Genomic DNA, 123,537 nt, shown 5'->3' with positions numbered 1-123,537 from the left:
TAATTCAGTCTCCTTAATTTCTCATCTGGCTTCCTGCCGTAGATTTATAACCTCATAAGTGGATTTATGGCCGATAGTCTTTCTCATTTACAATTCCCTCCACAATGTAGCCAGCTGGGTCTTTAAAAAATGAATATTTGATCAAGGCTCTTGATTGCTTGAAAACCTTTAAATGGCTCCTCATTGCTTTCAGGATTAAATATCAACTCTTGAGTGCAACCCAAGTTGCAACATTTCATGACTTGGCTCCCATCTCTATCTCTAGCCTTGTATATCTCTTCTCACCCTAATCTACCCTCTCTCCCTCTAAAACCTCTGTTATTATACCTGATAATAGTTAGCATCTATTGAGTACTTACCCTAAGCTAGGAACTATGCTTAAAGGCTTTAAATCAATGTGTTCCAAAGTTCTCTGATGATATGTATCACCTAGGGTGTTTGCTAAAAATACAATTCTTAGTCTCTATTCCAGACTCATTGAATCATAATCTTCAGGGACCAAACCTGGGAAGTTGTAATAAGTAAATAAAATAAATAAAATAAAATAAAATAAAATCCTCACAAAACACATCCTCTGAGAAGTTTGAGAAAACATTGCTTTACAAAAGCTTTTATTTAATCATTAAAATTAATGAGATAAGAACTGTTGTTAGTCTCATTTATAGATAGAAAAACTGAGGCTCAAAGGAAGAGGTAATTTTTCCAAAGACACATGGTTAACTGATTGTCATTATTATGACTTGAACCTAGGCACCCAGTTGCCTCACTTGTGCCACTGTTATATTCTACCCTCTCACTTGTGTATCAACACATGTGCTGTGTTCACTCTCAGTTCTCTGGGCCTCTTCTGCCCTTTGACTTGGGAAGTTATTTTCCCACCTTTGCCTGGAAAACTACTATTAACCCTTTTTCAGCTCAGCTGAAGCTTTCATTAACCTGCCCCGCCCGGCTTGGTTCCTTTCCTACGAACCATTCTGTTGACATTGCATATCATCATCTATACCCTTATCTGTTCCCCTACCAGACTATAAGCGGGCACATCTCAAGTCCTTCTGTGTCCCTGGTCTAGCAGAGTGCCTGACATATACAAGGTATGTGATAAATATCTGCTGAATGAGTAAAAGTGTAATAAATCACTTTAGCTTAGCTTAGATGCTGGGAACTGACAGAGCTAGGGTCACACCGGAAAATTATTTGCTTTTGTATTGAATGCTGTCTCTTAGAACCAGGCCATGGACCTTTGAACTCATCTGGTTTTCATTCTGGGAGTGTCTTAGGAGAGATGGGATTGAGACCCCAACCCATTTTTTTTAAAGTTCAAAGGAATAAAACATGTGATATGCTACAGTAGCTCCAATCAAGACCAGATTATAGAAAAAGACAATGAAGGGCCCAGAAAGGCTCAGCGTTATAAGGGAAGGGCATCTGAGCTGGCGATGTGAACTCTGGATTTAGGAGGCTAAATCTAGAGTTCAGAGAATCAGAAGGATATTCTGACATGGGCTTAGGGCATTCTCGATCCAGACTCCCAGTGCTATGGGTGCACTGTGAGCATGAAGCAAAAGTTAAAACAGTTGGAAGCAGTGTTTTCACTTGGTCTTAAGGCAACAGGTACAGCTCTGCAGTGGTGGCTGCAAGTAAGACTTTTAAAATAGGAGGCTTGGTGAGGGCCCAGAATGTATGGACTAAAGGTCTACATACTACCAGGATTTCAACAGGGCTGAGGTTGCCCTGTTGACAGGGGTAGGAAAGGGACTGGGTTCAACAGGAGTGGAATTTCCATGGCTTCCAATGACACCTGTGTTCCACTACTGGGGACAAGGCAGTGGCCACAGAGGAAGCCAAGACCATCAGGCGAATCTGTCCAGAAGTTAACAGACATCAAGTTTATTTATGAGGGTTGCATGTATCTTGGTTGTACCTTTCTTAGTTATTGTTGAAGGCAAGGAATGAAGGGAGCTGGCTCATGGACAAGTGCAAGCTATCCTGGCAGATCTTGTGAGTATTTACTTGTGGCACGAGAAACTTAGGGAGACTAGGATTTTCTCTTAATTTGGCATCCTTGGGTTTGGTGTCATAATTTAGGTTTAAAGGAAATGTCAAGATCACCAGGTTTGTAAGGTCTGGGGATCTGGGTGATAGAATTTTTAACAAAAGTGAGTAAAACAAATCTTTGAAAACATGACTCTTTTCTCAAGCATGCTAAAGACAGTCATACGCAGTCACGAAAAACGAGACCCTATAGGCAACAGAGCAAAATCATGTTTTATATGAGGCAAGTTTTATTTGAAACATAAGCCTTATTTGAAACGAAAGCTTTCTTTTTAAAAAAGGCATTATTTGAAGAAAGGTTTTATTTGATACAAAACTATTTGTACGCATTCTGGAGACTCATTTATGGGCAGAAGAAATTAGGTCCTACATGCACTAGAACAGAAGCGAGGTTCTGTTTGGAAAAGAGAGAACACGGCTACAAACATCCAAAGAGTTGGCATTAGAGATGATTACAAAGAAAAGAAAACTCTTGTCAGAAAGGTGACACATTCAATGTGAAAGAAATTAATATGTAAATGACGTGGATCTTGGTCTGTGAAGACATATATCCTTAGCATATCCAACAAAATACACTCACTGGAATCTTACTGAAACTACAGACGGGAGGTTCAGTTTCTGTTCTGGACACGCTGCCTTAAGATGCGCAGCCTCGACATTACCACGTCCCAGTCGGCGTAAGCTCCTTCTAGGTGGCGGGTTATCTCGGTTCCTGCTTCGTAGCTACGTCGGCCATGAAGCAAGCGCCAGTTGTCAAAAGTAATCACGTCACCTGGATGAAAGATTGTCACAATATGAATAATCATGTCTTTAATATTCACAGAGTGAGAACATGCAAAGTGCAAAATATCATTGCTGCTTAGTTCGCAGCAAGAAACAGCATGTTTATTTCTTTACCTAAAACCCATGCATTCACTTTTCACACAAATCAGGCCACTGGATGCAAACAGCTTTAGACATTTTGACATTTTAACTGTATCGCCTGTGGACAGTTTCACAGTTCTTACTTAAAATATTATCTCTGTGTAAAACTTCCGAGTTGTTTTTCCTGACTGTTACTTATCTCTAACTTAGAAGTGTTTATTTCCAGTTGAACAGCATCAAATAATTATAAAGAGAGTAACATTCTTTGCTTGTCTTCTGTGTTTCTGGTATTTTATGTACATTATTTGTAAGCCTCATAAAATTCCTAAAAAGAGAGTATTATCTCATATTTTCATACATGAGAAAACTGAGGCTCCAAGATGTTGAAGGATTTGCCCGAAGCCACGGTGCCATTAAATGGTGAAGTTTAGATTCCAACTCCTATTTATTTTGTCTTTTTCTCCCCTGGTATTTCCATTTTATATGATACTGCTGTAAAAATCAGCCTGGTGTGACTGCATAGCAGTGGGTTTATGGAGATTCCTGGTATTACTTTATTATACCATGATCAATTCAGAAAATAATCACAAATGAAAAGAATCTTCCCCTTGGTCAAATCAGTGGCCGAGAGAAATGATGCTTTTCATTTAAAGCCGTGAGCTTGATGTCGTTTTACTGAGTCAAAATGGTCCAGGAAAAACACAGTGCTTTCTGCTCTTTTACTTCAAGTAGCTGGCACACTTCAAGAACTGCCTTATTTCAGGTAGCACTACATCTGCCCGATCAGATAAGTTTAGTGAGTAAACATTACTCATGTAGGTTAGAGAATCATGAGGGTAATTTTATGTGTTTACCAGGAGAGAAGAAATCAGCACAAGCTTCAGTTTATGTTGATTGGCTATCAGGATAGAAATATAAATCATCAGTCTTGATATCATTTGACCTACGCTTGGCTTTCAAGTATTTATTCTTTAGGTTGGAGGTTATTAAATGTTGGTGTGCTTAAGGAATACCTAGGAGCTTGTTAAAAGTGAATATTTTAGAGACTGGAGAGTCAATAGAGCAGGAGTGGGGGCTGGGAGTCTGCTCTTCAAGCAAGTTGGCTGCTCACCAAGATTCTACTGTAAGTGTCCCACGTTCCATGCTCGAGAAAAACATCTCCCTCTATTGCTCTCAATGGTCAAGGTTGAAGAAAATACAGCCTTTCAGTTGTTTGAGAAAACATGTTCACTGACCTGGATTCATCTTGAAAGTGAACTTGGATTCTTTACAGTTCATGAGGTCCACAAACTCCTTCAGAGCAGCATAGAAAGGTTGAACCTTCTCAACAGGCACATCGAATATTGTGTCTCTTGTCGCATTATTGAAGTTGATGCGAACCACTTGGCCTTTATCATCCAATCTGTTTTTTTAAGAGAAAAATTTAAATATATAAGTCATGAAGTATTGATTTACATTTCTAGGGGTCAACTTGTCTTTGAAGATGTTTTGAAATACAGTATTAAAGAATCCAAACGCATGTACAGAAGATGTTAATGTTGTCTGTGGTGCAATGCATTTATTTCTTTTTTTCATTTATTCATTCAGCAAGTATTTTTTAAAATCTTACCACCTAAGTGCCAGAATGATTAAAATTAATTTAACATAAACATTACTGAAGACTTCAGTTAAAAAGTTTTTCTATGTTTAGAGAAATGAACTCATTCTTCATTCTTTAAAACAGTAGTTTTTACATATTAAAGTATTTTTATAAGTTCATAGGTCCATCACTTTATATGTTTCATTTATTGGGCTTTTAAGTATGACTTTATTGGAGCATAATTGGGAAGAAAGCTCTGTTCTTTAAAAGTTTAAAATACACTTTTCTAATTCAATCCCTGGTTTACAAATGGGAAAATAGAATCACAGAAGAATGAAGATTCTAGCCTAAGGTACATTCTTTGAATCTTCCTATCTATATGCCATCTTCCATGTTACTGACAAGGATGTCATGACATTGAAACTCCTTGGAGGTCTTTTGTCCTAGCCACTCTGGCGATCAGTTCTTCTCTCACTAACATCGTAATTCCTTGATGGGAATGGTTATGCTAGTTACGAGCTCTCTCTTTTAGAGTCCATGTGTGTATCCTCACATATCAGTGAAAGGAACTTTGTGATTCATTAATCTAATGAAATCAGAATTGTGTGTCTTGTGGCACATTGTACTAAGCTTAATTTCCAAGAGTTCACATATATAAACAAAAATAATCAATTTTCTGTGCGTGTGTAACATGGTCTCTGTCTCCATTTATGTGTTTTTTACTGTCTATCTGAGAAAACAAGACACAAATTCATTATTTAACATTGTCAGCAATGACATGAGGGGAAATAGAAAGCAAATTAGTTTTAAGATCTAGAGAAGACATTATTTTGATAATTGAAAAATGTTAGAAGAACAACCTAATATGCAAAATTGAATCTTTGTAAGAAGGAAATCATGTGTGCAACAAGAAAATGAAAGAAGGGTAAAAAGCCCCCCCAAATGAGGAATGACTGGCTTTATATTAACTATACATGAAAGACAAGAATTGAACATAAACCAGCAACACAGTAACTATAAACCAGCAAGAGATCATCAGTGATGCCAACAAAAGAACACAATGAAAGGACAGTAGAATTACTTCTTATAATCAGCGGGTGCTATGACTCCTCCTCATTAGTTACAATATCATGTTTCATTGAGAGATGATATTTGATGGGACTTCTAGAATTTGTTGTGGAAACGTCACTGTGCTGTTGCCCACTATAACACATTTTATGAAGATCAGCAGTAAAAATTTATTTCAAATCAGAAACATCTTGAATCTTGCAAATTAAGTACATCCCCTCCTTTCTTTGGTCTCTAGAAACTTGGAGCTGAAATTGAAATCTATTACCAGTAAATGTGTTGAACTTTAAGGAAATTATAGCTAGCTAAAATTTATTCTGCCCTTTCTGAGTCAGAGGAGGCAGTCATTTATTAGCTCTGTTAATTCCCACTTCAATAGTATGTGGTAAGTATTAATATTACTCCTTTTTTACTAGCTCCCTTTTTACCATGGCTTAGCCAGCATGTCATTTGACCAAAATCGCACCACTAACAAGGGAGGAAGTTTTATTCATGTGTTTGACTTTGTAACCACTGAGAAGCATTGCTATTGCTTAACCTCACCATTATTATTTTTTTCCAAGTTTTTTTTATTTGTTTATTTTTTCTTTTACCGCACCTAATTATGTCAATAGCTTCCAACATATTTTATTTTTTAAATGTTTTTTATTTATTTTATTTTTAATCTATTTTTATTGATTTCAGAGAGAGAAAGGGAGAGGGAGAGAGAGAGAGAAACATCAATGATGAGAGAGAATCGTCTGCCAGCTGCCTCCTGCACGCCCCCTACAGGGGATTGAGCCCAAAACCCAGTCATGTACCCTGCCTGGGAATCGAACCATGACCTCCAGGTTCACGGGTTAATGCTCAACCACTGAACCACACCGGCTGGAATCCAAGGTCTTTTTGTACTAGATAGGACATAAACATTTCAAAAGAATTAAAAAAGTTAATCACAAAGAAAATGAAATGACCCAAACGCAGAGATGACCAAGGCCCTTGATTAACTGAGAACGCTCTTTGTTTCATCTCCTGCTGTTAAAAATACATTTTTAACTACTGATATTCTCTAGGGATATTCCAGGGCCTTGAAAATGGCCATATTTTGGAATTTTACTACCAAAAATAACAAGGTCAAATCATGATTCAGATGGTGAACATTCAGTTAATCTCACTCAATAGCTAAGTTTTTTTGCCTTTCTTCACTAACCTTGCAGAATCTGCAATCATATTGTGCCATTAAAATTTTCATGGACTTTCCCCCCCCGTGGATCCCATTGATAAGTCTAGTACCCACCTGACACCGTACATAGTTGTTACAATATGATTGACTATATTACCTGTGCTGTACTTCACATCCCCATGACTATTTTGTAACTACCTCGTCTATTCACTTTTCCAGCCATCCTGCACAAACCCTTCCCATCTGGCAACCATTAGTTTATTATCTGTATCTATGAGTCTGTTTCTGTTTTGTTCATTTATTTTGTTCTTCAGATTCAACATATACGTGAAATTATATAGTATTCATCTTTCTCTGTCTCTTACAGGTTTTTAAGGCTTTTTTGAACAGTTGAAACTGTCATGTTAAAACCAGTAACCCAAGAATTAGTTTTTTTCTTTCCCACCTCAATGACCGACCTCTCTGAGAATGTTATTATGAATTAGAATTTATTTTTGATGCCTCTCTCTCTCTCTCTCACCCTTCATCTACTATGTCAGAAAAATATGCTGCTTTGACCTACAGAATATATCCCAAAACGAATCCTTCTCCACACGTCCACTATCATCACTTGGACCACTCATGTTCAAAGCACCTTCTCCTCCAACTTGAAGTCCTGCAGTAACTTCCCAACTGGTCTTCCTGCTCCAACCCTTGCTCTTCTACACTCCATTCAACACAGCAGCCAAGATAATGGATTTAAAATGTACATAAATTTGCATGCATGTAAACGTCTCTCTTTTGGTCTAAATCTTGCAGCAGCTCCCTATTTCACTAAGAGTGAAAGCCAATGACTTACAATGGCTAACAAGGCTCTTCATGAACTTCCCCCCATTTGACCTTCTCTGCTCTAGACTGGCCCTTTGCTTGACTTGATTGCACCAGATACATTCTTAGGCCTTCACAGATCCTTTGCTCTCGCTGTTTCAGGAACCTGCTTATCTCCTGGTTAATCTTGCTCATTCCTTTAAATGTTTTGCTCAAATATCATCTGCTCAATAAAGCTTTTCCTTACCATATTATTTAATAATGCAAGTTCTAGCCTCCCTAACAAGGAATCAGGTCCTACAAATTCTCCTCATTCTGCCCAACTTTTCCTTTTTTCTCAAATACTTAAAAATATTTTAACATTTGTTGTAATTTACTAATTTGTTTTAAAAGTTCCAGTTTTCCCCTTCTCTGCTAGATTGTAAGGGATCTTTGTTTTGTTCACTGATGTATGCCAAGCACCAAGAAGAGTGGTTGGTCTCAATAAATATTTGTTGAATGAATGAATGAATGAAGGCTCTATGTGTATGTCAGAGAGCTAAGTTAGTATACTGGAAATCTGATTATTTACCAAATGAGTTTACTTTAATTATTTGGCTATTTCTCCTGAAAGAAGAATATAAACTCAATTCTAAAATTGTAAACACCCCAGAATTCACTAATGGGATCTTATTAAATAAACCATGTCCTAGAAACACAATGTAAAATAATTTTCAAATAGAAGGATGTATTTGTGGCCTTTGTAGATACTTAAAAACTTATGATCAGATAATGTCAAATGAAAAGAGAACACAAAATGTTCTATGTAGGGAATGTATGAGCTTCATTGGCATCAATCTGGGGAGAAATTCCAGTTTCTTTCTCAGCCCATGTGGTTCAGATGAGGCTGTCCTTGCTCCAGAGAGAAACATGTGACCCAGGAGTGGTTAATAAGAATTGTCTGACCTTCTGTCTATGGCGATTACTTCAAGGCTACACTTGGACACAAATTGGGCAGTGAGTCATTTAGCTTTGTTGTAGCTCTTGGGAAATAAACACTTTCTCTGTGCTGTGATTACCAGCTCTAAAGATAAGGAAAACTTGGAGCTTCCACTGATTATCTTTGAAAATGAAGCCAACACAAAGGATGGCAAAGCTAAGAGGTGAAGAAAAAAGAGATCAAGTTCAGATAACACTGTTTATTTAGCTCCTAGATCTACCTAACGCATTAGATTCTTTTACTTCTGGCTGAAGGTGTTCTGACTAGTACAGTCACACTGATTATAACTACGTAGACTTACATTTTCAAATTTAAGTAAAAATTAAGCATACACAAAGTCTTAGTTATTTCTCTTATATTGATTGAGTGCAGAGATTTTATGAAGTTCGATAAAGATTTCATTTATGGTGAAAAGATTCTCTTTTCCCTCTTTCCCTCTAAAATTGGATTAAAGAGTTAATAAAAAGTAAAACTCTGGAATTAACTGAGCTTTCTGCTGTTTAAGCTTTAGGCAAATGAAGGTTTTGCTGTTAGTTGTTTTATCGCTGTGAGAAATTTATAAATAACACTTACTCTATAATTTTGTGTTTGGATTGTACAGAGAAGTCGCAGTAATCAACTCCAATGTCTGTGAAGTCCACGAAGGTGGAAGACAAAATCTGGAATGCCCAAGGATTTTTTTCCTTGAGCTTTCGGCATATATTAAATCCATCTACAATTTCCGAATCACCCCCGGTGACTGTTTGTTTTATGCAGTGCAGAAACTGCACCTATAAAAAGAAATAGAGAAATAGGTTTTAAAATGATATGTATTTACATTTCTGACACTGCATTAAAGAAAGCACAGGAAGACACAGATGCATTAAAATTGACAAACCATTTTTTTTTTAAAATCTGTCTTTGTGTCAGTAGACAAAGGGGCTGGGGAGAAAAAATTTGCTGCCATCAATATTTTATAGTTCAAACATTGTTGCAGTTGAAGACTTGGACACAGGCATGCTAATGGTCATTAGTAAACAAAAGGCACAGGATAATAGCTGCAAGGAGCTGGCACTTCATGTTGGAGTATTCGTGCAGGTCAGGTTGGCTTTACAAAGGAGACAGGATTTAATCTGGGTCACGGAGCATGGATGCGATTTTGAATATGTAGAATAGAATGGAGAGAGAGAGAATCAGGCGGCAGTGATGATGGGTTTGCAAAAGTTCACCCTTCACTGGGTATCAAAAAGTTTGGCTGCAGCAGATAGTCACACCCGGGAATGGTAGATCCAGCTGGAAAGGTAATTTGGAACCTCATCATGGAGAGCCTTGAATGTCAGATGGAGGATATTGGATTTCCATGAAAGGCTTTTGAATATGGAAGTAGAGCCTGAATCGAGGACTATCAGTCCAGTGATGTTGCACGGGATAAATTATTTAAGGTGGGAACTAGTGAGAGAGTCTAATGTGATAGTTCACGCGTAAGGTTAAGAAGGTGGGGCTATGAGGATGGATAAATCCAAGAAACACTGGGAATGAGAAACCAAAAGGATAGCAAGTATTAATTATTTTTACTAAGATTTAGGAGAAAACGTTTAACATTATTTCATTTAGCAAAGCAAAACAGTAAAAGTTTAAAAATACTTTTTTTGAGCAGAGTTTATGTGTTTTCTTTGGTTATGTGATTCCTATTAGTAGGTCAGCATGGGTGGGTTATTTTAATACTCAAACGTGGGCCCTGATTTTCTGCTTAGAGAAACTAACACGATTCAGCTGTGAAAACTTTATTCTTACGGAGTTGAATAAAAATAAAAACCAGTGTCTGACAGTTCTTATAGAAAGAAGAGGCAAATATGATCAAATATCCAGATTAGGGGGTATCATTACCAGTGGGAAAAATATCCCCTTGGCTGCTTATCTCCATAGATTGTCTAGAACAGTGTTGTCCATTTGAACCTCCTGTAATGATGGAAATGTAGCCACAGTCCCACATGCCATTGTGCACTTGAAATGTGGTTAGTATGACCAAGGAGCTGAATTTTAGATTTTATTTCATCTTACCTAATTTAAATTAAAATTTAAATAGTCATTTGTAGCTTGTGACTACTGTATAAAATACTGTAGGTCTAGAACATAAATCCTGTCACCCTCCCAAAACTGTGTAAAGTTTCTCAATGTTTTAAATCTTATCCATACTGTTCTCAACTATGATTGTTTAATTTACATTTATTAAGTCCTCACTACAGCCCTTAGAACTTTATACTTTCATCTCCATTTTATAGATGAAGGAACTGAGACCCAGAGTTGAAAAACATCAGCCATCTAGTAAAACGTGGTAACACTGGTATTCAAACTTTGGCCTCTTTGCCTCAAAATCCTCAGACAGCAAGTTCCTTTCCCATAAAGAGAGAAGTCTTTTTACAGCACTCTTAATAATTCAGTATTGTATGGTGCATGTCTATGTGCTTTGTAGACTTAAGCTTCCATTTTCGATTGGTGATACCTTATTTCCTGATTTTAGGAGAGAACTGGTCGAAATTAATATTAGATCAGTCCTTACATCTATGCTGTTTTTTTTGAAACTCAAAACAAAACAAAACATGTGCCTAAGCTGACCAAGTCATTGTAGGAAGTCTTCTCATCACCAGGGCAAGGAGGGGTGAAGCAACATGAATTAAAAAGAAGATAAAATGAAAACCTCAACTTTAAATCTACCAAACTCCAAGACTGCAAAACAATAGCAGAGCGCCGTTTCTTGGAGAATCAGAATGTTCTTTAAATCCTTCTAGATTTGCCATAATGAAGTCATAGAATATTTCCAACATAAATCTTTAAAAAAGGTCAGCTGATATCTTTTACATAGGGCAAGGCCAAGTAATAATCTTCTCCTGTGTATTTATATTTCAACGTAATCTTATGAAAGAAAAAAAGATGATGAAGCCAGACAACATTTTCACTGCGAATTCAAAAGGAAAATATATGCCTGATGTGTATAAAGCCCAATTTTATTTCATGTAAGTCATTCAGCACCAAAAATATTTTCTTTCTAAATGTTAATTTATGGCAGCATGTGACTTTTGGCCCAGACAGAGGAGTCAGCGAAGCAACATCTGTGCTCCATTAAAGCCGTGTCTCCTTGCCCTTGCCCCATCTGATCCAAACTGATCTGACCGGACTCTCGACAGGTAACTTCTCCAGGTCATTTCATCTATACTAAAATAGCACTGACTAATTCTGTTTGTTATAAAAATACTTGAACTTAGGGACAAAAACCCCTCAATAATTCAAAATGGAAACTTGAACAATACACAAACAGTGCCTACATTTTAATTATTCATCTACTAGAATCTAAACATTTTGGGAATCATCTTTTATTTTAAAAATCTCCTATCGGGTCATTTAACTTTGGCTGTTTCATTTGCTAATGGAGACAGGCACAATATTGTGGCATTTCTTTGCTCTTTATAGCATATCTATTACGTCTCTATTGAATGAAAGGTGTTGGGTTGAGTCTTGAGATATAGAGAAATCTAAGATTAAGTTCCTGTATTTAAAGAGTTTGTAATGTATGACAATGTCTGTAAATAATCATCACATTATATAAATTATGGAAATTAGAAGTCCAACTCAAGACCCTTGTGATAGTGAAAGATGGAGGCCAGGGTTCAAGTCCAAGTTCCCTATTAATCAGATGTCACCCTGTGAAAGTATTCAAACTTTCTGTGAGTCATTTCCTCATCTGACATAAAAAAGACATGATCTGTCCTGTCTTAAGGGAATGTATCAGATAAAGTGATATAAGTAAAAATGCTTTGAAAGAGTATAAAATGCTGTGAAAATGTCAAGCATTATACTATACTTCAGGAACATTTATGAAGCCATTTAATCACTTTTCCATAGGCTTTCAATTTTAACCCAGAAACAAAACCTAACTCATAAAAAAAGCAGATAATTAAAAAAATTAGAATAGAAGCTTTAGTTTTCCAGTCTAATTTTTAAAACTTTATTCCATCTAGCTTCTCCAACTTGTCTTGAGCAGATGAACCAAGCTAATTAGTTTGGCTTTTAACTCCCAGGGTTTTAGAAAATTTCTGGACCACAATTAGAACAAATCACATTGTGTGTCTCTTCCTGCCCCCAAACCCTATCCGAAAAGGTGACTATAGTGGTCATTTCAGTATCATTTAGTTCAAAGAAATCATGTGGTGTTTTCAATCAACAAAATCATTTAAAATGAGCAAAAAAGAAAAAGAGAGAGAACTCATGGGCATGGACAACAATGTGGCGACTGGGTGTGGAGCGGGGGGCGGCTTGTGGAAGAGGGCGTAGAGGGGATGGACAAATGGTGACTGAAAAAAAATACTAAAAAATAAAATAAAATGTGAAGTCATATTCTCGACTAGCTTAGTTAATACTGGCAAGGACACCAAGAAATAAGGGCACAGAGAAAGTGTGTTCAGTCAACACGTTGAAAAAAACAGACTAAGATTTTTACCCATTTTTCTGTCATTAACTAGAGAGAATTGGCCCAAATTTCCACTTCCATTTACCTTTGAAGATATAGATTTCTGTGCAATGTTTCATTTAGTCCCATTTAGCTCTAAAAATAGAAACAAAATAACATTTCAAAGGTAGCTTCCTTACCAATTATTTCTTGGTTTAGCAACATGATGCTTTTGTAAAAATGTAGTTGGTTTAGTAAAATGACAACTTTGTGATAATGTCGTGGAAGAGGGCCCTAGACATTCTCCGGGGGAATTTGTGCCTCCATGCTGAGCATCTCCCTCCTTGACAAAGAACCTGGTAGATGGGAGAGCAGATGGTTTCCAAAGCTAGCCAAGGTCATCCTGCTCCTTGCATTTACACCCCTTTGCAGTCCATCTTTGCAGCTTCTCCCATAAAAAGTGAACTCTACTTCCTTACTTCTTGAATCTGGGCCAAACTTATGATTTGCTTTGACCACAAAGCATGGCAAAAGTGACATGGTGTTGATTACTAGCCTAAGTCTTGAGAGGCTTTGCATATTTGGCTTGCTCTCTAGGAACTCTGCGAGCTGCCATGTGCCTAAGCCTGAGCTAGCCAGCTGGAGAACCATATGGTCAAACAAGTGGAGCAGGAACAAGCCATCTCAACGACCACCTCGGCCAACCAGCCCCCAGCCGACTCAGCAGCAGCAGAACTGCCCAGATGAACACAGCCCAAACTGCAAAGACGTGGCGTAAGTAAGTGGCTTTTCATTTCAACCACTAAGTTATGGAGTGGGTTTTTTTGCAGTAATAGCTAATATGAACAATGGCCATATGACTTTGCGGGAAAAACCCTACACTGTGCTCCCTTGTTTTATTTTTTCTTTTAACTCTCCTGCTAGTGGCAAATGTGCAAAAAGACCTCAAGATGTACTGCTGTGGAAAAATGTCTTGGCAAAGCAAAACGTGCCAATAGTTACAGGAAGAAACAAAAAAATGTTAAAGAATATACATGAAAATCTTTTATCCCTTGGGAATGGGAAGCTACTTGGGATTTAGGTTCAGAGATATTGTGAGTTTGGATAAAGAAGATCTGCATAAGACAAATCAGCTATATAATATGCTCCTCTAGGCTCACACGAGAGGATACTGGCCCTTGGCCTGCCGTGTGGAATGTGCCGAGGCTCACCTTACCCCAGGTGGGTGACGGAGGGCTGGGTAGTCTGTGTGAAAGCTTAGTTTCCCGGTTGTATAAGCCACATTATTTGCGTCGATTTTGTCTTGCACCTGCCAAGTATGTCTGTAAAACACAAGAAACATGTGTTTAAACAGGCTGTAATGAAGCCAGAGGAAATATGTTAAAATGAACGTGATATGTGGGGGATGGAAACGTTTCATTTCATGAAATAATTACCATAATGATGATGAGCCAAGGAAGAGCCTGAGCTTTCTTTGTCTAAAGTAATCATTTCCAAATTAGCGTCTCCTCATTGCTCCTCTCCTCTCCAAAACAGAGGACATTTGTCTATTCTGCAGAGTTGATAGGTCGGAATTTTAGGTTGTTTTGAATAGCTTCATGCCTTTTTATGAATGATTTATTGAGGTGAAATTGACATAACATAAACCATTTTAAAATGAATAATTCAGTGGCATTTAATACCTTTATAATGTTGATAAACTACCACCTCTGTCTAGTTTCAAAAACATTTCCATCACTCTCAACTAAAACTTCTCACCTGTTAAGAAGTCTGTTCCCATTCTGCAGTCACGGGGAGTTCAACATGTTACCCTGTCCTCTGTGTGGCTGGAAAATGGGCAGCTAAACCCATGCAGAGCACTCGACAGACTTTTTTTTCTCTGGCATAACTATAGATGACATAACTTCTTTTATTCCAAGACACAGAATGTCTAGATGTCTTCCTTTTTGTCATGTTTGTGCACTTTTAATAAGACCCACTTTTTTCTCAACTGCTATTTGTTTTCTCCGTATAACAGCTTATATATGGATGAGGAGAAATATGTTTCATTCCTTCTCTTTATTTACCATATTGCAATGTAACGGATTAGCCTTCTACCACTGTAAGATGAAGAATTTGTTTTTTTAGGTAACATTATTGATAGAAATGTATTTAAACTAGATAGAGGTAATGGTTTCACAACATTGTCATTGTACTAAATGACACAGAATTGTACACTTTAAAATGGTTAATTTTATGTTATGTCAATTTTCCCTGTATTACCAAAGGGTAGCTTATCTTAAAAGTTAAAAAATTTTAGTTGACAACAAAACTAGGAATTACTTGCAATCCGGTGATAAGAAAGGAAACCATTTCTCAGATTTTGTAAGGCTTTTCCTCAGAAGATAAGACAATGGGTAATTGGAAGAAAACAGTGTTCCTAAATGAACCCAAGGGAGTTTGAAAAACGTCACTATATACGCATATCATTTTATTGCTGTTATGTATCTTTATTAAATCATGTTCATACTTATTAAATCATATTTCAATAAGTGTATATTGAACACCTATTCTATTCCAATAAAGCTAGAGCAGGAAACAAAAAAGACAAACAAATGACGAAATCTAATATTCTACATTGGTGAGAGCTATAAAAAAATAAAGCCAGGCAAGGAGCTGAGGACTGGGGGCCAGGAGGCTCTCATGAGTGAGACGAAGCTTTGGGAAGTGCTCTGGAAAGAGTTGGCATTTTTCAGAGATTTGAATCAAATCACGGAAGGAGAAGCATGAATTTCTGAGACATGTATTTTAGGCAGAGGACTCTGGAGAGAAAAGGTTGGGTTTTCTCCCCATTCTCTGGGGTTGAGAGGAAAACTACCCATTTGCTCTACTTTCCCCCCCTCATTTAAGTTCTGGATGGAAAGCCCAGTATATCTTTCAGTAAAGGCAAAAGAGGGATCCACGTGTGGCCATGAACTGCAGAGGCCCAATGAAAAGTGAAGGAGTATATACAGCCTGCTGCAACTCGTTTCAAGTAAGCGTTGAGCAATCCAGTATATATGGCGACTGTGGCCAAGAAATACGTGATCTCCATGAACCTCATGCCACTCCACATCGCATATATAATACAGACTTAGGATATTGTCAGCATCAGCATTCCAAGAATCATCAACACATAGGAAGGGATTTAAGGAGACAAAAAAAGCAACAACACTAATTTCATCAAGTTGCAGAACAGATAATATCTTCTAAGAAGATAATGCTCTTGACACTGTCAGTAGGGAATGACTACTTTCAAATTTTCTTTTAAAAAGTGATGATAATTTTGCATTGATTTACCTCCACTGTCTTTCTTGGTTCCTCCTATGATCAAGGGTAAACGAACGAGTTTTGCTGCAACCAAGAGCTGGCTTAGGTGGAAGGTGCGATCTTTAGCCCGGGAACAGCTCTCCTCTTTGTTTGACATTAACTGGCTTCTACAGGGAAGGAGCCTGTGACTTGGCTTCATCACAGCAGCTCTCCGGCCCTCTGAGCTCACTGGCAGGGGATGATAAACATTTTTTAGCCCTAAAGTATCCTAGGCACAGTTTAGGATGTGTAGTCTAAACGTCTGTGCTCATACATAATGATAAATCCCTGGAAAGGAGATTGCCAATTTCAATCACAAAACATTCTCCTGATAGTTTTAACATAAGCCTGGAAAAATCCTAGAAATGCCGTCTGGTCTACCTTTCCTTATAGAAATGAATCATGCCGAGAGGGCTGCTGCTGTCTGTGACTCTGAGCATTCATTATCCTTCTCAGATCCAAATCTCCAATGAAATAAGCAGAAATAAATGCAAGCCCAATCCACTGGCCTGTGGAGAAAGTATTTTGTCAAAGCCCACTTGTGGAGCTTTCATCAGATGAGGACTTACGTGCACCTGTCACTTGAGACATACTCTAGTGTTCCGGGCAAGGCAACGGCTCAAGCAGATTGTGGAGAAGGCCCCTGGCGGAGCGGAGGGCAGGGCCCGGTGTCCTGAGGCTGAAGCGGCCGGCTCTGCACCGCAGCTCCGGCCAGGGATATGGGGGCTGGGTATTGTGCTACACGCAGTACTGCTTTTGCCAAAGACGCCGTTTTAAACAAAGCTAAACAAATAAAGAGGCTGTTTCAAACAAACCGCTGAGCCAAAAGCACAAGGTGTCATTCTCAGCCCTTAATTAGAGATTTCTCTTATATTTTTCGCCATTCAAGGGTTTTGTGAAAAGCTCCAGTGTATTAAAATAATTATTCTTAGAGAATATTTCATGGGCTTGGTTTAAAAGCTGATTTACTAGATTCATCATAATCTAAATGGCCAGTCATAAATATCATGATCTTTTATAATATTAATAGTATTTGGTGACAAGTTGAAAACCTTCAGTGTTTACAGGATGCTTAAATATTGTTTTTGCCAAATTTGTCCCTTTTACACTTGATGATACATTTTACACTGTTTTGGTTAATGGCTCACATTTGGTAAATCATGTTGGATTTATTAGTAATCATTTTTCAGTTTTGAAACACTACTCATATAAAAAGTTCTTCTATACCTGCAACCTGGATTTATTATCACCAGCAGCTACAGCCCCCAGTGCTGACCTGCTGCAAGCTCTTCTCAGATCATGGAAGAAGACCTTCTTTTGGACAGCATTACTTATCCCGATGGATTGAAAACATAATGTTCCTATCTTATTTTTATATTTTAAATTTTAACATGCAAAATTACCTTATAGCTAAAATAAACAAAAAATTTTATAGTTAACTGTACAAAGGAATCTCATATTGCTTATTATTTGTAACTATAGTTGTGACACTTCCACATATGACTTCCCAGATGTGGTCACTCACTGGAGCTCTGACATTTATTCTTCCATTATCATTTATTAGACACATACACTGGGCCAGGGACGGGAGATACAGAAGAGAAAAGAATAGACTTGCATCTCATGAAACTTACAGTCCATGGGGAAGACAGATTAGTATGATTACATTTTCAAAGTTGAAGTACAAGGTGCTATGAGAGTAAAGAAGCGAAGGTTAAGTGGAGACCTGAAGACTGACTACAATTTGTCTAGAAGAGTAAAGGTCATTGCAGGCAGAAGAAATAGCTCGTCAGGAGGCCCAGCGGAGGGAGAGAACATGGCCTCACAGAAGCGAGTTGAGAGAAGCGCAGTCTGGGCCAGAGCAGAGGTTTGCTCTATGTCTACTCTTGGCTTCCCTTTGAATTTCTGCTTCCCTTATTGTCCTGTGAAGTCCTACAAAAATATCTCATTACACTAGGGAGCCGAATTTAAACACATTCTTTATCTCATAGTAATTGACCCTCTATCAAAAATGTTTTTTGAATGAAAACACGGACTCTATAGTAGTAAGTAGTGCTATTTTCCTGGTTGTCTATTAAGCTATATATTTTAGGTCTACTTTAGTCATGACTACTTTAGCCATCCATTATTGTTGTCTTATTTCTAGGGGAAGGGTTATGGTTATTTGTAAACAGTACGTGGCAACATCACTAAGGTTATGTTTTAAGAAGTCATTATCTTTCAGTTCTACTTGTATTATGGACACACATTTACATTGCATTGATTTCTAAACATGAAAAAGTTTATACCATTTTTAGGTGAGAAATAATATTCCCAAACACAAACTAGAAAGACAGAAGTAACCTTTCTGATATGTTCTTACTCAGCCCATTAAGCTACTGCAGAAATCTCCATGAGATATAAAGATATAAAGTAAACAGGGAAGATTCTGAGGTTATGGTGCTGACATAGTTTTTAACTTCTCTGAATTCTCCCTGCAAGACACCTGGGGTACAAAACCCAAAATGCAGGGACATCTAATCAAAATTAGGTGAAGTGATATATCCATGACCACACACACACACACAGTATGAGTGGGTATAGATAGACCTTCCAAAGTCATAATACGTGGTATCAGCAACTATGTCGGAGAAAGAGGGAACAAATTAGGTACCTGATGGATATGAAAAGTTCCCAAATTGCTACAGATACTTACTGGAAAGTTCAGTAGGGCAATTTAAGAATGGCAGTTAAACCTGAGAGGGGATTTTCACATTCCAATATAGCTCAGTACAAGAAGTTCATGGTAAGAGACTGGAATAGACTGGGCCCCATGAACTCTTAAAAATTTAACAGACAAATTTCCTCCCATAATTGAACTTCCATGTGAGAATAAAACTCCAAATTGAGCATTATAGAGACAAAGTGATTAAAAGGTCCAGATGAAAGTGAAGGAGAGGATCCAGGAGGTCTTAGAGTGTTGTCAGTCATAGTTTTTAAACATAGCTTAAACTATAAGTTACAAAAGGTTTCTGAATCATATTTATCTTTAATAGTTAATAAAACAGATTTCACATAAAAATCAGCAACATAAAATGATTAAAGTTTAGTCTATTTATAGCTATATCTAATGAACCAAAAGATTTTCATAAATGATACAATATATAAAAATCTACGTGAGCATTAGAAACTCAAAAACAGGGTGATATATTCAGAAAAAATATTTTTTTAATCATTAAAATGAAGACTAAACTAGGAGGAATGCAAGATTAAATAAGCATAACAGCTAGTGCCTTTAGGTAACTAAAAGGTAAAAGGGAGGAAAATTTAAATGTAAAAAAAAAAAAGAAGAAATAGAAGGATATGAGAGAAAGTAACAAGAAAATAAGCAAAAGGGATTTAATATATGCATATTAGGAGTCCTTACAAGAAGAAACCCAAAGTAAAGGACAGAACAAACACTAAAAACTGCAATTAAACAAATTCTTAAAATTAAGAGAAAAAAAAAATATTTGAAACTGCACACTGAAAGACCAAGTCATATATGCTCTTAAAAATTGCCCCAGAACAACCAAACAACACAGTCTGTAAAATTACTGGCCTTTTAAAAAATACATTTTGGGCATCCAGGTAAAAAAATATCAAATTACATAGAAAGGAAAAGAAAATTAGATAACCAATAAAACCATAGTGCATATTAAAGATGCCGTGAGCCAAGAATTTTATGTTTAGCCAACTTGATTTTCAAGTCTAAAGGTCTTAAACTGCTGTCAACATGCAAGAATTCAGAGAATATTGTTCCCATGAGTCCTTCCTGAGGAATTTACAAGGGAATGAGCTTCAGACAACTAAAGTGAGTAGTGATACATAGACATAGCCTGGTGCTGATTACTAAACTTGTGTTTACTAGTAGAACTAATTACAGATACCAAAAAACCGGGAAGTTGGGAAACCGAGCTGCAGTGCTAAGTGATGTACACTTGGCAATAATACTTTAAGCCAAAAAAATATGGTGGTGAATATCATAAAGTTCAGAAGAGCTGTTACATCTGGGGACTGGTGAGAATATGAGGGTGGGTTCTGGAGTGACTGGCGATGTTCCATTTCTTGACCTGGAAGGTATTCAAAAGTGTTTGCCTCACTATAATTTATTGAGCCATATTTTTGTTTTATGTGATGTTTAAGTATCTGTATTATATTTTACCATGAGAAGTGTTTTTAAAAATTTATTTTTAAACGTTAGTGATACTCCCCATAGTAAAAATGAACACAGGTAATTATTAAAAAAAAAAACAATTTCTAAAAACATAAAGAAAAACATTATAGCAACTTGCTCCTAAGTCCCGAAGGCTTTCATTATGAAAAACTTAGAATGCAGTGCATTGCACAATAATTCCACATTAAGCATATTTAGTAGTTTTTTGGGTGGGAGGTCAAATTGTGCTTAATTTATTTCATCTGAAAAAAATGGATGCTAGTTTAGATTACTGATGGGAAAGATTAAAATGTAAACTTTATCTTCTCTTGTGACCAGTTGGCTGATTCTTTGTCGACTGTCATTTTCCCTTTGAGTGAATATTTGGCTACAACTGAACTTAATAAAGGGGAAGAAAATTAATCTTCTGTTGCTGTTATTAAAATTTAGTTTAAGAAATTTCTATATTATTCTGTCAAATTATTCCCTAGTATCTGAGCTATAAATATGAGTAGAAGCCACATTTGATTGTCAACATTTTATGGCATTAAGATCTATAGGGGAAGTGTTAGATGACAACAAACAGCCATATTATCATAATGGGAAGGAAATATTGCAGACTGTTGAGTCAAGTAAACCCGGGTTTGCAGCCTGATTTGTTCTGCCTCAGTTTTCTTACCTTTAAAATGGGGATAATGATTTTTATCAGAGTCATGAAGATTCATGATAATAATGGTAAAGCATTTAGCTCAATACTTAGCACATAAAAGGTGCTTACTAAAAAATTATTTTTCCTTTCCCAATAATAACCACTGCCTGTCCTGGCTGCTCAGAGTATAACGAAGGAGGCAATGGCAATGGGGTTCAGAGGGCTTGTGGAGAAGCAAGTGCCTTGTTAGGGGACCTTATAAATTTCCTCAAGTGGTTTCTAGAGGAGCATGAGACACAAGTTATTTTTCCTTTCATTCATGAGATGACCTCATACTCAAGTGATTTTGTTGGCAGCAACTTTAATTACCACGAAACCTGATATTACAAAGGGAACCCCAGGGACTGACTCTTGGCTGATAACACAAGTTGGGGTTCACAATGGCCAAAAGGACATAACTCATAACTCTGCTTAGGAAACCCTAATACTCACAAGAATACACATTTTAAAGGCCCCTGCCCCAAGTCAAACACTATGGTTAGTACTAAACCTTAAAACAACTCATTAAGAAATCCCAGTGTGAATTTTTTACAAAGTAGGATGGACTTACAACTAAATTCAGAACTCAGATAAGTTTTCTTTGCTTTCTTCCCAAGTCTGAATTGCTTTTAGGTTGTTGGGTTTTTTTCTATAACTCAGAAGCCATTTTTATTCATGATGGGCTGTGTGGTTTTCTCAAGCAATCTCTTGGCTAGAACTTCAACAAGATGGGTAAAGTTGTTTTTTCCCTTCCCTGTTGAGTTCCCATGCTTCACAAATGTTTTCTGGTAACATGTATATCAAGCAAGTAGCTGCTTCAAAGCCAGCTCTGGAGGCAGTGCTAACTGTAGTAGCAATTGCTAAGGGCCCAGATGCCAAGGAATAATAATATTTTTCATTCATTCACCCTCAATCTCTAATACAATCTAATGTGTGAAGTGCTGCTGGACTGGCTTACAAAAACGCTAGCAGCAATTCTGTGAATGCTGGAAGGGAGATCTACTTGTACTCCGCAGAAGCCATTTCAATTCTGTTCATTCTTGACTGGCCTGGCTGGTGTATTTGACAAAAGCCCACTACCAACATCTTCTGTTTGACACCCTTTTACCCACCTCGGGACCCCTGCATTTAAGGCACCTAGGCAGATGCAAAGCTGGACAGTAGTAGTAGAATTTTACATGTTTCCAGCAAATTTTTATCGAAAGGCCACAAAGGGCACGACAGGTATTCACACACTCCTAAAGTAAGTCCTCAGTTGAGGAGAGTCCTAGAGCTGCGGGAAATTAAATGAAAAGTCGGTACCAACTTCTCACTTATAAGTAGCCAGTGGTGAAGCTATGACTGAACTCGGTCTCCGTTGGTCCAGTGGGCAGCTCTCTGGGTAGTAATGGGATATAGATGCTTTGGGGCACTAGGTCTGCAATTCTTTTTGGAACTAAGTGTTCCACAGTATTTATTTATGTTTTCTCTACAATCTGTGGTCTTATAAGTTTTATTCAGCAATTATACTGTTTCCATGCTCCTTTCCATAAGATAAAATTTAACTATCACCAAGATCTATATGTTTATTTTCTTTTTACCCCTTTCCTTGTTGTCTCTCACTGTTTTTACTTTATTCCTGATGCTGGTGTTTCAGAAAGACATACTCTTTTCATTTTCACCTCATTATTTTTATTAGTCTAATGACTGCTACTTGTATATTGCTGCAACTTGCTTGTGCCAGCAAAGAAAAACGTTCTTAGGAAGAAGAAAAGCAGAACTTCTGGGCTCTGTTCTGGAAAGAAGGCAGTCTTGCTAGCTAAGGCTGAACTTTGGAATCTCTTCTGATTGACTTTCTAATGAAGAAAAGCGACTCAGAGTTGGTCATGAGGTTAATTTTCTAACTAAGGACTGGTAAATGGCAACACCACTAAGAAAGAATTTTTGATGTTTTCACCCGATGGAAGTCCTCAGTATCTTAGCATACATTCCCTTTTATTGAAATTTCCTGAGAGATAAGTGTGTGTGTGAGGCACTGAGCTAGTACAGTTTTCCATTGGCTTAAATTATGTCATAAAATTGAGATAATTTCTTCAATAAAGAAACCTACTTTTATCGATTTTGTGTGTGAGGGTCAGGGAACATGGGATGAGGCATCTGGCCCCACTCTGTAAAAACTACATTGCCCCAAATCAAAGGCTTAAATCCTCCTAAAGAAGTTATTTTACATACTATCCCACAGGTAGATACGTTTGATGACATTGATAATGGAAGTTTCTTTACCGACTCTTACTCTTTTCTCCCAGGAATGCTTCCGTCACCAAGGCATCAGCTCACTGAGCGTTGCACATGGTTGCGTGAAAAAGTGTCATCTAGGTGATGCTCTGGCAAAATAATGGCCAGCATCCGAGCAAATGCAGGTGTCGATAACGACATGCACGCTTGTCCTCAACACTGTTGCCGCTTTCAACTCAGTAGTTGAACATAATTTCATAGTTATAAAATGCTCTAACAACGACTGCATTCCTCTGCTGCTTTGCAGTCCTTTAAAAACATCTAGGCATGCATTTATTCATTAGACATTTATTCACTGCCCACTCTATACCAAGGCTGCACAAAACGCTGGAATCTACTGTTTTTGTTCATCCAGTCAACCATTTAGCAGTTGAGATGACAACCAAAAACCAAAATAGATACTGTACTTGTCATTTTAGACCCATGCAATTGAAATTCTCCAAGTACAACCCTGTTTGAATGGAAAAGTGCTAGGCGGGTGTTCGTTCTCGAGGGACTCGTGTGTAAAGTAACGCGACACTATTGCTGGCTTTGGCATCGAAGGAAGGGCGGAAACCAGTCTCCTTGAAAAATCTGCACAAAAAGCACAGTTTACCTTTAACCTCACCCATTTTCCTTTCTCTATCCCTCTCCAAGTTTTGGCAGTCGCTCATCTCCATTATTTATTGCCTTCATTACAAACACTCACTCACCAACCAATTATTTTCAAACAAGAGTAAGGCACTTTGCCAGCGGAGAAACAAAGCTATGAAAGAGAGCCCTCATTAAGGTGGCTACTGAGACTGTTGTGAGGATAAGCCATGTCCAGGCATCAGCTCAGTACAAGGCGAGCACGACAAATGCCGTTCAGTGTACATAACCGTGAGAGCGCAGCGGCGTAAAGCACCCAAGTTCTTCGCCAGTTGGGACTTTGCCTTCTCTTGAACGACCCCTTCCTCTCAACCAGAGGTTTGTAACCATTGCTGCATGTCAGAATCACCTTCAGAGTTTTCAAAAGTCCTGATACTCAGGCCAAATCCAAGTCCTGTTTTTAAAAATATCTCTGGAGAATGGACCCGAATATCAGTATCATTTTTAAAAAAATAGCTATTCCAGTGTGCAGCCTAGGTTGAGAACCAAAAATATTTCCTTTTCTTTTAAGTCTTACGTTACCCAAACTTTAATATCACTTTCTCACATTACCATGGAAAGGGGCAGAAAAGAAAAATAACTTCAGGGAAAATATTCACCTTTCTCATTTTCTTAACAACAACAGCAGCAACAACAAAAACCCCCAAATAAGCAAACAAATACAAAGCAACAACAACAAAACTCTCCTCTTCTGTAAGTTCATAAGATAGGAAATGAAGCCCAGCCTGTGTGGCTCAGCAGCTGAGCATCGACCTAGGATCCAGGAGATCAGGCTTCGATTCCCGGTCAGGGCACATGCCCGGGTTGTGGGCTCGATCCCCAGTCGGGGGCTCGCAAGAGGCAGCCGATCAATGACTCTCTCATCATTGATGTTTCTCTCTCTCCCTCTCCCTTCCTCTCTCTGAAATCAATAAAGACATATTAAAAAAAAAAAGAAAATGAAAAAGTGCCTTCCAGAAAGGAGAGATCTTGATAATCAGTGGTGAGAACAGCAGTAAGGTGGCAGGAAGGGCATTTGTGCCTATAGTTTGAGAGGTTCCGGAAGGAAGTGTGATCATCTGAGGAAGGTGAGACTGAGTAGGTTAAACCTATCTGGTTAGATGCACAAGTCTTAGACAAAGGGAAGGGAATAGTAGAAGGAGGTCTGATTTCTTTTGACATCAAACTTTTAATATTTATTCCAATAAATTTCACGATATTAGATCAGTGGCCAAATTATATTTTTACAATTTGTAACAATAAAGCAAACAAAAACGACACAAATCATCCATCAGGACCCAGAATCTGACCCTTACGTGTGGACGGGGGTGGGAGTTAGGGAACGACAACAAAGAGCACCCAATTTGGCCACTGTTATGAAATTGTGAAATGTATTGGCATGGATACAAAAAGTCTGCCGTCTGCAAATAAAAGCTAAGTGCTACGGAGAAGAGATTTATTTGGAAATGTTCTGTTTACATCTGGTGCCTGAAAGCATCTTTTCCATATCTTTTCTTTATATTATCAGCAGTGACAGGGATTAGGAAGCCTAGGGATAGAAAAGACCCAGATCCCAGCTCTAGTTCCTTCTTAACTACCTGTGGGACTGTGTGTTATAGTTTAATTTTCTGGGCTTCAGGTTCCTTATGAGTGCAATGGGAGATAATATCTATTTCAGAAAGTTGTGAAAATTAAATAAAGAATAATACAGTTGAGGCTCTTAGTGATTTCAAGGCTTTTCCTCCTTTTTTGTTTGCCTCTTGTAACTGCTGTGATCTCTAAGGCTGTTCAAATTTTTGCAGATGTAGGGAATGTACAAATTTTATACGGCATTTGTGGAGCGGAAGTAGGGCCTGGGTCATCCAAGTCTAAATATGATATCATCTTCTGCAATGAATGAACTTGCTGAAATCATTGGGGGCATGCATGTGATTGAGTATTTTCACTCCTCTGCTTATCAACAGATGAGGTGTTACTATAGATTAAGGGTGGCAAACTCAAAGGCTAGCAGGACCCTTGCAGGTCCGAGGCTGGGGAAGGACTTCGGCAAACTGGAGGGTGAGCATCTGCTCCCTTCAAGGGGCAGCCTCTACTTAGGTCCAGCAGGTTGTTGGCGTGCAGGAATTTAGGCTCAGTTGTTGCCAGATTTAATTTTTCAAGAAAAATTAGATCCATATTTAATGTAAAATCTCTCAGTCTTTAAGAACTTATGACTAATTTAATTTTCTTTTAACATCATGTGGGCCAAACAAAACACATCTGAGTACGGCCTGTGTGCTACCAGTTTGCAACCTTGGGATTTTGAAGGTCCTTTTCCCTCCCAGTCCCCTCTACTCTATGAGCCCAAGAATAATTGTTTATGTCTCACATGAGAGGCTTACCCTAAAGGTTAGAAATAAAGTCATGCCCCCCCCCCCCCTTCCAGATAAGTGTTTCCTGCTGTTAGGATTTCACCATCTACAATTAGTTTTCCCTCCCAGGCAATTCTTATGCAAACAGCTTCTTGTTCCAAAGTTAAAACTCAGTTATGTTTCCTGTTACTTGCTTAAGTGCACAAACTTAATTTTTTGCATGTTAATTTTATTTATTTATTTATTTAACACATCTAGTGGCTTATTTCAATGCCCCAAGGCCCAATTTTATTTTTCACCAACTCTTGGGAGGTAAAACTTTAACCTTTATAAAGCTAAGCATTTTATAAAAATCTTGAAGAAACACAGTCTTTCACTCCACCTCTTATGGACTGAATTGTGTTCCTCCAAAATGTATATGATGAAGCCCTCACCAACCCCCAATGTAACTATGCTGGGAGATAAGGCCTATGAGGAGGTGACTGAGGTTAAGTCACAAGTGTGGGACCTACTGGACTGGTAAGAAGTGGAGCAGATACTAGGAGTGTGGGTGCACAGAGGGAAGGCCATGTGAGGAGACAGTAAGATAGTGACCATCTGCAAGCCAGGCAGAGAGGTCTCACAGAAATCAACCCTGCTGGCACCTTGATCTTGAACTTTTGGCCTTCTGAACTGTGACGAAATAAAAATTCTGTTGTCTAAGCCACCCAATCTATGGCATTCTCTTATGGCAGTTCTAGCAAACCAATACACACCTATAACTAGCCTGATGTCTTTGGCGTCTGATGTCTTAATAATTCCAGTCATTCTCAGAGATATCTCACTTTTAGACTCATCTTTCCATCTGGCTTCCTGTTCAAGATATTCCAGTAATTTTTCTATCTCTAACCAAAAGAGTACCCCCTTCTGAGAAATATATTAATCTTTATATATAATGGCAGAATACAAACCCATAAAAGGTGAGATAAAGGAAACCAATCCTTTTCCCAAGTTTGAAAATTTCTCCTTGTTTGTTGGATGCTCCTGTGAGTCGTACTATGCCCACTTTCTTGAGGTTGGAGAGCCACTTGTACGCATGTTCATCACTTTTTAAAACATCTTCAAAATCCAGAGTAGGTAGCTGGAGTTCTGAGTCCCAGAACTGACATTCTGTGAATTAAGATAATGAAGAAACCAGATGGGATTACTTTGTTTTTACATAACAGTGAACACCTCAGAGAAGGGACTAGTTCTATAAAGTTGACCTTTGATTTATCATGGAATTTTTAAAGTTTCAGTCATATTACAAATGCCCAAGTTAACAGATTTTCCTCCCTGGAACCATGCTAGTCTACTTACATGTCCCCCTGCTTACTACTATGCCTGATCCATGGCAGGTATTCATTATACCACATTTGTTGAGAGAGTGTAGTTTAGCTTATGGATGGTTCAATCTGTATGTCCTTAGGGCTTCTCTGTCTGGACACTGCTTAGAAACAACCCTGAACACTGTGTGTTTTAACAGCCAGGTCATATTGCTCAACTCCAAATAGATAAGATTGGAATGGTGGACTAGAACATCATGTGCCTAATCTTGGGAATGGGGGGAGTGTTTCCCATGGTAGGTACAGTTCCTTCTTTCTTATTTCATCTGATAAGAAGCTTTCTCTGGGGGTTGAATTGTGCTTTGGAGTCAGCAAAAGCTGGCTATTGGGAGAGTAGAAGAAATGTGTGATCCTGGAATGCATAGACACCTTGGTGACAAAGCCACAGGAAATAAAGTCACCTGCCTGCCTTAGCTCTCTGATTCCTTATCTTAAATGCTCATAAAAATGTTTTCTTGAAAAATAAGAAAGGAAAACAAATATAAGAAATGATTTGGTTGCAAACCACAATCTCCCAAAGGAAGTGGACCACAGAGGAAATGTAATTTTGCCAGGGGAAATAACTCAGATATTACACTTGCATTCAGGAACGACTTAACTCTAGCTAATCTATTTGATTTCTTTATTTTACAGGAATGAATTTGCCTTGAGGAGGCAAACCTTCCTAACAAGTGACAGAATGAGAATTTATGATTTCAATATCATTTAAGCAATGCCTCACTTTTCTAACTGGGGGCTATACGTCATGTTACAGAAAACAACCTTAATGTCCCCTTGTAGTAGCTATAGACTGGAAATCATTCCCTCTGATGTCAACATGGCTATATCTGCAGAACAGGGATTTCTTAAGAGTCAGATAGTGGCCTTAGTAGTAAAAAGATGCAGGCAGGTGCAGGAAGCCACTTCCTGCTCTTCTACCAGCTAGTGATATAAGGACATTTGCAGAGGTAAGTAGGTATGTGCATGTGGGAAGACACAACCAGACTATACCTGCAAATGTAGCCAAAGTTTCTGGGTTATTAAGCTTAACAGCTTGCATAATGAGGCAGAACTTCTGAGGCCTAAATTACAAACTGTAAATTAGTTCTTCCAGGTTGCTGAATTAATTCTTTTGGATGATATTAATATTCTTTATTATTGAATACATTCCACAGGCCAAAGTGACTTATTGTATCTTCTCTGGAAGTCAAGTTTATATCCAGTCACAGGTTCCTAATTTTTCCTTTAACTCCTCTCTCTCTTTGGGACCAACCAGAACTGAAAGAACACTAGCCTTACCTATTCCTTTTGTTGTAGTTTTTTAAAGCATTACTTATCAAGTGCTTGTTACATTTGAGAAAACCTTAGAAGTCAATACCAACCAAATCGCTTTTGCAAAGCGGAGCAGCTCAGCACATGGGCCATTTTGTATTATGCCAAAGCCAGTTGGCCGAAGCAATGACAGACAATGAGGTGAGAAGGTTTGGGGATGATCATACTTTTTTGGGGGGTGGTTTAACATACAAATTCTTGGTTTTCCTTCACTATATTAGCTACTCAACAATTATTTGTTGCTTTATCTTTTTGATAAGCCTCATATTTTACCATGTCGCAAGGCACTGTGATAGGCAGTAAGGTGCTCGTAGTCTGTGGGAGAACTGGACATGGAAACTGACAATTAAAACACAGTATGATAGATGCTATAGTTGAAATATGTTCAGGAAACCAGGGAGGCATCGGATCTTCTGACCTCTTATCTCATGTTCCTTCTAGGGATGCCAGCTATGTTTTTACATGCATGAAGTTTGCCAGGTCTGTTTCTCAACTATTTCTTTAAAAATCAAACAGGTCTGGTTTTATATGAAAGAGCCTCTTGTCAAAGAGGTACCCTACTTGGCTTTGTTTTGAATATTCAATGATGAGGTCATTTGCTTTGCCATCATCCCACTTGCTCTTTTCATTTAAAGTTTCCAGATTGTAATATCTGATACCAATCAAGAAAGTCTGTAGAAAGAATGTGATAAATGTCATAAATAATGCTTATTGGCTGCCTAACTAGAAAAGCCATTTGGCTTCCAGTTAATAGAGAAATTTCCTGGGTAAACCATCACTGTTAAGGACATAAATAACACATCACCGTCTCCTCTTTCCAAAGCTTACCCTAAGTATACTATATCTAGAAACTTAAAAAAATGTGTAAAATAGCTTTAAGCTTATTGGCCCCAAATGAAAAGCATTGGCCCACAGAGTATTAGAGGTGGATGTGATGTTAGAGACTCAGCTGGCATCTTCACATTTACTTTAGGATTTCCTGTTGTCATTAGTTCTGGTTATTGACCAATAAGATTGTCTAAACCACAACTGGGGATCCCCTTAGTTCTTGGACACTGTGATGATCGGGCTGAGGACAGATTTTTCATTGCTGTGTAGACTGTTAAATAGATTAGTGTTGTCTACGTGGCCATACAACAAATGTGTTATCTTTCTTACAAAGAGTTAAATAATTTATTGATGAACCTTCATTGTAATATTTGGAAGAAAATCTTATGTCCTGTTGAGAACAAACCAGCCTGGAGAGTGAGTATGGTCTAGATGCAGTATTGTCAAATAGAACTTTTGAGACGATGGAAATATCCTATGTTTGTACTGTCCAGTACCGTAGCTTCTAGCAACAACATATGGCTATTAAGACTTGATATGTGGCAAGTGGAACTAAGGAACTAAATTTTTTATTTAATATTGACAAGTTTAAACTTAAACTTACCTAGTCACCTGTGACCGGTAGTATATGAGACAGAATATGAAAAAGGAAAGAGCATGGAGGCAAAGAGGCCTGGGTTTAAATAATTTTCCTGCTTCTTACCAGCTAGTTTCTTGGTCTCTTTTCTGAACCTCTGTCTCATAATTTATAAAATAGCCATAGTTATATTTACCTTGCAGGTCTTTTTTTGACAATACAGTGAGATTGTACAAGGAGCCTAGTACAGTGCCTCCCACATAGTAGACTAATAATAATAATAATAATAATAATAGTAAAAATGGCTAATATTTGCTGAGTACTCTCTAGGTGTCAGGAACAGCGCTAGGTGCTTCCTATATATTATTTCCTTTAATGTCCACAATAAATATACGCGATAGGTGTTTTCAGTTTTTTCATGTTGCAGAGAAGGGAATAGTGATCCGAGTCCTGTGGCTAATGATTTGCAGAGCTAGTTGGTCAAATCCAGGTGACTGATTCCAAAGTCTGTAATCTTAGTACCTACACGTAAAATAAACATTTGATGCCTTGAAATATGGTCATCCCATGCGTTTTTATGTTCTATGTCTGAATGTTCATAGCTTGTTCTGTTCCTTTTGAAAGAAATCTACCAGGCAAAGAAAGAAGCAGAGCACATTACAATTGGGAACTCTTTGTCTGAACTTGTTCAAGCTTGGGTGTCTAAAGATAAACCTTGGCCCTTGTCAGGATTTGAAATGCAGAAAAAACACTGTGAGTAGGTTCCATTGCACAACACTACAACAGCATTGCTTTTCACCTGTTGTGAAATGAACCAAGGCTTAAAAATCAGCTGGCTTCTCTCACTTATGCCACTGTAATTCAATGATCTATGCCAGTTTTGTTTCACTTAAGGCCATTATTACTTTCCAGAGAGCTTTGGTGAGTGTGGCCAGGAAATATAATAAAGAGAGATGGAAGAAACATTTTCACTAGATGTGTTTTCAAAACTTTGGGTTTGTATTTTGACTACTTTGTGGGTTCCAGAAGCATCTGCTTAGGGCACACACTAAACACATCTGTATACATTTATAGCTTGTTTCAGTGGATTTGTTTCTGCATGAGCCACTTTCCTGTGGTAGAATAGCACACACACACACACACACACACACTCTCTCTCTCCAACCCACAAGTGCACACACAATACCCTCTCTTTCAAAACTACAGAATAAGTTGGATTCTTTCAATCCATGTTATACTTTACATGTATAAAATTAGCCACATTCACACAAAGATACTCGGTATAAAGCAAGGCTATCAACATCATAGACAGCATGGTATGTACTATAAATAATTCAGATGGACAGCATTTTACTTTCAGAGTTTGGTTACAAAGACTTTTAAGTTCTGCGGAGTTTACAGTTTTCCAGCTATAGCTCTCATTTTGGTGTGCCCTGGCAGGAGCTGTGCAGAAATCAGCCACCAAGGGCCACAGGGCAGTGCAGAACCTGTGTCCTAGTATGAGCCACTCATACACTCGGTAATGCTACGTGTGACTTTCAGAGACAGCACTGTGGCGCACCAGTTTCCAAACCTATCACAGTATTTCGAATATAAGCCACTCTAGTTTTCATGACAGATAAACTACATTTCATGAAACCCACCAGTGAAATCATTCTATGATATCTGCACAGAAACCTTAACATTGAAAATGGAATTTAGACGCATTTTTTCAGTCTCCCTCAACTGCCAAACATGACCAACTGGGCACCCCAAAGAAAATACGTTTGACGAGAGTAAATCATTTGTCAGGCAAATACACTGAAAGCAAATTTAAATTTCCCACTTGGGTCTGGGTACATAAACAGTATGGAAAATGACGGAGTATTTAAGGCACGAACCACTCCGTCTAATTTAACTTACGGGCCTGCTAATAAATACTTCCTTGAACATGTGCTTCACACATCATAAAGTTTACGAACAGGCTACATGCTGGCTTTCAAGAAACCATTTGTACAAGGTTTCCTTCTTGGGGTTAGGAATCACATTCCTGGATTCTAAGTTGGATTTCAGAAAAAGAAAAGACACAAAGAAGCTCTTTAGTTACAGATTCATGAGTGCGGCCTGCTGAGCTGCAATGTGTTATTTCAAGAGTTTAGGACCTTCCGTCCACCTGCACTGAACTGTGCTGTTGGCTCTGAAATAGCTCCTCTAATGTGCTGGGGATCAGCCAGTCTCTTACTGTCTTTTCCTATAATACCTTGTAGGGGTCCAGTCAAAACAAAAATCTGTCTTCTAGTAGAGGAAAGACACCTGAGTGGAAATTGAACTTTTCTGTACACTGAGGGGATCCAGCCCCCTTGGATGTGACTTTACTTCTTGCCCAGTGAACTCTTCGTGTTTCAAGATCCTGGCCATGTGTCCTCACTTAGATTGAGGTCTTCTGACCCAAGATGAGGATTTCAATGCAAGCAATTTATTAAGGAGGTGTCCTGGGGGCACTACGAGGAGGCGGGGTAGTAAGACAACAGAGGAAGCCCCTGGAAGGTGTTTTAATGAACGGTTACTGCTTTTGGCTCAGCACTGCTGGACCTCATGGCAACACATAGGATACACTCAGAGGTGTCCCACGTCAGAGCAAGAAAGGGGAGATGCACAGGCCACCCACGCCCATCCTTCCCTGACTGAGGGCTGTTCGTCTGGGCATTGCCTCACTCCTGGATCTTTCTGGCCTTCCATGTGTCCTGGCCAACCAAGCTGCCAGACAGAGAAAGCCCAGTCTTACTGCTCTTGACCACTCTCAATTACACAGCACACATCCCCCTATGGAGTAGCCCATACTGTTTAAGAGGATTATATTTATATCTTAACCCTTCACTTGTCTCCAGTTGGACAGCTCCCATTGTCACAAGCTTCTTCCTTATACTGAAGCAGAAACTACTTCTTTTACCTTTCTTTTAAGCACTAATTCTGTGCTCCAGAATCACATAGAATATGTTAATCTTGGAGCTTTGTACAAAGACAGTTGATGTGTTAAGTTTTCTTTCCAAGACTAAATAGCTCCTTTCTTACCTATATGTTTCATGTTTTATGGCTCCCAGGCCCCCCTGCACTGCCCTCTCTGATCTCCTCTGGATCATGTGTTCATTTGCTGATGCTCCACGAGAGGACTGATGTCTTGAATCAGATGCAATACTAGAGGGGAGATCTGGCCCATGCCTGCATGGTGGGCTCACTAATATGTTTTCATTCATGTAACCCAAATTTCATTAATCATTTTTTGGCAGTCTCAACTCTGCTGACTCATATTAACTTTTCAGGCACCCAAGTCTTTGTTTCCAAAGCTAGTTCATTGAGATGTTGGTACAATTTGATAGGGACCTTGTGTCAAAGTTATTAACTCAAGGTTTGAAGGTAACAGACCTGGATTCACATACGAATTCTGATACTTCCCATCTGCATGACCCTCAGAAAGTGATATATTCTCTCAGTTCAATTTCTTCATCCGGAAATTACAGGATGAAAACAACTTGCATGGTTGCTGTTAAAGTTAAATGAAATGATATCTGTGAAGAGCTCACCATAGTGTACTTGATAAAATATGCACTTGAACCAGAGCATGTGAACATGGCAGGAGGAAAACACACTATGATGACCGATCTTATTGCACACTCACTAACCTCTAGTTAACTCTTATAGTCCCCTCGCTGACCATTTCTCACATTGTCTGTCATCAAATCTCCCACACTTCCTCCTCCTACTCAAGCTCAGCTGACAACTTGGCTTCTTATTTCAGTAAAAACATAGAAGGACTCAGAAGAGAACTCCCATACACCCACACCACTGCATTCACCAGTCTGCCTGCATTCGTGTCCTTATTGCCATTTGATGTAGTACAGATATATTTGTAAATGTATTGATTACTTTCTCTACCAAGATTTAAACTTTTTAGGGACAAGGCCTCTCTCTGCTTTGTTCACCACGGCATCCCCAGAACCTAGGACAATGCCTGGTGCATAGCAGACGCTCATAAATATTTGCTGAATAAATTCATAGTAAGGTAGATGCTCAAGAAATGGTTACTGATCTTAGTTGTTTCCCTAGGTTCCAACTGTCCAGTGGGGAAGATGGCCAGTGCACAGACAATGACCATTCATTGCAGTAACTGCAGTGACACAGAGAGAGGAGCCCACACAGACTGCTGTGGCCACACAGAGGAGGGGAGGATGTTCTATTTAATAGAACAAATGCTCTTTATTTAAATCTGGGCTCTGCTGGTTCTTGCCCCTTTGACTTTGGACTAATTACTTCATTTCTATCAGCCTCATTTCCTCATGTGTAAAATGATTGTAATAATAACGGTGCCTTTGTGGAGGTGTTGCTGGGATTAAGTAGAGAAATCAATGTTAAGTGCTGAGCTCAGTGCCTGGCATATAGCAATGTGGGGTTTTTTTTATACTTCTGAATAAATTAAATATTGATAAAATGCTACATTAATTCTAGCACAAAATGAACTGTCTGATAACACTGATGGTAATCAGAACAAGAAAGTTGTCTCTGTACTCAGTCCTTGCCCTGAGGATGGAAAAGGGGGTTTCTTCAAGGTATATGAGTTGATAATATTCTAGACACATAACATTCTTTAAAAATTGTGAAGACTGGCGGTGGAGCAGGAGACGAGTTTGAGGAAAAGGAGAGAAAATGATGTTGGTAGTTCAGAGGGTTGTAGTGAAGGCAGGGAGACGGGATTGGCTTCTGGATCACTTTGATGGTAGAGCAGACAGGTTTTCTTGATACATTGAATGTACAGTGTCAGAGATAAAGAGGAGTCACGGGTGATTCTGCTGCCAGAGAGATGGGGTTGCCATCAACTGAGATGGAAGAGATTGTGTGGAGCAGGGTTATCTAAAACCATTGAAGCCCATTGGAGGTTCATCTTTCCTCTGTTTTTTTTTTTTTTTTCTTTCATTTTTTTCTTATTGCTCCAAGTAAATTATTTGATAAGTCCCCCTTTTGGCTGTCCATTATATATTTTGCTTGATCACTTTTTTCTGAGCTAGGAACTTCCATTATGCCCTATTGAAGTTCCAGTTTGGAGGCTCTGTTTCCTCCTGGTATGAGCATAGTGTTCTTTTTAGGTACCTTTCCTTTATCTTTCCTGTTGAGATTACCTACTTGTATATGGTCATGAGATTGTGCCTAGTTTGGGTCTGCAATTTGTTTCATCCAAGTATTTAGCTTGCACATGAAATAGAATATATCTGCTGATTGCTGGAATTTCCATCTGTAGCAATCCTTAACTAGTTAATAGCCACTTTCTCCCAAGTTTGCTGACCATCCCAGCTTCAGCAAATATTTCTAAGTCATGGATTGAAATTAAGCTCATAGATGACCAGACTTTTCTCTACCATCTTTAATTTTATTAAAATCAAACTACCTGCCTGGAAGGTAAAATTTTGGCCCAGACTTTGAACTAATGTCTGAATGACCAAAATCATTTCCAGGGCAATAGCTCACCTCTGAGGCACTCTCATGTTTTTAATCAGAAATATAACATGATTATTCTTCGCATAAGAGAAACTCAGGTATAAGATCTTATCATACCACTGTTGTCTCTCTTTTCCTGTTCTTTCCCAAATGCTCTCTACCACGCCTCTGCTCCAAGCTCATGGCTTCCTGAATTGGAAGATAAAGGGAGAGGGGAAGGACCTAACAGGTGTTGACACACACAGTGTCCAGGCACTGTTGGAGCACAGTACTCACATTTTATCATTTATTCTTCACATCCCAAAGCTGAGAGGACTGCCTCTTTTACATATAGAAAAGTGAGGCTCAGCTCATTTATGAAACTAAGTCAAGGTCACAGAGCAGAGAGTCAAAGCCAGGCTGCTGACTCCAAGCCTGTTCTCCTTTCCTAACCCTGTTTCACAGGGGAAGAGAGTTCTTGACACTCTTTCATTTTCTCTCTTAACAAATTTTAACACTCTTTTTTTTTTTAAAAAAAAAGTATGTTTACATTGTTATATTACAGCCTTGCATTTTAGTGTTATCAGTGAAATTATGCCTATTTCTCAGGCTTACTTTCTTACCTGTAGTTTATGGTTTGGCTCAGGGATACATATAAATAAAAGGTAGAATCACTGGTAAAGGGCTTCACTGGGTTGTGCATTAGGCCTTGCAGGATAGAGAGGTGAAGTCTGGCCAGACAGAAAGAATGAAATAAGTGATCTGGGAAACAAAGAGAGCTTGGATGAAAGTAGGAATTCACATGCTTCTGGGGCGGGGCACTGGATTGTGGGATGATTGGAAAACCCCAGGGAAGACTTCGGACTTCATGGTGCCACAGTGAGACAAAGACCAAGGGGGAAGAGAGAAGATGGGGGGGGGGGGTCAGGAAAATTACCCTACAGAGTTGTGCAAGCTGGGTGTGACCACAGATGCCATGTTGTTTCAGTAACATGAGATGATAAAAGGCCCCAACTAAATTGTTGGCAAGCGAGACAACCTATACAATCTCTCCCCCATAAGCCTTTGGGTATCAGTCTTCTGCGGGCAGACAGCCAATAGGCATGGAATTTTGACGGGGATGGAGGGGAGGGAAAACAGAACAGGATTCAACATTTTTTTTTTCTTCTGTGTGTGTGCAAACAAATGTACTGCTCAGGAGGGACAAGAAGCATCTCAGGGCTCGCTGGTCTCTATCGTTATTTACATTTGCCTTCAAGGGAAATGTGAAGGTTGAGTTAATACCTCAGGTGTGACATTGCCCTTCACTCAGCATTGCACCACTCTAGAGGGTAAGCAGATACTGTTTCTATCATGCTGATAAAGAGCGGGAGGCGTAGAAAGGTTGAGTGACTTGCTCAAGATCACAGACCTAGCAACACCTACGGTCCAGAGCACTCAATGTCAGTGCGACCTTGTTCTCTTGTTACAGACTGAGAAAAATAGGGAATTTTGAGAAAAAGAACACAGTAAAGTTTGAGCATTCATTAAATGAAGTGGAAGTTAAAAATAATCTAATTTGTTTAATTTTTGTTGTTGTTGTTGCCATGGGCACATTTAAAAGCTTGGGACTGAAACTTAAAAGAAGAAATTTAAGTATGATGATTATTTATTACCGCAAAACTAAAGTTGTGCAGTTCTATGTTCTGCCATTCTCCTGATGTGCAGGCACTAGCAAAAATGGCAGGCTAAATATATAATGTATGTGCAGGTTTGAAGCCAGCATATAAAGTGGTCCAACTTTACTTCTTGAAATTGCCACACTTTTAAATTTTCTAAATTTATAAATGCTAAGTTTGGAGTCCAACTGCCAGTGTTATAAAACTCCCTTCTGGTCTGTAAGAAAAAGTAGGCCTAGTTTCTGAGAAATGGAAGCTTTTCACTCATTGAAGAAAGCCCATTCTACTTTTACTCTGTTTGAAAAAATAAAAAAATAAGAAGGAAATTTACTTTAGTGTAACTACGGAAAATTATTTTTCCAAGAGTAAAAAAGTTAGTATATTTTCCTTAATTTTTGTGTGGCAAGTATATTGAAGAAAACATGAAAAGGAAATGACCGTAATAATTCTTCCTTGAAATAGATTTGCTTTAGGTTCTCAAAAATATTCTCAAACTCTTTAAAGGCTTTAAACACACCAGCTTTTTAAAAATATAATTAAAAACACATACCAAGATATCATTTATTTAAACATTTTTTATACTCTATTATTTTTTAATTGAGGTACATAACATTATATTAGTTTTAGGTGTATGGCATAATAATTTGATCTTTGTGTATACTACAAAGTGATCACAGCATCCATCCATCCATCCATCACCATACAATTGACCCCCTTCACTCACTTTGCCCATCCCCCATTTTGGGCTTAGAAAGGCCTAGGGTTTGATTCCGGTCAAGGGCACTACCTAGGTTGCAGGATCTATTGATCCCCTGACCCTGTCGGGGCACATGCAGGAGGCAAGCAATCAATGTTTCTCTCTCTTTGTCTCTCCCCCTCCCTCCCACTCTTTCTAAAAAAATCAGTGGAAAAAATATCCTTGGGTAAGGATTAAAAAAAATAACAATAAAATAAAATACCCATATTCATTTGATCAAAACCCCAAAGACATTTCTCTGAAAGTCAGTAGGTCCATTTCACCTATAATAGGCAAAACAGAACTGAGACCGGTTTCTTCAGCATATGAAGACGTTTAGCTCTTCTGCTACGTATGCAGCACCGGGCGAGCGGGGGACCTCAGGAAAGCAGTCTTTCTTGGTCCTTCTCTGGGGAGGGATACACCCGGGTGTGGGACACGGCGGCTTGATTGCTCTGATGCAGCTGTTTTAACAGAGCTGTTTTGAAGCCGTTCTGACCTGGCAGCCCTGAAGCAGTGGGGTCATTCTAAGGCAGCCTGAAAAAAGACAAACTCCCAGACCTTTTTGTGATTACCGAGCAACATGTGAAACAAATATCCTCAGCCCATCGCTTCCCTGCACTGCAGACTCCTAACTCGGGGGGTTCAAGGATGAGTGAAGGGTGGGGCAAGGCTTAGAGATAAGAGTGAACTATCACATGGGAGTTAGGCTTATTTATTGTGTCTATTACGTGCCAATTAAAAAAATAAACAGCAATTTAATAAAAAAAAATTTAGATTGATATATATAAGATCATATTTTATAATAATTTTTTCCCATTTCAGTCCTATCAATTATATTATGGAAATGATGCATATTGAGGTTAGTCACAAAAACGAGTGTGTAATTATGTCAGTTTCACATGGAAGCTAAAATATAATTACATAAAAAAATCTTCATATTTCCAATGTGTTATTAAAGTTTTCAATTTTCATTCATATGTTTGGATATGTACACATGTTAGTTTTCATCAGTCAGTTTTTAAATTGGTAGAGATTAAAGAACAGGGCCAACAACTTCCTATCCTATAGGTCAATATATGTTTCTCTTGAATACAAATTCTACTCCCATTCTCTCTGCTACTTCCCTAGTTTAAGCTCTCAATGTTTTTTACAAGATCATTTCTAGCCCGTGCTATGGTCACCTGGCTCACAGGCACTCCCCACACCAGTCCATTCAACACAGATGACCAGACCAAGACCTGTCTACAACACAGATCCAACCACTTTATGGTCCTTTGTAAAATAAATACAAACCAAGAACCAAAGGGGTACCTTGGAGGAGGGGAGAAAGCAACAAGAGAAAAATGAAGCTAAGGAGACGTTCACAAGCTTGTAAGCATTTGAGAAATTATATGCATTTGGTCAAAATCAGAAAGACACATCTCTGAAAATGTAAAATGCATTCTAAAAAACAAAGCAATCTTCTTATTAAATTTATAAAGATCTTAAACTCATTTCTATGGCTTTATAAAATAAGCCTGAGAACCAATGGAAGGGAATATCCCTGAGCTCTGTGCCGAGAAATCTTCCTTGCTCCAGGGTTTAGGACTGAGACTCTAGTTGGACACTTACGCCGCTTCCTGGTTGGGCCCCTTCCTGCTTCTTTGTGGACTAATAATTTTAACTCCGGTGGCAACATTAAACTAATTGCAGTTTCCTAAACCTACCCTGCTATTTTACACTTCTGTGATTTTCCATGGGCCTTTCTCTCTGTCGAGAATTTCCTTATGTTCTATCTTTGCCTGACAAACGGATTCTTCCAAACCCAGCTCACGCATGCCCTCCCTTTGGGGGACCATTTCCTTATCTCTTCAGGTTCCTTCCTCTATGTTATAATTCACCTTCTGTGTGGGCCAGAAGGGACTTAACGCATTATATTTATTTGTTCTCATGGCTGTGTACCGTCCTAGACTTGATAAATCCTGGAGAACAGAATCCAGGTTTTTTTTTAAACTTGGTATTTCCTTAAAGAGTTCCCAGCACAAAATAGGCGCCCAATCTACGTGCCACTAAAGAGAAAATTGTGAAGCAATGATTCTTATCCATGTCTTCCTTCCAGCTGTGTGTGTCCCATGACAAGAGCCTTTTCTGGCTGATATCATCTGTCTTTTCATTTTCAAGTTCAGCATCCAGCGCCAAGGAAAGATCAAGGGAAAGTGGTCTGCATCTTGACGCCAGATTTTAAAAGGCTTTCCTCACTCTAAGGAAAGAGCAGCAGAGGAAAAATTGCCACTGAGGACTGAAAACAAAACAAAGTCCTTTCACAAATGCGACCGAGTTTGTTTACATGTTCTGGAGTACAAATGTTTGAAAATACGCAATGGCAGTAAAATAACCTGTCAAATTCTACAGGCAAAAAGCCAGAGAAGCAATATTCTAAAAGGCCCATTAATTTCTTCTTTAACCCATCAACTGTACAGCCTGAGAATATATTTGAAAAATCTGATCTTGTTTTAAACCATTAAAATATTTTCCAGTGTCTTTAATAGCAGCCAGCTCTCCTTATATTATTCATGATTGCAGTGTGACCAGTTTTTTCCACTACTTAACTGAGTCGTAGTATCATTTCCATTTTGCTACTACTGCCTGATAGTATTGAGAAATGTAAGCCATAAATTGCGCTCGTCAAGAAATATTAATGGGGGTGGGGGGGGCATACCCTTTTACAATGCTTAACAGCTTAAGCAGTAATAATGAAAAGTTGGCTTTTATTCCCTGGAAAAATTAAAAGAAGAGCCTGAAGGAAATGAAAGTAAAATCCAACAGGATTACAAAATGAGGGCAGGGTTAAAGAAAAATATTTTGAGTACCAGAAGAAATTTAAAATAAACAAAAAATAATAATAGTCGTGATTCTGCTACATGACCCAGTTGCCACTCAGTTATGTAACTGGAGAGTCCTTGAAGTATCTAGCAGTGTACTCACTGGGGAAGGCAGGGAAAACATATTTCCCCGGATACCCGTGTGGATCCCACCGGCTGGCTGGGCTCGATAAAGAGGAAAATGGATTCCTGGTGGTTTAGAAAGAAAGCACTAGAACAAAATCTTGTCAGTTGTCAGAATGGTGAGACTAGGGGAATAGAGGGGCCTAATTCTTGACAAGACTGGCCTATGCTGGAACCAAAAGGAACAGTCATACTCTATTGATAACCATAGGACAAGGTGAGGCTGTGTGGTTCAAGCTGATTAATTAATAACATTTCCATACCCAGTAAACTGTTATAAGTCTAGCATTTAAAACCACGGAGAGTAACCGCACACGTCTGAGGGTTTCAGAATTGAAAGGAGCAAGGTAATGTTTCTCTCTTGGGGTATGACCCAGAATTCTTAGAGAGGTGTTACAAAATTCAAGTAGCCTGGTCAGTTGTTCACAGAGGCAGAGGTCCAATATCGCTGGTTAACAGTGGAAAAAGAAGTTCAGGGAAATTTGCCTCGTTAGTGTGTTTGTAGAAGTCAAGATTCTAGTAAATACCTAAGAATCATTATGTTATTAGAATTTGCCTTTGACCCACATAATCTTTGATACAAATCTTCAAAATACACAGAGTGAATTATTAACACTTCCCACTTCTCTCCAGTGCCTCTGCGTGAGCTGTCATCATTGTGTTTCTCCTAAAAGTCATATTTTAAAAGGAGCTTTCTACCTATGTTAAGTATTTATTTTATTTTGTCTCTCTGCTCAGGAATGACATCTTTTTCCCCCCATAGAATCCATTTATCACAGATTTTCTGAACATTCATGTGGTACAGATTCCCTTGAGACCCAAATACACTCTCCCCAAGCAAATTTGCTGTGCACACTCATACACACACACGCGCGCACACGCTCATATACACACAATGCTACATATCACTTCACGGGGTTCATGGATCGCATGATTTATCTGTGGATACCGGGTTAGGAACTCCTGCTTTGTTTATTTGGTGCTACCCTGGCCTTAGGTCAAGTTATTAAGAAGGGCAACTCTGGTTTGCCCCACAGCCTTGCAGCGAGCACTTTCGGAGGGCCTGTCTGCCAGGTTTCACGGCACATGACAAGGATACGGGTTTGCTGTATTTCTTTCTTTCCTGTCCCTTTAGAATGTGTAAATGGATCTCTATTTCTTTTCATCACTATCCAAATAACCTGTGTTGGTAAATCATTAAACATTGCCATAAACATTGCCCATAAATTACCATAATATTTTAACGAAACACGAGAGTTTGAATTTGCTTCTGAGCAAATTTCTTCCCATCTAAGTTTTAAATGACCTTGGAGACCATGACAAGGTTACCTGGGACAAACAATTCTCTTTGGAGTTTCTCTCTGGCCTGCTGCGAAAAGCATCTCTTCTTCAGCCAGTCAGCTTCAAATTCACTGTAATGTTCGTTTGGCCAGGTGATAAGAACCTTATAACAGAGAAAGCAAATATCACCCACGTGTATATTATGCTTCTGTATACATCAGTTCTCCACTATCGCCCTGTTTCTGAATGTCATTTAAGATAATCAGGGGATCTGTTTTTTTATTTTCTATGTATGCATAGGCACAGAATATGCTTTTGGTAACAAGGTCACTGAAAGCCAAGGGGATCCATCTGAGTTCCGAGGCCCCTGACATATCACACAAGAAATAAAACCTGGCTGGATCTGACGTTCTTGTTGTCTGCTCCCTAAAACTGTGCTTCTAAACTTTCTGTGATGACTTAAAGTTAGGTATCACTTAATATTCCTGCCCAGAGTATCAGAAATAGTAACGATGTGGTCAGGCCGATAATAATAATAAAAATAACACCATTTTGAGTGCATATAAGGAGCATTGCAAACATAACTCATTAGTCCTCCCGCAACTCTAGGGAGAGGGCACTACTATCACTCCCATTATTTCAGGTGAGGAACGTAAGAGTAAATGCGCTTTCTACGGTCACACAGCTACTACGCCGTGAACCCTGGGAGGAAAGTCCTCAAGTAGAGATGAAGGCAAGGGGGGGGAGGTGATGACCTTGCTGGTCACATCTGCTTTTCTAGTAACTGTATCCTAGTATTTGGAAGAGAGAAACACAGGGTGGTGGCCACATCTAGTTTGTGGTTCTGAGGGCTATGCTTTGGGAGTTCTAGAACAAGCCTTGCACATCTACTCACTAATTTTGAGTGCTTACTATGTGATGGGCGCCATGTTCAACATTTTTACCCATATTATCTCACTGAATCCTCACACCATCTCTCTCTGAATGAATTCTGTTAATATCCCTATTTTACAGAGGAGTAAACTGAGGCCCAGAAGCATTCTTTTTATTACAGAATTAGTTGGATTGTGTCTTCAAGGCTGCCACTCACTGAAGGAATAATGAATACTATAGGGCTTATTAAAAATAGTAGTAGTAATAAAAATAGTAGTAATAACTACAGAAATCTTTCATTTACTGAGCAGGCTTACTTTGCATCAAGCATTGTACAAACCTGATAACATGTATGACCAAATGAAAAAATAATTCATCATTTAAATTATTGGAGACCAACCCCTTTATGTATTTTAGGAGGGAAGGGAGAAATAATTTAGAGATAATTACCCTTTTTCTGTCAAACGACAAGTCTTTAATACCAATGTTCACATCAAGAGATTCCACCAGAAACTTCCGTGCCTTCGCGGAGTCCAGGTAGCAGCCGGGGCACTGGCAGTTGTCTCTGAGCCACACGGCGGGGTAGAAGGATTCTGTGCCATCTTGCCAGAGAATCTGCATCAGGTGGGCCCCATCCAGCACTTCTGCCTTCTGGATGGCACAGCGCATGGTTCTGGTCCTGAGGTCTCAGGTAAATCTCGTCAGCTACCTGCTAGGACAAATCAGTGTTAAAAGGCATCTCAGGCAGACTGGGCCTGAACTTGACCGCTAAGAGTGGGAGCAATTCAAGCAGACCCTGGATTTGGCTATTTGCTCGTCTGCCAGAGTTTGCTGTTTGACTTGTCAGCGCCGGGACCTTTGTTCTGGTGAGAGCATGTCATATGCGGTAAACAGAAACCCAGGGACTAAAAGTTGATAAGGTAAACATGCTGAGTCAGGATGCAAATAATTCCTGGTTTTCCTCACAGATATTTTAGATAATAAATTCAGAACCAATGACATGTGTTCTTTAATAGTTATGTTTGTAAGAAAGCTCTGGAATTTTTTTAAGGGAGGAAAATGCTCCATAAATTGAAAGCACAACAATCGTAACTGTGCCATTTTAACTGAGGCCATTTTTAAAAAAAGAATAGTTTATTGACTTTTAGAGAGAGAGGAAAGGAGGGAAATATCCATGTGAGAGGGCAACATTGATCAGCTGTCTCCTGCACACCCCCAACGGGGAATCATGCCCACAACCTGAGCATGTGCCCTGACCGGGAACTGAACTGGCAACCCTTCGGTGCAGGGGACAAGGCCCAGCCAACAGAGCCACACTGGCCAGGGCTGCACAGGCCTTTTGAAAAACAGGGTTTCTATGACACAAAATTAGTAAGCTTGATCTAATAAGGGGACTATTAATTTTTAATTTTAAAAGGTACTACTGTAATCCAGTACATTGTGCTATTTCTAGCCTATCTTTTTTTATTTATATAGTACATTTTCTCGATGTAATAATATAAAAGTTACATTCCTAGCTCCGCAGGGAACTTGTTTGTTCTCTGAGATTTTCTGTTTCAACAGAGTGCGCCTTGATATCTTTGTTAACTTATCCAACTCTTTAATGAATACCTTCATGACTTTACTTGGGAACACATCACTTCTTTTCACTAAGAAATCCCCCGCATTTGAGAACATGCGGATTTGACAGGAAAGGAAACCAAGCGAAAGAGGGGCACCGTGGTACCGTGGACTGAGCGCCTCAGTGTTGATCCCAGTTCCAACCATGGCTATAAATTTGACCTTCGGAAAGCGCGTCAATGTTCTAAACCTCACTTTCTTCATCTGTGATTTTCCAGGACTCTAACCTTATGTGGAAGAAATACAACTTACACTGAAGAAGTAGAACTTCTTAACTTCTTCCACATTAAAATTGGCTCGTCATTAATAGAAGGTGACATGTGACAATGGAAACAAGGCTTCCTGGTCTTAGAGTGAAAGGGAGGCGTGCACACATACACACACACACACACACACACACACACACACACACACACACAGTGACTGCTTAGCAAGTATCTGTACCAGGCACTGCAATTGTCCATGGAGGGTTCAGTGATAAGCAAAACAGAAACAAAATAGCTCCCTTAAACTTATAGATAGAAAAACTTTATACATCATTAAAATAACTTAGAAAAATACTTCCCACAACATTAAAATAAAGCAGCTTTTAGGTGATTGTTTTACATATACTCTCTCAAATCATTAGCTTAGATAATGTAGTCAGGTTATAAAGCAGAGGCAAGGGGGAAAAAAAAACACTGCTGTCTTCATTTAGCCACATTCCTCTAAAGTTATCTAATGATGGAAAGAAAATACAGCTCTTTGGGATTCGTGCTTATTCCTACTTGGGAACCCCCATCTACTTTCTCTTAATTTATATAGCAACAGGAGAGCACTGTTACCTAAAAAATAATAAAAAATCGAATTTAGTTCAAACCTGGGTGTTTATCTCATAGATTGGAAAAGATGCCCTCAGGAAATCCAAATATCAGCTTCTCTGCAGAGTGAGTAGGGCATTTAGTTTTCCTGACAGAATGGGAGGCTGGCAGGTTTTCTCACATGAGTGGTTTCAAAGGACAGTGATGACTCCAGTAAGTCTGGGAGAGTATAACTAGTTCATTTAACACATTACACACATGGACAAAATAGAGAAGTGCAGTAAATTTTATCTAAGTCAGGGGTTGGCAATCATTATTGTAAAAGGGCAGATAGCACATAGTTCAGGGTTTGCAGGTGGCTTACAGTCCCTACTGCATAGTCTCATTTTATTTTTCCAAACTCTGTAGGAATGTAAATGCTATCCTGACCTCACGGGCTAGAGAGAAATAGGCTGTAGGCCATCTCTGGCAGCAGGTCGCCTGTCCTTGGCCAGGTTCCCTAAGTCACGCTTTTACTACAGTGGAATAGAACCGCACTTAAATACAGAAAAACGGTTCTCTTTTCCCTCCTCATCTATAAGGTTAAACTTAATCAAATATATTCTAAGCATCTTCTTTGTGCCTGCTGCGCTAGAGGGTACAAAGATCACCATGAAGTTCTAGGTTTCGGGGAAAAGTGAAATAATTATGAAAGTTGATAAAAAAAAATCAGACTGGGCACAAATAGCATTTGTAGTTGTCTGAGAGGCTCCAGGACACCTCCTTAGAGAAAAATGGCAATTTGAGTAAGCCTTAAAGGCTTTGTGATCAATGTCACTGAATGTATATTGATTCTGCCTTATTTTTTCTTCCTTTAGTGAGCATGTGACTAAAAATTCACTGTTTCACAGCTTCTCTTGTACTTAAGATTAGCGTGTAACATAATACCAGCCAGTGAAATACATTTGGAAGTTGCTGGATGGAGAAATTTAAAAAAAAGAAGTAGACTTAGCTGCCACATGCTGTTTTCCCTCCTTCCTGCCTGGAATATAGATGTGGTCTGAGCGAGGGGGCAGTCGTTTTGCAAACATGAGGCAAAAAGCAGAAGGTTAAAACTAAAAGTAGCCTGGGCTCCCCATGGTTCTGTGAAATCATGTTCTCAGTATCAGACAGTCATGCCTGGACTTGTTTTTACACAAGAAAAGAATAAACTCCTTACGCATGCAAACCTCTACCTGCCAGTTTTTCTGAATATGGATAGGTTGGCTCACAAGCAGAAAAAACTGTGGAAGGTCATTCCAAGGAGAGGGGGCAGAATGAGTCAAGGAACTAAGATCTGAAAGTATGGAGTTTGAACAAGAGAAAATATTTGGTTTAGCTGGAGCCAAAGGCTATGAGAGAGAATACAGGCTAAAAGAAATGACAAGGTGTGTTGTTACCAGATCAAGAAGCGCTAGGCACAAAGGAGTCTGAGCTTTATTCTGTTATCAGTGGAAGAGTTTAAACATTTTTTTTCAGGCAGGAGATTGGCAAGGGAGATGATACTAAGAGCGTTATAGTGTATTGAAAGCAGGTAAAACCCACTAGATTTAGAGAAATTGCTTGGAGTTTTTGTGGTAACCAGGTTCAGAATAAACTTGGTCAGTGGGCATGAAAATGCAGAAGGAGAAACTGGAAGGAGAGGTGTGAGCAATGTTGCAAATTTGTATTTGAAATTGCCCCTCAGTTTTCGTCCACATCAGTTTTTCTTTGGCTCTTTCATTAAAAACCATTTTATGATTTTATTCCCTGATTCTGCAAGAAAACAATCCTTTTGTGAGCTTGCTTAAAAAGAGCAATTACTATAGCCCTGGCTGGTGTGGCTCAGTGGATAAAGTGTTGGCCCATGGACTGAAGGGTCGAGGGTTCTAAAATAAGAATATTTGCTTTAATTATATTGATGGTAAGGTTACAATAATAGTAACAGTAGAAGTAACAGTTTACTGAATGCCTTTTCATGCCTCTCACTGTTCTAAGTGCTTCATGTATATTGACATATGGAATCTTCATTGCAACCCAGTGAAAAATCTACTGCAATTATCCAAATAAGCAGCAAAGAAGGAGGTTAGGGAATATAAGCATACAGATGATGGTAAAAGCCGTTTCAAATTCTCCAAGGGAGTAAGTCAATTAAGAAAAAAAATCTTCCTCATTTGTTTTTATCATCCAAGTTCCATGTGTGTTGGTCCATATTCTAAACTCAACTCGTTTTCTGTACTGCGTTCATGAATGGGTTTGAACATGTTTTGATTGAAAGGATTTATATAAAACTTGAAATCAGATACATTGAATCTTAATGGATACATTATTTGAAGGGTGCATTTTCACCACAATAAACATTGTTCCTGTACTTATAGATGGCCCTGTGCCCATGTCCTACTTACTGTTGAAGTGATCACACCAGCAGACATCTGCACCAACAAACACTAATTATAACCCAAACTTCCACTTTAAGCTTTCTGTCTCTCTTTTTTCTCCTCTTTCTACCTAGCTTATTTGAACTGGAGAGGGAAAAGCACTTTTCCAGACATTAGGGGAACCCAAGACTCTTCCCCCACAACCCATCCGACCAATGGATATCCTCAGGACGGTATTTCAAGAGAGGTTGCACCATCTGGACCGTGGCTGATGGGAGGTTGCCCTAGGCACATGGGAGTGTGGAAGAACTGGAAAGACATGGGTGTTGCTGAAGTTAATTGTTTGAATATCTATGAAGGAACTTGGCAGGTCATTTCTACTCTTGACAGTCCCTTTCTCAGCTTTATGACAAATGTGCATGGCAATCCAAACCAAAGCATGGAAGAATGGGAAAACAGTGCCCCTCTTTAATGTCCCTGGCTTATGTAAAGGCCTATTGGGGCAAATGTGATGAACATTGAAAAAGAAAAATTCAAGGTTTATCAGTATTTGAAAGTGAATTCTTTCTGAAAATTTATAAGCTGTATATGAGTGTAATTTGTTAAAATCTGTTTTCCAATTTAGTCCACTTGACTTGTTAAAAGTGAGCCCTTTTGAAGCATCATGGTCATTTAGTTATTTGATAAACTGTTGTGTTTCTCTGGAGAAAAGAGAAATGAAAAAGTACATCCGCCCTCCCCCCATCTCTCTATCTCTGTGTTCTACTTATTCCACAATGATAATTTAGTTTATAGAATATCACATTGATTTTGGGGGGAAGAAGTAGTTTTTCCTGGCCTGAAAAACAGAGCTTGGATTGGTGGAGATTCCCATCTGACGGCATAGATTTTTAAAAAATTCATCCCATTGCCCTGCTGGGTGTGGCCCAGCAGTTGAGCATCAACCTAGGATCCAGGAGATCGGGGTTTGATTCCCGGTCAGGGCACATGCCCGGGTTGCAGGCTCCATCCCCAGTAGGGGCCATGCAGGAGGCAGCCAATCAATGACTCTCTCATCATTGATGTTTCTATCTCTCTCTCTCCCTCTCCCTTCCTTTCTCTGAAATCAATAAAGATATATTTTTAAAAAAAAATTCATCCCATCTTTTGATATGTGTGTGTGTGTGTGTTCCTTCCTAACTCAATTACCTATTTCCCCCCTTCAGTGCTACGGAAGTTTACTTGGAACTCCCGTTTGGCACAACCAAATTGTTTGTTTTAGAGATCATTATCTTACTTTAGTAATGGGTGTAGCTTCTATCTTTTTTGATCTTTTAAAATTTTGATGAATTCAAATTTTGTCAGCTGGCTTTTCCAGCACTGTTTGGAAAGCCAAGAAAGTAGCTCTGAAAGGTATTTTATGCATTGATATTAGAAATGAAATAAAAATAAACTTAGGACCAGAAAGATACAACCTGTGATATCTCTGGGTCCAGTGCAAGGAAAATGGAAGCTTGGAGATGTTGGGTGTGACTTGTCCAAGCCCACACTGATGGTAGTGGGAGAGGTTGTCCCAAAACAGGTTTGCCAGTCTAATGTGCACATATAAAGTGAATATTTTCTAATGCTAATAAAAGAGAGTGCAAACACTTCTCAAATGCTAATTACAACTAATTTGAATCATATGTTTTACATGGGATTCTCAGGAAGTTGATGCAGAAACGTCATAGTGACTATACATAACATTAAAATTAATGGAGATTAATAATATGCACTTGAGAAGGCTGATTCATCTGCTAGATTACTCACCCTTCAACATAAAAAGTAGTTATTTCTTGACTTTTTTTTTAGTAGAAGACAAGAATAGAGTGAACTCATGTTATCAAATATCAGTGTCATGTTACTAAATGTCAGTTAAATTTCATCTTTCCTTCCTTAGGTAAGTCATCAGGCCTGCTGTCCTATAGCAGGATCCTCTAATGTGTTTGACCTCCTGCTTCTAGGTGGGAGGATCAGAAAACGATGAAAATGCAAAAAACGTACATGTCATATGGGTGCATGTGTATAAGATGTATATGTAAAACCATTTGTTCAGCACTTATTATGTTCTAGCCACCCTGCTAGTGCTTTCTGTGTGTTAGCCTTATTTAATCTCCCTGACAGCCCTATGAGATCAGTATCGTCACTCCCATTTTAGAGATAATCTTGAGCTTGGGGAGGTGCAGAGAAAATAGGAATTCTTGGCTACTGCCTAGTAGTACATCATGGAGAATCTGTAGTTGAATAATTTTCCAGGCAATAAATTCAATTCACCAAAAAAATACTATTAAAATAGTAGCTAAAAATCTCAAGACTGTTGGTTGCTAGTTGACTTCACCATAGTGTATTTATTTCATCACTGGAGGAAGAGGACAGAAAGTTGTTTCCCAGACATTACACCATAAAGGCTTAAAAATATTACTATTCTTTTATATTTCAAACTTTAAATCATAAAACTCAATTAATATCTACTTGGTAAGGTTGAGATTGACCAGACTTTATCAGTAGTGTCTGAACTTTAATATCTCTTGAATGTATACATGCTCAATTCATTATATTTGCTGCATAAGGCCCTTCAACTTAGAGATTGCTTTATTTTTTAATTTAATAAGTGGCCAAGCTACTTAACAATTTATGAATATATTTTCAGGTGAATTACAAATTCTATAAAGCCATTAGAAGAACCAGTCCATTCTCTTGAGCAGGTTCACCATTCTGCTCGCTACCTTGTTTAAAGTGTCAAATTTTATGCAGACACTTCTTTCTAAATTATAAAAGGGAAAACTTTAGCTTTATTCTGGTGGAATTACCACATTCAGATCAGAACTCCAATTATCAAGGCATTCCTTTACTGATGTGCTGGATTTAAGAAGATCTCTACATCTTTGAACCAGAACATATATTCATTATGAGAAATTTTATATTTTCAATAAAATCAATATCTGTCATATCTCTCCTCAAGCTACATTTAGGGAGCAAAACAACTAAAAGCGTGCGCAACAACCTTTCTAAAGAAGCTTGTTACATCCAGCTTTTTGGGCTTAACAACGGGCCAAGGTCTAATATGCAGTCACCTTTCTTTCATTCCCAACCAGAACCTGCCCTCCCCCACCATCCAGTCCGCTTTTAAGACAGTGTTCTCTCTGTCCCCTCTGTATGCTTTCTGGATCAGCTTAGGGACTGCAAAGTAATTTGACTGCTAGACTAAGCCAAACATAATTAGGAAAGAGAAGCTGCCAAGAAGTAATCAGATCCACTGCATTCCAAAGTCAAGTCTATTCCAAATGCCTGTTGGACCATCCCCACTGCAGCCCACATGGCTATGAGATCTGCGGGACTGGATTTCCAACTGGATGCTCTCCCCAACCCCAATCCATAGACCTGAATCTCTGTAGGCTCTTCAAATAAAGGAAACTTGAGCTCAGTCATACCTGTTCTCAGATGTGCTTAAGGCCCCAAACCACGTAAAACATACCAAAGAAAGGAAATGTCAGCTTTGACCCTAAATGTCCTTTGGGGAGGGAGCCTCCGGTGCCCGTCACATCCCAGACTGACCTGCCCCCAGTTTCCCGATGTCTGATGTAGTGCGATGACTTGGGAGCCTTCCCTCCTGCTCCTGGCAGCTCCGCTGCAGCCCTGCTTCCAGACACAGCTAAGGTTTGCAAATGAGGAACATGTCACAATCTGAAGGTGTAGCAACTCCTGAACGGAGCTTGGAAAGTTAAGAGAATAAAAGAGAAAAAAAAGAGCTTTTACAGCCTAGAGGGGAAGCAGTTAGAAAGAAAAAAATACTTTCACGACTACAAGTGCCTGAAACCACAAAATCCCGGGATTCCGTGAAAAGCATTACCTTAGTTTAGAATCTTTCCTGAGAGGGAAGAGCAGGTCTCACCTGTCTTGTCTCCTGTCCCTGAGCCAGCAGCAGCAACAGAAGCAAGTGAAGGAGCTCTCACTCCTGTCCCACCTGTTCACAGTGACAGCTCTTTTATTGCAAAACTCACTTGGAGAAAGCGCATTGAGATGCGCATTTAACAGGGAGGAGCTACCAGCTCTCACCTGAGCGAGAGGTGAGGTGGTATCTACCTGGCCCTAGAATATTCCATAGGAGCCTTTAGAGGGAGCTTGATTAGTTGTCAGGGGCTGGTAGAGGCTGGAATGGGTCCCCCTGAGCCCTACACCCTGCTTTCTCTGCTGCGTTGGCTGGAATGAACAGTAGCTGCCAGAGAGCACTGGGCTTTTCTGAAGGCACCTGGTTGCCCAGTGACTTGACTCACAACACGCAGCCCTTAGGGCAACAAGAGGGGGAAGGCCACGGTGGGCAGAGTGCCAAGGACCAGAGACTGGCTGCCAGGCATTCAGATGGGAAGTGCCCAGTGCAGGGGGAGGGCTGGTGGACAAGTCTCAAGTCCTAGTTCCTAACAGGGTCCAGGTTCCATTAAAAGCAAGTCTGCAGGTGGCAACAGCAGCCCAGGAAAGAGGAGCATGGCCCTCTGCCTCGTCTGGCCACCAGCAGAAGCAGCTTCAGCCTGCGACTTGTTGCTTCTTGCCTGAAGGGCATTCGCAGCTGTGAGGCTCAGCTAAGCAGGAACAAAGGGCCACAGAGAAAGAAAGTGCAGCCCAGCTCTCCACGGCCTCCCCCAGGGTTTGTTGCCCAGGACAACTCCTCTCCAGGACTGCAGTGTCCCCTCCTCCCTCAATGATGTCCTGTCAGCTCCTTTCACTGCAAAATTTAAATTGTGTCCCTTCCCATGGTCCCCTCCTCCATCTCCCTCCTTCCTTCCTCCAAGTCCAGGTCAAGTTACTGACACCCAGTGTCCAGTGACAATTACAGCAGGCTTTGCACCCATGCAGGCAGGAGAGTGTGTGGACCCGGTGCTCTCGTAAACACTGCCAGCCTCTTAAACCCACGGTTACTGAGTTTACAGGGTCTCCAGTAGCAACCAGTTAATTATATTCTAAAAATTCTGATGATATAATAAAAATACATTCAACTAATTTTCATTTCACACCTTGTGCTTAGTAACAATGATTGGGATACATTTGGTAAATTCTGTTTAAGCTTTAAAAAAATTGTTGAAAAAAGTGCATTGCATGACCATGGTTTCTAAAAGAAGAGCAAAACAAAACAAAAATAACAAACAAACCTATCAATAGCTAACATTTAAAAACCTACACACAAAGAATTAATCCCCAGTTGTTTGTCTGTTGTTTGAAACCAAACAACAGACAGACAACTCCTTCTCTTGAGTGTGAGAAGTGTCTTTAAGATTGAAAAAAAAAAATAGCATTTCCTGCAGATTCTCTTTTTCTGGTGTCAACCCTTCAGTCTCCAGCTTGCTTTCACACATGGCTTCTCAGTCTACTGTCCTGGAAGTAGCAATATTAATATTATGGATTTCAGATGGAGAAAATGAGACCATAGAGGTTCATGAACTACAAAAGATCACAAAAGTGCATTGGTATCAGTGCAAGAAATGTTGGAACTTTGCCTATGTGTCCCTTTTTTTTGACTTAGGAAAAGTTTGTTAAGGTCAGCTAATTGAACTTCAGTATAGCCAATGCACTAGATCTTAGAAACACAGCGAGACTCGGTGTTCGTTTTAAACAGGAATGTAACGATGCCCTCCTTAGCAGTGAGCATACACAAATGAAAATGCTCTGGATTATTTGAAAGACTTCTCCAGGAATGTCTGAATAGCAGGATTTGATGACATTGAGCAAGATCTCACTCAGCGACTTTAAAAAAAATTATTATTTAATTATATGACATACGATACTATATTGCTTTCAGGTATATAATGTAGTGATTAAACATTTATATACCTCACAAGACGATTACTGTGATAAATGTAGTAACCGTCTGTCACCACATCTAGTTTTTACAATATTATTGACTATGTTTTCTGTGATGTACTTTACATCCCAGGGACGAGTTTTATGAATGGCAGTTTGTACCTCCTAACCCCCTTCACCTGCTTTGCTCACTCTCCTACCCCCTTCCCATCTGGCAACCATCGTCTGGCTCTCTGCATCTATGAGTTCGTTTCTGTTTTGTTTTATTTCATTGTTTAGATTCCACATGTAAGTGGACTTCTTTCACTGAGCAGCGTATCCTCTAGGCCTGTCCATCGCTCGATTTGGTGGTGGGTGGTGGTTCCCGAAAGGATGAAGCCATTGAGCCTGGTGACTCCGGGGGCAATAAGCAGGCTTTACTGTATTATTTTTAGCATGTGCTGTGCTCAGGGAGCTGTCCCAGGCATAAGACAGCATTATAGGCGTCAGGACCATTTAGCTTCCGAAATCTAGTACCTATGGAAAGATTCTGCTGCTTACACCATTTTCTATTTTGAAGAAAGAAAAATAGTGGGATTTTCCAAGGATACTTCCCATACAAACAGTTGATAGCGGCATTCTTTCTTGTTAAATGTTGGCAACTGCATAAAGCTTTAAAATTTTTCATATCATTTAAACATAAAAAATGTGTTTTAATGATACTAAAAAGACAATTTTATATATACTTCTATATAAAGAAGAAAATCAAAGTGGCCCATAACCTCACTGCCCTCGTAATATTAAGAAAATTATAGAAAGATATTAAATGACATATACTTCTTTTTTCTCCCTCTTTCAAATTCCTTTTCCCACAGGTAATTGCTCTTAATAATTTTCTTTGGCCCACACTGAAGTATTTACTGTGCATATGTGTAACCCAGTGGTATGCTGGTAAACACTGAACAACCAGCTCTCTGTGCCCATGTGTTTTCATTCTCAGGTAATAATGAAAGTGCTTTTATTACCCATGGCGACAGGACCCAGGAGCAAGGAGAGAGCCCAGTGGGGAATTTGCGAAAGGATTCAGCTGCATGTGTAGAAGGAACACTTGCATTGAGTAGGAAGCTGTCTCAAGTCCTCCCAATGACCAAAACTATTATGATAAATAAAGATTAGTGATCATTTTGCTAACTAAAATCAATAGCTAAGCTCTGAATTTTTAGTCATTCTTTCTCCAAGAACATAGTAATTTGTGAGTAAACAATAACTGTCAATAAATAGTAATTCTTCATATTATTTTTCTAGAGCTGAAAAGAAGGGTAGTAATAAGCCAGTTTAATCTTGAAAATAATTTGTCTTAGGTATTTAAAAATTTAATATTTAAACTGTTATATCTCCTCGTAGTGAAACATAACCTCCATGAAAACTTTGGGAATTCTGTATTTAGTCCCATTCTCAGAACAGGAAATAGAGGCTTCCACCCTGTTGCCTGTGTTTTAGGGGACTCTGCTCTGGCCATCTTCCATCTGTGCCACTCCCCATAGTGATCTGTGGTGCCAAGGACCCCACCCAGAGCCTGTACCATCCCCCACTCCAGATAATGCTCTGCCAGCCAGACCCTGAAATTTCAGACTTTCAAAGACTTGTGTCTGCTTCCAGAGTCTGTGACTTTTCCCTTCTCTTCCTCCCAGTCACTGAGGTTGCTCTGCCCCCCTGGCCTGCACACCCTAGTCCAAGAGGTGGTCCAGGGGCAACTCTGTATGTGCCTGCGCTGTATAGATAGATGAAGCTTAGACGTATGTTCTGGAGTGTCCACATGATCTCCCCCCGCTGCAGGATGAAACTTGAAATGTGATGAGAAGTGGAGATAGCTGTGGGCCTAAGGTTGCAGGGTGGGGGCTAGAGTCCAGGCACTAGCTCTCCCTTCTCTGGCAAATTTTAATGTGGAACAAGGAATATGGGAATTCTAAATTCAAGCTTAATTTTTGGGGATATTATGAAGGTGTATTGTTCAAGGTTGGGTTTAAAGCATATTTTATTCACCAGGTTGTTACAAGCAGTGGTGTGTTGCTGATAGTTGTTTAACAAGAGACTGTCTGAACGAACAATAACTCGATTGCAGTGTTTGCCATTGCAGTGGTGTAAATGATCCTGCCTTGCATGGCCAATTTCAAGCTACCAATGCAACATTATTGAACGTGATTTTAAGAAGAGGCGCATACAGTTGGCTCTCCTGAGCCGGTAACAGCTGGATCCAGCACATCACTGTTTATAATTTTAAATACAGTCACGCACCACTTAACAACTGGGATATGTTCTGAGAAATTATTGTTAGGTGGTTGTGCGAGCATCACAGAGTGCACTTACACAAACTCAGATGACACAGCCTACTGCACACCTCGGCTGTACGCTATAGCCTATAGCTCCTAAGCTACAAGACTGCACAGCACGTTACTCTATCAAACAACATGAGATTAAATCAAGCACAAGAGGAGATGATGTAATCAAGAGACAGTAAACAGGAGATGTATGAGGCTATAGCCAGCATAACTGGCATAGTTTTACAGCAAACTTTTAAAGTAAGTATAAAGACTACATTCTAAAATAACAATAAAAGTATAGTATAGTAAATACATAAACCAGTAACATGGTCGCTTATTATCATTATCAAGTATGTACTGTACATGATTGTATGTGCTATACTTTTATACCACTGGCAGTGCAGTGGTTTGTTTACACCAGCATCATCACATACCCCTGAGCGATGCATTGCGTTATGACATTTGGACAGCTACAGTGTCACCAGATGACAGGAATTTTCCAGCTCCTTCCTTCATAATCTTACGGGGCCTCTGTGGTATATGCCGTCCATCATTGACCCAAACGTTACGTGGTGCATGACTATATTTAGACTGGTATAGGAGCCTCAATTTGTACTCTCAGCCTTGGACCCCCAGTATTAATGATTCATCCTAGTGCATGGAAAGGTGCTGACATGCAGGGGGCCCTTACTAAACACCTCTTAAATAAAAGGCCCTATTCTATGGCTTTAGGTAAGCCATTCATCTATAAATTAATCTGTACTTTACAGAGTTATTAACCAAATGATACAGTTCACTTTGGAACGTTATATTCAATCAATAAATGTTGAAACAATGAATAACATACATTCTATCAATCTTAATATCTTTTTTATTATAATATTTGGGGAAATTCAAGTTTTTTATTTTAAGCTATTCTTAGGTGTTTGAAATTCTCTGCATTTGTCTCTAGGTCAAGACAAACACCCATTTCTTTTAGGGTTTTCCTTGGAGAACCCTTTGTGATAGACATCTCATTTTCATACAGTTCCCAAGGGAACAGTGCTCACACAATGTTACTCATTTTAGAAAGTTTGGTAAAATTCCATTTGGCTGCAAGTCTGTTATCTGAGCCTAGGGGAGGAAAGGCAGTGTTCTATGCTCTAATTTTGTTCTCTGTTGTATTTCGCATCCTGAGACAGAGGAGAGAAAAATGGCTTTGAATTAATACTTGAAATTTAGTCATTTTATATGTTACCCTTAGTGAGAGATGTATTAAGATGAACACATGAGAAATAGGAAGTATAAATGATTGGGCAGTGGCATCCTTCCTCTCATTTGCTTGGCTAATTTAATGAAACTTAATGATGAGTGATAATTTCTAGTTGGAATAGTTGTCACTCATGAACATATTTCATTGGCTAGTGATTGATACACTTAGTATAAACATTATTTTTTTCCTCAGTAATTCCTAATAAAAGATATTTTACTTCTCATGGGAATGTTTTCTTCCTCCCAAAGTATTTCAATGTTGCTGCCATGAGCTCCATGAGCCATTTTCCCCCCTCTCCTATATTTTTTCCGCAGTTGATAGACATTTTTTTTTCTCTTCTCAGTGCCACAAATAGCTTTTAGTTTTTTCTACCCATTCCTACAAAAAAAGTTGTTTGAGCTCTGTTTCTATAAACTCAAAGCCTTAGGAAATAAATATCTTGTAAACATAGTAAATACTTTGTCTGGGAGTCTTCCTTTACACTATCAAAAAACAGTACTTTCTCCAAAAGATCTCCATAAAGGAGTATCCGCTATCAGATTACTCAAGTGTTGAAAACTCATCTGAATACGCTGCTGAATGAAAACACAGATTCATCAAAACGGACATTAAGTTAAAGGCAGAGCTCAGAAAAATCATCAGCAAATGTAGATGTATAACTTACAGATTGGAAGAAACTTAGATATCTTCTGATTCAACAATAAGATTGTTGAATTATACAATAAGTTCTATAGATGGCAAATCTGGAATACCACCAACTGAGAGAAAAACCAGATATCATCAAGGGACACTCTAGAAATTTTCATGTCTATATTAGTAAGAACAGGCTGGGTTATGGTGTGTAAATTGATAAATGCAAAAGCTCAGTGTCTTAACACAACTGAGGGGTATTTCTCACACACTTGACATGCCAATCATGTGTGAGCAGTGGGATCTGCATCATGAGCTTGGAGATCAAGACTGATAAAATCTCCAGTACCTGGAACATCACCAGATGATGTGAAGAGGGAAAACAAACATGGCTAAGTATGACTGCAATTTAAAGACTCCCATCTGTAAGTTTCAGATATCACTCCTACTCATTTCAGTCAAGCAAGTGAAATGGTCACTTGTCCCATCAAGGAAGAAGGGAACTGCTTATATACATGTGTGTGTGTGTGTGTGTGTGTATGTGTATAATTTATCTTTATTGTTGAAAGTATTACAGGTATCCCATTTTCCCCCCAATTGACCCCTTCCACCTCTCTCCCACCCCCTCCTCAGGCCTTCACCCCGTTATTGACTATGTCCATGGGTTATGCTTATATGCATATAACCTCTTTGGTTAACCTCTTTCCACCCTCCACCCCCTTTCCCTCTTTCCTCTGAAGTATGATCGTCTCTTGCATGCGTCAAGTCTCTGGATCTATTTAGTTCCTCAGATTCTTTTGTTCATTAGCTTCTTTTTAAAGAAGACCTTTCAACTTTTCCTGTAGTGCTGATCTGGTGGTGATGAACTCCTTTAGCTTTTTCTTATCTGTGAAGGTCTTTATCTGACCTTCAATTCTAAATGATAGCTTTGCTGGGTAGAGCAACCTTGGTTGTAGTTCCATGTTTTTCATCACTTTGACTATTTCTTGCCACTCCCTTCTGGCCTGCAAGGTTTCTGTTGAGAAATCAGCTGACAGTTGCATGGGTGCTCTCTTGCTGCTTTTAAGAGTCTCTGTTTGTCTTTAACCTTTGGCATTTTAATTATGATGTGACTTGCTGTGGGTCTCTTTGGGTTCATCTTGTTTGGGACCCTCTGTGCTTCCTGGACTTGTAAGTCTATTTCTTTCCCCAGGTAGGGGAAGTTTTCTGTCATTATTTTTTCAAATAGGTTTTCAATTTCTTGCTCTCTTTCCTCTCCTTCTGGCACCCCAATAATATGAATGTTGGGCCTCTTGACATTGTCCCCAAGGCTCCTTATACTATCTTCATATTTCTGGATTCTTTTTTCTTTTTGCTCTTCTGGTTGGGTGTTTTTTGTTTCCTCATGTTCCAAATTGCTGATTTGATTCTCAGCGTGCTCTACTCTACTGTTGATTCCCTGTAAATTATTCTTCATTTCAGTTCGTGTAGACTTCATTTCAAATTGGTACTTCATTATGTCATCGATTTTCTCAATTGTTTTCATAAAACTCTTACTAATATAGTTGAGCATCCTTATAAACAAAATTCTGAACTCTGTATCTGTTAGCTTGCTTGGATCTATTTCATTTAGTTCCTCTTCTAGAGATTTCTTCTGTTCTTTCCTTTGTGACACGTTTCTTTGCCTCCACATTTTGGCTGCTTCCAGGTGTTTGTTTCTATGTATTAGGTAGCGCTGCTATGTCTCCTGGAATTTGTAGAGTGGCTTTGTGTAGTAGGTGTCCTGTGGGGTCCAGTGGTTCAGCCTCCCCAGTCACCTGAGCTGGGCCTTCTAGGTGCTCCCCTGTGTGGGCTGTGTGCACTGTCCCTTTGTAGTTGAGCCTTGGTTGCTGTTGGCATCGCTGGGAGGAATTGACCCCCAGGCCAATCAGCTGTGAGGATCAGCTTCAACTACAGACAAAGAGCTGCTGTGCTGGAGACACCCCTATGGAGCAGGGTTTACTTCAGTGGGGCTTTGGTGTTCACCATGTACACCCCTTGAGTGTGTCACTCATGGATGTGGTAGGGTTGTAATCCAGCGTGGTCAAGTCTGACCACCAGGTGCACTGTCTCTGGGGCCTCCCAGGAGATGCAAAGTCAGCCTCTGCCAGTGCCTTGCCCAGGGCCACCCAGCATGAGCTACACAGCAAACCGTAGTTGGCTGCTACTTGTGCTGGACTCGGCCGTGTCCAGGAGAGGCCAAGCTATGAGCCAGTGCAGCTGCTGCTCGTGCCAGGCCTGGGGCCACTTATCAAGCCGTATGGGGCAGCTGCTGCTTGTTTGAGAGATTTTAGGAAAATCCTGAGCATGGGGCTCGAGAGGCCACTTGCACAGAAAAGCCCCTGGAAATGGCCTGGATGAGCTGCAGGTGGGGAGGGGCGGGGCCTCCGGGAACCACGGGGCGGGGCCAAAGGTGGGAGTCAGGTGCTGGGGATTCAAAGATGGCGCCTCCTGCTGGCTGTGTGCGGGGAGGACTCGGCACAGGAGCCATGGCCTCCGCCAGCCCTTCTGCCTGGGAGGAAGCCGCCCTCCACCTCTCACCCGGATCTCAGGCAGGTTACTTCCCCCCCCGAGTGTCCCGGGTCCTTTCAGGCTGCTCCCGGCGCTGGGCTCAGAGGGAGCGTCCGAGTGAGTCCGCGCCGGGCCCTTTAGAGGAGCTGCTGGGGCTCCCGCAGCCTCCGCGACCCTCAGGGACAGTCCCCGCTGGGTTCACAGCCCAAAGGTGTGGGGTCGTCTCTTCCCGACCCTGGAGCCTGGGCTGGGGGCTGGGACCCCTCCCTCCTCCGGGCCCCCCTACCACCGAGATTCCCTCCCGGGTTTACCCCGCGGCACCGGGTGTGGGCCCGCAGCCGTGTCTCCGATTCAGCCCCGACCCACCTGCGTCTCTGCCCCTCCTCCCGTCTCGGTGCCTCTGCAGCTCCCTGGTCGTGGGGCTTCTGTGCAGCCGGGTGTCGGGAGGCCGAGTGCTGGTGGGTCTGTGTTTTAGTTGTGATGCTGATGTGGTTGCCGAGGCGGCGGGCGCAGCTGTGACCTACGCTGCCACCTTGTTTCAGTTCAACTACGTTACTGAAAGGGGGAAACTGGAATATTTTAAAACAGTCCCAATGTCTGGAAATCCTTATGACTCCTATTGTCATTGACAGTTTTCAAATGCGTGAGCTCACAGACACAGGCAGCAAACACGAAATGTGTGAAGTCGTAATAAGATCGTAAAATAAGATGTTTTGAGAATGCAGTTATAGAAAATTCATTCCAGAAAATTATCACTGGGCGGAGTGGGTGAAAAATTTCTTCCGTCTCTCACCTGGGTGAATTAGTAAGGCCCAGTCAGTTGCAGGATAAATGGTACTAAGATATCTAAGGAAAGGGTCAGTATGAAGGTGAGGAAACGCTGAAAAACAGGAGTTAAAATAGGAAAGCTGATGGTAGCCCTCCAGCACCACCCAAGGATTTGGCAATACAGGTGGATGCACTAGTGTCTGATAACACATATTATTCTATAACGTTGGAGACCCAGACAGTTCTCCTTGCTCACCGAGACATTTTTATGTCAAAATTTGGCTTCTACAGATTTTTTTTTCTTGGAGGGAGACAATGGACTGCTCAGGCTAATATGAATATTTGACATTTGAAAGTTGGGTTCTAATTCTATTCCAGAAAATTGGCCTCTACACAATATGCTTAAGTTTGGTTAGTGCAAGGCAATCTCACTCAGTGTTATCAACTCCGGAGACTGACATTTTCTGGGTCTGCATGGCCGATACTTGATTGTGGTAAATTCACCCAAGAAATGCTACTGGATAAGACCTCCTACTCATGGGTGAGGAAGCCTGACAATATCTGAACTCCTGTCTCAACCATCTCTCAACCTCCAAAACACAGCTCTTTCCTTCTCCCTTGGTACATTACCTTCAAAGTGTGATGTGAAGGGCGCTAGTTAACTTCCCTTCTTAATATGATATATTTTCTGTTGAAAGTACACCAATGGTAGGTGTCCCACTGATTGCAAGGCAAGCATCTCCTCATTAAGATTTAGTCTTTTCCTGAGCTCTTTTCAAATCCAAATGTCCTTTGAGAGAAGCACTACTTTGTCACTACTGTTTCCTGAGCATTTTCTTTACAGAGCAGACATTTTAATTAGCGTTTTATGTTTTATTTTGTTTACTCTTCACAAAATTCAGCGAGGTAGATACTATTATTCCTGCTTTACTGATGAGGCAACTGAAGCTCAGAGAAGTTTGGTAACACCCCCAAGATTACTAAGCTAGTAATTAACAAGGCTCGAGTTCAAATGCAGCTCTGACTTCAAAACCCAAATTCCTCATCACTGTGTAACAGTAAATTCATTCATTCAATAAGCATATTTAAGAGCCCACAACGAACTCTTCAGACAACAAATAAATACATTAATGAGATAATTTCAATTAGTGCTAAGTACTGTAAAAAATACTAAACAGGGTAACTAGAGAAATTTGAGTGAAAAGATAGTGCTATGTCATGCTGGTCAGGGAAAGCTTTTTAAAAACAATTGTTTGGAGAAAATACTCAAGCTGAGACCTGAATGGTGAGACAGAGCCAGTCTTTGGGAGAGGGTGGAAAACATTCCAGGCAGAGAACGGAGGGCTGGAGAGAGGCTAAGAACATTCCCAGGAGGCAGAAGAGCCCTGCAAAAATGTTTGAGATAAGGGTCAGCGTGGTGCCCTTGAGGACCAGACAGGTGACCGGCGAGGCTGTAAGTGATAAGGAGGGGAATGGGAGGAGCTGACATTCGACAGACTGGCAGGAACCAAACCATTTAAAGCCCCACATGAAAAGAGCAACTTCTACTCTTGGATAAAAGCTACAAGAGGGAAAAGTTTAGGAGCCTCAGAGGGCTTTTTTCTTTACATTTCTTTCCAGGGTCAGCCATGCTCCCAGTTATTCTTAACTTCTAGCCCCTACCCTACCCCCAGACCTGGTGATCTGTACTACAGATTTGGTTTTAGATATGCAAACCATTGCATTCCTTCAAGTACCTACTGAACACAAGACACGGAATTGTCTACAGTATTGACTGTAGTTGAAGTCAAGCTCACATTGTTACAATAGCTTGGCCTCAGCCACCTCCACCGCCTTTAGAAGTTAATATTTAGAATTTTACATTGGGAAAGATGCGTAACAAAGTGATGGTGGCTGAAATGAACCCCAACAGCTGGAAATGGGAATAAATGAATGTTACCTGTGGATTTGAAGACATAAACTGATGCCTTCCTAAGATTATCATATAGTTCCCAAATCAAAACTGTAACATTTTTCAGAATCCCATACATTTGCCTTGAAATTAATGGGTCTTCTTTGAGTCTCATGGAAAAGATTCAAGTGATCTGGAAGATGGAACATATCTTTTATTCTTTGGCTAAATTCTAGGAGACTCAGTGGGACCCAAGGGAACTTTCCTTGCTGTTTTCATTAAAAAAAAAAAAAATTGACATATAATTGACATATAACATTGTATTAGTTTCAGATCTACAACATAAGGATTTGCTATTTGTATATATTGTGAACCAATCACCACAATAAGTCTAGTTAACACCCATCACCACACATAGTTACAAATTTACATTTTAAGACTCATTCGCAGCACCTTTCAAGTATCCTTGCTGTTTCCTCGGCAGTGTACCTCCTGCATGAACTTTTTCTGCAAGCAGCCAGCTATCAAGTTACTTCAACAAAGTAACACATAGTTCTGTTTGCTGACTTGTTTAACAAATGAAGTGCTCTCCAGGCTGTTGGAATACCTGGACAAAAGACTTAACATATGCCTGGGCAAACAGATTTAGGATTTGATAATACCCTGTGAAGGATGAATTTGGAATGTGGCTGGAAGAAAATATATGCTACAGCGGAAACATGGTCCAATGTGTGCGATTCGTGGGCAAACTTGCCTTTGGGAAAGTATATTAATGGCTTTTGCTCACTTGAAACTAGACCCTGGGTCTCACATTCTTTTCTTATTTGGATGTATTTACAATACCTTTTATTTGTTCTTAGTTTTATAGGGTTCTATAACATTCTTTGTTTTTCTTTCATGATCACTTTTCCAATTAGCTCACAAGGCTCTGGCTGCATTTTTGGCGTAGAGAATATCACTCCTTACTCACTGCCTGTTTTGAGCCGTGGGTGAAAAGAGAGAGTTAACACACCCTTTATGTAAAGCGTTTGGAAAACGATTTGTGAGTTTATTATTTGTCTAGCCAAATCTGAATTCCTCAAAATACTCTATTTTTTTCCTACTTAGGGAACTATGTCATATCAAAAGCCACTATTAAATGCTTCATCCAGACATGTGTGCTTAATTTGCCAATGTAGGGGCGAATTTTAATTTTGAAATGCTTTTAGATAGATAAATTGAAGATATAAAAACATCTCAATGGGAAAGTTGTTTTACTGTTCTACTAAATTACTTGAAAGGGTTAGGCTGGCCCATTAATGGCTTTAAACAAAAATTAATAAACACAGAACTCTAAGTCTGAAAGTCTCCTAAAAGAAATACAAATGGAAATCTGGAACTCATTTGTTTTATAGTACATTAGCATGAGTTGGTTACTTTCATGGGCCCAGTTACATATAAGTGCAGTGTGAGATTTTCTTTGTAATTTACCCCTTTTAATTAATAAGACGATTATCATTATTGACTGCCTTATCAATAAATGATGTTTAAAATAGTTTTTATTTATAACTCACAATATTTGATATATTATTAAGCGAAATAACATTAGTGATAAGTGCCAGGCACACAAGAATTGTGATATATCATGTGAATATAATAATGTATTTCGCAGTGAGATTGTAAGAAATCATTTAATGGAGTTTATGGCCGCAGAATTCTGGGTAATGAAGATTTTTGCTTTATATTTAGAAAAACTTTGACCTGTATCACTTTCTTTTATTATAAAATGTAACATGATTATAAAATTTTAAATAATATAGAACTATGTAAACTTCAGAATTAAAGTTCTCTCCTTACTTCTCTGTCCCCAAATTAATATGTCAGGGGTTTGGAGAACCTCTTTCAAGATTTCTAATGTTTATATACACTTACATAGAGGTATGCCTACGAACACAACCACACACACACACACACACATTTACATATGACATATGTTTAAATTCATATGTGTATACAAGAAATGAGATTATAGTACATATAATTCTACTACTTGCTTTATCACTTATATTGTGAAAACCTTTCCACGTGTGCATCTGTAGTAATACCTTACTGTTTTCAACCGCTAATATGGTAAAACTGGAAAAGATTAAGGCTGGCATGGAGGAACAGGCTTTCTTATATCCACTAGGTGGGAATGTAAATAGTGTCCATAGTTACAACAGCTTTCCAGGGAATTTAGGCAGTATATGACAAAGTTTTAATATACAAGGCCTTTGGCCCAGAAATGCTACTTCTAGTTTTCTAGCTTATAGAAATACTTTGTTAAATGCGTAACTATATACGCAAAGAGATGTTCCTTGTAGCTCTCTCTCTTTTTGTCTCTCTCTCTTTTTGAGACTAAAAACAGTCATTCCTGAGGGCTTTGGAGATTTTTTAAATTTCCCCCACTCTGCCCTGAAGCATATTTCTTGTCCCTCTATCATTTTTTTATTCCCACCCCTCTTCCCCTCCTCTTTGGCAACCATCAACTTGTTCTCTATTTGTGTATGTTTCTATTTTGTTTTGCTTTTTTTTAGATTCCTCATATGAGTGAAATCATATGGCATTTCCCTTTCTCTGATTTATTTCACTTAGCATAAGCACTCTCTGAATTAAAAATTTTGAAAAGGTAAACAATCTAATGCTTATTAACTCAAATCTATTGATTTCTCATTGTGCCATTTTGAAAAATAAATAGATTTGAATTAATTTAGCCAGTCCACTGTTCCAGGCTGGGCTTGCCTGCAGATTGTGAGTTGGGTTCATTTCTGCTCCACGTGTCTTCCATCCATTTTGGACCAGTGACCATTGAGACATGTTCTTCTCATGGGAAGAGGCAGGAGTGCAAAAGGGCCAGCCAATCCACTTAAGTGCTGTTTAAGTTCTTACTTACATCACATCTGCCAGCATCTCATACGCCAAATCAAGTCCCATGGCTGAACCTGACGTGAATGGAGAGGATTCATGCCATTCTCCTTCCCTCAGTGGAGGAGGTCAGGGAAGGGGGAGTAACCATCTGAAAATAATCTAGTTACAGTAATAATCTAAACTATTTTAGGCTGAATCCACAGGTTTCCAGTAAATTTTAGGAAGAAAGAATCCAACCCAGTCTAGTCGAACAAAAAACGTCAGTGTCATACTCAATTTACTGATATGTCCAACTCTGCATCTGACTTCAGCTTGACCCAGGGCCAGCACATCTGCAAAGATCTCTCTCCTCTCTCTTCCTTTTCTTTGTCTTTCCAGTTTGGAAGAAGTCAGAATAGGATGTTTTAGGACTTTATCCCCCCCTCCATTTAGCATTGGGTCCTAAGAGTCAATTCTAAGGAAATGGGAAAAGTAGCATTCAAGTTCATATTATTTAGCGTATATAAAACTGGGATTTCCAGTCAAGAGCAGCCAAGCTGCTAGGGACATTGCCTGCAAGGTATAATTTGAGCGCCCTGGAAAGGTCTTGGTTAAACGTGTATACTCTTTAAATTCCAAATTGATAGGAACCTAAAGATAAGCATTGTTTCCACAAGGACTAAACCAAAGGAACATCTTAATCTCTTGTATCATCTGTTCCGGGGACTGGTATTTTGTGTCCTGGAGGGCCAGAATTGGGTGGATAATTGGAACCATCCTGAGATGCAAGGTGCAAAGGTATCCTTTATACCCACCATATATAATACCAGCTGTAGCCTTTCCAATAGAAACACTCTAATCAGAATAAGGGAATCAGCATTCTGTTTAATACATTGTGAGTAATATTATGGACTCTGAGCTAGACTTCTGGCTGTTTATCATGAGGGGGCAGAATAAAGGTGTTGGGACCAAAGATCCACATTCTAACCTCCATCTGCTCCTTCCTAGTGCTGTGACTTTAGGCAGTTTAACTTGTCAGTGTCTTCACCTGAAAATTAGGAATCCTAATAATTGCCTGATAACATATTGTGGTAAATGATTTAATATATATAAAGCTTTTAGCACACAGTAAATGCTGTTATTATTTAGAAAAGTATGAAAGCAGATAAATGATTGATTCAGTGCGACATACACATACTTGGGTAGAGAGTATCTGCTACTGTCTCCTAGGAACTTAGTCATACTCTGCAGAAACTTGATTTTGTTTGAAGAGCTCTTTTTACTAGTTCTAATTTTGAAGAACCTACAAATAATATTATCTTTAAATGTATTAGACACTAGTTGACTATCTGGCAAAAATAAAAAATAAATAAAAGAAAAATGCTATATTTTGTGAAGCAAAGCCCAGGAAAGCTGGCCTTAGATTCAATATATACTGATTTTCAACATTATGATTGTTTCCAATTTTCATTATTTCCATGTATTATTCATCCCAGTACACACACACGCACACACACTCACACACACACACACCCTGCGTCAGTCAGTGTAGTTTCTCTCCCATAGTTACCAAGTGAAGGATAGACAGTTCTTTGTGTAATGTAGTTGTTTCCTGGGCATCCATGGATTCGAGCATAATGAGGGAGTACCTCACACAGCTTTGCTTGGGATATGATGTTTATATTCCAGCAAAATAAGTACATTAGTCTAGGGAGTGCATGTACATTGGCATCACAGAGCTTGTTGCTCATGGCCTACAATTATCATGTGATATCCCAAAGTAATTTTTAGTCTTTGGCATTTGTCTTAGCAGAAAGCAATCTGCTCCAATGGAAAGAGCATGAGATTTGGAGCCCATGGTAAAAGTCACCTGCTGTCCACCCAAATTCTCTCTTCCCACGTATTGCAGCCTCCTTCACAGTTAAGTGTGCTCATGTGACTTAGTTTCCTCTAATGCAATTTGAGTAGGAATAATGACAATCATTCCAAACCTGGCCTGTACCACTCCCTCAGTGTGTTCTGCCACGTTCCCTCCTACACATAATGATGACGATTTAGAGGCTTATGGAACCATAAGATGAAAGGAGTTTAGGCCATTGGATGACCACATAGGAGAGCCACTCCATTGACTCAAATGATGCTCCTGGGTCCCTTATGTGAGTAAATAAACTTATATTGTTTTAAGACACTGGAAGTTTGGGGGCTATTTTTCACTGCAGTTTAATCAAACTAATACATGATCAGATAGACATAGGTTCAAATCTGATATTTAATTTTTATTAGATACGTACTGTTATCCTCTCTGAAATTGTTATTTTGTGTGTAATATAGATATAATAATAGCTTCATCACATACTATATTTAAGATTTTAGATAAGGTATTAAACCACAAAAGTTAAAACTATAAGGCCATTTTTTCCCTTTTTGTTTTGGACCCAAGAGCACAGGATTACATAAATCATAGTCTTTAGTCATGAAGTACTCCCATCACTGGCTCATGATTGGTTGTACTTCTTTTGTTGTTTATTTGTTTTTTATATGTTTTTTATTTTCGCTAATGCATCAAACACTTGAGGAATTACCGCTCAATATAAGAACTAGAATAGTGCTTGAAACTCCCCTTTGCCCACCCCATTATGGGGTAGGTCACAGTTATCTAGCATAGCTAGATGTCAGACTATAGAAGACCCTTCTTCTTGGGTTGCAGGGCTCTTCGCTTGTATGGTTAAGGATGCTCCAGCTCCTCTGCCTTGGTGATTGAGTCCACATTAAAATAGCAACAAGACATAGCAGAAGTTTTAGTCCAGCCTTATTCTGCTAGTTGAGTCTTCTTGGAGAGTAGCATCAACCTCTCCCTGGCAGTAATGAGGTCAGGTTCCCAGCCTCACAGATGTACTATGTTGTGAGCGAGTGGCAGGATTGGCTTTGTGGCATGCTTTGCATGTCTGTGGAAGCACTATTCCATCTTGGCCATAATCAGGGGACTGGGTCTAAGCCCCTTGGTTAACTAGGATTGATGGCCTTAAGTAGTTGACCAGTGCTGGTTTTTGTGGAGCTTTGCAGGAACCGGCTCCTTTTCTGAGAGGTAAGCTTGCAGTGGCTTGGTCTTAGAAAGTTAATCTTTACCTCTCAAACCTGTTCATCTGAATTCTCTCCTACGCTTGGTACTGACAACGTTATTATTATCATTTTTATTATTTTGCCAATCTAAAAGAGTATCTTGCGTTGTAATTTGTATTCCCCAGATATCTGATGAAACTAAATCTTACTGTGTTTTCATGTGTTCTTTTTCTTGAAAGTGCTTGCTCATTCCTTTGGCCATTTGTTATTGCTTTATTAGTCCTTTCCTTATGATTTTTGAGAAGTTCTTTAGATATTACTAATCTTTTATTGGTTATGCATGTTGAAAATATCTTCTTCCAGTCCATAACGTGTGCTTTCATTTTCTTTAATATTTTGTCTGATTAGCAAGTGGTCTTAATTTTAACATAGTTAAATTCATTCATGTTTTAATTTACATTGGCATATTTGGTGTTTTAACAAATTCTTCTACCTTAAGGTCAGACAGAAATTCACCAATATTTTTCACTAAAATATTTACTTTTGCAATTTAGGTCTTTAATCCATCTGGAATTGATATTTGTGGGGTAGGCAGAAATCCAGTTTTATTTTTTCCTGTATGGATAAGCAATTTGTGATGGTTTTTCTGTTACATCACTTGTATTTTCTGGGATTTGAGTGGGACATTCTACCTTGGTTAAAATCATGCATGGTACAGAATGGGCCACATTTCCCAGACAAAGTCTCCCCATCATTACTCTAACTGGAAACACTGGGGGGGGCGGGGAGGGTTCTCTCCTCACCAATGATTGTTTTTTTTGTTTGTTTTGTGCAAAGCTGTAAACTTTGTTTCTTACATTTTTCTTAGTGGAAAAATTATTTGATTTACTTTGCTCTGAATCATTTCTCAAAGAAGCTCTTTCAGAATAATTTTCTTGGACTGGTTGATATTCCCCATTTATTATTGTCCCCAAAGCCTCCCTCCTTGATCACAATCAATGACTGAAAGTGAAATGTGTGCTTTGAGTGTCTCATCTCCCTCAGTGGAGGCTCCAACCGGATCATTCAAAGGTCACTTTGAAGAAAGTGTAGGTTTGAATGTTCTGCAAAGTTGGGGAAGGACACACTGGATCAAGAGTGAAAAGCTGCTGCTTTGGTATTGTCTGTATGGCATTTGTGTACCCAGCACAAGCGCGGGGTGGGGCTTAGCGAGTGCAGTGGCCTCATTGATGAAATCCAGGTCTCTGTGGGTAGCAAGAACTAGCGGCTTCCAATAATGGTTCTCTCCAGGGAGAGAGGTTTAGTCTCAGGAACAAGTACAAATACTACTTCACAAAGGTAGTATACATTCTTTTTTTCTTTTTTTTGTAAACCTTTGAGCCTTATAAATACTACCCATTAAAAAAAAAATCATTCTGTTGTTATTATTTTAAAATTATATATTTTAAATAAGTTGCTTAAGAAGAGTTTCCCAGGACCACAATTCTAATTTCTTATTGTTATTTAACAAACTTTTGCACAATTGACAACTGGAATTAATCTAATGCTAAATAAGGGAGATACTATAGAAAACCAGTAACAGAGAGAGAAAAACATTTTTTCCCCGGGCTTCAGAAAGAAAACCCAATCCATGCGATTATCCACAGTTCTTATTCAGCATGCTTTCCTCCCTCTGATTCTGCAAACCAATGCTGCAGTTGAATCGGTCTGCGGTTAAACCCGAGGCCCACACGATCCTGTGGGCCGTTACAGCCCCCTCACAGTGACACACCACGTACAAACGTAGGCAGTTGCTTTGGAAAACATTTTTCTTGCAAATTCTTGACAGAACTCCTAGTAACGTAGTGAGGCACATAATTTGTCTAAGAAGTGTTTAAATAAGGAGTTGCTGAAATCTTATCTGTCAGGATTCCAGAGCGTAATCTTGTGAGCACAGTTTTCTGAATGGCGGTGAAAGTCTAGTTTTATAGTTGCTATGGGTCTGAGAAAAGCCTGCTTAATTCATTTCAGTTCAGTTCCATTCAACTCTAGTTGCTGAATATCTAACACACAATAGGTCCATTACGCAGACTTTATTGAGTATCTATTACATACAAGATACTGGACGGGGGGGGGGGGGGTGATGAAAAGCCATTTTTGCTGCTTTCATGAGACTAAAAACTTCTTGGCAGCAAACGATAAAAATTCCTCTGGCAACTTTAAATTAATGGATTTAGTGGAAATATTTCAAGGGAGCATAGAATAATAGAATTATCTTATCCTATCATTTCTAACACTCATATAAGCAAATAGCCATATAAGCAAAATTCATGCAACCGCTAATGACTTAAATGTACACTTGTCATTATACATTTGTTCTTATCACCATATATTTATTTTTGTAAGATGCGTGACAAAATAAACATCACAAGTTTATAAAACAATACTGACTACCTGCATCCTTGTTTATGTCTTTTAGAAGCTAGTTAAAAAATTGAGGAAAACATGGGTAATGGTGGATAAATGTTATTATCCTTGAAATACCTTAAGAAATATTACTGAAGAATTAGTGAACATGTTGTAGAAATCAGCCTTATTGTTTCCATCTGTGAAGAATCTGTTGACTTTTACTATGAATCATTTACATTTGGCTTGTCTTAGAGATCATGAGATAGCTCAAATGAACGATTGAGTGACGGACGTGTTGAAATAATCAGTATGCCATAACTTTGTGATTTTAATGAAGTCCATAGTTGGCAATGAAGCTGTGTTCGAGAAATCTGATTTCTACTGCAAAAGATTACCCAGCTTAGCCTTCAAACTCAAAATATCTATTGAAAATGTCCTCAATTGCAATAAAAGCATTATAACATAAAAAAAGATAGCGGGGAAATAAGGCTTAGGAATAAGAGAAACCAATAATATAATATTTAATATCATAATATTTAATCTTACAATATTTAACAAGATAATATATTGTAATTATATAATAAATTATTATATAATGTAATATGTAACAATATAATAGATAATGTTCTACATATTATAGACTTTATACTTATTACATATGTATATATATAAAATACATATATTGATCCAAATATATTAGTCCAGAGGCCTAAAATACAGGAAGCTTGGACCATTTGGCAAATAACTCTAGCAGAAACTAGCACTCTGTGCTGGTGATATTATAGTGACTGCTAACCTATCCTTCCCGATGGTAAAAATGACTCTCCCTCAAAGTCCTAAAAGCATCTGATTGGTTGAGATTTGTCACAGACTTACCCTGGCTGAACCAGAGTCCAGTCCATAATTGGAGATGGGCAAGTGCAAGCCAGAAATTACCCTTCCCCAAACTTCCAATACAATGAGGGAAAGGTAATTCTCTGCCCTACTTCCCCAAACTGAGGATTCCTGAGAAGGGGGATAATGCTGGGAACTGCCTACTACAGGCAAGGTGGACGCTCTTATGCTGCATAGAGATGAAGGAGTGTGGGAGCCAAGTAGGGACAGTGAATTCGAAGGCCATTATGGTTGATGATAGACTAATAGATGGGGGGAACAATGAAGTACCCTCTGAGAACACACACCAAGGGAAAGAACACAAGAGGTAAAATAAGGTGGCCACAGAAAAGTTAAACTGTAAAATGAACACTTTAAGTTTGATTGGTCAGAGATAGGCGAAATTACGTAAAAGAGACAGAGCACAGTTCAGGCCAGGAAGACAGGACTGGACCCTGACGGAAGGCGTTAACTTATCTAAAGAGAGAACGTGTCAGTGAGAAGGGGGGTTGGCCAGCAAAGGAGAAGCGGAGAGACACAAGCCAGCGAAGGGAGCGCCCTTACTAGATGGCGTCAACATCTGTCTCTCACGGGCAGATGGGTGCTGATCCTGGAAGCAAGCACACCGGTGTCGTCAAGCATACCAGTCACCCGAGTTGACTACAAGAGCCCTTTTTTGCTTCCATAGTTGCTCTCGGATAAATTGGCTTCCATGTAGCTTTTCTACAGGGCGAGAACGTGCAGCAGAAAGAGGCTGCCCAACAGTTCTGTTTCTCTGGTTTGTACGTCTTGGTTTATCTCTGCAAGTCAGCACACATTTTCCTCCCGAATATAATCGACCCTGAAAACCTACTAAGGCCAAATTACTAATAAGGTGATTTTTGAGGAGTCTCAATGAAGACATAGTAACTGAAGCCAGACTGCAGGGGGTTAAAGCAGAAAAGTGTCTTACTAATAACATTCCTTTATACTTGCTTAATGTCTTATAGTTTTCAGAGCAATTTCACTTACATTATCTCATTTGACTATTTTCTGAGGGAAGTAAGAATTTGAAAACCCAGTTGAAAGTAGGGTTACTAGCATGTGGTTTACAGGTGAAAAGTGGCAGAGCGAGTATTTTTTCTACCACTCCAGAGCTTACCATTGGTCTACACTTCTATAATTTCCTGAGCATTGTGCTGGTCACCATTGGATTGCAAATGGGGAGTGAGACACTGTTCTGGCCCTCAGGGCAGGCAGTGCTACAAAGCTGTACACTTACATAATTTATTCTGTATTTAAGCTTTAAGAGGGATCGTTTCAGTCATTCACTAATCCAATCTAAACACTGTAAAATCAACATTTATAAAATATATGAAAGCACAGGAAAGAAAATAGTATTATTTAATTCTACTACAACCCCAATGTGTATTTTATACACACATTAAAATTGACATCCACTCCACTATTTCCTAATTGTTTTCATTTTTATTCTTTTCTCTTTCTGATCTTCATTTTCTTTTCTTCACTTTTTTGGCTTTACAGGAAGGGTCTTGGCTGCTTACTCGCCAAATCACTCACAGCCTTGGAACAAACAACGTGTCTACAGCACTCGGGCCTTGGGGTCACTCAACTCTGGATCTCCGCTTCCTTTTTCCCAGCAAGATCTTTGCATGCCTCTGTCTTGCTGACTGCCTCCTTGAAGAACACTTTCTTTCTTTACCTAAGGAAATTTCCAGATGAACTCTGTGCTTAGGAAGCACAAACACTCTTAAGCCCAGCTGGCATGGCTCAGTGGTTGGGCACTGACCTCTGATCTGGGAGATGAAGGTTCGATTCCCGGTCAGGGCACATGCCCGGGTTGCGGGCTTGAGCCCCAACAGGGGGTGTGCAGGAGGCAGCCGATCAATGAGTTTCTCTCATCATTGATGTTTCTGTCTCTCACTGTCCCTCTCCCTCTCCCTTCCTCTCTCTGAAATCAGTAAAAATATTTAATAAAAAAAGAAACAAAAAAACTCTTAAAAAGTTTTCCTTACATTTAGAAAGAGGTATTTCTTCAAATTGAGAAAGAAGAATTTTCCCTTTAATATTGATTTCTAGCAGAGGGATAAAACAGATTCCACATTTTATTTTCTTCACCAATTTTTGTAAAATTTATTTTCCTATTATTCAGGGGATCCCTTGCCTATTTAATTAATCAGTAGCTATAGTAGCTATAGCCTCTGAAGGTTACTCTAAAAATATTTTGAAAAAACTTTCTTCTCTGCCACCACAGAAAGTTTAAAGTGATAATATCACTTTTAAGAGAATAGTTAATTGAATAGTAACTAGAGAGAAAATAGTCCCTTCCCTACTTTCCTTCTGAACATAATGTAGATTTTTTTTTTTTTAAATTAAAAAAGGTCCCCTCTGCCCTGACTTCCCTCACCAGGTCTAATCCCCATAATACAAACTGTTATAGGAATATCTACTTCTCAGCTATCTCATCTATTATAGTTGCAACTATCCATGTATTCACTTAATCTACAAATATTTATTGAGCATTCTGTTCTGTGTCAGGCAATGTTCTAGGGTCAGGGGTTACAGTAGGAAACAATATAGACAAGGTCCTGCTCTCCGAGTTTTTTTCCTGTTGGGTGAGACAGACAACAGAAAACTAAGTAAAATAATTTTAGGTACTGATAATAGCTCTAAAAAAAATAAAACAGGGTAATGTGATAGAGAAAGATTGTGGTGGCGCCATCTACCTTAGATATGATGTGTTTTTGCTATCATTGCAAAATAAATGACCTCCATACTTGGTGGCTTAAAACAATAACAGTTTAGATTTCTCACAATTCTTTGGTTGGTGGGCTCAGCTGGGTGGCTTTTCCATTTCACATTGTGAGATGAGGTCACCACTAGGGTTGCATTCATCTGGGAACTCAGTTGGCCCTAGCATGCCCAACATGGCTTCTCACCTTTCTGGTCTCACTCCACGTGGGTTCATTCATTGCAGTAGTCTAGTCCATGTTCTTCAGTCTAGCCCTTGGTTGCTAGCAAAGGTGGAAACTGTTAAGCCTTGTAAAGTTTGGGCCCAGAACTGGCCCAGTGTCACTTCCATCACAGTTTATGGGTCAAAGCAAGTCACAAGACCATCAGAGTCAAAGGGAGAGATGTAAACACCATCTCCTGATGAATGAATGAATCAGCAAAGAATTTGTGGCTGTCTTTAATTCATCAAAAAGTAGATGATTATTTGATTACTGACTCTGTTCACTAGACTTTGAACTCTAAAAAAGTAGGGATAATATCTATTGTTGTCCACTGTTGTTAACACTAGTGTCTAGCACTGGTACCAAAAATAAGTGACAATGTCAATAAATGTCAAGAAAGGGTGAGGAAAGCAAATACTTGGTCCATATATTACCTCCTCCCCATCTTGTATTCATGAAAGGCATTGTTAATGGGTCATAGAACTCTTTCTCCTTAAACTCTGATAAGAACTCTGCTTGACACAGTGATCGAGGAAGTGTTTACCAGTCAAAGTTGTGATGCGTTATATCACCGTGTACAGGAGGCCCAGAAAAAGCTTTAGGGAGGTAGAATGAAATGGGCTGGGAAAGGTACATAAAATTTGGGAAAGCAAGAAAAAGGGATAAGGCCTCTACTAGCCTATATTTTTTCTTTAGATGAATTAGAACAAGGTGTCCCTCTCGGCAGATGAATAAAAAATAAACAAAACCCAATGCTCTCCTTCTGTATGGATGCCTCCCCTTGGGTTTGTGAACAGACTGCAACTTGTGTGTGAAGGAAAAGGAGCCCTTTCTTCAGAGAGATACAATCCTGGTCTAGTGAATGTGGCTCCATCTATTCTTTAATGGATTGCACAGACTCCCTAGGAGTAGAAGGTGACTCTGAGAGGGTATTTAGATACGAACACTTGCAGGGAAACATAAATGAAAGTTATTCTTGAGGTCTTCTTTTTTAACTTAAGAGTTCCTTTTTCTTATAAACAATGGTCTTTGACGTTGAAGATTCATACTTACAGTTTTTTATTTTAGGACCAGTTGATTTTACCCGGAGATCAGCTGGGTTTACAATGATGACTAGCAAGCATTCAACAATGATTATGTTTTCTTCATGTCAAACCACCAAGTGAGAAATGAAAGCACCAATCAACCAACTGTTTTGTCTACATTGTGCCAAACTATTAGTTACCCTAACCCAAGACTTCTCATCCCCTTTAATTATCTTGCCAAAGTGTAGGGGAATCCCTAATCAACGGAAAGACCAGAACTCCAGCTATTTGTCTGTTAAAGCCAAGGAGATAAATTTAGCCTGTTGACAGATGCTTTCACTTTTCAACCAGATGTTGGGGCATTATAATCATAATAATATATAAAATATATGAATTTGCATCAGAATGCCTCAACTCTTTAGTATCTGTATAATCTAATAGGTTAGACATACTTTTGTGATGCAAGTCTTTCTAAAGTTCTATTTTCTTCATGCTTTGAATTCTATAATACACCAATTTCCTTTGGGAAGAATCTTAGCTTAATATTCAAGATCCTCAACGAAACTACCATCTTTCTCTTATCCCACTACTTTATATTTTCATGTTCTAGACCAGGGATTCTCAACCTAAGCACTATTGACATTGTGGGTCAGATAATTCTTTGTCATGGGGGCTGTCCTCTGTACTGTAGAATGCTTAATAGCATTCTTGGTCTCTACTTTCATGTCATACTCTATCCCCTAATTCATGTGGTCCTTCCTCTTTGATAACCTTTTTGTTGGCAGGTGGGGTGAATAATTTGTCAGTGCAGTTTCTTCCTTTCTACAAAGAAGCAGGAGGGAGATAAGAGGCCAAACAGGCAAGGGGAAGGGGAAAGAGCATGGACCCATTTTGATCCCATCATGTTAACTGGACAAAGACTACTTCCTATATGTCACTTCACACTTAATGAAATAGCCTAATATATGTCTTGGACCATACACCGAGCTGTATTCTCTCATTTAGTGCTCCTCAAAATCCTATGAAATAAGGACCATTATATCCATTTTACAGAGAAGAAAACTGAGGCCCCGGGAGTGTCAGTTCTTTGCCACATAGATAACCTAGATAACAAAGGGAGCAGCCATGATTCAGTGCCAGGCAGGCTGAGTCCAGGAGTTCTAATACTACAAAGTGTTAGATGATTAGGAGGCATTGTTCTTGAGGCGGTTTGCTTTGGTTGCATCTTCCTGTTATTAAAAGATGGATCACCTGAGAGAAAAAGCCAACTGAATTCCCATTGCCCTGTGTATTTCTATTCCAGGGCTTTCATTTGCCTTTAATGACTTTCTCAGGCCTTCCTCTTGAGAGTGAGATCTTCCAGGGCTGAGCTCAGCCCAAACATGAAACTTTTGGGAAAGAGTTAGGAAAGTCTGTTCAGCTGTTTTTGTAAAGGGAGGAAAAAAAATACGTATAAAGTATCCTTTCTCTTCTTCCCCAAAATAACTTAGTGTTTAGACTTTCAAATTAGCCTGTTGTCAGACCTTTATGAGAAAGTCCAGAATTAATTGCAAAAGACTTGGATTGAAGACTCTTCCTCCCTCTCCCCTCATGGAGCAGAACTGTGAGCATGAAGCAAACTTTCATCAGATGGTTGGTGAACTTGTGATGGAATGGGCTGCACAGAAAGCTGGTCCGCCATGGAAGATTTTGTTTCTCATTTGGGCCTTTCCTATTCATTCTTCCTTTGACCCTCTCCCCCACAGTCTTTTCCAGGTTTGCTAACCAACTGATAAAACTCACTTATTAGTGCTGAGTCTAGCACTCAGCCAGGGGTTCATTCCTTCATCCATTCAAATATATTTTTTGAATTCCTACACAGTGCTAAACATGGTGCTTGAAATTTTATGTACATTATTTTATTCATTTACCTCAACAACCCTATGAGTGTATGTCATCATCACTGATTTACATAAAAGGAACCCAAGGTGTGGTCAGAATATGTTAACTGCACTTGGACATTAATATTGTGAGTGTAGAACTGAAATTCAACCCAGAGATTTGTCTGTTTGCAAAGCCCATGGTTTTAACCACTGCAAATCATTGCTTCCTGGTAGTCAAGTAAATATGGGGGACCTTACTTATTGTTTATATACAGAGGAAGGGTTGGAGGACCTGGGAATATTGAGCCTGGCCAAAGAAGCTGTCAGGTCTTTGATTAACTTGAAGTGGAAAAGGGATAGATGGGGGCTGAGGATCCCTGAACAGTGGAAGCTGCACGATGAGAGATTTCAGTTCAAAATATGGAAGAACTTTCTAAGAGTTAGAACTCTTCAACAAATTAATTCACTGTCCCAGAGTAAAGGGAAAGCCCTATAATTTGAGGAGTATAAGTGTGGCCTGGATAATCACTTGGTAGGTCTATGATGTTATAGGGAAGGTTCAGGAAGATGTTGAACAGGGGAATAGATGAGCTCGGCTTCTGGGTTGTGATTGTGTGACTCCCTGGTCTTAATGCCATGAATTAATGACCCAGAATAAGTTACTTCATAGACCTCAATTCTCCATTTTTGAAGGTTATTTGCAGCTCTGCTATTCTCAGACTGTATAACTCTCATATCCAAACTATATCTAAGGATGTAATTAAAAGTACAGTTTTATTACTCTTTTAGCCTGACAGAGGTTAACATGATATTGACATCTTGGGTTTCATGCTCAGGTTGGCTAGCTCAATCATGGAAACTTGAGCCTTGAGTCAAGGTCTTCTTTTGCTAATTCTCTCTCTCTTTTTTTTGCAGTAAAACCCAAAGATTGCTTTATTTAGTTCCCTGGGTCACTGAGGCATAACTCTCTCCAAATATTCCTGAACTCCTAACTTAAAGACTTCCTAGTCCTTCCAGAATTAGGGTTCCATTAGAGGGCAGGATGGGCCACATCAGGAGAGAGTGGTAGCCAGAGATGGGCCTGTGGCAAGGCTGGAGATCAGGGAGGAGTAAGTAACAGAGAAGGACTGGCATAGCTACCAGGTGACATTCCTGAAAGGTAGGTGAACAGTTTACAAGTAACCCTTATGAAGGGTTGTTGCCAGGGTTACCTGTGTTAAATAGATATGACATGCTCCGAATAGTGTGCTGGCCTCATTATGAGTAGTATAAATATATTGTCAATTGTTTTATTTATTATTATTATTATTATTATCCTATGAGTCTAGCACAGTGATTGCACATAGTAAGTACTCAATAAATATTTGCTGAGTTAACAGAAAAATCAATGAATAGCTCCTTTGAAAATTTTTTAACAATAATTGAGAAGCAAACTGGTGGCTGAGCATTTGGGTAATGGTAAGGTTTTTACAGAGGAAATGGGAAAGCCCTGTAAACGCTGATATCCTGTTAATATTATGTTGTTATTTTAACTGTCGGTCCAGATTTTTCACTGCTATTCTTTTTTATGATGAAATTCTTGGAAATTTAGAGGGTCTATGGAAAATGTGATTATGGGATAAGTATTTATCATTAACATGGCCTTTGCCAACTTCTAAGCCTGAATGAGTTTTTGTTTGAGCCAAACAGTTAGAAATTGTTCTATTTCTGAAGTTTCCCAAGTGACCAAAATGCCTCTAATTAGAAAAGAAATACCGTTTATTCATTCCTTATGTTTATTGTTAAATATATGCAAATATTAATGTTCACTGGGCCAAACTGTCTGCTTCTCTGTTGAAGAGAGTGTAGAGCCAAGTCTGTTCTGTTGCAGGGGTCACTGTGCCCTGTCCAGAGTCCTTGTTTAACTGCCCTAAGGCCTCTTTCCTTGCAGCCCAGGTTGAGGCTGCACAGGGAGAGACAGGCGAGCTAGGCAATTACCAGACTACTTCTTACTTTGGGAAGCCTGCAGAGCTACACACCAACGTCCCGGGGACTCTCGGTGGAGCCCGCTTACCTCTGAGCTGGAACTGGACTGGGGTCATACAGCCTGCCAGCCCTGGCAAGCTCGCGACCAGGAGACAGATTAGGACTTCCAGGCAGTTAGGGACGGCAGATCACATGGTGAGAGTCCGGGGTTACGTAAAGAGGCTCATGCCATCACCCTAATGCTTTCCATATTGAGATCACCATAAATGGGGACTGGCCTTCAGTTTCATAGGCCTGAAATCCAGATATTACTAGGGTACCCAAGACCAAATACAGTGGTGCCTCGGTTTCTGAATGTAATCCATTCCAGAGACTGTTCAAGCTCTGAAATGTTGGAAAACCGAGGGATCCACAGCCGACAGCCAGGCCTCAGGACCTTGCGCTCAGCAGAAGCCGTGTGGCATGTTCGACTTCCGAGGCGTGTTTGGAAACCGAAGCATTTACCTCTGGGTTTAGGGCGTTCATAACCCAAAATGTTTGTCCACAGAGACGTTCGAAAACCGAGGCACCACTGTATGGATTTAGTGCTCAATAAATATTAGGTATTAATATACCTATCCTCTCTCACTTGATAGCCTGGCTGCCAAGTTCTGAGAGTTCTCTCCCTGTAGCCACCTAGGTACTGAAATTCCCGAGTTTCTTTCATGTGCATCATCTCCATGCTCAAAATGTAAAGCAAAGGCACTGCTAACATTTGGAAATAAAGGGTAATTGAGTTTGCCAGCTGTTATTTCCTGCTGCAGCATCCGTTCTATTGGCCCAAATAGGGAGGAGTGTTTGCAGTGTAAACATGCTCATTGGAGCTTCTCTTACATGAATGGGAACAAATGTGTTTTGGTTTCTGAGGCACCTGTCTAGAATGGGGAGGTCAACACTGGTTCATAGACATAGAATGTTTCAGGCTTATTTTAAACCCATCTTTTGAAAATATATATATATTTATTGATTTCAGAGAGAGGAAGGGAGAGAGCAATAAAAACATCAACGATGAGAGAGTTATTGATTGGTTGCCTCCTGCAGGCCCCCTACTGGGGACCAAGCCCACACCCCGGGCATGTGCCCTGACTAGGAACCGAACCATGATCTCCAGGATCATAGGTCGAAGCTCAACAGCTGAGCCATGCTGACTGGGCTAAACCCATCTTTTCATTCCAACTTAAGAACACACAAGGTAGCCCTTCTTAAAAGAAGGCCTTTGATGCACATGGCTCGACTATGTGAGAGTAGTGGCACTTACTTTTGCTTGGTATTATAGTGAATCCTTTCCATACACTGGCTTTTCAAATCCTCACAAGAACCCTGCACATTATGTCATATTTCACACTGTACAATGGAGGAAACTGAGGCTCCAAGAGGTTACACAGTTCACTTAGGTTTCGCAGCTAATAAATTCCAGAGGCACGATGTGAATCAGAATTCTGCCTTTACTTCCTCTGCTCCTAGCAGTAAGAGGAGAGGGAGAGATAAAGAGCCAAGCAGGAAACAAGAGAGAAAGGGCTTGGCTAAGTCAAGAGGGAGGGGAAAACCAGGACAGGAGAGAAATGACTCTTGAAGGGTAGGCAAAAATATACCTCATAAGCAAAGTGAACCCACTAGGTTTGCTGCTCTTTATAATTTAATCCATAGTAGAATCATGTGGAAAATGTTAGTGGTTGACTCAGTGGAACTGCCAGCAAAGCATACATTTAAAAAGTTGAAGGAAGCACCCGTGTTTGCTTCATCTTGGAATGAGAACTGGGCAAAGATCAAAGCAAGAGAAGACGTTCAGGAAACACATTTCTCTGACTGCATGCAGGAGGAAACTTTTCACAACTGGAAAATGCAAGCCATTACTGCCAACGCCAGAGCACAGAGGTTTTACCTCATTAATCATAGCTGTCAGGTTCCTTTCTGTAAACAGCAAGCTGTTGACACACAAAATACCTTCTGTTTTTCATGGAAAAGTAAAAAAGGGAGATGGTGAAATGTACAAGTCATCGAAGTAAATGCTTGTTAGTATCAAAATAGGATGCTCTGTGACCTTACCGAACACAAGGCACTGCAAAATCCTGAAGCCTTCAGAAAGCCTCAGAGAAATGTTTTATATTTAGGTATCGCTTATCTACTTGAAGCTGCTATGAAGAAAAATTAAGAATAAGTAGAGATGCAGTGATGATGATAGAGATTACTAATAGCGGGAAGATGTCTAAATGTCAGTGTAATCACAGTGATTTTTGTGTACTCGTCAATCATGTGACACATTCCTGTGGTTTAGTGCATCTCTCTACCTTTACAGGTCTGTCCATCCCAGCCCATCCAATAGGGTACACAGGGCTTGGGCTGGTGGGCTACAGGTGGGACTTCAAGTCAGAGAGATTAGCTGGTGTCCATATACTGCCTGATGTATCAGGAGAGCAGCCAAATGCCATTCATGTGTATCCAGCTACCTTGGCGGGAGAGGGGAAAGTGGTCAGGAATCTGAGGGAGGCACTACTAACATCAGGTCCAAAGGGGGAGGTGGAGAAGAAATGGAGCCAAGAGCTGGGGAACTGGATCTATGCACAAGGCTGGGAAGCATGACACGCATTATTCTGGGACAAAAACGATAATGGGGCCCATGAGTAAGGATCAAGGTCAGTTCCTGCTGTTTTCACCTTACACCCTAAACCAAGCCTCTGCCATCTCTTATCAGCATGACCTAGCGGCCACTTAGCCAAGGAGCCTTTCTGCTTCCACTCTTGCTGCCCCACTCCCGGAATGTGTAAATCAGACCACATCACCCCTCTCCTTACGTCTCTGGTACATTGAAATTAGAATATTATTCAAATGGAAATTGATAATTAAAATTAGAATCATATCCAAATCGTATTTATTAATATACTAATATATGCTTTCCTTAGACCTCTAACTGAAATTAGATTAATATTCCAATTTCTCCTGATGGCCATCTAGTTCCTACATTGCCTGACCCCAGTTCTCTCTGACTTCAAGCTCTTAAATTCCGTCTCTGATTTACTGTGCTATAGTCACACTGGCTTTCCCCCACCCCTTCGAAAGGACATAAACTTGTTTCTGCTTGAAGGATTTTTTTCTCTTGCTGTTCTTTTACCCAGAACTCTTTTCTCTGATCTCAAGATTTTTGGCCTTCTACTCAAGATTTGAGGCTCAGTTCAAATATCTCCTACTTACTCAGAGAGGTTTTCCTTAACCATTTTATCTAAATTAGTACATATCTCTGCTAACAGTCTATTAAATATATTTTAGTTTATTGTTTATCTCTTCCTCCCATTAGAGAAGGCCTAATGAATTCACTGAATTTTCACATTCAAATGTAAGATCAAGGAGGGCATGGATTTTTTTTTTGACTAATGTACCCTGGAACAGTGCCTGATACACATAGGCATTCAATACATGTTTTTGATTTTTTCTAATAGTGAATAAATGAGTGATAGGCAGACCTGCAAGGAAAGTGGTGCCTGGACAAGGAATCTTTATATCTGGATTCAGTCCTGACTAACTTTTCTAGCTATGAATGTTGGGTTACCGTCTCCAAATAGCAAATACCATGAACTGTCCTGACAGTTCAGCATCTACAAACATGTATTATGACCACATGTACTAATACATGTGAAAGTGCTTGGAAACTATGATATTGAGCAAGAAACCAGTTGCTCTTGGGCAAAAAATAAACATAACACATGCAGGTGTAAGAAATTTATACTTCACCCAACATCAAACGAAGCAGAGGAAAAAAGTTCTTTGAGAGAAATTGGGTTTGAATTTTTCTAATTAAGAAGATCATATAAGGAAAATGTTCATTTCACAAGCTATGTATCATACATCCTGGAATAGGAAGAGAGTTAAGAAATACGTCTGGTCTCCTGCCTTCAGAAAGGAAAAGCATCGTTAGTGGTGACAAGGGCCGTAGAGGAGTGCCTTTGACTCCATTCCTGTCTAGCTGGGAGACCTTGGGTAAGTCACTCAACCCATTTGTGCCTCAGTTTCCTCATCCAAAAAGTTTAGAAAATATGACATCTATTTGAAATATAAGCCTGGGAGGATTATATAAAATAACGTTCAGAAAACACTTTGAGCGATGCCAGTTCAATAAATATTAGCTATTATTATCTTCATTTGGCAACAAAGTGACTGAATTTTAGAACATTTAAGGAACTTTCTTAAAACTGCACAGCTAATACATGATGGGCCATCTCTAGAACCCAGAACTTCTGCCTCTTGAGGTGCTGTGGCAATATTTAAACATTTAAAAAGATTTAAGCAATTAAGCAGATTTAACACCTAAAAGAGACATTGGCTCCAAAACAATGTATTATTGCAATAGTTTTTCTAAAGAAAAAATTACATATATAGATATGTATGAAAAGTACTGAAAGAATGTACAACAAAATGCTAATAGTTTGTGTATGGAGGGGGAGTTTGAGAATTTGAACAATTTTGTTTTCTTTGTGTTTTGCCGTTTGCCGTGTTATTAAAATTCAGCAGGTATGGATTAGGTAACCAGAAAAAAAGTTATTTTAAAGGCAAGACAACAATAATAACATCAGCAATGACACTGCCATACCTCTTAAATGTGTGATTATATAAATCTTTATATTATTTACAATGCTTTACATTTTCCAGACAATTCTGATTTAGACTCTTGGGGAGTTCCCACAGAACCTTGTCCATGGGCCAATCCCCATGTGGCCACACTCTAATTCTGTGTTTAGGTGTCAGTTTCCACATGTCTGCACACTATTTCTATCCTGGGTACCTCATATGGTGGCACTTTACAAAATGTTTGATGAATGACAGCCATTGGGATTCTAACTTATGAAACAGGATTCCTGAGGACCACCCCAATTCCAAAATTACTAAGATGAGTTACAGAACCTCATTTGCTATACTAGTGAATTATTATGCATTTCTGTATTTTATTTGTGACCAAGACTTATGCTGTTTTTTTTTCTTTTACATTCGAGCATTTAAAAACTACATTTAGCATTTACATTTCATACCCAAGCATTTCGTATCAAGAAGATTTTAATAGTCATCCTCTGAAAAATGCCCTAAGGAAATTTGATCATATTACCCTTTAGGTTGATTTCCTATCTTTAAGTGGTTTTCACGGGCATTTTTATTACTGTTCAAATAGTTTATCACCTAAGTTTCAGGCTTTTCTCAGAAAGTTTTGAGCCTGTTTCCTTAACAGAGTTATAAACGAGAGTTTAAAAGGCAATGAAAAGCATGGGAGCCATGGGGTAGCCTCTTGGTGTTACCGTCCGTAACACACCTACACCTCACATCTCCTGGCGGCTTCGGCCAGCGCGGCGTTGGTTGCTGCAGAGGCTGCCGTGGCCTGGTGTTCTTGTCAACAGACTCCAGATAGACAGACCTATCTTCAAAGTAGGCATATGGACATTTTCACGTGGTCAGATCGGGAGCATGAGGATTAGTGGTATTAAACAATGGATCAGACAGAGAAGGTACCAAGGAGGAAGTCTGTAAACAGAGGAGGCCCTCAGCTTCCGACTGACAGCAGCCGGACATCTACGCTGCAGGAGGAGCGGGGCCGACTGGCCTACAGGGGCTACGCTTAGCGCGGACAGTTGGCAGCCTCGCTGGGCCCTTCCTTTCAGGCTCTTCTTTGGTTTATCTAATTCCACTAGTTTAAAATGTGAGAACATAGTGAAGTATATAAGACAACACACCATTTTAACCTTGGGAAAATTGCCTAGGATTTCTGCGCCTACGTTATAAAAATGATAATGATAAAAACAGTAATAACAAGTAACATTTATAGAGGATTCCGTCTGTGTCAGGTACTATTCTAAGTGTTTGGCATGTATTAATTCCTTTTATAAAAATACTTCCCTCATGCAGTGTGTCGTTAGGACTAAAGGGAATAACTCAGGCGAAGTTCTTAGCACGGGGCTTGACCAATAATATGAGTTTTCAAAAATAACTATTTCATTGTTATTATAAATAATAATAATAATAATAATAATAATAATAAATGCATCTTTCTCCAGATAAAACTCCAAGAGGCTTTACAAATTCTTGGCTAGATGAAGTCCCAAGGCTCTGTCCTATCCCAGAATTACCCATAGCTTAACTCAGTGCCTGGCACATATTAAGTGATTGATAAATACTTATAAAAATAACAAATATCCTAAATTGTATGGATGTTTTTGTAAGTATATTTCACAGGAAAGAAAGTAGTATGTAATTTTCATCAGATTCTCGAAATATTTCATGATCTAAGAAATAAAGAACCACTACTTTGAAAAAGAATTTGTCACTATGTGAGTAATTAAGTCCTAATAATAACTGGGAAGCAGGGAGGAAAAATCTGAGAGGCACTGGCTCCCCACCCTAACAGATTTGGAAAAGCCTTGCAATGCTAGCCTCTGGGTCAGCAGTCCAGGATGGCTCCCTCTCCCCACTTGGAAATTCCCATTTGCCCTCTGGGGCATTTACATAGGACTGTGGGATTGCTAGCTATTCATCTAGTCTCGAATGGATGATTCAATGTCAGGTCATTTCATTCTGGTTTTGTAGAAACCATAGACTGTTAGCATGGGGAAGAACCTCATTCACAGTCTATTTCAGGGTTTTCAAATTTGTAGCAGATGTGCCACTCCTCTCCACCCTGTACCCATGGAAGACATCTCTCTAATTGGGGACAGCACTCTTTACATCTGTGTCTTTAAAATTGTTACTGTATGCAACCATTACCAATTGATTCAAATTAGCATGTGTGAGGAAACCAGTTTTCCATCCATACCCCGTTTCTAATATCCTTCTATTACGGTTGGGGAAATTGAGGAGATGACATTTAATATGTCCATGGATTAGACTTGAATGCTGTGGAGCAAGTGACATGAGAGCTTTGAGATCTGAGAGGTTAAAATCTGAAGGGTTGTAACTACAAACTACAATCATTCAAATATCATCTTTGCCTCTGCTGTCACCTTCCTCATCTTTCATAGAATAAAGAAGAAAATGCTTTTAAATGATCATGTGCACATACCAGTCTAGAGGCAGCTAAAAGCAGGTTTCTGGGCGATGAAATTACAATAGGATTAGTTTAAGTATTATTCTATATGGTTTTGTTTTTTAAAAAATTTTAAACAAGATAGTTATCCAAAGGCTCAGGCTGCTCAGGCTGCCTGCCTGTCTCTCACTGACCTTGCAAAGAGCAGTGTAGGGAAGTCCTGTACTCAAGTTTAAGGCACCTGAAGCCAGTACAACTAGCTGAGGATCAGTCATTTTCTGGGCCTCAGTTTCCCCTACTATAATAGGAGGGTATTTGACTCTTCATAGGACTAGAAAGCTGGATTCCTTGTGCCTGGAAGAGGAAACAGTGGCTCACTGTTGAAGAGTAGATTATGGACATTTATTTATTTTCCTCTGTGTGTATGTGTGAAAAGAAAGCAAATTTAAGTGAGGGTGAGACTTGGCTAGGGAGAGACATGAAATAAAGTGCATTTATACCTCTTTAAACCATTAATTAAATAGCATAGACCTGTCTTCAAAATTACTAAACATCACCGTGGTTCCTATAACTTTGAATGGAACCCTCCCTCTGCGTTCTAAGGGCATGTAAGGTATGAGCCCTGTCATAAAATTTCCCAGTTGATTCTATGGGGAAAGCTGGAGTTTTTAGGCAGACCAGTGGAGATCAGGTTCTGGCATAGCCTAGATTTTTTTCTTCTTTGGAAGATCGTAAGGGTGGCCAGGGACGAGAGGATTGCCAGATATGTAGCTATCCCTCTGCCTTTAACATATACTCTAAGGAAACTGGCTTACGGCCCATTCTTCTCTCCTTTTGCTTTGGCCCCTCTTTGTGATGTGAACGTTACAGACAGAAATTAGAAAATAAGCCATCATCGTACGAGAACATATTTATTGTCTGAATAATAAAACTTGGTTAAGGAGTTATTAGAATAACCCCTTCCTGAAGTACAAGTTTCCAATAAGCAAACAGAAGCAAAACCCCCCAATGAGAAAGGATATATTAGGAACCTCAATCATAGGCATTTGGGGAGGTGTTCCAACAATCAATCTACTTCTTCGTAATGGGCTGTAACACTGATGGCACAGACACACAATGAGAGACACAGCAAATCAACGTATTGACGTGAGTGCACAACCACCCCAAAGTGTAAACTCCTTAAGTGTGGTCACTTTAATTTACACACAGCCACAGAGACACTCAGACATCTCCCTGCAAAGGATGATCTGCATATAGTTTCTAGCCAATACTCTTACCAAAAAAAGCAAAAACAACAACACAAAAAACAAAAAAAAACAAAACCTTAGAGACCACGGTAATAAATAAGAGAGAAAAGGTGAAGATGACTCAGGCAACTTCCATCTGCCCGCAGGTTTGCAGAACAGTAAGCACCTGGGCCCTCATCTGAGAAACACGCCGTTTTGACAGCTTTCAGAGCCCAGGAGAGAAGACCGAGAGGGGGAAGGAGCTACGCACTCTGCTTTCCGGGTATTGGCACCGAATCTCCAGGATGGAGAAGCTAAACACTGCGTGATCTGTGTCCTTTTAGAGGGGACTGCAACAGGCGTCTCTGCAGAGTCACCAAGCCTCTAGGAAAGGTGGGAGGCCTGGCTTGAAACTGTTCTCTTCAGGTGACAAATCAATGGCAGTCATATAAATAATGTATGAAAACAAAGTCCCCATTCTTTTAAAGGTGACTTCCGATCATTCTCCAAGTGCCAGTCTGGATATAAAAAACAATGAAGCAGGAGGGAGATGCCAGCCCTGTCTCCTGCCCCCCACCCTCCGCAGCAGGGCAGGGCGCCCCAGCCCTACACCTTAAGGTAGTCGTTCTTCAGCCGACCCAGCCGGGTCCCGTGGCTCCTGATGGTGAGGGCCAGCAGCTCGTACCTGTCCCCCAGCCCCGCGGAGATGCCCAGCGTCTCCTTGAGCAGGGCGCGGGTGTGCACCAGCATGCCCAGGAAGTCCTCGTGGAGCCTGCCCTCCGGCCGGCCGTCCTGCTCCTGGCCCTGCTTGAACTTGCTCTCCAGCTCCGTCAGGGACTTGTCCGAGTTGGAGTAGGCGTCCCCGATCTGGTGCGACTCGCGGCGCAGGTACTTCCCGTAGCTCTCCTCGCCGTCCAGGTCGTAGGAGATGCTCTTGCTGATGCCCTCCAGCACGCGCCCCGCGTCCTCCACCTGGCGGCCCAGCACCGTGAACTGCTCGCGCAGGCTCAGGCTCAGCAGCCGGCCGGCCGGGCCCCCCTCCGCCGGGCAGCGCCCGCTGTCGCTCACCCTGAAGAGCAGCTGGCACTTCTCGGGGTCGTCGTTCTCCTCGTAGTCGCCGTCGGGCACGAAGTAGTGGTGCAGCGTCCCGTTGGACATCTCCGGGTAGAGGGGGCCGTCGAAGTAGCCCTGACACAGGTGGCAGAAGACACCCATCCAGAGGAGCGTCAGGAGCACCATCCTGTACTCTCAGGATGGCAGGGGACCCCTGGAGGAGGCTGTGGGCCCAGACGCGAGGAAGGGGGCCCCCGGGGAGTCAGCGCCCGGCCGGGAAGGTGGCAGCCTCCGCGCCCGCCGGCTCGCTGCAGCGTGGCCCGCGCTCGCCCGCGGGCTGCATGTGGCTGGGCACCAGCGCCGGGCGCACGGTCCGCGGCGCAGGGCGCGCGGGGCTCTGGCTGCTGCGCGGGGCGGGCGGGGCTCAGCGGGCGCTCCCCGCGCGCTCGCGGGGCGCTCGGACGGCTCTGCGGCCCGGGGCGCACTCCCGGAGCGTCCCCTCGCTGCTGGGCTATGGGCTTGGAGGGGAGAGAGGCTGGCTCTTGCCCGCTGGTACTATTTCAACTCCTGGGCTGGGTGGGAATGCGGAGCTTTTCCTTTGGCTAATGATATCCTGAGGATCTCTCTGCTCTCAAATTACAGCTGGTTTCGTCACTTGGAAGCCAGGGAACAAGTTTGGAAAGAAACCTCTCACCAGGTCTCTGTTATTAAAGGTACAGGGTCTCTTTTTAAACATTGGGAGACCCTAAAAAACAGATTGTGGCTTGAAGGAGAAAGTGGGAAGAGGGTAGCTAGAGTTCCCACAACAGAGAGACCGGTTTGCTGTTAACATATTGGGAGGAAGAAGGGCGATTCCTCAGGAGAAAGGACATTTCCCATTTTTAATAAGGATCAGTGAGATTGGATTCAATGAACATGTCTATCATTAAAAAGTTTGTGACTTCGAAGGCAAATTTGACGTATAGAAAGTGGCAGTTTGACTTGAAAATGGTTAATTAAAATTCATAATAATACTTTGGAAGCACCAAGAAACAGAAAACTGATTAATACATGTTTGCAAGTAGTATATATAAGAATAAAAGCTGAAATGGAATTTTGCCAGTTTAATAAGTAAGTGGACAACTCAGATAATTGTTTGATTTTATGGAAAACCATCCATGCTAAGCTTCTGCATTGTATCTTTAACTTGACACCTTGAAAGCTATTACCTCTTTTTAGGATATTAAACGTTTTTGAAGAATATAGGGCTGGTACTGTTTCCCCATTTTCCAGATGGAGAAACAAAGGGACATTATGTTAAGCAAATTATTTATAGTCACAAAGTCATATTGCAGTTGAGCCAACACTCATTAAGTCACAAGGTCTTTAATTTAGGGGAAAAAAGTATTTTTTTAACCCAGCCATTATAATTTCTGATTTATTAATTGATTAGCAAATAGCCATCAGGCCATCTCATTTGTTCAACAGATATTTATTGAGCATCTACTATGTACCACAGTCTATGAAAGTATTGCAAATAGAGCAATGAACAAAAATAGAGGCACATCCTTGCCCTCCTGGAGCTTATGTTCTGGGAAATGGAGAGAGGATTATATTAATACAAATAAGATATATTGTATGTTGGGCGGCAATGAGGTCATAGAGAAAAGACAAGGAAGGGATGGGAAAGCAAAAGTCAGCATTCCTATTCCCATGCTTATTTCCTCTTTCCCACTTGAAATATAACTGAAACACTCATATGATTTGCCTATGTTTATACTTATCTCCCTCTCCAAGTCCTAGGGGACTGGTATCATTCAGAGCCACAGTGTCATACAGTTTTGGGACTGCCACATTTATTGCCATCACTTTCACTGTCATAAGGCCACCCTCTTGGATAGACATGAAAAGTCTGGTTAAGTAATTGGGTATTTTGTTAATGTGATGTCACATGCAGTTTTTTGAGACATGTTGACTGCACATTTTAACTCTTATCCACATAATTGGCATCATGAAAACATAGCCCAAAGGAGTTTTCTTAGTGTGAGAGAAAATCATGGATCTGTTGCCTCCCATATGCAGCCAAGCAGGGATCAAGCCCACAACCTAGGTATGTGCCCTGACCTGGAATCAAACCCTCAACCTTTTGGTGTATAGGACAATGCTCCAACCAACTACGCCACCCAGCCAGGGCTAAATAACTTAATTTTTAATAATGACTATGTTTAACCACTGGCTTGCAAAATCCCTGAAAACCTAACAATTGGCTTGCATGAGAAGGTGCTGGCAGGCAAGAGCATGACACGGTCTTTTGCACTGAACACTTCATCTTGTTCGCTTTTAAAAGGTATTTATCTGTAGGTTCTTCATTTGTACCTAATTTCACCGTGGGCTGATCTACCAGAGTCAGAGTTAGGGTGGATTTCTGAGGATTGGCCTAAGATAAATGCAACCGGAGGAAATGTCCAAGCACAGACATACCAGAGGACTTTGAAGAATCAGCAGAAGAGGGACTGTCTGCTGATAGAAACAACCACTGAGTCTAGGGCTGCGAACCAGAGACAGAGTCAAAGGGGCAGGATTGGGCACATTTAAGAACAAAGGAGGACCTCAGGAGCTGTGGCCAGAGTCGTGTAAGGAGGTAGGTGAGCTCCATGACCCAATTCCAGCAGCTCATATGCAGTCCTTGCCATGCAGTGCTAGGCAGGATTGGCTAGCTTAAAACTTCCTTATCTTTTATTCTTTTCAGGGCACTTTAAAATCTGGTTCCTTTGGTCCAGCTGCCACTTTAGAGAGGGAGGCAGGAATTCAGGCTGGCCCCATGAGCCTGTAGAGACCTGTACGATTCCTTAAGCTCTGTGATTTTTCTCTTGACAAAGGTTTCTGTGATCCCCTGGCTGTTTCTGATTAGGGTGATAGCAGAAGTTTTCTAGAATAGGGCTTGTATGCACTAAGGATAAGGAGCGTTGGGGAGATGGGGTCCCAGTATATAGTTTGGAAACCCAAAAGGGGCCTCTGGGAACTGGGAGCTCTCCAAATGTCCCCCCTAAAACTGTCAGTCAGAACCCCTGGACCATGTCAAAGAAGAAAAAAGGAACAAAGGGGGTTAGCCTGGACCAGAGCGTGGGCCTGGGTGGGAGAAGGGGGAAGATGAGGAGGACAGTATTTCGCACCTTGGGGGCTATTTTATCATTTAACAGGTAATCAGTAGCATTTATGAGCAGCCGTTGTTTACAGAGGGTGGGAAGGAGAGAGGAAGGCAAGTGGGTGAGAAAGGAAAGAGAGAAGTAGGGAAGGAGGGGAGGTAGCAAGCAAGGAAGGAGGGAGGGAAGAAACAGAGGGAGAGAGTGGAATACATGTTGATCAGCTAGTCTTCTGTTTAATTATTTATTTTTATTTATTTATTTTTATTGTCGACACTATTACAGGTGTCCCCCATGCCCCCTTCCCCCCACCTGTGCCCACCTCCACCCAGCTCCCATCTCCTCCTCCCCCGACCTTCACAACCCTGTTGTCTGTGGGCTATGCATGTGTGTTCTTCGGCGAATCTCACCTTCTCTTACCCAGTACCCCCCCCCCTCCTCCCTTCTGACAGCTGTCAGCTCGTTCCCCGTATCCATGACTCTGGGTCTATTGTGTTTGTCAGTTTATTTTGTTCATTAGATTCCACATCTTAGTGAGATCACATACAGTCTGCTATTTGTCACATTAACTCAGTGAAGTGGTTATTATTGTTTGCTAGAAGAATATTGGTTAGGGGCAGAGGAGAATTAGTTAACAAGAGCTATTACAAAGTTCCCATTAGATATAGGCAATAAAACATACCTATGAAAACTAATTAGAATACTCACATGGAAATAAGTGTAATGTGGGAAGCATCTGATCAGTTCTCCCAATCTTTCTCTATTAGTCAGAATAAGCTATGATACACTGGGGTAACAAACATCACTAAAATGCTAACACCAAATTCAAGTCTACTGCGAGCCAGGGTGACTCAGCAACTCCCCGCTACGCCTTAATTGTAATGTCATTTCCCCTCCTGTCTTAACTTTAATGTCACTTCTTCTTGATTTCTGGATTTTAATGAGTTCTCCCTAACATTCTGTTTTATACCATCTTGTTCTTTTCCTCATGGCACTTTCCACTATTTATAATTGTACTTTAATTTAAGTATTTATCTGATCTAGGTTTGTCTCTATAGCTTGACTAACACTACATGAAGATAGAAGCTGCGTTCACTTCTATCTCCCCACTTCCTGGATCAAAGGAACCACTTAACGAATATATGTCAGCACCCTAGCTTAGGTTGGTCACTTCCTACTTAGTGTTTCGACAAGTTGTTTTTGTAGTTGGTGTTTAATGGTTCATTTTCTTTTCTTCTTTTTTTTAAAAATCTTCACTCGATATTTTTTCCATTGCTTTTCAGAGAGAGTGGAAGGGAGAGAGAGAGAGAGAGGGAGAAAAAACATTGATGTGAGAGAGACACATTGATTGGTTGTCTCCCGGACACACCCCGACTGGGACGAGGATCGAGCCTGCAACCGAGATATGTGCCCTTGGTCGGAATTGAACCCAGGACCCTTCAGTCCGCGGTCTGACACTCTAACCACTGAGCCAAGCTGGCTAGGGCAGTGGTACATCTTCTTCGTGTGATTTTTATAATGTGTATTGTATTTTATTGGGTTATCTGTTAACCTGATATATTCCCCCCCACTTGACTGTGAGTTCAAGGGTATGGATATGTTTTATTTACCTTTATATGCTTTGTGACCAGAACAGAGCCAAGCAGATAGCTGAATATTTGTTAGTTGCTGTGATAACCAAACTGTAGAATTTAGGGAATTTTACAACTTAATGATGGTCGGATAACCTGAGTGCATGTTTTGTCTGGCTGAGTCGCCCAGTGATGCCTCACATTTAACCTGGATGATCTTGGCAGAAAAGAAGGGGAAAAGCACTGTGAATTCCAATATCAGAACATCCAGGAGGGAGTATCACTCAGAAGGCTGACTTTTGACCCATCCTAAGTATACTGTGCAGTAGTCTGTACATACAGTCCTAGAACATACTGGTCTGTGAACTGCAGAAGCAACAGACCACCCTGCAGGGTAATTTGCCATTTGCATGGTAAAAATGTTTACTTCTCTGCTATTGGAAGTGCCACCCTGGTTTATGATCCAGCTAGGCTGGAGAAAAATCAGACCTTATTTCTTTCCCCCTTTGAGTAGTCTGCTATTTTTCTCGTCATTTTCATTATCAGGTCTAATAGAATTGGAAGAGATGGAAAAAGGTAGAGAAACAGAGTATGAGAGAATTTAAGTCTCACTTCAATTCTGCAAGCATTTTGTTCAGCAAGCACATGGGAAAACAAGTCCTAGTGGCAGGTCCACGGTCTGTTGAGGTTGTGGGGGCCACGGGGTACAAATAGTCTCCAAATGTAAGTATAAAGTGAGAATCATAAGAGAGGGACCTACAAAACCTATGATGATGTGTGGGAGTGGAAGCTCACATCTAAATGGAAACAGGACAAGTGTCATGGAAATTTTAGCCCAAGAGCCACTGTCTAAAGTTACTAAGGAACCATAGGGCTGAGTCAGTCCCCTTATTCAAGACACTCTCCTGTTTCTGGTCTTAATAAAACTTATAAAGGAGTCCACAAAATGGCCAACCAGATGCCCCTCAAACATCAGTTGGGGTGGGGAGTGGAGAGATGTTTTTCGGGGTTGATAATAGCATTTCTCTCTCCTTTTTTTTTCTTTGTCCGAAAACAGGAACATCTTCCATGCTTGTGTTTCTTAGTTCTTGGCTGCTTTTTTCAAGATCTTGGAGATTTAAAAATTGTCCTGCAGCGAACAAGCCCTTGATTGTGTTTTGAATCCAAATCCAAACCCAACTTTTAATTCTAAAGAAATGCAGTTGGAAGAGGCTAACAGGGGTTCTTCGGAAGATGAGTCACGACGGGCTTGCCACTATTGCCTTTGGGAAAAGTCTGAATACATTTCAGAAAGCTAACTTCCCTGTCCAAGTTCCAGGGTGGACCCAGTTTACCACACTTCCCTTTTGGCAGCTTTGTTTATGCTGTGTAATGAACGCACACTGTACTTCTCACTGCCTTTGCCTACTCTTCATTCCGCCCTTGTTGCTAATGACCCTGATAAAACTAAATGTCAAACAGATGGAGGTAGGAGAATAAGCTTATCTAGACATTTGCCATAAAACAATTTAGTTAAATATGCTTTTTAGATATTGCCCAAGTGCCCATCAGTAGATGAGAGTATAAAAAAGCTGTGGTACATTTACATGATAGAATACTACTTGGCCATAAAAAAAGAAGGAAATCTTACCATTTGCAGACAGCGTGGATGGACCTGGGGTGTATTACGCTAAGTGAAATAAGCCAGTCAGAGAAAGACAAGTATCATATGATTTCATTTATGTGGAATCTAATGAACAAAATAAACTGACAAGATAAAAACAGACTCATAGATAGAGAACCTACTGACAGTTGTTAGAAGGGAGGGAGGTTGTGGAGCTGGGTGAAGAAAGTGAAGAGATTAAGCAAGTAAAAAACAAAACTCATACAACAGTATGGTGATTGCTGAGGGAAAGGGGGTGGGGAAAAGTAGAAGAGATTATAGAGGAGATAAATGGTAATGGAAGGAGACTTGACTTGGGGTGGTAAACACATAATACAATATACGTGTGATGTATTATAGAATTGTACACTTGAATCCTTTATAATTTTATTAACCAATGTCACCCCAATAAATTCAATTAAAAAGAAAAAAAACAGATAATGAATCTTGATTTAGACATGCTCTTTATTTTGACCAAGTTCAGCATAGGTGCTTAGCAAATCTTTGTTGATAGCAGCAGGAAGCAAATGGTTACGAGGTAAGTGAGGTTATCAATTTAATATTGACTGTTTGAAATGATAGATATGAGAAAACTAATGGTATAGACTTGAGACATAATTCATTGTTGTGGTTAAGACTTTTCAACAGTGGTTACATATTGTGTAGCTAAAGATTATTTAGACAAGAAAAACATATTCATTCACCGATGAACTTTTTCTGCAAAGTTTTTGTTCATGACCAACAACTCTTGACTTGTTGGGAGTGAGTCTGAGTCCCAGCCTGCCATACCTTCAGCATATTATCGCGGCTCTGTAAAGAATGAACAGCAAATAAGGCAATGTAAACAGCTATAAAAGGCACATAGGGTAGATTAGGTTACACAAGCAAGTGTATGTAAAAATCATTATAGTCACATTAGATAAAGTGGAACAACATTTGCAACACATTTTGATAAGAAATGTTTAATATTGTTAGTGTGTATTGTGTTCATAGAGCTTAATAAGAAAAACACTAGACCCCTGGAAGATAAATGAGTAAGTGACATGGATAGGCAGTTTTTAGTAGAGAAAATAACATATTTAACATATGAAGTATGTAACCTTGCAAGTAATGAAAAGTTAAAAATAAAAATAACAATGAGATAATGTTTGTCCTTCTTAATGCTACAATGACACAGAAAAACAAGCATTCTCATATATTGAAGGCAGGGATATTAATGGGTTGACCCTTCTGCAAAGCAATATGGTTATTTGCATTGGAAGGTTTAAAATTGTTCATATCCTTGACCTCGTAATTTTGTTCCTAGAATATATACCAGAGCCAGAAATAGGTATGCATAGAAAGATTCATGGGTAAAGATGTCCATTGCTGCATTGTTTCTAAAAATAGAAAGCTAGAAACAAACAGATGCCCCAAATAGAAAAAAAGCTAAATACGTGATACATCCACATGTTGGAAATATTTTGCATCTTTTGAAAATTAGATATTTTAATAAAATGGCAAAGAAATACTATCCAATACCATATGAAAAATGGTTAATAAAATAACAAAAACAACAATACACAGCCAAGATGGTAATATGACAAAAAGTAGCCTGTTTACTTCTGTGGAGGTATTACAGTAGTCCTTCCTTATCTGCAGGAGATATGTTCCCTGACCCACAGGGGACACCTGAAACTGTGGATACTGTTGAAACCTATATATGCTATGTTTATGTATATATATATATATATATATATATATATATACACACACACACATATACACACACATATATATATACTTATGATCAAATTTAATTTATAAATTAGGCACACTAAGAGATTAACAATAACTAATAATAAAACATAACAATTATTACAGTGTACTATAATAAAAGTTATGTGAATGTGGTCTCTCTCTCAAAATATCTTATTGTTCTGGACTCACCCTTTTTGTGACGATGTGCGATGACACAGTGCCTACCTGAGGCGGGAGTGACACCGGCACTGTGACATGGTGTTAGGGTGCTTTAAGGGTTGCCTGAACGCAGATGCCGAGATACTGCGATAGTCAATCTAATAACCTAGATGGCTAGTGAATGACGTGAATATTCTGGACAAAGGGATGATTCATATCCTGGGCAGGATGGAACGGGAGAGTGCAAGATTTTTATCACGCTACTCAGGACAGTGTTCGATTTAAAACTTATGAATTGTTTATTTCTGTAATTTTCCATTTAATATTTTCAGACCACTGTTTGACCGTAATGGAAACCACAGAAAGTAAAACCGTGGATAGGGGGTGGACTACTGTATAAACAATAGCTATTCTTCTTTAATTGGATTTGCATTCCTCACATTACCCATCATAGAATATACTATACATTTTAGGAGGAAAAAATAAAGATGAAGAAAGGGAAATAATTCAAAGGGGTAGAAAAACCAGGGCCATGTTCTGAAAGCCCTGGCCTCCTGGAGCTCCTGACTTCGGGTCCTTTGGGCAGAATGCTTCCCTGGCGTCCAGATCCTGGGTCTGCAGACTGCACACTGCAGGCTTCCACCTGCATTAGTCCCTTAGACCACTTAGCTCCGAAGCCAGATACCCAAGCCTTTGGATTCAGGAGCCTCTGATGGATTTCTTCCGTTGTTGAAATAAAATCAGCATGTTCCATTCTTGTAGACTTTGAGGTTAAATGTTCAGATGTTCATGGGTTGGAATTTTTATTGCCAGTATTATGGCTCAGGCTGGGGGGCAGTGTGGGGGGAGAGGCAATCCTCATGTGTTGTAGAGTATTATTTTATAACAAAGCCTCTCTCTACTGGGCTAGGTAGAGAGCTCCTGACCAGAAATCCTAAAATCGGGGAATTATAGCCAAGTTAAATAATCTAAGACACATGAATTTTAATCTTATTTCCTTTCTTACTTCCACACCCCTTGTAGATTTATTAAGACTGCTGCTTCCCAGATTTTGTCTCACAACAGCACCTAAATAGAAGGGATTTCTATTAGGTAGCTTCGCCGCCTCATTTATATCCTATAATGTACACCAGGAAAAAAAATCCACATTATTAGACACTTAGCATATTTTTTCAATTTCATTTCTTTTAATATAAATGGTTTCCTTCAGGGATATTTAAACCAAATATGAAGATGTGTATTGTCCACAAATGTTGTTGTAAATAAAATGGGGGAGAAAGATACAATTTCCCATTCTCAAAGACGACAAAGAAAGCAGGTTTTAATAAAGTTTAACAACAAAATTTGTCTTGGTCTTAACACTAATCATGGAAAATATCCTCTGAAGTATTTTTTGCAAAGCTGGGAAGAATGAAAATGAAGCTTGGGTTTTAACAAAGTTTAAAAATAGAGCATGTACCCGGGAGGTCTTTCAAGTAACCAAGTAACTGGTGGTGTTTAGAAACTCTTAACAGCATATAAAGATAGAAAATATGTTTTCTTTTTCTTTTTTTTTTCTCCCAAAGCAGGCCAGTGTCTGGTACAAACTGGCAGCAAATAATAATTTGTAAATAGTGGGGAAATGCGACAAATAGTAATACTATGACAGCCCAGTGATATGATAGGATTGAAGATGTTTCATGTAGAGGGAACACAGAATAAGAATGTTCTCAGCCTTTTCTTAGAGATTTTAGTTAGCATTAGGGACACTGAGCCATTTCCCTGTGGGGTATGTCACTGGCTCAATGTATGTTTGGATAAAATGAGCTTGAGGCTTTCTGCCTAGGATAAGCCATCTTTCTTTTTTCTCTGTCCAAGTGGTTTATTGATAATAGCTTTATCTCAAAAGCAGGAGCCAAATGGAAAAAGACAAAATGATCCCCAGAGAAGAAAAATATTCTTGTCATGAAAAATATAAAGAAGTTTAAAAATAACTAAAAGTGGCTTGTCATTGAAAATTTGCTTTCTATTTGCAGAATGATTTTCGCACTCTCCAATTAAAGGAAAGTATTTCTTGTTTTTAACCTTCTGCGCCCTCCTTGGCTCAGGTATGGCTGCATTCCAAAGCTGCTTGAATTGCAGAAAGGATTAGCTCTGGAATGGTGAATTCTCTGTGGTTTGCTCTGTGGAATTCACTGTGGATGCTGAGCTCCAGCCGCGGACAGGAAAGAGAAACAGTAAACATTCAGATGTCAGGCCTATATGACACCATACATCAGGCTACTTGGCTACCTCTAGATTTTAGATGTTTGGCTATGTGCAGGCAAAATGTTTCTGTGCTTTGCTTTTACTCTAGATGTTTTAATATTTTGGGATCCTGGCCTTAGAATCTTAAACATGGAAAAGTTTATATGTATTTTAGTTTGAGGAAGAAAGACTATTGATTGGAAAGTGCCATCCTAGATAACTAAAAACAGAATATCATCAAATCATATGAACTCAAATATTACAGAAAAACTTAAGACACTAAAATACACCCACACCCACCCACCCACACCCACACACACATGCATCACATTGATTTGTACTTCTGGCCAAGGTGGAGTAATAGAGATTGAATGTACCCTCCAACCTGAAGTAACTAAAACACTGGACATGGGACATTAAACAAGAGTTTTCAAGACATTGGGCATCAGGCTAAGGAGTACAGTGACCCCTGAGAGATGGGAAACCAGACATCGTGTAGGGAATGGGAACCCAGGTGGAGCCTAGGGCCTCCCTGAGTTGAGAAAATGGGGCCAAAGGTCCAGGGAGGCTAGGTTGGCTGGAGTTGACAGAGCAGAGCAGTGGAGAGGTACAACTGCACAGGGAAGGACCCCCAGAAACCTGCAGAGGGTCTCCCTCATGTCTTCAGACGAGTACTGATCAGCACATACGTGTAAGGAAACTATGAGAAGTATAGAAACAACCACCAAAAAGGATTAGAGAAAACAATCTTTAGAGCTTACTTAGGGCTGGAAGGGGCTCCAGTTCCAACCAGGCAGAATAGAAAACTTCATAATTCACTATATGTTGGGTAGATTACTCAAAAGAATATTGTTCCAGTAGCGGGGAAATATTAACCATATTATAAATGCTGCTCTGATCAAGGCTATAAAATATATATATATTTTAATTCATCTTTACTGTTGAAAGTATTACAAATGTCCCCCATTGACTCCTTCCCCCCTGCTTCCGCTCACCCCCACCCCCACCTTCGCTGCACTATTGTCTGTGTCCATGGGTTATGCATATATGCACATAAGTACTTTGGTTCATCCCCCACCCCACCCCTTCGCTCTGAGATTCCTTAGTCTGTTCCATGCTTCCATGTCTCTGAATCTATTTTGTTCATCAGTTTATTTTGTTTTTTAGATTCCAGATATAAGTGAGATCATGGGATAATTGTCTTTCTCTTAGCAAAATATTCTCCAGGTCCCTCCATACTGTCCCAAAGGGTATGAGATCCTTCCTCTTTACAGCTGCGTAGTATTCCCTGGTGTAAATGTCCCACAGCTTTTTTGTCCACTCAGCTACTGATGGGCACTTGGGTTGTTTCCAGATCTTGGCTATTGTAAACTGTGCTGCTATGAACATCGGTGGGGCATATATTCTTTCTGATCGGTGTTTCAGGATTCTTAGGGTATATTCCTAGGAGTGGGATCACTGGGTCAAATGGCAGCTCCATTTTTAATCTTTTGAGGAACCTCCACACTGTTTTCCATAGTGGCTGCACCAGTCTGCATTCCCACCAGCAGTGTACTGGGTTCCCCTTTCTCCACACCCTGGCCAGCACTTGTTTGTTGATTTGTTGATGGTGCCATTCTGACAGGTGTGAAGTGATACCTCATTGTGGTTTTCATTTGCACCCATTTGATGATCAGTGACTTTGAGCCTTTTTTCATATGTCTCCTGGCCATCTGTATGTCCCCTTTGGAGAAGTGCTTATTGCTGTCCTTTGCCCATTTTTTAATTGGATTGTTTGTCTTCCTTTTGTTAAGTTGTATGAGTTCTTTATATATTTTGCAAATTAACCCTTTGTCAGGTGTGTCATTGGCAAATATGTTCTCCCATACAGTGGGCTCCCTTTTCATTTTGTTGATGGTTTCTTTTGCTGTGCAGAAGCTCTTTATTTTGGTGTAGTCCCATTTGTTTATTTTTCTCTTTGTTTCCCTTGCCCTAGGAGCTATATGCACATTAGCTTTGGAGAAGCTTCAACTGGGGAGACAGGGTGCATGGTAGAGGCTCCTGACTGATCAGCTTCATCTTCAGTCGTACTCATGCTTCAGGCTTGGGCGTATTTTTTTTACATTTGCTATGACATTTGACTTTTCACTTCTCCTTCATTATTGTCTAGAAAAACAAAATAGAGCAAAAGCAAAGAGGAATATCAGCATGTAGAATGGGCTTTAAGTTGTATCCATTTCATTTGGTGTTAAGTTCCAACCATGAACCCGGTATGTGTGTGCTTTATTTTATTAAATCTATTTAGTCCACTTAACAATTATTTAAGGTAGACATTATTGTCTTCACATTACAAGAAATGAAACTGAGTCTGGGTGAGATTCCAAATGCTTTAAAAGGACACAGAGCCAATAGGTGGGAAAGGTAGATTGGAACCCAGGTTTGTTTTTCTCCAAGTTATGTTTTTGCCCCCAATACACTAGCATGTCATGACCTCGGTTGCATTACATTTCTTCTCTGTAAGTGATTAATCAAAGGGGTGGCTTTTCCTCTTTCACAACAGATTGGAAACACGGTGTCTCCATCTGTCCAAGAGTATTTATCCTGCTACATTAGTTCCCCCCTTCCTTTTTTTTTTATTGGGTCTTAAAATGGTACACATTTTGCAATTGAGAATTATTGAGCCCACATATGGTTTCAATTGAACAATTCTAATATATCATTGTGAAAAAAGGAAAGAAAAAGAAAACACAATCTAACCTTTGTACTTTTACTAAGAAGTAAAAATGTGTTTTAATAAAAATCTATGAGCTGAAAGGTCTAGAGTTAAGTACAGACACATTTATATTTGTTTATTTTTACCTTAACTGTTGATCATGCCTAACAGCCAGAGGGTTTTAAACACAGCTTTCATTCAGCTGCTTTTATGATTTCCCCGAAGTTTGAGGCACTGTTTACCAGTTACAGACTATAGCTTACTCTGTCTACCTATGGCCTGTGGTGGCTCAGGAGTTGCCAGCTTGAGTTAGATCTTTGTTCCAGAATGATCGTAAGGATTTAACACACCACTCCCATTTTACTGAAAGAGAGATTCATATCCCTGGGTAGGTCTTGCCTCTGAAATGCTTGAGCTTGGCAATCACTGAATTCCAGTTAGATTGTGGTATCCACACCCAAACCAGTTTGGTAAAACCTGATGTGCTTAGTTGGAGGCAATGGTTGAGGTAGGTTATGGGAGAATTCTAACTCTTCAAGAAGATTTGGCCTAGGAAAGGAGCTCCTGCACGTGACTACAATGATAATTAATGCCATAATTGTGTAGGAATCATAGTACTTTCATATACACTATTGCATTTTATCTTCATAATGGATCTTTTGAGATAGTTATTATCAATATATTAATATACAGATGTGGGAAATTCAGTTCAGAGAAGTTGTGACTTGCCTTAGTAATAGTTGGTAACTGGTGCTACAGAACATACATGGCACTCTCTTTTTATTTTGAGACTTTGTTCAAAATTCACAGAACTGACAATTGAATTTTGTGACATCAGAGTCTCCTGGTTTTCTTCTAGCTGTCACTCTCAGTGGCCTTCTTATATTCATTTTCCTCTGTTGACTGGGCCTCGATACATTGACTTGCCTTGGGGCACACACAGAAGGTAATTTTCAAAGCTGTTCAGTGTTTGGTAGGAGTGATTGAGACGGTTCATTTTGTTCAAAAAATTCCAATCTTGGCTGTGAGCTCCACAAAATAGCAGCAAAATTTTTTCAGTGCTCAGTCATTGAACTACTTTGTGGTAGGATAAGTCAGGGCTTTCAGCTGCAGGTCACAGCTTTAATTCAAAAATTCACAGAACTGACAATCATCGAGTCCACGGGAGCAAAGAAGGCTCACCATTGACTCTACTAGCATAATAACACATAATAACTAAAAATTTTCTGCAAAGTATCTGTTGATGAATAATATAATGAATAACTACTGCCTATATAAAAACTGTACTTGTTACAAGCTTCATACATTTGTTCAACAGTGTCTCTTTCTGCTCCATCTATATTTTTATCATTTTCAGTTGTAATACATCTTAGCAGATTCCACTTCATGTTATATTGAATTATGTTTTCTCAATTTTTACATAATTCCTGCTCATAGTTATTTCATAAGATCACTCAGGTTAATTTTTCAATCACTTCAAACTTGGCATTAACTCTGAATAAACAACTGAGTGGTATGGGTACATCTATTGACTCATTAGGCACCATGAAAACCACTTAAAATCACTTGTTTTGTTTTTAATTGACCATTGATGTCGCTCCCAATGTCCTCAATTCTTCTAACAACAGTTTTTACTGAGAGGCTAATGGTGTCAAGCAAATTTCATTGGATATATTTCATTGGCTGCTGCAGCCAAACACAATTTAATTAATTCACCATCAATAACTTGCTTGTTTGGCTGGCTAACAAATAAGACATTTGGAAATTTTCTTTGGTTGTAGCTTTACTTTTATTTGTGTGAAGAAATTCCGCTGCTATGAAATATTCAGTTTCAGACTTTCTAATTTTTTAGACTGTTGCTTCCATTTGAATTGGGAATATTGTGCTAAGTGCTTAATCTGGCAATGTCGTCACATATTGTATTCTATAGCTGTAGTTGCTGCATAGCAAACACAGACCCTGTGGATCATCTCAGTAATGAAATGATCCACACTCCACTGCGCATGACATCCAAAGTCTACTTTTTTCTTTTATTGACATGAGTGGTATGCACTGGTAATAAAAATTACACCAAATATCAATGTACGACAATATGTGTGACACTTGAAATGCTGCTGAGTAGTAACTATGCCAGTGTGATTTATAGTGCACCAAGGAGCAGTGTGAAGAGATCACTGCCACATATGGTTTCTGTCATAAATGCTCAACCCTGTCATTTTAGAGCAAAAGCAACCACAGGAAACGTGTGAGTGAATTAGTACAGCTGTGTTCCAATAAACTTCATTATCAACACTGAAATTAAAATTTTACATAATTTTCACAAACATTCCCCTTTTTATTGTTTTCAGCCACTTAGAAATGTAAAAACCATTTTTAGCTCACAGGCCATTACAAAAAGAGGAGGCCAGCTGGATTTGGTCCAAAGTCCATAGTTTAGGAACTTCTGATCTTGACTCATACAATGTCCATAACTGAATTATTGTTTGTACTTTCCAGACCTGCTAGTCTCCTCTCCTCTCCACCACTGTGAGTAGCCAACCTGTCCTTTGTATGCCATTAATTTTAATTAAATGTTGGACATCATGTGTAGGAAAACAGTACAGCTGAGATAAACAACATTTACACGTGAAAATGGACATAACTCTTCATCAGGCTGTTAATGTGGGGGACTGATTCAATTTGGTTAGAAGTTGATCTCGTTTTGGATTTTGTTGCTAGAGTCACCTTCAGTGCACAAGGTGCTTTGGTTTGTTCCAGCAGTGGGCTCTTATTTTTGTCTGGGAGGACTAACGGGATTTTCTCAATTTACTGTTCCACTTTTGGCTTTCAGAAGTCCCCACATGCTGTGTCATAGTGACAATCTCCTTCCATGCTTTGACCCATCCACCAGTAGTAGACTTCTGCTCCTTTTCATCTAGTTCTGGACTTGTTTTGGTGGGAGGGAATCTTCTCAGTTCTATTAGCCCTGCCCCAATCTTACACAGGAATTTGGGGCCTGGGTCTCAGGATTGTGGCTTTGTCAGAAATTTTGCCCCTGGCTTCATGGAGTCTAAAATCTGCCTTCTTTCTGTGAGGATTCAAGGGGGGAAGACATTTTCCTGATGGTCTTTCAGTGGTAATTGATCTCTACTTTGTGTTAGTGGCTCTAATACACCTACAGTTTCCTATTGTTTGTCTATACAACCAGGATGCCATAATTTGTCCGCTTTCTCTATAATTACATAATTTTAATCTATTTTGGAAGATCAAATCACTATTTGTTCCTTAAATGTTCATATCAGTATGTGTATGCAAATACACATTTCATCTCTGATTGTAGTGCACAGCATTGACGTTGGCATACAGTTTGCAAATCCCTCTCTGTTCAGAGAATGAATCTGCCAGAATCTGGGGCTTGTGAGCACTTCGATTCAGGTGTTTTCCTGTTCCACTTGTTCAAAGCTGATTTTACATCTCAGACCCCTGGATATGGTGCCTTTCTAGTTTGCACAGACTTGAGCTGAATCCCAGGGCAACCTCCTCCATGTATTCTCACCAGCCACTGAATCCTTCCCAGGGAGTTTAGGAAGTCTGGCACTGCTTTTGATGACACATCAATGATGTGATGTCTGGTTTCTATTAAACATCGAAAAGCAAAAGATTTGATGCCAGAAACAAAAGTATAGACACTGTCATATGTAAACATTAATATATTGCTTAAAATCCTAAGGAACCAGCCTTGAGGGCTTGCAGTGGGTCCTGGACCAACGTGGACAATGGTATAAGAGATCTAGTCAAGGAGGGTCTATTCTAAATACTATAGGCAAACCCCACAGACAACCACAATCTTCTTCCACTGTGGTCTTTTTTGAATTTTCTATTAAATAGTCCCAGTTAATTTAGCTACAAATGTGTAAACTACCCAGTTAGACACAAAGTAGTTTCCAAGCAGGGGTCATGCATCTCTTGAGTTTTAAAGTAAAATGGACCCTATTGCTTAAATTTTGCACACATATGTGACGCATCCAAATTTGCTACAAGTAAAGGGTGTGGCTCATCCCCCATATAGACTCAGGACTTATATTTGTGCTATGATTTGAACTAGGTCCCAAGGGCTTTTCTATCTAAAAATGTAAGTAAGTATATTATCTAGCAAACAACTGAGTACCTACTATATGCCAGGCTCAGCATGAGGTTCTGAAAAATCATAAATAAAATGAGTATTTTATTCTCAAGGAGCATACAATATAGTGGGAAAGACAGATATATGACTTGCAAAAGCAATTCATTGTGAGCTATGACAGGGGATATACAAAGAGAGGATATGTAACAAATTGGGAAAAGGGTCACAGGTGCCTTCAAGAGGAGATGATGGTGGTGAGATTCCAGATGCTCACCATGAGTTTTTTGTTGTTTCATGGCCCAGAAATTGGAGATATTTAAAATGAAATATACTATGGGGGCAGGTGTTATGGACTAAATGTTTGTTTTCACTGAAAATTCATATGTTGAAATTCTACACCCCCCCCCGCCCCCACTCAATGTAGTGGTATTAGTGGTGGAACCTTTGGGAGGTAATTAAGCTATGTGGGTGGAAGCCTCCTGAGTGGGATTAGTGCCCTTAGAAAAGAGACTCCAGAGGGCGCCCTTGTTCCTTCTGCCATGTGAGGACACAGCGAGAAGATAGTGACCTGTAAACCAGGAAGGGGCTCTCATCAGACACTGAATCTCCTGGCACCTTGAGCTCAGACTTCTCAGGCTCTTTCTTTCTTTCTTTCTTTCTTTCTTTCTTTCTTTCTTTCTTTCTTTCTTTCTTTCTTTCTTTCTTTCTTTCTTTCTTTCTTTCTTTCTTTCTTCCTTCCTTCCTTCCTTCCTTCCTTCCTTCCTTCCTTCCTTCCTTCCTTCCTTCCTTCCTTCCTTCCTTTCTTTCTTTCTTTCTTTCTTTCTTTCTTTCTTCTTTCTTTCTTTCCTTTTTCTTTCTTTCTTTCTTCTTTCTTTCTTTCTTTCTTTCTTTCTTTCTTTCTTTCTTTCTTTCTTCTTTCTTTCTTTCTTTCTTTCTTTCTTTCTTTCTTTCTTTCTTTCTTTCTTTCTTTCTTTCTTCCTTCCTTCCTTCCTTCCTTCCTTCCTTCCTTCCTTCCTTCCTTCCTTCCTTCCTTTCTTTCTTTCTTTCTTTTCTTTCTTTCTTTCTTTCTTTTCTTTCTTTCTTTCTTTCTTTCTTTCTTTCTTTCTTTCTTTCTTTCTTTCCTTCCTTCCTTCCTTCTTTCTTTCTTTCTTTCTTTCTTTCTTTCTTTCTTTCTTTCTTCTTCCTTCCTTCCTTCCTTCCTTCCTTCCTTCCTTCCTTCCTTCCTTCCTTCCTCTCTCTCTCTTTCTCTTTCTTTCTTTCTTTTTTTAGAGAGAATGGAATGGAGAGAGAGAGAGAAACATTGATGTGAGAGAGAAACATCATTGGTTGCCTCCCGTACGTGCACCGTCCGGGACTGAACCCACAACTTAGGTATGTCCCCTGGCTGGGAACCAAACCTGCAACCTTTTGGCGTACAGGAGGATGCTCCAACCAACTGAGTCACCCGGTACTCTTTCATAGCAGCCGCAATCGACTAGGAGGGTAACCTATTTATATCGCAACAAAGAGCAGAAATGCCATGAGGTTCCACAGGTAGGATAATTGTTTTTTATTGTCAAGAAGAAGGGAAGGATATTAATATTTAATCTAACATGTAGTCTTACTATGTGCTAGGAAGTAGGCTGAGAACTTTATACCTATCATCTCATTTACTCCTCTAACAGTCCTATAAGCTAAGTATTATTTTGAGAATGAGGACCTTGTGGAGAAAGAGCAAAAAAAAGTTGTGGGCCAAAATTGGGGGCTGCACTGTGGAAGACAAGGCAAGGGGTAAAAGACTAGTTGGAAGGGATGCCCTGTGGACACAGGAGGGCCAGGAGGGTAATTCAGTTTTTCTGACAGTTTATTTCAAAATTTGACCCTTAACAGAGTTTGATAAGTGGTCTTTTCTCAGGTTTTTACTTCCTTAGGAAAATAACCGTTTCTTTCTTTCGAATGGACAGAAACTGATAAAAAAAAAAAAAAAGTAATTATTAAATTTTTTAGAGGGTGTACTAGGAACTGTTTCAAGCACTTAGCATATAATGCAAATAACTCTGTGAGGAATGAGCTATAATCACTTTCATTTTATAGATAAAAGAGCTGAGGTTTAGAGAGGCTGAGTAATTTATCCAAGCTTCACATCTCTTAGTGGGTGTCTGAGCCAACATCAAAAACTCCAGCAGTCTGATTCCAGAGCTTGCACTTTGAATCCCAAACCAAGGAAAGAGTTAGACTATAACTCAAGACAAAACATTTTGGCTACGATGGAAAAATCAGAGAAGTAAATTATAGCAAGATGTGCCCTTTCAAAATTAAAATACGATTTAAGTATTTAAAGATTCTTTTTGCTGGGAGGCATTGCAGACCACTGATAAATGTGTGCAGCCTCAGGCGAAGGTTGAGGTTGGAAGCAATGCCGGGGCAGCTTTTACCATCACCCTGGGGTTTCCTGCAGCTGTGGTTTTGCACGGATGAAGTTCTGGGCTGTCTTGTCACTTGCTTCTTGGTGTCAGAGCCTTCAGAATGCAGAAGTTCCTTTGCATTTTTTTCTTTATTTCCCTCAGACTGGACTATCCCTTCATCACCTAACTTATTACCAGTTCTATGACCTTTGTTGTAGGAACATCTAGCTTCGAGGCTATTTTTCTTTATCTGAATAGCCTCAGTCTTCTCCAAAGTCATTTTACCCTGAGGGGAAAAAAACAGAAGGGTGTGTCTTTTGATGATTTTGTTTTCTTTCATTGGAAGGAACCTGCAAAAATGCTTTTCAAAACATTTTAAATGGCAGCACACAGCCCAGGAGGTGATTAAACTCAGTGGGAAAATAGGAGACTCATAAGAAAAGGATTTTCAGAGAATTTGCACAGAAAAAATGTCCAAGCTCTTTAAAACGCAGCTTTGTCTCTCGGAGTGACCCTTTCGGTATCTTGACACATGACTCTCCAAACAGCTCAGGCTCCAAAGGTTTTGAGTTTACAACCTAGGCAAGTACGGAATGATGGAGGCACCAGATCAGAGCGAGTGGGGACATGGGCGTCAGCAGCCGGCTGTCCTGGGCTGACATTTACTAGCTGAGAGGCTTGAGGCCAGCCTCTGGGCTTGACCTGTGCCAGTCCCAGTTTCTCATCTGCAACTGGGGATGATTATAATAGTTACTTCGTAGTTATATAACTGCCTTCATATCTGTGAAGATTAAATGATATGTATAAAGCTGTTTGGAAAGAGCCGAATACCAGCAGATATTATTATTAATGTAGTCTTACTATTTTATAAGTATCTTTTCCTCTCCCTCATTGACATTAAAATGACAAACAGTAAAAACTAGGGGTGTGCTGGTATTGCTTCTTTCTTCATGGACGGAACCCTAGGAGGCTTCAGCCTTCCTCCAGCCCAGCCTCCTACCAGACGGAGAAGCCTCTCTTCCAGAGGCATCCTCGACGTGCTCATTACTGCTTTTGATGAACCTCACACTTTTGCGTGCTAACTCGCTGCATTGTTGGAAAACTAGCTCAGCCGTCTAGAAAGTTCCTGTTCCAGGACTCCTTTCCAGCAATTTCTACCCACTGGTCTCAGCTTGGCTCCCTGGGGCCACCTGGGATGGATCTAATCCCTTTTCCAAATATATGAAAATGCCTGGGGCAAGTTACTCAGCCGCTCTGCATCTCAGTTTACTCATAGGTAAAACAGAGGTTATTGTTTCACCCCCATTGGGTTTCCCTAAGGATTAAGTATACACAGGGTGTCCTCAAAAATATATACACACTTTAACAGCAGATAGCTCAATTTTGAAAATGAAATGTATTTTAATAAACACTGCCTTTATAATTATTCAAAGTGTGTGTGTATATTTTTCTGGACACCCTATATGTTTGGCCGTGGTGTGCCAAATCCAGTTTAAGTGCCTCCCCAGATTCCATGAGTTTCTGGTCTATGTGACTCATGACTTTCGAGGAAGATTGTCTGGCATCAACTGCTTTCCTGCAGGCACAGAGGGGAGGTTTTGATTTTCGTTGAGTTATGTGGCAGCATTTCACAGTGGGGGGCCTTATCTCCTGGGCACTCTCTCACTCAGCCAGCCAGCCCCACTCACTGTGAGGACTTTTCTCGGGCCCTCATGTCACAAGCAGTCATGACCTGGCAGTGCCTGTCTCACCTCTTACCTCTGCTGCAGGGCTTCCCTCTTCCCCTGGTGCTCAGCAGGCCTGACGCTTACTTGGTGCCCACACGTGTGCTTTGGTCCACTTGGCCAGCCCAGCAAAGCCGCTGGGCGGAGGCTGCAGAGGAGACCCACCGCCACCGACGGGCTGGCCCCTTGGCCGTGGCTCACGTGGCAGATGTCACCACTTACTGCTGCCTGGGGTTCTGGCTCCTTCAGGTCAGGATGGGCAATCCTGAGACGTGGTGAAGTCAGTGTCCACGGGGTACGTGTTGACTAATAGGAGCTAAGAGCTAGCCTCCCCTTTCGCTCCCTCCGGACGGCTTCTGAGAGCTGTGCTCCAGGCAGCTCGCTGAGGACGCCCTGCGAGCACTTACTAGTGCTTGTTAGAACATGGAATTAAAATGGCTCTCTTCCTTCCCTGCCTCACTCCTTTTTTCCCTTTTATCTCTCCCCTTCCTTCCTTCCTTCCTTCCTTCCTTCCTTCCTTCCTTCCTTCCTTCCTTCCTTCCTTCCTTCCTCCCTCCCTCCCTCCCTCCCTCCCTCCCTCCCTCCCTCCCCCCTTCCCCCCTTCCCTCCCCTTTTCCTTTAACTCCCATATTCAGGGATTATGATCCCAATACTTTTTGGGGGTTAGCATGTGAACACTTGTCCCGCCTCTCTATATTCTTCGGAACCCCGGTAAAGATCGGTAGCATTGCTATTCTTGCCTCTCCCCCTCCTCTCACTCCGATTTAACTTGATTATCAGCTGGTCATCAGATCTCCAGCCTCCCCCCTCACAAAATGAAGCTGACGTCTCTGCTTTAGGGTCAACACCCTTGGCCCCGACCTTCTCCTCTCTTTTTGTCCCTGCCAGAGTGCTCTTTCCTCAGCTCTCATTTCTTGCTTTCTGACATCATGTGGTGATTTGATCTAAGATAATATAAGAACAGGGCAAGTGGCTTCATATGTCACCTGTTGGAGGTAGTATGTTGGGATTTTCACAGGGGTTTTCTGAAGCAAGAGAGACTTAAATTAACTGGAAATCATGAGTTGCCAAACTTTTTCTATAAAGAGTCAGAGGGTCAGTATTTTAGCTTTGCCAGCCCTGGCCATATATATAGTCTCTACTGCAAGTATTAAACTTCTATTGGTGTAATGAGAAAGAAGCCCTAGCAAATATGTAAACAAATGGGTATGCTGCTTTCCAATAAAACTTTATTTACTAAAACAGGTTTGGGGGCAGATTTAACCCATGGGCTACAGTTGTAGAACTTTGTTCTAAATGATGGAATTACAGGAAAACAAGTAAAGCAGAATTTTGAGAAAACATGGCCTATTTAATATCTTTCAATTTCCATTCTTGATTTTCAATTCATTTCAGTTCCATAAAATCATACTGAGAGAAGAAAGGAGAACAAACTTACGGAATGCCTCCAGTGAGCCAGGCTCTATGCTAGGAGTTTCATGTGATATAACACTGTTATTCGTAATGCTGTACTTATTACTCTGTTCTTTTGATGAGAGAAGTAAACTGAAACTCAGAGACAAGTGAATCGTCAATTTGTAAAGAGCAGTGTCAAGATCCAAAAACAGCCTCCTTCTACCTGAAGGCCTGTATTAAAGTATTCTAATTAAGTACCTCCTATATGCAAAATTCTTCATTTCTGGCCCCATAAAATACTGAGAGAAGTAAGACAGTTCCATTTCAGTTAGAAGCAAAATAAAATATCTCCAAAATAAAATAAGACAATGCAAGAGATTTACAAAGTACTAAGGGAGTTTAAAGATGTTGCCTACCAGGCAAGTGGGGAACAGTAAAGCCCCACAGAGTGGGTGGCAATGAAGTTGAGGTTTTGAAAGACAGAGATAAGAAGAAGGTTGGCCCAAGCCGAGGAAGAGAGTGAACAAAGCCAGGAGTCTAGGATGGAAAGTGGCAGTGGGGAGGCACAGGCCATCGATGACAAGACTTGCCTTCCTTATTTGGCCAAATGCTGTGCTCAGCCCTATGCTTAAAGACCCCTCGGAGTCTAGTTCTGGCCTGGGCCTGACCATTACTTCGGTAAAGTCAGCCTTTTCAAATCATCTCTTGGAAGGGTGTCTCACTTAGTACTCAGGATGGAGAAATAGAATTTCGATACATAAGAACAAAAAGGCACAGAGTGGGAGCTACTGGGTCAGAGGTTGAGTAGATATTGAAAAAAGGGCATGCAGAAGAGTCACAGACTGGGTCAAAGCTAGAACATCTGAGAAAGTGCTATGAGAAAGTGGGCAGTCCATGGCTTGTTGTTTCATGTCTTTTGTCTCCCTAGGTCATGAGGTCACTAAGGGCTGGGACCCTGTCTTTCCCTTTCAACATATTATCTCCTGCCTTTAGCACATCCACCTTGTCCATTGAATGTGCTCAATAAATAATTTGCCATTTGGTTGGTGGAATGAATTACTGCACTGGGCCAGTTTCCTTTCCCGGTCTGAATCTTGCTTAACTTGCCCACCCGCCTCTCCAAGAACAGCCCCCTCTGCAGGAGGATTCCTGCAATGCGCGGGTGCTTCTCACTCGCGCCTCCCGGCCCGGGCTCAGAGCCAGGAGGAAGCGCTGAAATCCCCTCGTGTAAGCGAGTGTTGCCTCACTCACCGAGAGGGCGAGACTCTCCAAGTTCCTGTTGCTGTGGAGAGATGAGTTCAGACTGTCAGAGGTCAGCAGTGCTCTTAACATTGCCTTTGTGTTGTTTTCATATAAATATTTTTACTGGGACATCTTCTGGCAACGAAAGCTAGCTCTCAGGACTGTGGAGAGAGGGGAAGCTTTGCTCACCACATGCCAATGGTATGCACTTGAGTCAACTCAGGGTCAGCGCGATTCGATAGCATGATCCTTTTCCCTTTTGTCTTGATGCTTTCCCACTGACTTAGCGTCTATCTACCCTTTCTCCTCTCTTCAAATGGGAAACAGCTGGGCAAAAGTGATGTCCATGTCCAAATTCCCCACTCCCTTCCCCCTCAATGTCCCCACCCACTTCTCTGGCCAAGAAAGGAGCAACTGTTTGAGACGCTAATCCTATTGCAGATGTTTTGCTAATTACCAAACAGCTCCGTTTGGCAGCTTGTTGGTGGAGTAGACAAGTCAGATCCACACGTTTAAACATTTCTGCCACTCATCTAGGGAAGTTCTGCTTAAGGTCTGTTACATAATTCAGTTGGAGTAGCTCTGAGGGGGTGCCTCCTTACCAAGGTAGGTGAATTTCTTTATGAAAACTCGAACAATCACCACTCGATCCTTTTACAGGGAGCGTGGCTGGTTCATCTCCATCCCTCCTGCTCTGCAGTGCCCCATCCTCAATGGTGTTCACGATGGCTGGAGTACTAAGGGGGTGAATTCACAACTATATGCTGCACTCTTTCAAGGTTTACTCTGTCCACAGTACATTTAACCCAGTTCTTTATGTTAAAGAGTAAGTAGAAATAGTGTTTGGTAATAAGATCTTGTGATGATAAAAATACCTTACATATGTAAAGAGCTTTACTTTTTTTTTTTAGATACTGTTTTATCCATAATCTTAGCTCAATTTTAGTACTGTATAGAGTGAAAAAAATGCATTATTTTTATTTCTTGGGGTTTCCTCTCCTTCAATCCTTATATCCAATATAAATCCAAACCATTGATTCTACCTCTGCAATGGTTCCCCAGTCAGTTTCTTATACTATTTTCAGTGTTACCAGCTTAAACTATTCTGTCATTTTACTCTCATATAGACCCTTGCAATTATATCCTAGCTGGTCTCCTAAACTTCTGATTCTCCTCTTTACAATATTGTTATGACCTGTTCAAAACATGGAATTGATGTTGCCACTCCCCTTCTTCTGGCATGCCAATAACTCCCCTCGGCTTACTAGGTCAAATTCAAACCCATTAGTATGATGCCTAAGATCTTTGCTCAGGTCCTTGCCCACCTCTACTTAGTTTCCAAACCACTTGTGGTTGCAAAAGCATCTCATGCCCCCTTCAGACCCCCTGCATTTTTCCACGTGGTGCTATTTATCCAGAATGCCCTGGTCTACTCTGTATTTTTGCAAAATTCCTATTCATATTGAAAGACTCACTGGAAAACTCACCTTATCTATGAAGTTTGCCAGGACTCAGGTAGAGTCAAGTGCCTCTTTATGTAGCACTTCAGAAAAACTTACCTGGCCCTCATCAAACTCGAAGAAAATTGTTTGCACGACCAGTTCCTCTACTAGGCCATTGCTTATCTTTAAACCTCCCCTGACTATAGTCTGACGCCTGTCACATAGTGGTTACTCAACAAATGCTTATTTCATAAATTAATTTTACAAATGAAGAAACTATGAGAGGATAGCAGGAAACAGAACTTGAGAGATATGTTTTAATCCCTGTGCCATCACTAACTCACTGACACCTCTCTGGATCTTCATTTTCACATCTATAAAATGAAGGCACTTGATTAAACTTATCTGTATGGTCTCTTCCAGTGCTGAGGATTTACTGTAAGAAATTCTGATGGATTTTCTTAGTTAATAAAGCCAAGGTCAAATTCAACATCTCCTGACTTGGATTCTGGGTACATTTAATATGCTTAATTGTTTCAAGGCAGAGTTTGAAATGAAATAGGGTGATACATCAAGAGAAAAAGAATTATTGACCTTCGTGTTGGAAATATGTTGTACCAGCTGTGTGATCTTAGATGAGGCTTTGTCCCTTTGGTCCCGATTTATCCATTAGCATAATGAGAGCAAGTGCCTAGATTTCAAATACATGGCACTCCTTATACCACTTATTACTACTGTGCTCAAGGCAGACATTACTAATCAATTACAGAACTCATTCTCATCCAACCTATATGCAGGATTAGGATTCACTACAACATAATCTACAAGAGGTGACATTATCCCACTGGAGTCTTTTAAATGCCAAGAATGTACATGAGACTGAAAATAGAAGAAGCCCTTCGCTATTCTTGGCACTAGACATTTTCTGAACTCCCACTCAGTTCAGTTATTTTCTAATAGATCTGTAGTGGGCTTTGGTGTGTTTGGACTTTCTAACCTTTGAGTGTTAAAAGGTTTCTAACCTTTGAGTGTTACACTGAGGAGGAGACCATGCCCAGATCCCTGGAATGGGTGGGCTTCCTCCTGATGAACCCATGTTTAATCACCATCCTCTGAGTAACCAGCAGTCTTTTATTTCATTTCAAACTTAATGCCATTGACTTGGGCTCATAAGTCATCAAGGGTATCCACATTGAAAGCATCTGAGCTGAGTGAAAACCAGTCATAATCGGGGAGAGAGGTAAATGTCCTGTTCTCATGTACCTTTTGTCTTCTCAGTGAACTACTGCAGAAGACCTGTTAACTGATCTCGTCACCCTCATCTGCTTTCGGAAAGGCCTGTTTAGCAAAGAATTTGATCACCTGGGGAATCCTTGATGCTTTTGGAAAACAAATCATGTTAGAGCATTCTCTTGAGTTCTAATTCAATTAATTTTCCATTTTTGTTCTTAGCACATAATAAGTGTAAAAATAAATATTTGTGGCTCTGGCCAGGTGGTGCAGTTGGTTGGAGCATTGTTCCATGCACCAAAAAGTTGCAGGTTCGATTCCCGGTCAGAGCACATACATAGGTTGTGGGTTCCATCCTAGTTGGGGTGAGTAAAGGAGGCAACCAATCAATGTGTCCCTCTAACATCAATCTCTCTCTCTCTCTCTCTCCCTCTCTCTCTCTCCCTCTCTCCCTCTCTCTCTCTCTCTCTCTCTCTCAAAATCAATAAAAACATATCCTTGGGTGAAGATTAAAAATAAATAAATAAATATTTGAAGAATGAATGAATTCTTTGGCTTTTCTCTAGCCAGCAATTCAACTCACTCTCACACATGTAGTATCTCTCTTCTGTTCATTGTCTTAGCTCCCCTGAGTTGAGTAATAGTTGACTGTGTCCTATAATTAGATATATTTGAACACATAAGTTTCCATGTCTCCAACTAGCTTCTATGTCTCCATTGCATGGCCAGCACTAAGTAACTACTTAGTAATAAAATATTATCCATAGGCATGGTAAGAAGATAGCCTCTAAAATGTGAGTACCAAGGTGGAGAGGGAAGTTTATTATGGTTTGGGGTAATGTAGGCTTAAGCTATATAAGCAGAATCATCAGCTCAGGAAAACAGGGTGAGGTGGTTCCCTGGGTTGGTGAGATAACATGTTATATTTAGATCGACCACTACCATCTTCAGAGAAGGAGGGACAATCTGGTGCACATTCAGAATAGAGGGCCAAGTTTGGTGATGGGCTTGGAAAGCATCTTATGCAAAGACTGGTTCAATGCTCTGGAGATATTTACTTAGGGAAGGAAGGGCTTACAGCTGGCGTGACAGATCTTTAAAATATCTGAAGGGCTGCCATCTAGTAGCAGGATTAAGGATTCTGCATCTTCTTGGGGCAGCAGTGAGATTGGTGGGTAGAAAATATAGGCAACTGTGGAGATGGGAGCCCTCTTCTACATGCTCCACAGAATAGCTCACACTCACCATGTCTAAAATCACAAAATCCCCAAACTGCAGGCTGGTTACCAGGTTTGAGAATGTCTGTTGGTTGATTGCACAGGACTCAATATTCCTTTTATTTATTTATATTTTTAAAATTAAATCACATCAAATTTTAAATTATTTTTTTATTTAATCAATAGTATATATATACTTTACATTCAATACTATTTTGTATTAGTTTCAGGTGTAAAGCATACTAATTAGACAATCATGTGAACTCTACAAAGTGTTTCCCCTATAGTTCTAGTACCCAGCTCTCACCATACATAGTTATTACGATATTGTTGACTATATTCCCTATGTTGTACTTTGTAACTACCAATTGTACTTCTCAACCCCTTCACCCTTTTCACCCAGCCCCCAACTCCTCCTCTCCTCTGGCAACCATCATTCTGTTCTCTGTATCTATTTGTCTGTTTCTGTTTTGTTTGTTCTTTAAATTCCACAAATAAGTGAAATATTATGTTATTAGTCAATAGTCCTTTTGAATGAGATGTAGGGTGTTGTATTGCTGCACAGGGATAAATATCTTGGTGCCTATTCCCCTACTTGGAAATCTTGAACCAGAAAACAAATCTGAGAGAGGAAGCATGTCACTCAGCAAACAAGCCTAAATAATTAGATAAAATCTAAACTTTAAGAGTTGGGGCCTCAAACCCCAGAGACCCATAGTACCACCCTGTGAAGCCTCTGAAGTATTTTAGTAACTAGAGAATCAATACATTCACAGTTTGAAAACCACTTGACTGATATCTATCATCACCACTGATTTCTAACAGGCGGCAGCAGCGGGCTCTAGAGGTCATGGAAAGAACCTGAGCCTCCCTGATTTGCCAGCGAACGGAAGGCTGGTCTGGTTACAATCTCCTGTTGGGAAGTAGATTTTAGCTGAAAATAAGGGATGCCTTTCTAGAAGCTGGAGTTGCCTGGAGACAAAATATACTACCTTGGTACATGATAAGGTTTCTAGAGCACTTTAAACATGAAGTAAAGAAGTAGTTTTCTGACACACTACGGAAAGTAGAGTAGTTTAGTGCGGACTCTGCCTCTGTGGCCCCACCCCCTCTGAGCTCCAGCCCAGGGAAGCCACAGCACACACTCCTGCACTTCTCCATCTTTGTTCTTACCCATGCTTCTTAAACCATTCCCTGTACCTGACTTCTCTCCTTCCAGCAGGGAGTTTTGCCACTTGTCCTCCTAAAGCCATCCCTTTCTTGTTCCCTAAAACTTGATTTTTTTTGTCCTAGGAGTCTGCCCATCACTTGCTTCTTTAACCCAGCCAGGCTGCCTTGAGTGCCTAGGGCAAGCCCAGCTCTTGGTTCCCTTGGCCTGGGACCCTTCTATCCTGAGATCTCTCTTCCCTGGTCTCCCTCTGCAGGTTGCCTTCAACTCCCATGGACCAATACAGCAGCAACCTAGAGAGTCTCTGAATCTTTTATTGAATGCAGATCTAACCGGTTCCCCAGGGTGTGGAGACATGCTCCTATGCTGGAAGGAGATGCCCTCTCCTTTTACCCAACCACTTGGAGGGCTGAGTTCTTCCAGCTGGCCCCAATTCTACGGTTTCCAAGTACAAAACAGCACGATTGCTAAAAAAGCACTAAAACTGGGTGGGCTTCTCTCCCCCAACATCTGTGTTTACCTCACTGGAGCATGCTTTGTGCCGCACAGACTAATTAAAACACACACAGTAACATTTTTAGATTTAATATCTTCTCAAGGAAATATCAGAACCGCGGGAAAATGAGCTGTGTCAACAAAAAGCATCTGCGCTATTTTGCAACTTCTCTATTTAGGCTCACTTGTTGGTAAAACAATGCATTAAATTTTCTTCACTCACTTGTCTACAAGCCCATGCTAATGACTAGAATAATGACTATCTGGATGTGATTAAAGAAAATAAAAACCTTTCCATCTGCCCACTTCAGATGACATCCTGGATTTCTCATGCATGCTTTGCCCTCAGAAAGCCGGTCTTAGATGTGTCAGTGCAATTAACAGAGATGTTCCAGCTCAGAAATGTGTTTGAAGGTATTTCATCATATATAATTAAATATAAACTAGCAGAGCATTTAAAATATTTTTTGTTCTTTGGATAGTAACCAGAACAACCACAAACAAATCCTGTGGAACCTGGAGCATGGCAGTGAGGCTAAAATGTAAACATGGGAGTGGAGAGGGATGCCATGTGTCAATAACGCTGCCAAAGCGTGTTTCTATCCATTCACCTGAGCCAGACGTTTGGTTAGAAGACAGTGACCAGTTCAAACAACTCTGGTTTCTTTCATTCAACTAACATTGGTTAGACCAGTGGTTCTTAACCTTTATGAGGTCACAGATTTCCTTAAAAATTGATGAAAGCTTTAGATATCTTACTCAGAAAAAGGCATTCTCATATGAGCAATTTTAATAATATACACGTCATATAAGAGCCTCAGACAAGGAGGTTAGGGGTTAGGAGCTCAGTGTAAACCTAAGGTCTAAGTTGCAGCTCAGGATGCGGCTGGCACTCTCTTTCACAGGAATTGACATCTCTGGTCCAGATTTTAGACCCTTAACAACTTGCTAAACATCCCTACTGAGCCTCAATCTTATGTATGATCAGTAATTCAAATTCAATCTACTGAAAGTTCAACATCTAAGCTCAAAATCTGGGTCCTGTTGACTTCTTCTGCATTCCTTTCAGTAGTCGGTCAACACGTTCGTCCCTTACCCCAGCCCCATCCCAGGCCCGTACATCGGCCTTTCCCTTGCCGCTCCCTTTGCTGCTCAGGTCCTTGTTACCTCTAATGTGCTTTCACATTGAATTTCTCAACAGATCTCAATCTCTGGCACAAAAGCATTTAATTTTCTTCACTATCTCATAGATCATATCCAAAATTCTCCTGTTTTGATTAAAATGCCTCCCTTTACCTGGTGAATTCATGTCTACTTGCAGAACTCTTACCCTTTTGTAAGAATCTCTTGACACACCCCCCCCCCCCCGCCTTTCTCCATTCTGGAGAAGACACCTTCTTCCTCCGAATTTCCATATCACTGTACCTAATTTCTTTTCAAGCCTGACAAAAATATACATGGCTTTTTTGAGATATAATTTACGTACCATAAAGTTAGTTCACCCATTTTAGGTGTGCAATTCAATGATTTTTGTAAGTTTACAGAGTTGCACAACTATCTCCACAATCCAGTTCTGTATTCATTTTAACTTAGTAATATCTTCAGTGCTGGGCACCATGGTCAGCACATTATTTTTATAATTATAACCCTTCTGAAGGTAGTAATTATTTCTAGTTAATAAATGAAGAACTTAAGGGATGTTAAGTAATTGTCTGAAGTCACACAACCATGAGGAGGCTACATTGGAGTACAGATCTGCTTGACTACAAACGCCGTATTTTTAGGCACTATGACATCAGGTTTCTCAAATAAGAAAGAAAATCCTACTTTAAGATTATAATCTACTAAATAAAAGGTAGATTAGTTTTACCCATGGTTGTACGCAAATGCCTGGCACACATCTGTTGAGTGACTTCATGAAGGCTTACCTTTGTTTCATGATATTTTAGCATGATTCCACTATTGATTTTGCTCCAATGGTAGGCCGTTGATAAGTCTGAGGTGTTGGTATAATTTTTGTAATTACGACTTGGGGGGAATGGGAAAGGTTTGTTAATCTTGTTACCCCATGAATGCGATGAGTAGGGTCACTAATTTATGCCATCGCTGTTAAGCTAAATAATTCCTCAGGGGCTTAGTTTTCTAATCTATAGCATGAGATAGCAATGACCTATTACTCACCTTAAAGAACAACGATAGTGAGAAAAAGGTGAGAATAAAGGTGAGAAAATTTAAGGAACAAGGAAGGAAGAAAGAAAGGAAAAACCAGTAACCACATTTAGAGGAAAATGCACAAATTCTCTCTTGCTCATGTCACACTGACACATCCGTTCATTTTCCTCCATGCAAAAGGTAAAGAATAGAAACTCTCATTATTTTACTTTGATTTTCCCGAGATCCTAAGATTTCCTGGTTAATGTGGGTTGAGTATAATCACAATCAAATGAAACATTGTCTGTGGCTGACTTTAACTTCATTTTACAAACATCTAAACTTTACCCAATATGATGGAAAGGGAGGGAGGGAGGGAGGGAAGGAAGGAAGGAAGGAAGGAAGGAAGGAAGGAAGGAAGGAAGGAAGGAAGGAAGGAAGGAAGGAAGGAAGGAAGGAAGGAAGGGAGGGAGGGAGGGAGGGAGGGAGGGAGGGAGGGAGGGAGGGAGGGAGGGAGGGAGGAGAAAGAAGAAAGAAAGAAAGAAAGAAAGAAAGAAAGAAAGAAAGAAAGAAAGAAAGAAAGAAAGAAAGAAGAAAGAGAGAGAGAGAGAGAGAAAGGAAGGAAGGAAGGAAGGAAGGAAGGAAGGAAGGAAGGAAGGAAGGAAGGAAGGAAGGAAGGAAGGAAGGAAGGAAGGAAGGAAGGAAGGAAGGAAGGAAAAAGAAAAGAAAAGAAAAGAAAAGAAAAGAAAAGAAAAGAAAAGAAAAGAAGAAAAGAAAAAAGAAAAGAAAAGAAAAGAAAAGGAAAGAGAAAAGAAAAGAGAAAAGAAAAGAAAAGAAATTAAGGGAAGAAATTGATGACCATGAAAGGAAAAAGGAATGAAAGGTCAAGAAAGGTCAAGAAGAGAAAAGTATCTGAAGAAGAAAGGGGAAAGGAAATAAAGGGACCAGAAGAAAGCAAAGAGAGAGACAGAAGAAAGAAGGAAATAAAAAGGAAAGTGGAACTAAAGGAGTGTAGACAAGTTCGAAAGGAAGACAGAAATGACGTTCAGACGATTTCTGCCAGGCCTGTGCCTTTTGAAGTAAAATGACCTGAATCCGTGCTTTAACCACACGCCTTGGCACACAGTCAGCCTCTGTCTGACATTTTTCCAGATCTTTTTCTGCTGAAAAGACTGCCTAATGCATGGGATCCTTCTGCGTCCCAGGCCATGTTTGAAAGCAAACCTGGAAGGCCTTGGTTTTCCATTTCCATAAGGAGCAAAGGGCTCTTGCCTTATGTTAGCCAGACATGGCAAGGCTCAGTTCACAAATGCACCCTGGCCGGGGGAGTAGAATAGGAGTTTTTCATGGCTGCGGGAGGGCCGACCTGCTCTTATCTTTCCTGGTTCTGCCCCAGTGCGATCTCACACACCTGACAGGGATTCTGTCCCGCTCCAGTGAAAGTGGTTTTCACTGAGTGAACCCTAGAAGGCTCAGCAAGACAGATAGAGATGGCTTTGGCCTGTCTTGCATACTCAGTAAAGGGAAAGGATGCTAACTTTCTATCAAAATTTTAAAGTCCAATTCTCAAGATAATTCATACATTATGCAAACTCCTCGAATCCTCTTTGAAAATAGACTATATATTCTGTTTATCTGGAGAAATAAACACGGCTTCTTCTGCCCAACTGCTGTGTTTTTCAAGATAATGATTTGGTACCTGTTTTATATTGAGGCAAAGGGATAAAACACATCTGTAGATCACAGTGAAGGTTGTTTACAGTGAAGTGCTGGCATTTCTACCATAACCTTCACCAGTGGTCCGGAGACACTGAATAGGTTATTCATATTTGTCAGAGCTTAATTGTTTGCTAAACGAAGCATGCCACAGAAAATGTTTTATTAATTATGATTATACTCAATCCATATTAACTAGAATTTTCTAGCATTTCAGAGCACTCTAAAGGGAATTATAGGAGTGATGTTTGCTATGAACTGAAAGTCTGTGTCCCCACAAAATTCTTTCTTGAAGTCCTAACCCTCAGTGGGACTGTATTTGGAGAGGAAGCCCTTAAAAATGTAACTAAGGTAAAAGAGGTCGTAAGAGTGGGACCCTGATTTACAGAATTAGTGTCCTTATAAGAAGAGACACCAGA

At 40.0% G+C, this 123,537-nt stretch overlaps 2 protein-coding genes across 2 annotated transcripts; both read right to left on the bottom strand.

Moving 5' to 3' along the window:
* Window positions 1-2,294: 2,294 nt before the first annotated feature.
* Window positions 2,295-52,395, bottom strand: BBOX1 (gamma-butyrobetaine hydroxylase 1). The gene is made up of 8 exons (XM_016206151.2): window positions 52,123-52,395; window positions 43,868-44,126; window positions 42,593-42,707; window positions 27,308-27,506; window positions 14,151-14,256; window positions 9,085-9,281; window positions 4,152-4,318; window positions 2,295-2,824 (listed from the first exon to the last, which is right to left on the bottom strand). Exons 2-8 carry the CDS (start codon window positions 44,084-44,086, stop codon window positions 2,664-2,666), a joined length of 1,164 nt encoding a protein of 387 aa, XP_016061637.1. The 5' UTR covers window positions 44,087-44,126; window positions 52,123-52,395; the 3' UTR covers window positions 2,295-2,663.
* Window positions 52,396-88,316: 35,921 nt separating this feature from the next.
* On the bottom strand, window positions 88,317-90,034 carry FIBIN (fin bud initiation factor homolog). The gene has a single exon (XM_016206150.2). It carries the CDS (start codon window positions 89,884-89,886, stop codon window positions 89,254-89,256), a length of 633 nt encoding a protein of 210 aa, XP_016061636.1. The 5' UTR covers window positions 89,887-90,034; the 3' UTR covers window positions 88,317-89,253.
* Between the last annotated feature and the right edge of the window lie 33,503 nt (window positions 90,035-123,537).

This window comes from Miniopterus natalensis, chromosome 11, assembly GCF_054644295.1.
Source record: "Miniopterus natalensis isolate mMinNat1 chromosome 11, mMinNat1.hap1, whole genome shotgun sequence".
Lineage (NCBI taxonomy): Eukaryota > Metazoa > Chordata > Mammalia > Chiroptera > Miniopteridae > Miniopterus > Miniopterus natalensis.
The sequence above is the reverse complement of the archived record's forward strand: the minus strand, read 5'-3'. Positions and strand labels throughout refer to the sequence as shown.

What these genes read in the sequence shown, in the direction of transcription:
- FIBIN (XM_016206150.2), bottom strand. Translation starts at nt 89,886, where the DNA reads ATGGTGCTCCTGACGCTCCTCTGGATGGGTGTCTTCTGCCACCTGTGT.
- BBOX1 (XM_016206151.2), bottom strand. Translation starts at nt 44,086, where the DNA reads ATGCGCTGTGCCATCCAGAAGGCAGAAGTGCTGGATGGGGCCCACCTG. An exon ending in CTTTATCTCACCTTTTATGG is followed by an intron (nt 14,257 to 27,307) that starts GTTTGTATTCTG and finishes TGTGTTTTACAG; the next exon opens with ACATACTTGGCAGGTGCAAG. An exon ending in CCCTCCGTCACCCACCTGGG is followed by an intron (nt 9,282 to 14,150) that starts GTAAGGTGAGCC and finishes TTCTTTTTATAG; the next exon opens with GTGCAGTTTCTGCACTGCAT.